This window comes from Heloderma suspectum, chromosome 1, assembly GCF_057233095.1.
Source record: "Heloderma suspectum isolate Gila_16-S chromosome 1, 16-S_ref, whole genome shotgun sequence".
NCBI lineage: Eukaryota > Metazoa > Chordata > Lepidosauria > Squamata > Helodermatidae > Heloderma > Heloderma suspectum.
The window spans coordinates 189,917,446-190,061,624 of NC_139458.1; the positions used below are offsets into that span (position 1 = coordinate 189,917,446).

General features: G+C 42.5%; 1 protein-coding gene across 7 annotated transcripts; it reads right to left on the bottom strand.

The window, feature by feature from the left end:
• Positions 1 to 22,545: 22,545 nt before the first annotated feature.
• Positions 22,546 to 86,360, bottom strand: LNPK (lunapark, ER junction formation factor). Of its 7 annotated transcripts, none has more exons than XM_084813574.1 (13): positions 86,222 to 86,360; positions 77,381 to 77,471; positions 74,005 to 74,046; positions 71,801 to 71,988; positions 63,635 to 63,693; positions 56,059 to 56,099; positions 40,286 to 40,369; positions 40,154 to 40,205; positions 36,802 to 37,026; positions 32,006 to 32,111; positions 30,424 to 30,494; positions 27,055 to 27,225; positions 22,546 to 23,521 (listed from the first exon to the last, which is right to left on the bottom strand). In XM_084813574.1, the coding sequence occupies exons 2-13, from the start codon at positions 77,405 to 77,407 to the stop codon at positions 23,325 to 23,327; spliced, it is 1,263 nt and encodes a 420-aa protein (XP_084669700.1). In that variant the 5' UTR covers positions 77,408 to 77,471; positions 86,222 to 86,360; the 3' UTR covers positions 22,546 to 23,324. The 7 variants fall into 7 exon arrangements, with proteins under 7 accessions (XP_084669700.1, XP_084669675.1, XP_084669693.1 ...); XM_084813549.1 differs by having other exon boundaries at positions 74,005 to 74,049; XM_084813567.1 differs by having other exon boundaries at positions 86,206 to 86,360.
• Positions 86,361 to 144,179: the final 57,819 nt, after the last annotated feature.

Consider the following 144,179-nt stretch of genomic DNA (forward strand, 5'->3'; position numbering starts at 1 on the left):
CGGTGATCTTGGAGCCCAAGAAAGTAAAATCTGTCACTGCTTCCATTTCTTCCCCTTCTATATGCCAGGAAGTGATGGGGCCAGATGCCATGATCTTTGTTTTTTTAATGTTGAGTTTCAAACCAGCTTTTGCACTCTCCTCTTTCACCCTCAACAAGAGGCTCTTGAGATCCTCTTCGCTTTCTGCCATTAGGGTGGTATCGTCTGCATATCGGAGGTTGTTGATAATTCTCCCAGCAAACTTAATTCCGACCTCTGATTCATCCAACCCGGCATTTCTCATGATGTACTCTGCATATAAGTTAAATAAGCAGGGTGACAATATGCAGCCTTGTCATACTCCTTTCCCAATTTTGAACCAATTGGTTGTTCCATGTCCGGTTCTTACTGTTGCTTCTTGACCCTTGTACAGGTTTCTCAGGAGACAGGTAAGGTGGTCTGGTACTCCCATCACTTTAAGAATTTGCCACAGTTTGCTGTGATCCACACAATCAAAGGCTTTAGCGTAGTCAATGAAGCAGAAATAGACGTTTTTCTGGAATTCTCTTGCTTTCTCCATGATGCAGCGAATGTTGGCGATTTGATCTCTAGTTCCTCTGCCTCTTCTAAACCCAGCTTGTACTTCCGGTAGTTCTCGGTTCGCATACTGCTGAAGCCTAGCTTGTAGGATTTTGAGCATCACCTTGCTGGCATGTGAAATGAGTGCAATTGTGCGGTAGCTTGAACACTCTTTGGCGTTGCCCTTCTTTGGAATTGGAATGTAAACTGACCTTTTCCAGTCTTGTGGCCACTCTTGAGTGTTCCAGATTTGTTGGCATATTGAATGCAGCACTTTAACAGCATCATCTTTTAGGATTTTAAATAGCTCGGCTGGAATACTGTCATCTCCGCTAGCTTTGTTGTTACTAATCCTTCCTAAGGCCCACTTGACTTCACTCTCGAGGATGTCCGGCTCAAGTTCAGTGACCGCGCTATCATGGCTATCAGGGACATTCAGATCTTTCCTGTATAGTTCTTCTGTGTATTCTTGCCACCTCTTCTTAATCTCATCTGCTTCTGTTAGGTCCCTGCCTTCTTTGTCCTTTATCATGCCCATCTTTGCACAAAACGTTCCCTTGAGATCTCCAATTTTCTTGAAGAGATCTCTAGTCTTTCCCATTCTGTTGTTTTCCTCGATTTCTTTGCATTGTTCATTTAAGAAGGCCTTCTTGTCTCTCCTTGCTATTCTCTGGAACTCTGCATTCAGTTGGGTATATCTTCCCCTTTCTCCCTTGCTTTTCGCTTCCCTTCTTTCCTCAGCTACTTGTAAAGCCTCATCAGACAGCCACTTGGCTTTCTTGCATTTCCTTTTCTTTGGGATGGATTTCGTTGCTGCCTCCTGAACAATGTTACGGACCTCCGTCCATAGTTCCTCAGGCACTCTGTCTATCAGGTCTAATCCCTGAAATCTATTCCTCACCTCCACTGTATATTCATCAGGGATATGATTTAGGTCATACCTGAACGGTTTAGTGGTTTTCCCGACGTTCTTCAATTTAAGCCGAAATTTTGCAAGAAGCAGCTCATGATCTGAGCCACAGTCAGCTCCAGGTCTTGTTTTTACGGACTGTATAGAGCTTCTCCATCTTTGGCTGCAAAGGACATAATCAGTCTGATTTCGATATTGACCATCTGGTGATGTCCATGTGTAGAGTCGCCTCTTGTGCTGTTGGAAAAGAGTGTTTGCTATGATCAGCATGTTCTCTTGGCAAAACTCTATTAGCTTTTGTCCTGCTTCATTTTGTACACCAAGGCCATGCCTGCCTGTTATCCCGGTGATTTCTTGACTTCCTACTTTAGCATTCCAATCCCCTATGATGAAGAGGACATCTTTTTTTGGTGTTAGTTCTAGAAGGTGTTGTAGGTCTTCATAGAACCCATCAACCTCAGCTTCTTCGGCCTCAGTGGTTGGGGCATAGACTTGAATTACTGTGATGTTGAATGGTTTGCCTTGGATTCGTACTGAGATCATTCTATCATTTTTAAGATTGTACCCCAGTACTGCTTTTCCCACCCTTTTGTTGACTATGAGTGCTACTCCATTTCTTCTAAGGGATTCTTGCCCACAATAGTAGATATGATAGTCACCTGAATTAAATTCGCCCATGCCTGTCCATTTGAGTTCGCTGATTCCCAAGATGTCGATGTTCAATCTTGCCATCTCATGTTTGACCACCTCCAGCTTACCTTGATTCATTGATCTGACATTCCAGGTTCCTAAACAATATTGTTCTTTACAGCATCGGATTTTCTTTTCACCACCAGACACATCCACAGCTGAGTGTCCTTTCGGGTTTGGCCCAGCCACTTCACTCTTTCTGGCGCTACTTGGAAATACCCTCTGCTCTTCCCCAGTAGCATATTGGACACCTTCCGACCTGAGGGGCTCATCTTCCGGCGTCATATCTTTTAGCCTTGTGATACGTTCCATGGGGTTTTCTTGGCAAGAATACTGGAGTGGGTTGCCATTTCCTTCTCCAGTGGACCACATTTTGTCAGAACTCTCTGCCATGACCTGTCCATCTTGGGTGGCCCTGCACAGCATAGCTTATGGCTTCATTGAGTTACGCAAGCCCCTTCGCCACAACAAGGCAGTGATCCATGAAGGGGCTAGCAGCAGTACAGGAGTTTAAAATACAGATTTAAAACAGCAAAGATAAAAATTTAGAAAGCTAAAATGCCTGGGAAAATAAAAAGGTCTTCACCTGGCGCCAAAAGGAGTACAATGTAGGCGCCAGGCGAACCTCACTAGGGAGCTCATTCCAGAGCCGGGGTGCCACAGCAGAAAAAGCCCTCCTCCTAGTAGCCACCCGCCTCACTTCCTTTGGCAGGGGCTCACGGAGAAGGGCTGCTGCTGATGATCTTAAGGTCCGGGCAGGCACATATGGGAGGAGGCGATCCTTCAGGTAACCTGGCCCCAAGCCGTTAAGGGCTTTGAATGTTAACACCAGCACTTTGAATCGGGCCTGGAAATGGACTGGCAGCCAGTGCAGCTGGAAAAGTACTGGCGTAATATAAGCTCGCAGGCCAGTCCCTGTTAACAATCTTGCTGCCCTATTTTGGACCAGCTGAAGTTTCCAGACCGTTTTCAAAGGCAGCCCCACGTATAACGCATTGCAGTAATCCAGACGAGAAGTTATCAGAGCATGGATAACTGTAGCTAGGCTATCTCTGTCCAGATAAGGGTGTAGTTGGTATACCAGACTAAGCTGATAAAAAGTGCTCCGTGCCACTGAGTTCACCTGTGCCTCAAGTGACAGTTCTGGATCCAAGAGCACCCCCAAACTATGAACCTGATCCTTTAGGGGGAGTGCAACCCCCTCCAGAACAGGTTGAATATCACCTAGCCGGGCAGACGAACCACCCACTAACAGTACCTCCGTCTTGTCTGGATTGAGTTTCCGTTTATTAGCCCTCATCCAGTCCATTACCGTGCCCAGGCACTGGTTCAGAACAGCCACTGCCTCACCTGGTTTTGATGAGAAAGAGAGGTAGAGCTGGGTGTCATCCGCATATTGATGGCACCTCAGCCCACACCTCCGGATAACCTCCCCCAGCGGTTTCATGTAGATGTTAAACAGCATGGGGGATAAAATAGAGCCCTGTGGAACCCCATGGCACAATTGCCATGGCACAGAGCAATAATCCCCCAGCACCACCTTCTGGAATCGGCCATCCAAGTAGGAGCGGAACCACTGTAGTGCAGTGCCTCCAACTCCCAACCCAGACAACCTATCCAGAAGGATACCATGGTCGATGGTATCGAAAGCCGCTGAGAGGTCCAGGAGAATCAACAGGGTCGCACTCCCCCTGTCCCTCTCCCGACAGAGGTCATCCCACAGGGCGACCAAGGCAGTTTCCGTTCCAAAACCAGGCCTGAAGCCCGATTGAAATGGATCTAGATAATCCGTTTCATTCAAGAGTGCCTGGAGCTGTCCTACAACCACCCGCTCAAGCACCTTGCCCAGGAAGGGGATGTTGGCCACTGGCCTATAATTGTTAACATCCTCTGGGTCCAGGTTAGGCTTTCTCAGGAGTGGTCTAATTACTGCCTCTTTTAAAGCAGCAGGCACCACTCCCTCTCTCAAGGAGGAATTTACAACCTCCTGGACCCAGCCAGACAACCCCTCCTTGTTTGATTTAATAAGCCATGAAGGGCAAGGGTCAAGCACACAAGTGGTCGATCGGACTTGGCCAAGCACCTTGTCCGCATCCTCAGGACTCAGTAACTGAAACTCATCCAATAAAACTGGACCAGACGGTGCTCTGAACGCCTCTACCAATGGAACTGCATTAATGGTGGTGTCCAATTCATGACGAATCTGAGCGACTTTATCCTCAAAGTGCCGTACAAACTCGTCACAGCGTGCTACCGAGGGTTCCACCATCTCTCTCCCTGGCCCAGAATGTAACAGGCCGCGAACCACTCGGAAAAGCTCCGCCGGACGACACTGAGAAGATGCAATGCTGGTGGAAAAGAACTGCCTCTTTGCCACCCTCACCGCCACAGAGTAGGCTCGATAGTGGGCTCTTACCTGTGTTCGGTCAGACTCAGCACAAGTTTTCCTCCACCTGAGTTCTAGCCGTCTCCCCTTTTGCTTCATTGCCCTGAGCTCAGGTGTATACCAAGGAGCTGGCCGGGCTCTGCTCAGAGGGAGAGGGCGCTTGGGTGCGATCGTGTCAACCGACCGAGTCATCTCTGCATTCCACAGAGCGACCTGGGCTTCGACAGGAGCACCAGCCATACCAGCAGGAAAATCCCCCAGAGCCCTCTGGAATCCATCGGAATCCATTAATCTCCGGGGGCGGACCATTTTAATAGGTCCCCCACCCTTGCAGAGGGGAAAGGCCGCCAGAAGTCTAAACCTCAGCAGGAAGTGATCTGACCATGACAAAGGGACAGATGTTAATTCCTCCACTTTCAGATCCTGTGAATCGCCCTGTGGGATTTACAACAGGAGAGCATGGTGTGCTATGTGTAAGTAATCTTTTTCTTACAGAAACAGTGATAGCTGTTATTACAGATCTATTATTTTCATAATTAGAGCATGTGATCTTTTAAGTATATACTTAGAGCCCATCCCACTATACAAGTGAAGCCTATATGACACCCTCCCTCAAGCTGGTGCCTGCCAGATCTGTTCAACTATTTATTTAGTTATTAATTCATTAAATGAATATACCACCCCATTTGCAGATGCCCTCAGGGTGGTTTATAATCATATGAAACCCAAACAACAATAAAATATCAACCAAACCCCCTAAAAATACAACAATGAAAATATTAACATATTAAAACATTAAAAACATACAAAATATTAAAGAGCCAGCAGTAAAGTTAATCATCAGAGCAACAGATTAAAGATTAAACGGCAATGCTGGGTGGAGATGATGGGAGTTGTAGTCCAGCACATCCAGCAGGCACCAGGTTTGGGGAGGCTGCTCTATCATCAGGGACTACATATGAAGTATGTAACTTCTACTGAGTCAGGCCACCAAGTTGGTCCAGGGACGGACCCAGCTAACTGTTAGGGAAGGGAATATAGCTCAGTGGTAGGGCACATGCTTTGAATGCAGAAGGTCCCTGGATCAATCCCCAGCATCTCCAACCAAAAGAGTGTCAGGTAGGTGATGACGGGAAAGACCCCTGTTGAGCCACTGTCAGCCAAAGCAGGAAATACTAGGCTGGATGGACAAATGGTCTGACTTTGTATAAGGCAGGCTTCCTGTGTTCCATGAAAGAGACCATCCAACTCTGAGTCTTGCAAGACCTGGACCCTGTTCCTCTGCCTGGCTCTCTTCCACCTGGCCTGGGAGGAGGGCGGAGCCCCAACTGACTCCAGTGACAAAGGCTGCTTCCGCTGCTGAAGGTGCATCCGGGAGGGCGTGATTTAGGCTTGGTGGCTGGGGCAACCTGCAGCTCTAGATGAGATACATTATTTTTTATTCCTATTGAAATTGTTTTGCATTTCGCTTTTGTTATTAGTGGATTGTTTAATTCTGGTGTATATTTACTGTGAGATCTTTAGCCTATTTGTATGATTCTTTAAATGTTGCTATGAATTGTAATTATTAGTTATCTGTAAAGGTTGCTGTATTTTATGTATTTTTCTTAATGTTGTTGCTGTAAGCCATTGTGAGCATTTTTATTTTTTTTTGCCATGGAAAAGCAGCAGCAGCAGCAGCAGCAGCAGAAGAAGAACTGAACCGCAATCCAGATCTGGCATGTATATCTGGTGAAGCCTCAGACTAGAAGTGCAGCAGTAAGAGGGTACTGCTCTGTCGACTGACCTCAGGGCTGGCCAATCCAAAGGCTTCTAACTGCTGGCCAATCATGAGGACAGCTCTTAAAACAGGAGTGGGGAATTTTTTGCTGGTCAAAGTCCACATTACCTCAATTAAAACCTCACAGGATCTGCATCCAACACAGAGTAGGGCCAGAGCATGAACTAAGAGGGGTGGGGTTATGTATGTGACTCTTAGCTTTGTTCGGTATACTAGATGGTACGCATACACATATTATACACAGTACAGAGAGACACACACAGTTCTGTTCGCACCTAGCGACAACCTAGAGTATGAGTTGAGTATGGGTGGTTGTTGAATCATGGGTTGTTGTGAAGTTGTGGGTTGTCATTACGCATAAACCCTGCACTATGCTTTAACTATGGGCTGTTAATATGAAAAACTCACGAAGAGAACCCATGGTTTGTTGTTTGGCTGTGAACTCTAGGTTATTTGTGGTTAACACCCCATAGTTAAACTATAATGCAGGGATCGCATGTGATGACAACCCACAATTCTTATCAACCCACGATTCAATGTCAACCCATACTCTGGGTTGTCATTACATGCAAACCAGGCTAAAGACACACACAGACACACCAGTACACAAGTACTAAAAAAAACCCATCAAATTTGGCTTTAGGCTAAAAGTGTCCCCAAAGCAATAAACCAATTTCAGAATATCTCCTTAGCATGCCTGATCTTTGGCTGTTATCAAATGTTTAATGCTGATCAGTATTGCTCTTCAGAAACACTAATACTCCCCGCCCTCACACACACACACACACACACACACACACACTGCCCCACAGGCAGACACACAATGTTCCTTTATTCTGGCACTGTTAATTCCAATGTAAAAGGTTACTATTAGCTATACTATTATTTATATAGCAGTAGAAGTTTAAATTGTACCAAGTCTGTAAACAATTCACCCTCTCACTGTGCTGGAATGTCTGCACAACAGAATTTCATAGGGGAACAATATTGCAATAAATGTCAACGTTGTGTAGGAGAAAAGGACTGTCATCCTTTTACTGAACTGTGTGTGTATGTGTGTGTGGGGGGGGGGATGAAATATGTTTCAGATAAGTGTGTAAATATGAGGATCTGCCAGAAAGAATATTCATTTCTGCATTTTCATTATTTACAAAACCCCAAAGATACATCCTTCTCTCTCTCTCTCTCTCTCTCTCTGTTTCTTTTCTTCCCCCTCTTTTTGGAAATAATTGCTTGCAAGATGAGAGCTAACACACAATCTCAAGTTGTAGTAAAGGTAATTGCGGCACTTACTGCTCCTGTCATCTTGATGTATTACTATGTATCAAAGGTCACCGTTTTGTAGTCATACATTATCAAATTTGAAAGAGCAATATTTGATTCTGATCAGCTTTTAAACTGCCCGCAATGTACCTGAAACAGATAGAGGGCTCTCTAGCTTTAAGCGGTGGGGCGTGGGAGGGGGTTGGGGGAGATAAAGCGATGTTTCGGAAGCTGAGGGGTCAACGAGCCGGCTTGACAGGGTTAGATGTCAGTACTATGAATCTAATACAATGCATTGCAGTGATCACAAGCTGAAGTGGCTATACTAATGAAAATAAAACCACCTGAAAAATGACATGGGGCAGTACCTAGTGGACAATAATGTAGAAATAAGGACATAAATCACCATTTAGAGACAATAAGCCTATAATAGCTCACCTGAAATGTTTACACCTTCTACTGATAAGCTATCCCAGGACAAAAGTCTACGGTCTTCCAATTTTGTACCCTTGTACGAAGATGCAATCCTCAACATAAAAGGAAGTAATCGAAGCAAGATCACACACTCCCCTGACTGGCCACGCACTCTCCCCTGCCTACAAGTTAACAGACTTATTCCATCTTGACCCTGGAGGATAGCGAGTTGCTCATGCCATGATTCAACAGCCTTGCTCTATAGATCAACTGGGCATATCGGGATCTATAGAAGACCAAAGAACTTCGGTTCTCCGTCCTGTGTGCCAAAGCAGAAACAGTGATGATGGCAAAGGCAGGCAATGTTTACTTATAGCATAAAACATGTGTATCTCAGCTTTCAGCCCCACCTGCCTCCCCCCCCAGGTGGCACATCATCGCAAATAAATAAATAAATAAATAAATAACAACAACAACAATGAAGTAGAATTTAAAAAAACAAACCCAGAGCCATTCATACAGAACTCACAGCACCAAGGAAAACAAAAGTTAATCGAGTCCAAAGGCCTGACAAAAAGGAAAAGTCTGATCAGAATGCTGAAAAGTGAACAAAGAGAGGGCTAACCAACCAGGCATCCTGGGCACTGGGGTGAAAAAGGTTCCAGCATGTTGGACCTCTGATGGCAACAGGGATGTGGAGCCAGCCTTGGATGAAGAATTCAGTGGGTGGGCTCATGTGGGAGAAGATGGTCTTTCACATAGGCTCCACACCACTAATGGCTCCTTCTTATGTTAAACTGGCAAGAGGAGCTCCTACAGTGTGGCTCCTTATCACACTACCAGGGCAACATGGGAAGCCCTGTGTCATGTGAGATTAATCCACACTGTGGCTCCTTTCCATTCCAGAAATGACCATTCTTCTGTGGAAAGGAGCCACGGTCTGGATTCCTTCCATGTAGCCTGGGACTTGTCACCCCAGCGGTGTAGGACAAAGCTACAGTACAGTGGCTCCCACACCTCCAGTGCAATGAACCACCTAAAAGCTTTATTATATTAAGCAGTACATAGGTTTTATTATTAAATAGATAAATGTAGGAAGGATTTTTTAGATGCTCTTTGGCTTGACTGAAGGCCATTGGGGGAGAATAGTTACCAGGAAAAGAATTCACATGATGTAACACTTTATGGTCCTTGTAAATGATACCTCCTCTCTCTCTCTCTCTCTCTCTCTCTCTCTCTCTCTTGTCTAGCTATCATCTATCTATCTAATTAGTGGTATTGAGAAATTTGGTCAATTTGGAAAAGAGTTGACACATATACACAAAACCTGTCTTACTGTCTTTCTGCTTTCCCCACCCACGCACATATTCCTTTTCAAGCAGTGGGGTTCAGTAGATAGAGCAGGGGTGGGCAAGCTTTAGGCTTATGCAATCTGCTTTGTTTTTCACTGGAACCCTGAAGTCCACCAGCTAAAGCCACATGCAAAACAGTGGCTCAGGAAAGCAGACATAAAATTGGTTGGCATGGTGCCCATGAGCCCATGCTCAGTCCAGGAATTTGTTTTCAGCACCAGAACTGGAGTTTCATGCACACTTCCGACATGCAAATCTACTCCTGTTTTCCCCCAAGCTTTCTTGATTTCAGCAGCCTAATTTAGGAGGAAAATAATGTGTTGTTGTTGCAATTGTTAACCACTGAGAGTGAGAAATCCATATTGATCTATAGCAAATCACCTGGGAATGTACCAGTAGATCCCAATGTACCGTTTGCACACCCCTGACATAGAGTGCTCAATCATAGATGAAATTGGACAAGGCACTGCCTCGTTTTTTCCATGTGTAAAATGGGAACAGCAAGCAACTTAAGGGGTGTTGCAAGAGTACAATGGAATGAAGCATGCTTTCAGTAGGAAAAGTGCTACTTTTATCCGTATTAACTGAACACATTCATACTGGTCTCTTTACATAAAATGGAATCACCCTGTTCTGGTTGTAACAATATCACAAAACAGAATCGTTCCAAAGCCATGTGCTGCAATGGGTCAGATAGAAAAGAATCCACTTTCATGGTCCCTACTAGTCCCACAGCCTTCCAGGTAGACACGCCTCACCAATAAATGCTAGCAGCTAATCGTGCTAGCAGTTTTCTTCTAGCAGCACAATCCTAGGCGTGCTTACTCAGAAGTAAGTTCCACTGCATTCAGTGGACTTACTCCCAGACCCAGTAAATGTGTATAGGAGGACAGCCTATATCACATAACAAGTGGCTCAAAGGGCCAGTTCACGCATGCAAGTAGATGCAGGATGGATTTTTATGTGAGGAGCCTCAGCCTTCAGACATGCAATTCCTCCCAACACAGTCTGAAGTGGTACAATCCATCATGAGCTGCACCGCATGATTCTCCTGATCATGCAGTGTTGTTCTCATTCTACACTCCTCACATACCACTAACGGCACTGACTGTAACAGCAGACTATTATATGCAATTATAGCGACAACTCAGGCTTAGAGTCTAAGCAGTTGGCCATGGGGCATCACAACACCAACCATTTTAACACCCGGTCCAAAATCTGCACACATCGCACCAGCTAAGTTCTTAATTTGCACAAATGCAGTGATGTCTTTTCTCGCCTACCTCTGATCAACTTTCCCAGCACTGTGGGCTACATCAAGTACAATAATAGTAATGATGACGATGACGATGATGGAATGGAATGGAATGAAATGAAATGAAATGAAAAATAATATAAAACACTAATACTTTATTGCCCTAGTTCCCCTCAGTCCCTTTCTTACATTCATCTGCATTTAAAACTGTTCTTGGTGCCTTAGCCATTCACAAGTCCCAGGTACCAATTGTGCAGTATTTCCCTGGGGCACTGCAGCTTTCCATATCGAACTGCATGGCCCAGTTACAAGCAGCAAAAACAACAGGTACTCTAGCTAGCCCTCTTGTGATCAAGGGAAGAAAAGGGGCATTTCCTTGGTCCTATTCAAGGACTGGGCCCCTCAAAGATATTCCAGGTCACCTTTCCAAATGTTCTGGTTATGTTTCCTTTTCTTTCTTTTTCTTTCTTTCTTTCTTTCTTTCTTTCTTTCTTTCTTGTCAGTCACTCCTCTGCATTCCACCAGTGCGAGACATAAGAAGGAGCCATTAATGGTGTGGGGGCTATGTGAAAGACCATCTTCTCCCACATGAGCCCACCCACTGAATTCTTCATCCAAGGCTGGCTCCACATCCCTGTTGGGAGAGGGCCTTCTCTGCTGTAGCACCCCGGTTGTGGAATGCCCTCCCCTTGGAGTCCCGATTAGTGCAGACATTGGTTTTGTTTCGGTGCCAAGTTAAAACATGGCTTTTCACCAACGCCTCTGAGGGCTAATTGAATTCCCTAAAGTTGCACACTGTTTTAACTGTTTTATTGTTTTAGATTTTCTAATTGGTATTAGCTTGTTTAATGGTTTAATATGCTTTTAGCTGTTTAAATTATTCATTATTTTATACTGTTTAATTTGATTTTATCTGTACACTGCCCTGAGATCTTAATGATCTCAGTGTGCTACCCAGTTCTACCCTTATTCTACCCAGTTGCTCAGTAACATGTCACTAGGTCTTTGCTTTTAGTGCTCTGACCAATGAATGCACAGACTTCACTAGGAAGCCTGATTAGCATTTGGCACTTATACTATTTATTAAAATGTAATTGTATTTAAATTATTTAATAACTCAGGAGTGGTCAGACTTCAGATGTTGGATTTACTTTGGGGGGTTTTTTACTAGACCCCTGAGAGCCACTGACTAGAGACAGATGCAAAAGATGTACATTTAGAATTAAAGAATGGGGTGCCTCTGAGCATATTCTGAGCCTAGGAATTCTGGTACATATTCAGTACCAGAACTGTACTGAGCTCATAGTTTGTTCACAGAAAACTCCACTCCTGTTTACCCCAAGCGTCTTTAATTTCAGCAGCCTAATTGAGGGGATGGGAGTCAGGGGTGGAATCATGTTGTTCTTGCTATTGTTAAACAACTGGGATTTGCTGTTCTGCTCCAAATCACCCAGAGATCTACCAGTAGATCCCGATCTATCTCTGCCCATTTCTATAATAAATGAACCTTAAACATGTCGGACAACTTGTACTTCAAATTTGCTTTATATTTACTTACAATTCCTTTCCCCGATATAACCCCCCCCCCACACACACACACACACACACACAATGTCTAGCTACAGGCCCAGTCAGAGCATGGAGATATACAATGAGTTCAGTGGGGCTAATTCCTAGGTAAGCGGGCATAGGATTGCAGTTTAAATCTTAGATACATTTACAAATTACGTCTTCGGTCTATTATTGACCAAGGAGACAAAAAGGCAAAGCCACAATGCATTGCATCCTAGCAAGAGCAGCTCTGTTTCCTCTCAACCGTCAAATTTACCTGCTCTTTCAGGTTCAGCTTTTCATAAGAAGTAGTTTGTACAGTGAACCGATTGCCTGGATAGGTGAGGATCTGGCAAAATCTCTGTCGCTGGAGTAATTTAAGAGCTGGCTAGATAAGCATTTGGTTGGAGCTGTAGGTGGACTCAGCTCATTGAACAGGAACAATTGACTTGAGGGTCTCCTTGGGTATATTCAAAGATATCTATTAATGACCCTGTTCACATGTCACTGCTATGAATGAGATAGGGCAAGTGAGCATACTGGCTCCCGCTTGCCCTCCCTTTCATGCAGAATTGAACAACCCAAGGATGCTCCGTCCCTGGGTTGTTGTTTGTGACATCTGAACACAGAATTATGGGTTGTTGAGGAGGAACAACCCAGACTTGTAACCCGAGAACAAACCATGGGTTTGGTTTGGCTCTGTGAGTGTGTTTGCTTTAACATAGGGGAACATTTTAAACAGTGATCTGTGATTCTCATCTGCAGCTTGAAGTGGTTATATCCATTCTACCACCCTTTGGCCCATTCTGATGTTACCTTTGCAGCCTGGAAGGCAATACAGCCATGCCTTCCTTTCCACAGTGCTCAGGAAGCATGAAAAGCCTTGGGCCATGGGGCAAATGGGAACTTTCCCAGCACTGTCCCAATTTCTAGGAGGAATGATTCTAGGGCAGGGGGGGAAAGGCCACAGTTTGCACTCCTCCCAAGTGCCTGGGGCTTGACGTTACTTTTGCAGGGCAGAAAGGGAGCCATTCTATAGTAGCCCCATGCTGTGATGGAGCCTTCCCCAGCCTGGTGCCAGCTAGATGTTTTGGACTGCTGGTTTGGGGGGGGGGTGATGGCAACTGTAGTCCAAAACATCTGGAGGGAACCAAATTGAGGAAGGCTGCTGTAAGGTAATTCAAAGAAGGACCCTGCCATTCACTGAACTTTTTCCAGATTGCAAATCCTATTGGCTGGAATTCTACACACACGTATATGGGGATCAATAGGACTTACTTCCACATAGACATGCATAGGGTGGCCCTGATTGAACAAATGGGGCAGAAAAAAACAGGAAAGAAAAGAAGCAGGAGAGGAGGACAACAGTTTATGGGGAGAGAGAGAGAGAGAGAGCGCTAATCCACTGTTTTGGTTTCAACACAGAATTGAGATCTGAGCACTACATAAAAAGTGTTTCCTTTCCTGCTTTTCTGTTATATAACCTCTAGGTGACACTGTGGTATAGTGGAATAGTGCAATTACACAACTGGAAAAAGCATTTTCTTTCACTTTCACAAACAATACCACATTTTCCTTCCCCTAAAAAAAACCTCCCCCAAAGTGTTGTTTAACAACAAAAGCAAAACTGGAGGGTCATGTCATCATCTAAAGAACTCCTAAACAACCTTGAGTAGGAAACGATAAACACACAATAAACGCCTTGGGTAGAAAAGCTCATAGAAATCTCAGGCGATATAGTACAGCCTGTACAGCATAAATATGTTACAGATATCTACATCTCAATTTTGTGTGGTGTGGGAGGGGGAGAGACAGAGAGATGTATTTTTGTCTCAACTCTTCCTCTTCCAAGTCTCCCTCTTTATTCAGAGACATCACCAAAATGTTTGGCCACTGCAAGTCAAACACCTGTTAATTGACCTGTGTGATATGTGTGGACTTCAGCCAGCTGCTGTTAGGCAGATCTCTGTCACCTCATCCATTTGTAGAACAGCTGGCACAGTTCAAATGTGAGAGACCCTAGAAATAGAATGATCAAAAGCTTTCATGGACCAGAATCTACATCATCAGATGCATGAAGTATCATTCTCCATTAGTAGTGTGTGTGTGTGTGTGTGTGTGGGCACATACATGTACACACACACAATTATATATTTAAATAGACATAGGCTAAGAGGAAAAAATGGTAAACAATGAAGTATTGTTTTTATTTGTTGTGAACTGCCTAGCCTAGAACCATTTGCTTGGAGGAAGATATGCAAATATATATTTAAAGAATCCAAACACTGGGTCCACATTCTTTTCTCTATAGCCATGCATGTACACCTAACAACTTAGGATAACACTTCAAACATTTGATGAAGTAGACCTAGGTCCACAAAAGCTTAGGCCAGAATAAATTTGTTAGTCTTTACGATTCCACAAGATTGTTGGCTGTATTTGTTGCAACAGACCAACACAGCTACCCCTCTGGAAGCCCATCACCATTTAGCACTTATTCATATGGGCTGCAATCCTGCATGATTCCACATGCAGCCCCATTTGCTTAATCAGATTTATGCATTAAGTACTGGGTGCCATTTCACACTTTAGTAAACCTATGGAAATAAAGAGATCATCACTCTCACTTGAACACAGGCTGGCCATCTTTTAATATGGCAGAGTATAAACAGCCTGCAACTATTCGTGGGGCAGAATGAGAAGGCAATCTATGGGCTCATTGTGAACCAGGAATAATCAACCAGTTGCATCATTTTAATGATTTTAATTATTAAATTTAATTATTATGAAGTTGAACAACAGGACACCAGATGATGAAATGGCCATTATAACCCCTAATTAACCTACACAGAAATTTCAGGTTTTCAGAGTGTGAATGGTTAACAAAGTGGCATAACTATGGATTATATTTCTAAAAGCTAGTTACCTCTATAACATTGGACCATACTTTTTGTTGCCTCCAAAAGCGCCACCTCTGCAAATGTAAAGTAAACAATCTATTCCCCTTTCTGTATGCCAGCTTTTCCTGGCCTGGTGCCCTCCAGTTGTTTTGGACTGCAATTTCCAGCATTCCTGGCCATTGGGCATTTTGGCTAGGGCTGATGGGAACTGAAGTTCAAACAGGTTGGAAGGCACCAGATTGGGGAAGGCTGCTGTGTGCAGCAATGGAGCCACAGAGCTCTGGACATGTTCTATTATTATTATCATCGTCATCGTCATCATCGTCATTGTCATCATTATTACATTAAGGACGCAATGCTATTCAGATGTGTGGCCGCCTCCAAATTTGGAAGCGTCCACCTATCCAATGCAGGGCAAGAGAAGTACGGAAGGGATAGTTCCCTCCATGCTTCTCCTGCCCTGCATTTTTGGCTAGACAGTTGATTGAGGCTATCTAGCCGCAGGAGGGCTGAGAGGGGGAGGAGGCTGCTGTATGACACATTGCATGTGTTGTACAGGCATTTCCGCCCTCCCCGCCCTGGAACACCCCTTTTCGGCTACTCCACGCTCCTCTTGCAAGTGCGGAGGACAGTGCTATTCCGTGCTGCCTCAGAGGCAGTGTGGAAGGGGGGGGTGTTGGTTCCCCGGGAACCAACCTCAGAGTTTTCTGACCCCTGGTTTTCCTGGAAAACCAGATATCCTATGGCCGTCTAGCCGTTGTCTAGCGGCCATAGGCTTGCTCCCTTATTTATTTATTTAGAGTGCAATCCTACATGTCTAGACAGAGAAAACGCCTACAACTCCCAGCATTCCCCAGCCAGCAAGGACTGCTTGACTATATCTAAGAAGGCATCTTGGAGCGGTTTAAAACATAACTGTTTAAAATACAAAATGTCCCATGCAGGCATAGTTATCTGCCCTATATCTTTTGCAGTGAAGACATGAAAAGAATTAATTCAGCTTCTCTAAAATCTCCTTATCCTCCTTTAGTACTCATTTAACTCCCTTGTCATCCAACAGTCCAACTGTCTCCCTAGCTGGTTTCCTGCTCCTAATGTGTTGAAAGAATTCTCTGTTGTTGGCCTTGATGCTGTTAGCGGCATGCTCCTCAAAATTCTTTTTTACCTCCCTTATTGTCTCCTTGCTTTTCCTTTGTCCAAGTTTGTATTCCTTTTTCCTCTCTTCATTTGGGCAAGATTCAGCGCCACATATAGTCCTTCTGCTCAGATTTGTAGTCATTACAAAGGATCCTGCCATTGGGGAGGGTATTTGGGGAATGGGTGTGGAGGGGTCATTTTTGTTTGCCCTACCCACACAACTCTCTGAAGCCTTGTTCCTGTTACACCCCTTATATCTATGTGCCCTATAGCAGCTCTGCCCCATGTTGCTCTTTTTCTGTATCCCCACACCATATTTATTTTTATTGATATAGGCTACCCTCTAAACAGCATTCTCAGGGCTGCTCACAACAAGAAAGAGACCAACTATGGGGTGCATGGAAATAATAGAAACATGTCTCACTTATAAGGTTCATAATGGACACACTTTCTGAATGGGACCCCAAGGGTACTATTCAGGCTCAGTCATGAAGACTGAGAATTAAACAAACAAAAAATAAATATGATAGAAAAACAAGACAAGAGAAAGAGAAAGAAGAAAAATGAGATTTTGCCTTAGCGAGTTCTAACTTTCCAGAGGAAATAGTGAACTAATGGAGAAAGTTCCCTATGAAGCTGCCACAATGGCAGTCGAAAGAGAACGGAGAGAATAGATGAGAACCCGCTATGGACATATGCACTGGGATGGTGGGGGAGGGTTCCCGCCAAAAATTCCTCCAAGGTTCCTGATCAAGGCTCCATGCACGTGCTGAGCCCATGTGTGATGCACAGAGACCACAAAAAAGAACAATGGGTAGCTAAATTCCCCCAGGAAGCTGCAAATAGATGGAAATAGGGGTGCCATTAGACAATGGCCTATTGCTGTGCAGGCTTTAGACTCACCATATGCTAAACCAGACATAGCAGAGATGCAAACAAACAATAGCCTTAACTCTGTGCTACAACATGAAGTAGTACCCCCAAAAAAGTGGGGGGAAGGCAAGACCTCTACAAAATTGAGGACACAGTCTTAAGAGCTGTGGGAAGCATGGAAATATCAAAATTAATAACAGCAAAAATGAGTGAAATGCTTTTAAGTCCCAGTTCAGAATTAAGGCTACTATATTATGTACTGCTCCATGTTGCGCTTCTTTGCTTTGTGACATTTAAGTTGCCTTAATATTATGCTGCACTTACGTGTGACTTAAAAACAACTCTTGAATAAGCAAAGGTGACAGCCATGATAAAGTATGCTGCAAAGCTGCCATCATAGCATGACACTGTCTAATGAATCCTTCTGAGCAAGAGATTCTACACATGTAAATGAGGTAGTCAAAAGATGGGCAACATCAAGAGATGTTGATCCATAATCAGCATAATGCCAGGAGCCCAAGGTGCAATTCACACATGCAACAAGGGTCGGTCTTAGGGTGGGCTAACCGGGCACTCACCCTGGGTGCCAAGTTGATGGGGACACCAAGCTAAGCTCGGAGGCTCAGTGTTTGTTTAGTGTACTGTCTGCAGTGAGCTGGGGCTTGGGAAGCCGTAAGTGTCCATTTTTCAAAGTTGTACAGCTTGTTTGGTTTAGTTGTACAACTAAATTAACCTCCATCAGTTAGCTTTAAATTATGTTTCTTTTTTCCATTTTCAGTTTGATGCTGTCAGTTCTAGATAAAACAAAGTGGGGCACAGCTTTTCTCTGCAAGGTTTTGCAAGTCTGCACAAACCGTATCACTTGACCACAGTGCAAAATTTACTGAGAAGGAGGCACTGAAGGCCCAGGGTGCTGCTTATCCTAGGGCAGCCCTGCACGCAATGAGCTCAAAACAAACACCTGAAGCTTGCTGCATCTGACAGGCCATTTACATGAAACGGATCCTAGGGAGGGGTGAATCAGTCTATTTCAGGTCTGTGTCATTTTTTAATGTATTCATCTGTAAGTCATTTCTGCCCAATTTCTGCATTAATTTGTGCCGCTTGAAAAAATCCACACACAAAAATGCATTTAAATTTGCATTTCTAATTCCCCCCCCCCCTAAAAACATGCACTTTGAAAAATAGTGTGAGCTGAGAAATACATCAGAAGATTTGGGAAGTGCAAAAGCCAGTGGATAACTAACTTGCAATCCACACATGAGTCCGGGAGATGTGGATCAGGTCAGTTTGTACTGAACATAAGAACAGCCATGTTGGATCAGACTGAGGGTCCAGCTAGTCCAGCATTCTGTTCACACAGTGGCCATTGGAATTCACAAAGATCAAATTCCTTGTGTACCCTGAGCAACTCCTATGCAGTTTCAGCTAATTTCATCAGGTCACTGAAAACCCAGTTTGATCATAGATTTTTGATCTTCTAATGCAGTCTTTGCCAACCTGATGCTCTCCAGATGTTTTGGACTTCAACTCCCATCAGTCCCAGCCCCAGTCAATGGTCAGGCATCCTGGGAATTGTAGTCCAGAACATCTGGAGGGCACCAGGTTGGGGAAGGCTGCTTCTAGCATGAACTGCCAGCGCCACGCAACAAGAAGCTACTCCCACAAACAGCTTGTCATACAGAGAAACCTTCATGAGGTCGCATTGTCAGTTGACTGCCACACCTCTGAAGGCATACAAGAGTCAGGCCTGAATGCAATTAGGTACAAAGGCAGAAGAATTTGGTTTGACTAGTTTGGTGTTTGGAGCCAGCAGGTGAAGGAAGGACGGACATAGGGAGGTGTTTGAGATTCTGCTATTCCATGGTGCCATCAGTGTTTTGCTGGTTACTAGCAGCACTGGAATCATAGCGGCACTTTAAGAGTAAAACTTCCTCTCAATGAGATTATAGTTCTCATGGCGTTCCAGTTCTGTATGAAGTCCCCAGCATGTACAGACCACGCAAGTAATCCCTCCACAGTAGCAGGGTTTATCCTATGCTTCCCCTATGCACATATAGGGGTATAGCTCCCACTCACAATCCACAAGCATTACTATCCTGGAAAGAAGGAAAAATTACAGAAGAGAACGAAAAAATGACAATAAAGGAAAGGAAAATGATAGAGAAAAAGGAAGCAAGAAAGGATAGTGGTGCCTTGGAAAGAATGGGGAAGTAAGGGGAGGCATTTTCTTCTCCCCAGAGTTTTGTTGTTGTTGTTATAATATAAAGACTGAAATGAAACAGTATTCTTTTTCTTTTTTCTCATTTTTAAATAAATTATTTAGCTCTGCATTAAACCTCGGCTGCACATTAGAATAAACTCTGGATAGGAGAAAATATTGGCCAGGATTCCAGGTCTTGTTGCATAAACCTGGCCTTAGTTACTGCTCTGAAAAGCAAGGGCACCCAGTTCCTCTATGAGACAGACATCCAGATGTGATTTATGTATTATTGATGTACTCGCTAGAATGACAGCAACACAGGCTTCTAGGTATCATGTAGCATTAGATCTTTAACACGAAATCTGATCTCAGTGTTCTTCTGCTGCTTAGCCAAAAATAAACCAGCATGGAACAAATACCAACCTTTGCTTGATATAAGGCTTTTACAATGACCCCAGCACTTCAGCTGTATATGCTTCCAGACTAGGAAGACTGTCTTTTCAACATGAAGGTAATTCAACTTAAAGATAAGCCCTTTTAAGTATCACTGTTTTAATGGGAGAATTAAGTGTGTAAGTGGACTCTCCTGTTAAAAATGAAATGGAACTTCTACTTAACTTTGGCTGGCTGGTACCCATCTCCTCTGAAGCAGGGGTGGGAAACTGGTTTCCAGTGCGGGGCTGGATTACCACCCCACTCAGCCCTCCACTGGGCAAATGGCATCAGGGGGCAGGGCTACATCATTTGGTCCTTGGAAGACACATGAAGGGAAGGGACTCCGCTGGCTTTGCTCCTGCTTCTAGTTCCACCCGTGGGGAATGAGAAACCGGACTGAAATGTACTTAGCTGGCCCTTGCAAGAGTTCCTTCAGTCAGAAGGGAGACTGCTGGTGGAATGGATTTCGCCTCCTTGCCGCATTCCCTTCCTCCCCAATCTGTTCCAGAAGGTTGGGGAACCCTCCGGAGCAGATTTGTGGCATATATGAGGCTGTAGGGGCCAGGATAGCAAGGCAAAGTCCGCTCACACATTATTGGATTGAACCCATTATCTTCACACAGTTCAATTTCAATATTAAATTCAAAATAATTTTAGTGTTTGTGTTGTCAAGTTAGAAGGAAGTTACACATATAAAAGGGTTTTGTAGTTTTTCAAAAACAAATTCCTTGCAAAAATGGGCTGTAATTGAAATTGTCCTCACCACATAGCCCAGGGGTGGGCAACATGTCCCCTGCTCCGTGAATTTAGTTATAAAAAATATGGGAGGGGGGGCAGGGGATGGTGTCCATAACAGCTACGGAGTGCCCAAAGGGTCAAATTTAGCTTGTTAGCTAAATTTGACCCTTTGGGCACTCTGTAACCTCTGCAGACGACATTTTAAAATGTTTGCCCGTGTGTGTGCGGTGGGCGGGGGTTATGGCTGCTGGACCTCTCACAGTTGCCCACCACTGACATAGCCAAATCAGACTGGCTATACCAATCATGATGATCGCTAATCCGTAAGTGGGAAGATTCACCCATTAACTAATACAGAAAGGAGAAAGCAGTAGCAGCTGAGGTGTATATGGAAAGGGAAGAAAGGTATCAAAAAGGGACAGAAAGGTGAATATTCCTGTGATCTCGGTTTGAGGAGAAATTTTCATCCTCTTGAAATTGCTAATTTTCACTCAAAAATTGAAACTGGCAAGTATTTGGTAGTGCAGCCCTATGCAGTTGTGCCTTAGTAATGTTAAATAGTGTTGTTAGTGGTATAATGCTTTACTAATTTGGATTTCTGCCACAATTCATTCTGTAGAGATGAAAATCAGAGGCTTGGGTTTCAGATAATTACTTGTGTCTTACAGGGATTCCTCGCTGCTTATACAATTACTACTAGCCCTATTACTGTTTCATATTTAGCTTGAACAGATGTACAGAATATTAAAGTGACATGGTCCCTATTTAGAGACCTTACAATCCAAGACAATCACTTTCCCCTCTATTTTATGGGGATATTTTTTATTATGCTCATCAAGCCAATTATACTGCTATCTTCAACTGTGCCCTACTTTCCCTGGGTTGCACAAACCCGACTGGGTTTTATTTTTGGTAAATACATGAAACTTTTAAAACATCTGTAGTTTCTTTGGGATGATTTATACTGAGCAGAAGCATTATGTAGATTGTTCAAAACTGATGACTTCTAAATGCAGTCTGTAACATGTAATAATATGCAACACGAGCCAGCCTTACCCTTGGCAGCTGAGCAGAGCAGAGCAGAGCTTTGTAAGGAATGCTTTTGTTGATGGTACAGATGGAAGGAATTCTCTCTCTCTCTCTCTCTCTCACTCACACACACACACACACACACACACCCCAGCAGCACTCCTTTGGTGCTCTCAGGATCAGCATAGGAAGAGAAAGTCTGGAAAGCATCATGCTACAAAGAGGGATGAACAACAAATCTTGAACAGAAAGGTACAGTCCTGACTGGAGGCCCTAGACCAAAAGTGAGGGGATGAATTGCTGATAATGTTGAATCCTGTCACTCATATATTGCACATAGCTGGTAAGGCAGGGGTGTTGAACCTCCTTCAGCATAAGGGCCAAATTCGATTTCGAAAAAGCTCTTGGGGGCCACATTCTAGTGGTGGGTGGGGCTGAAGGCAAAAGAGGTGCGGTCAAAAATACCAGGATACTTTAGCTTAACATGCTTAGTGCCAGTAACGAAGCCTTAGGAGAGGCATTTCACCCTTATAGAAGCGGGGGGGGGGGGGGGCTGCACAAAAAGCACCAATGACAGGTGGTAGGGGGAAAGGGGATGGGGTCAGGGTAAGGGGGGGTCCACATAGGGAGCACAAGTGGGTTAGATTTGGCCCCCAGACCCAAGGTTCTGAACTCCTGCCCTAAGAGAATAAGAGATCTATTTCTAGGTAGATGATTTTGTTGATTGTGTTATGCCCCAAGACCATTCTCTGGGCACATGTTTATAATTAAATTTGGTGATGCACTGGGCCAGTACTCAGGCATTATGAATATCTGAGAAAATTATTCCGATATGCAGCTTTAGATCACCAAGCTTGAAAGGTTTGCTGTAGTGCCAAAGTAATAATCCAATAAAACAGATAAATCAAATAGTTATCTGACGACAGCAACATGAGCATGAATGTGGAATGTACTTCTGCTGTTCTACCCAAAGGTAGAACATCCTGGCTTTACCTTCAAGAGTTTTCACACAATAAAAACAGTTTCGCTAAAAAGAAGTCCAAGCTTTCAGGCAATCATGAGAACATGCAAAACGCTTAATGCTACATAGTCTTTATTTTCCTTTAACAAAATACACAAAATTCACTTATATAGTCATTATTGTACAGGTATTCAAGTACAATCAAGTGCAGATATTCCTACGCTTCATGTAAACACAAACTAGTTTTCTAATTCACATGCCTTTAGCCCATCTGCTCTGCATACAGATCCAAAAGAAGATTTCATACTTTGGACTGTCCCCTTTAACTGCATTCCTTCCCAAGGAAAAAAAAGGGATTAGGAGTGACTAAGATTTAGTTCTAATGACACTTTCGTACTGCTTATGGTAAACACCTAAGCACCTTTTCTCCTGTAAACATCTAGATATTTAAAGTTCATTCAATTTATTTCAATAGCTAATTACCAAAAAAAAAACTCTCCTAAAAGTCTGCTAACCCAAGAATTAATTACACATCTTTCGAGTCATTTACAGCATTGTTTGTTCAATGAGCAAATAATACTATATTTTAGATCACTCGTATGGAAAATACTCTGTTATTCATGTTTACATTTTTTTAAGTATGCAAAACAAAAAGTAAGGATACCTGTGCTTAGGTTAAACTTCAGCTAACTTGCATATTCTGAAGTGCTACAGATCACCAAACAAACCCATATACTCTTGCAACACAATACCTCGTAGTACACATAGCTTTAACATACAGTGGAAGTGGCAGTCTGAGCTCATGAGAGTGAAGATGTAATTAGCTTTGGAAAGCAACCCACCTGAAAATGTAACAACTGAAAGAATATAGCTAAAAACAATTAGGCACTTATTTGCCTGCTAGAGGTACTTCTTTTTGGTCAGCAGGAACAACAGACTCGGAGTTTGTCACTGCAGTTTTGGTTTCAGTTGTTGGCGGCTCTCTCTCAATGGTTCCAACTACCTCCTCACTGTGTTCTTCAGCAGTCAAAGCACTGTCTTTTTCTTGGTCTGCCTCAGTAAGTGGGGTAGCTTCTTCTAAAAGTTCTGCAAGACATCCAAAATTTTATTACACTGATCATATGATTAATTCCGGTAGAGTTATCGGGTTCTATCCATTAACAAACTTTGAAATTTGATTTTGTTTTTCCCCCCTCAGTTCCCTGTTTACAGAGGTCTCCTATAACACAATCGCCTTTGAAATCAATACTAAATAACTTCACTGAAGGATAACGTCACTGAATTTTTAACTGAGGTTTAGAAAAGAATCCTCAGTGATAACGTGTTAAGACTGTAGGACAGAAATATAACTGACATTGTGCTTAAGGTAAGGACAATTATAATCCTTAACTGGAGCAGGAGCCAGCTTAGCTGGCGTAAGCTCTTGCTGCAGCTGCCCCCAACTACTGCTTGGCCGCTGTGCTTGTATTCTACCTGTATTCCCCTTCACCTAGTCCAGTTCTAGGGAAATCACCTTTCATCTCAACTCTCCTTTCCCACCTCACAACTTCAAGTATCAGAAGACATTTCTCCTCACTTCAGAACTCTCCAAGTTCACCATCCTTGTCCACAACTTTTTAAACTCACTTTGCTTCCGAGGCACAGTAATTGCATTTAGCTACCTTCAATGCCACTTCCGAGCAATCTACAGCAAGCAGTGTAATAATTCCAAAAATGCATGTTTTTCTACCAGACTACAACCATTTATACATGCAAATTAAACCTTCTTTCAAGTAGACACACCAGTTGAAAGTGAGAGTATATTTAAAGTTTAAAATACACTAACTACACTGTCCCTGTTTCCATTCAAACATTGTGATCATTTTGCTCTAGCCAAAAAAAAAGTTATCAAAGATCTTTACATTTGGTCCTGAGATCCATTATATACCTATGGCATGATGGATTATATTCAATTGGTGTTCCTCTAGTGGCAGAATGGCCTTTGTTCCAACTGATAATTTGTAAGTGGAAGAAGGTGACTTTGATTAATATCCCTCCCAAATCTGCTTCAAAGGTGGGTATGAAGGGTGGGTACAGGGAGCTGCCAGGGAGAAGGGGTGATTGCTGAAAATCACCTCCCTGCTCATTCTGCTGATTGAAGTCTCTGCTGTATCAAAGAACCTTCTGTCAGCAGAGTGACACCCATTAGGCACAACTCTTTGTAATCCTCCTTCTCTAACTCAAGGGGGGAAATCTTCAATGCATCTCTAGTAAACGCACAATTCCACACTTCAAGAATGTGTAAAGCAGTGTCAGAACCGACACTTTGCACAGATGCCTCCTTTCATCTATGAGTATATTTGCCATGCTGCAGGCACATAAAGCTTGGACAGGTAACAGTGGTGTGGAAGCAGCAGTACAAGTTGGAGTTACTAGGAGGGGGAGAAGACTATAGCCTCATCTTCTCACTGCAGCTGACATTGCTGCTTTGGTGCCGCAAATGGTGGTGCTGAAGCAGCACTGCTATTGGAGGTGCGGGGAGGGAGAAGTCTTTAGTTTCCCCCTCCCTCAGCAACCCCGAAGTAGCCTCTCCATCCAGTGATCTCGTGTTTGCGCACATGCATGCATTCAATGACACCAGATGTGACCTTCAGGGCCAAAAGGTTGTGCACCCCTGTTGTATTATGACATACTTTAACCTGCTACAACCAACTGTCCTAGCTTTTTGATATGTGATTACTCTTGAGCTTTCACTGGGTAAGGAGAGGCAGTTACCATTCCTTAACGATACGATCTCATTCCAAATGCTATTAGCCACTGCCATGTCATCACCATTCCATCCCACAGTATGTATATTGGCTGGGGAAATTCCTGCCCATTAGCTGAAGAAACCTCTCAGCAGATTTCAGTGCCAACCCACTTTCCCAAAATAATGCAAAAGAATGGACTTAGAACTGCTCCCAGTGACTTGAATAGTATCAAGTCCTGTACCACTGGAAAGCACCAACACTCACATTAGGTGGGAGACACAAAGCTTTCAAAAAATAGGACCCACAGTAGTGTGCAACAATAATTACAGTTCAGAGAGAGCCTATGGAGTTGGAGCTAAATATTATAAGTGAAAATATTGCATATGTAGCAGCAGCAATAAATCCTGGAATGATGTTCAGTTAGATAGGTAATGTGTGATTATACCACTGTTTTAAGCTACAAAAGATCTAATACACTATCAGTGCTATTAAACTATCCTGGGAAAAATATTAAGGCAACTTTAGGCCTTCCTTTTGTAGGGAAGAATGATAGTTGCAGGTTGCTATGTTTAATTCCCATTAGTACTGCTGATGCTGGTAAAAGTTGTTAATTATTTTTATCTACTTTTTATTGTTCAGTGGTTAGTTTTAGATTTTATTATTTTATTGTTACTGCATCTTATGCTCATTACATTTTATTTTATTGTTGCTAGCTGCCTCGGATGCCTGCTACCACGCAGAATGGTGAGATATAAATAAGAAAAATTAAACTGCTCTTTCACATGCAAAAGGAAAACTGATACCAGTCAAAACTGAGTCAACATGATAAAAAAACATTACAAAGGGGTTTTTTGACCAACAGTATTACTTCCTGTAGCCTGTCACATTTCTTCATCTAAGAGCCCTTAATGATATGATCTTCTCTAAGTAAATTCTAAAGAAACTTCTAAATTTAGATGCTCTACATATAACTTCACTTCGTACCGTTAATTGCTCTTAAAGAAATTTAAGTTGCATTCTATATGATACACTTAGAATGCTGCATTTTCTTGTTAGCTGAACACAAGATACTTACTGTATTTTTAGCCTATAAAACATCTCAAAAGGAAGTTTGTTAAATTAAAGTTGACAATTTGTCTTTGAACTCCCCATTTTTAAACAAGTCAGCTTTACTAGATTTTCCTGCCCTGGGGAAAATAGCAAAACCAACTTAATGAACAAAGGCAGGAACTTCAACCCGACTTCAACCCAATGACCTGCTGAAAACAATGAAATTTCACTAGTCAGGGACCCATATCCCTTAATTATAGTGTAAATTCTAATATTTATATATTTTTAAATCAGTAGAAGAACCAGAGCTTTGTAAAGAAACAAAATTTAAGGAAAAAATAATCTTGCTAGATAGCATGGGAAGAATTCATTTTACAAACAAAAAGTGTTATGAGTTCAGATTCTCCTGTAGTTAAAGCAAATCCTTAACAGCAAGTTTTCAAGAACAAACAAGGCAAAATATATCATAGGTTGACCAAAAGATACTATTTTGAGGAAATTAAGATGAAAAGAGCTTTCCCCCATACTAATGCACTTGCCTTTAGCTATGAACAATAAATGTTGTATCATATATTTTGACATAGATTGGCAAGCTTTAATAATTAGCACTGCAAGGAAATAGCAAGTCCTTCAAATCACTATATTACACTGCCATAATTACATTTTTGGCAAAACACAGAGCAGAGTGTGGGAAAACTGGCTCTCCAGATGTAGCTAGCGTACATCACCCATCATGCCTGACCATTGGCTATCATGGCTGGGGCTGATGAGAGTTAAGAATCCAACAATATCTGAAAGGCCACAGGTTCCTCCTCCCTGATGTAGAGGATTTATACATACCTTCAACCATTTGATTCTCTTGTAATTTCTCCTCCTCTGACTGCAAAAGTTCAGTCATGCTCTGTATCTCTGTAGGCTGCTTCTTTTCAGCACTGAAATCTGGAAGCCGTGGAGCTTGTGGTCTGGTTTTTCTTGCAGGATTCAGGAAAAAGCAGTAGGCACATCTAAATGCTGCAGAAAGGTTTACACAAGTATGTTCAGTAAGCTTTCTGAATATTGAGCCTCAATGTGCAAATACTGCAGTGAATGTAAGACTTGAGTATTAAAAAGATATTTTCCAGTACTTGGAAAGTCAGAATTCCCCATCATGAGCTGTTCACTGTAATTTTCCTGAAGCCCTCAAATGGGAACAACAAAAAGTAGAGCTGCTTTTCTTCAGCAGGAACGTCTCTACTCAGATTTGAAACTGCTGCTACATTATTTTCAAAAGACTTATTTATTTATTCATTCATTCATTCATTCATTCATTCCATTTCTATACCGCCCAATAGCCGAAGCTCTCTGGGCGGTTCACAAAAATTAAATTCTGCTGTTCAAAGCTTTATGCAAATCTTCTTCTCTTTTACGTTAATACATCGTATACGAAAAATTTGGGAAGACAAACATATCTTCAGGTAGCATTTCCCAAACTTTCTGAATTTGGGGCCTTACTGGTGAACTTACTGTGCTATCCACTCCACATTCACTAGCTATCTGTTTAGCTTGTCAGCACAGGTGTATGCATGTAGTCCACTGTTGTAGAGAACCAACTATATATATTGGAGCAAATAATTATTCAAGGTTGTTTTATCAGTAGTCCTCTCCACTTTTCTTCTCTTCCCCCTACCACGAGCTACAGGCAGGCAGAAGTGTATCAACTGCTGTAGCCAAAACTTAACTTGCATTTTGTGGTCTTTAAATCTAGAAGTTGTAAAGAGCTTCCCCTCCCTGCCTTGCATTCAAAAGGAAACACAGAAATAGGAGTGCTAGTGAGGGCAAGGGCTGTTTTGGGGCCTACACACAACACTAAAAGGGTGTTGGTGGACAGGACAGGTGGCTGGGCTGAGGTGAAGAGGACAGGTGGCTGGGCTCAGAGGCCTCACCCTTGGCCATGAATCTTCATGGCTCCTTCTGGCAGCAACAAATATCAGCTGGTCCCTGTAGGTCACCCTTGTTGCATTTCCCTCAGTTACCTCAGTCCCCAAATTTTATGCAGATTGCTCTGCCAAGACTCCAAGTCTAGGGGGAAAAAGAGGTGGCAATTCTACCTGAGCATGCTCTCCAGGGTTTGAAAACCCTGGTCTTAGGGAGTAAAAACTGCTTTGCAGGACAAGGTGGAAAAACTAAGATAGTCACGCTTGTCCATACGGAAAAAAATCCAAAATCCACTGTAGGGTAATCATAGAATAGGAGGGTTGGAAGGGGCTTATAAGACCATTGAGTCCAACCCCGAATAACAACAACAACAACATATACCTTTATTAGGACCAACCAAAGTGCCACAAAAGACTGGAAGCATTCAAGTCCTCCAGAACAGTTCATCAGGCTGGATTGCAAAAACTGGGGTGGGGGTTAGGCCTGCTGTTGTGGCCCTGAGATATGCAGTTTAGAGCCAGTCTCAATATGGAGATCAGAGACTGAATGAATTAGTCACTGATAGGTGCTGCAGCTATCACATTACACTTAGCATGCTGGGACAGAGAAACAATGGCTGAAAACATAAACATGTCTGAAAACATTTCTGAAAGGCTGGCTGTAACTCAGATCTGTCTCTTTTGCAGGACAAATGCATTGATCAATCTTTAAATATTTTTCAACTATTGGTAGGCTATGCAGAAAAGTGAATGATGTGAACCATCCAGAGAGCTTCAGCTAGTGGATGGTACAGAAATTTAGTAAGCAAGCAAGCAAGCAAGCAAATAAATAAATATAAAATAAAATAAACTTGCATCCCATACTTTTATGTAAGCCTACACAAACAGACTGATATTTTGGCGACTTACTCACTGTTTTGCATTGGTCTTATAAAAGCTCATTCGACAACTGATCAGATATTTTTAAAAGCTATGCACACCATTTGAAATATTCATAAAATAAGAAAGTGTTCATAAAAAATTCCTCTCTGCCTGACCAACCTAATGTCAGTGTGTGAAGTCTGCAAGACCCTCACTTGCATAGCAGATAGCATACACACCCAGTCTTACAGGCAATTTAGACCCATGTGTGAGGATGTGAATGTACAGTTGGGGAGGAGGGGGACATTATCTATACATATGGATTTTGGACAGACATATTTAAGGATTATAGCCATTGACATGACTAAATGTTAAAATCTGCATGCAACCAGGGTCCCATATGTAAATGCAAGCTTTAGATATCTGGTAAGAAAAAATGTTTGGAAGCACTACACTATATACTTCCAGAAAAAGCAAAAAAAAACCCAACCCAAACCCAAGTGTCACAACTTAAAGGCAAATGCCTATAAAATTTAGGCTACTATCCAATATAAACATTCTGTTATAGCTATGCATAGTATGACTATCATTGCCTAATGAAACTAGATCAATTTAGCTGAAGGGGAAAAATCTATTCAAGAGGGCTTAAGCCAAACTTTGACCACACATGTGTAGTCCAGGGGTTGCGGGTGTATTTCAGCAAAAGGATTAGTGCCTTGATAATACAACTACACATTCAATGCACTGGTTACTGTGCTGAATATTTTCACAAGGCTAAGAGCAAATGGGAGGACATACCCAAGTGGAACAGAAAAGAGCAAGTGTCTGGGATAATTTATCTCACATTACTTGCAAACTGATTTTTGTTTGCCAAGAGGAGTCAAAGTAAACATCTGTGTTCAATGAAGAGCTGTATCTGTCTTAAGTTATTGTCAGCCATAAAACTAAAGAATAGCCCCCGGAGTTTGTTCCCACTCTATCTCTGATGTCTCCCACAGATTTTCCTGTTAAAGCAAATTTTGTTCAAGTTCTGATAAAGTGAGGACCTAGAAATAAAACCTTTTAGGGTACAATTCATAGCCAAGAGCAGTCTTAAAAGCATACACAGAAAGCAGCTTATTTCTACAGTCTAATTCTGCACACATGTTCACTGACCAGGACATCAAAAAACTTTAGAATACATTCTAAAGATACACAACAAATGAACACCATAAAATATTAAGTTTGCTAAATAAGGCTAGAATCCAACAGATTGCTAAATGCATTCAAGCCTATTTATTTTAACAGGCTTAAGCACTCTTAGGACACAATGCAACCCAGAGCCAAGTTTTTAATCATAATGCAAGAACCAATATTTTACATTATGAAAATGCCAGTGTGCACTTCTGGGAACAAATGACTATTCAAGCAGTAGAATATATATATTTATTCTTACCAATATATTCAAACTCCTCCTTCAAAGCCATTCCATTATGCGAGAAACACTGTTGGCATATAAGTGCATATCTAAAGAAGGAGATCATAGGTAAAAAGATTGGTTTAGCCATATGAGCCTGCCGGGGTTTTAAGATCTACCAGGGAGGCCCTTCTTTCAGTCCCACAAGCATTGGAGGCATGCTTGGTGAGGATGTGGGAGAGGGCATTATTGTTAGCTGCCTTGAGAGCCATTTTTGGTGGAAAGGCAGGACAAAAATGTAATAATAAATTAATACATCTCAGTATTAATAACAAATACATACATTTTGGTATTAATGTAGTCACGCTACTGGATCACTTCAGCAGATTTGCACACCAGTAAGCGGGCATTAAAATTCAGAACAAGAATTATGTGAGCCCTTTACACACATTTAACTCCATGTGTATCTAAATGCACAAGGGTGCGTGTGTGTGAAATCATGTCTTTCATGTTGCACAACCTGCCTCACAGCATGGCTGGCACAACATCCATGGAAGAGGGGGGGGCAGGCTTCACTTCCCCCACCTCCATGTGTTTAATCTGTTTGTGCACGCATCTAACTATAGCCCTACTGTAAAGTGATGTTCATACACATATCACTTTATTGCAAATCTCAAATCATGATCTATTTTTAATGATATGGTGACTCAACCGCTACAGACCTCACATTTTTAGCAATTTGGTGTTTACTCCTCCATTCAAGATACAACTAGATAAAGTTGGTTTAGTATGATTCAAAGAACAATTAATGGATGCTAACAAGGCAGAGCGGTTGAAAAAAGGCTATAAACAACTGTCAAAATACACCAACCATTTATAGATCTGGCTTTAACAACAGACTGAAAGGCACAAAGGATAGCCAACCTATTAACATTTGTGGTAAAGATTCTCAGAACAATGACAGACACAAAACCAGAATATATAGGTTATTTGAAAGATAAGCTAAGGCTACAATTCTATACTCACTTTCCTAAGAATAAGACCCACTGAATTCAGTGAGACTGACTCTTGAGCTGACCTGTATCTGACAGTACTGTAAGGGCCCATTCTCACACTAGGTCTGTTTGCATGTAATTGCAGTGTGTGCCAGGTGCATTCCGTGGCCATTTTGAATATTCAACCCCCTACAATCAGCAATTAGGGTTGAACCTACAATCAGCAATTAGGTTAACTGTGAGTTCTTTATAGGTTAATTATGGGTTAATCATGTCCAGGTTCGGACTTCATATAGCAACCCTCAATCAGCCAGATCTTGGGTTGAATATTTTAAAAGGCTGTGGAACACACCATGGCAAATTGTAGGTTAGTTAATTAAATTAATTAAAATTAATTAAAACCCACGATTTGCCACAGTTACGTATGAACCAGATCAATACCTTCATTACTTGTTGTAGATTCTGGAATGCTACCAAGAGCAAATGTGACAGTGTGGGCTCCTTCAATCTGTTGCTGGGTTTCTGATATTACCCAAGTAGTGTGGGCAAAGATTGCGAAGGTAACTTGAGAAGCAACTCAGTGGTATGACTTTGGAATTCATTTAGTATAAAAAGTGACATTTCACCTGTTCTGTGGACCATCTCCAACTAAATATTCCACAATTCTATCTAATGCTCCCCTCTCTCGAGGAAGAATAGGTCTTGCCAACGGAGGTCCTGGAGGATGAAGACCTGGAAGACAAACATTTCTATCAATTTAATCTACTGACTATATACCTTAACCAGGAATAAAGACATTTACTTCCAGTCAATATGAAGGACACAAAATACAATAAAGTGACCCTAAACGTATTTTAGAGGTAACTTCATATTTCTGTGCACTTCAACCCCACTGTCAGATTTAATCCCATACCTCTGGTTTTTGCTAAAGAAAAATAAGAAAAATAACAGGGAAAGTGTTACCTTTTGTAAAGACCATGGATTGGGGAATCTGTCAAGCTCAATTTCACTCAGGTTCTCATTTTTTCAATACTAAGTTTGTTCCATCCTGATTCTGCATCAGATTGTGAATTCCTCCAAGTTTGCATTAAAATGTGTACACATTTTCATGCACATTTGTAATATCCACATTTTTGTTATGCTTTTAAAAAAATGTATGTTTTGTTCGCAATTCTGCAAATATACGCATTTTCCCCACTGAATTGTGCTTTTCTGTGCATTTTTGCACATATATGCATTTTAGTGCACATTGTAAAAAATATACACATTTTGTATATTTGAGATAGACACCACATTATTGCTGTGCTGTTTTGTGAACTAAATCACAAACTTTGATTTTGGTGGCAAACTGCATTCCTGTTCTTGCTTCAGTTTGGGAGGTGCCAATTTGGTAAGTTTGCACTGAAATGTGTACTGAACAAATGTCTCCCTCATCTCTACTGAAGACTGCATTGGAAGATTCTGCCTCCCTTGACTGCTGCTTTACAGCAACCTTTCATGTATTTTAATGCTGTGACATCCCCCTAAAGCTTCTTTCCTTCAAATTAACTATGTCCTCTCAGCTTTTCCTCATGCATATGCTCTCTGGATGGCCCAAGCTACTGGAATATTAGACACTTAACATATTACAAGATACAACCCAGGATTTGGTGGCTCACCCTACTGAGACAATCAAAAGCTATTGGGTTGGATTCAGAATCTGTCTTCCGCCCAAAGAAGGCTTCTGATCCAGTAAGAATTTCCACTGGCAGAAGAGGGTAGGAGACAATCTGTGCCGATTCCCTCCTCCTTGTGCAGTCCCGTATCCCACCCCCAAAATCTCCTCCTGAGGGTTGGGGGGCCCTCTAGAAAAGCATGGGAGGTGGCACTGGGTGCTACAGGAGTTGTGGAGAATTGGTAAAGACTGCTCCCCCTCACACACTGGCTGGAGCATCTTGACTGAAACTCCACTCAGCAAGTGTTCCTGCTGGTGGGAGGAAATCCTGCTGTTTTAACAGCAAATGAAAAACCGTTTTTAGTAAGTTTCCTCAATACAGTTCTTTCCTTTGATTTAAAAGATGGTGGAAATGTAGATACCATACAATCCCAAATATTCAAGTAAAACAAATTCTGTGATCCAAAACGTTCAAACAGAATTAACTAAATCAGAGCTAAATTGACACATTTAGGCATTCCTCATATGTTACAAGAAGTTACAGTATGAAAGTGCAAGAAAGGATAAAGAGAAAAATCAAGATTACGGATTGGACGGGGAGACATGTCTTCAGCTTTTGTTCACATCCATAAGACAGAAGCTTGCTCTTTTAACATAGCTTCCTTTTTTTAAAAAAGCTACTATATTCTGCTAGAAAACCAAATTTCACAAATAGCATACATATACCAATTTTTAAACTTCCTGCTTAGATCTAAGGAAAGTTGACTTATATATGTACCTCATTTTATTTTTGTACCCTTGATGGCCATGTGAACTGACTGGAGGCAATATGGACATTTTACCTGTGGCATTACATCTGTGATGGCCCAGTTACACATGCAAGTCATCAGTGGATGCTGTAATCATCAAGGGACAAACATGCATATAGAATTACTGTATGTGAATCAGTCCCAAGTTCAGGGAGGGGTTATCATGACAGAGACTGGCTTAGCTCTCAGTAGCTCCCATTGAATTTTGTGGATGAAGTACACAGGTTGCAATCTCACAGAAAACCTGCTTCTCACTCCAGACAATGGGATTCCCTGTGACAAGTTTAGCTGAAATTCTACAATAGCATCCTTAAGTGAATGCCCTTACTTTATCGCAGCCTTCCCCAACCTGGCACCCTCCATATGTGTAGGACTACAACTCCCAGCATACCCCAGCCAGCATGCCTACAACACTGATTTTGATCTGGAACACTGATTTTCCAGCATTCTAGATTGTGTGGAGAGCCTCCACAGAAAGAGGAAATCTTCTTTGCAGAACATCACCCTCTACGTATACAGGAAACAGACGAGTGGGTAGTGCATGCCCCCCTCCTTCCATATCTAGCCTACCCAGTTAAGGAACACCTGGACAGAGCTTCATTAAGCCTTCATTTCTATCAGAATTATTAGACATATTGGATGAGAAGGCACTTTATAAGCATTTTGCACAGATCAATGCAAGACAACAGCAATGACTTTAATACGTCTAGGACTGGAACGTAACTGACCAAAATAGAACAAAAATTACTGTTGGAGATGAATATTTTCAGTATTATTCAACGTGCACATTTTGGATACAATCTCAGTTTGAAGCAGCAAAGGTGAAGTGCTGCCTTATAGAAGCCTGAAACGCGAGATCACGCGCCACAAGAATCTCTCCAGTTTCTTGGCACACTAACCAACTCTCAAACCATGCATCTTATTCCTCATGCTGATACGGACAACAGTAATTAATATGAACATCAAAAGCAATCATTGTGGGCAGACTGGCCATTTCTGCAAAGCCTGGCAAACTCTCAGCTACCTGCTGGTTATTAATTTTTAGACATATGGACACTCTGTGGTAATACATGTTAAATTGATTCTCCTCCACAAAGTATAATGTAATGAAAAAATGAATTATCTTTTCTAGTTTAAAGATAATTAAGTGCACTCATATGCCCTTCGACTGCTGTTTCTCACAAGATAGGAAGAAATCTGCACATGAAGAAACTTGATTTTTATATTGTATCGTGCTATTTATAATGTCTACCATACATAAGTTACACTTGAAATAACACAGTGAGGGTCACTAATTCCTATGCCAACTACAGCCTCCAGTATTGTCATGAAGGACCTTTTTAACAGCATGCTATAGAACTGAGTTAACAGAGAACACGTGCTTTCTAATTAACACTTGATAAGGTTAAAAATGGCCACATTTACCAGTAAGACTTAACATACATAATGAATTGCCATTAATAGATGGATTTTGATTTTTTAAAATTGGAGAATGAAGCATATGTCTATTCCTTGCCTCAAAATGTGGGATATTAATTTTCCTTCCCTAAATGTTAATAGACCTCACCTTTGTCAGAGAGTACTGAACCCAACTGCACCATGTGGTCAGAAGTTCAATATGAAACAGTGGCCATAATCCAGCCCCTACAGTACACTGGCAGCAGGTTATTAAAAGATTCCATATCAGTCATCGCTTCCCCTGAGAATCCTGCTGTGTTGGGCACTCAAGGTAAACTGAGGCCCTCTTACACTTCACTTGCAAGCATCTCATAGCCTGCATTTCCTGAGGCCCTTGGAGTACAAGCTATTTCTAGCAAGGACTCTCAATGAGTATGGTGTACTTGGGAAGAGCAGGCTGCTGAACACTTGCCAAGTGACACACAGGAGGGTCTCTGCTTACCATGCATGACTGAGTATTTCTAGAACAGTAGTATGGGCCCAGCACAGAAACAGAGATATAGTTTGTTCCTATTCAGACCTTCTTCACACCCTGCATATGGTAGAGGGTGACCTTTTATATAAATCTAAATATCATCTAATGTTAGGGCAGCTGACAGATTACTCCCTCTCCTAGCAAACTCAGTGGTGAGTGCTGACAGAAATGGAGCCACTGAGAAACAAGAGGGAGGTATCAGCACTCACTAAAGACTTTTACCCCCACAACTGAAAAATACATCCACAAAACAGGAAATCAATCTGGTAATAAAAGGAGCTTAAAAACCTGGGTGGGGAACCTGTGGTCCTCCGGAAGTAGTTGTACTACAGCTTCCATTATCCCTGACAATTGGCCATGCTGCCTATGACTGATGGGAACTTGAGTCCAACAACATGTTTTAAAAGGTCTCTGAGTTTAGCTAGCAGTTTTTAGCTGATGCAGACGGAGAAGTAAAATTTTTCAGACAAGATGATAATTGATCCTAAACCCCGTTTATTAGAAAACTACTTCAGAAAGTTCTGCTGCCTAATAGGAAAAACCTCTTTGGTTATTGAGTATTTTATGTTTTAATCTTTTCAGCATTAACTTTTTTCTGCTTAGAATAAACATTTAAATAAATGTCACAATGCAAGTTAAAAATATGTCCCAGGCTCTGTAAAAAAACATGACTGTATTCTGAAAGTGTTTTCTTATGTACCTGATTTATATAAGTCTAGAGCTTGCTTAAACCAAGAACATAAAAAGGTATGCTATATTGTTGACTACAGAATACTGCAAAGTTTTATTGCCATTTAAACAAAGAAGCCATAACAGTTAAATGAGCTCAGGCAATAGGTTTCAGTATCATAAGGTGCCAGCTGTAAAGAGTTATGGCTAATTGAATATGGAACTCCTGCTTAATCAGATAACTGCTCTTCTATTTCCAAACAAAATGCCATTTCCATACTGTCTGAAAATGGCCTGTTTTATTGGTAACCAGAGAAAACAATATAAACTGTAAACATTATTAAGTACTCTGTTTACCCATTCCAGGCATTGAAGTAGCACGGGATCCAGGATGTCTTGGCATCATGTTTGGCTGTGAGGCTGATGTAAGAGTTCTCTCCGGAGGTCCACCAGGTGCCGAAATCTCTCTCTGCAAGCCAGGAGATGGTGGCACTGGACTTGACATTTTTGGAGATCCCTGTTTGGGTGTAACTGGGATAGGTGGAGACACGTTCCCTCGCACTGGGGTCCGATGACGAAGTTCTGACAGAACAGTCAAATGCCGAATTTAATGTATAATGCACCAAATGGCTCAAGATCTGGCAATATTTTAAGCTAATCAAGATTAGAAACATCTTTAACAAAGGCTACATGGCAAAAATAGTGGAAGAGTACATTTGAATTCACAAACAGACATGTTTTTGTATTTTAATCTTACCGTCTTGATTTTTAACCTTATTCAGAAAAGGCTCTCATCTGAATAGCATAAATAAAGCAACTTTCTAACAGTCTCTCTGAGCATTCTTTAACTAGCATACAGGTTCAGTTAATCTATATTACAATGTCAACAAATTAACGTATATTAAACATAAATAAAATGACCTTGGAGCCACTAATTATTTTTTCAAGCATTATCGCACAATACTCAAAATGCTATGGAAGACACAGCAATTCTCCTGTGGTTTTCAGGCTACTCAGTGATTTATGCAAGTTCCACATAACGTTAGTTCCTTTATATCACATTACAATTTACTGAAGATTTAATTGCCTTTTACAATAGGAAAAATGAACACTGGGATGGTGTGTGCACCACTTTTACTGGTTTATGACTAGACTTCTGTTGGAAAGAGTTGGAACAGCAGCTCCCAAGTATGTGCAAAAAGAACAGACACCTAGTTAGTAATGAGTTGTGTGCCATAAGAGTGACTCAAGCCCAAAGGGAATTGGAGTCTCATTAAATCCTTCTCACATACATAAAACTGCCTTCAACTCTGTGGGACTTTCCCATAGATAATGAGTACTGAAGTAGGCCTTAAGGTGCCATCAATATGCCGATGGTGCTGCACAGATCTGACCTTGATCCTGTCATTTTTGCTGGTTGTGACTGGGGAACAGATAGGAGTGACCCAATGGAAAGAGAATTAAGACAAGGCCAAGATAATGATTGTTTGGCAGACTCCAGCCTGAAGATTATGTGCAGACTTGTCACTCAGTCATTCAAATTCATAATCTTGGGGGTACAATTACTGTATATAAAAGTTCTCTGCTGGAAAGACTGATCTACTCTCGGATTTGGACCCAGTTTCATCATTCATGGTATTGTAACCTTCAAGGCTTGACTACTGTAACGCAGGTGGGGCCATCTTTGAAGAAAATGTCTCCATTGCAGATTGTAACAGCTACCAATGTCCCAGGGGTTTATCTAGGTTTATATCCTTAGGGCCCAATTCAAACTGCTGGTCTCAGCTAAGCAACTTCATCTCTACACACTTTAGAAGGAGCTCCTTTTCACTGTCCTATTGTGGCCTCTAAGAATATTATCTGAGCAATCAAATGCAAGAGCATGCAGAACACCTCTGCCCAACCTGAAACCCTCCAGATGTTTGGGACCACAACTCCCAGCATTCCTGAACACTGACCATGTGACTGAGGCTGATGGAAGTCCAAAATATCTAGAAGGCACCAGGCTGGGGAAGGCTGACACAGAGTAACAGGGATGATACAGTCCTCTATTCCTGAAGGTCTTCCAGACTCAAAGTACTACACAACAGCTATGGCCCCTTTCTTTTGCCAGAGATGTATAGGAGCCATGCATATTAACATATACACTGTGCTGGAAGTAAATATTAACGATGAGATACCTTCTCTACCCTTGGCCCACGCCCACCCCTAATATCTTCTTTTATAAAAACCTGGTACTTCATTTCAGTTCTACAATTCAGGAACCTTCAGTATACGAATCCTTGCTGATTATGCATACTTTGGGTCTTTTCAATGTGCATCTGCCACTGTATGTATTTTTATTCTTTGTTATTGTTGTTGTTCATAATTTTCCTGATTTGTAATCCCTAGTGTTTCACTTTTTGCTTTCTGATTCCTGTGGGATAAGTTTTTTATGAGGTTCCAAGGTTCCCCACCCACATCTTTGTGTTTCTGGTCCAGTGATGGTGGGTAGAATGAAAACAATTCCTTTTGTGGCAAAATCAGTTTCATTGTCTCCTGGCCAGTCCTCACACGTGGCATAGCTTGAACATAGGCGCAGATCTGACACAGTTGCAAACTATCACATAGTCCATCCCTCAAATAAAATATGCGCGCGCACACCCCTTACATATGTTGACAAAGCCAACAAAATCTTCAGATGTGTTGCAGAAGTGCTGTGTGTCTTTGGAAAAATATTCATTTCATTTCTACATTGCTCTCCAGTCTCTCTCAATCAGCCTCACCCTCACAAAACAAGGAACAAAGTAAAACAGAAAGACTAATCACAGCAGCTGACAAAGAAAAAAGAAAAAATATAAAGGACTTGACAGATCAGGAGAACTACTATTGATAATAATCCACCATTCCAAAGTTTTTATTCAGAGGAAAAAACCCAGATCTTATAGACACACTCATTGTGTTCTGGAACCAAATTTTGACAGCATCATAATCAATATCATGTAGCAAAGCAGTCATGCCCTATTAGCAGTCACCACCACCAATACATGGATGCCTCTGAACTCTGTTTGGAGGCCATGGCTGGTCAGATATATTAGTGCTTACCACCTGCTGCGGGTATCTTAGGGGGGCTAGGTCTCCTGCTCTTTCCACCCCCAGGTAAAACTTGGAGCCCTTGTACCCACCATCTCTCTTTGGAGAGAACAGGCACAGAACACTCTGCCCGGTCAGGGGTGGTGGCAGTGTCTTTCAAAAAAAGGACTGATAGAGAGAGCTTCCACTAGTCCTTTTGCTTGCAGTGTAGTTGCTAGGTGAGTAGAAAGATTTGTTGCTGCTGTGAGGTTGCTTCATTTTGAGATCTGGGGCCAAGCAAGCCAGCAGCCTCTAGATACTTCTGCCCACCATCTCCATTGATCTTCCATGCCTCCTGGGGATTAGGGGAGCAATCATCCACCTTCTTCCACCACACCCCTTTCATTCGCCACAAAGGGAGGCTGATCTCTATGAATTGGCTGAGGGGAAAACATTGTCCTAACCTGCCAAGTAACTGGCCCACTACTTAATATTATACTCTCTCCATCATCTCTCACAAATTAAATTCGTGTTTAGGAACAGAATCCCATTCCTGATGGACCTACATTCTTAAATACTTGAAGCGTCTTGGAACAAAAATTAAATGGTGTAAATACAAATTTCCTCATGAAAAGCAGCAGTTTTACAGAGCTATTACCTTGGCCAGGTCTTGGAACTGCAGATGCTCCAGCAGATGGCGGTTCAACATCCTGTCAATTATAATAATATTACAAAGTGTTTTGCTCTATGGTATGCTTTGTAGTAAATTAGTACAGAGATCAGATCCTACCTTTGCCTTCTTGGCTTCTGGATCAAATCTTTCAAGGATTAGCTTAGCAGCCTTGTAAGTTTCTTTTTCCATTACTTCTTCAAGCTAAAAATAAAAAGGGGTTATTGGTCAAGATAGGCCACTTTCAATTATTAATTTCAATGTTTTTCTTTAATGGCACAAATTAAGATAAAGAAATCTTTGAATAACTGCGCACGCGCGCGCGCACACACACGCACACACACACACACACTACTGTCATTGCATTCAGTGGAAATGAAATCTAGCTTTAAAAAATCGTTTCTAACCTCCAAAGCACTAGTTGTGCTCAACAGCTTTATTGCAAGGAAACACCAAATATTGCTAATTGTTTACATATAATGAGGAGAATAATTACATGCACCAACTTCAATAATAGAATGTGCAAAAATCTATCAGCCATCATTATTGGAAGTTATTAGACATGACAAGCAAATGACAGGCAATTCCTCAGATTTATTTCCTCATAGCACTTAATGCTATTAATTTAAAGAAGGTCGTTAGCCAAGTGCTTTACAGAATAAAGTCTCTGTGCCAATTAACTGCTGTCAGCATTGATTTTAGATTATTTATTAGCAGAAGCAATTAGCTTGCTACAAATGCCATGAAAACTCACTAACTGGGAGAACAGCCATGGAATTTGCTCAAATGACTTTAAAGGCTAAAGCTCTAGGCTTTATGGTTTGATTCAAACTGCCTTTCAGAAAAAAATAGAACATGTTAAGAATTTAAATAAAAAATTTACGGAGTACTATGCATACTTTAGGGATTGTAATTAAAGCACTTCATTATTACAGCATTTTATTTACAATGCACTCAAGTGGCTTTATAGCTAATACATGGGCTTAATTAAAAAAGTAATCACTAGTAAAATATCATTTTAGCAGTTAATAGCCAGCATCAGAAGAAGTTTAACTATGAATATTTGTGTTCTAAAGTTATGACAGATGACTAATATGTACAAGGAATATAAAGTATAGTATACTTTGATGGGCCCCTCTCTTCAGGCTTTTCTCACTGTTAAAAAGTTTTCTTCCCTTTATTAATACAGTAGCTGCACGCTCACAGTTGCTAGTATAAATAGCTGAACTATTAAGGACAAGGAACACATATTTTCATTTTTCTTATTCTTGTACTCATTGCTTCCCAAGAATTACTATATGTGTACACAGATCAGATAATTCCTTTATAGTAACTTGGTTCGCATGATCATTGTCCGCTAACCCATGGGCTGTTGTTGGATTATTTGAGGGTTGTTTCCCCATCAGACAAGCCTTGTCACACAACAAGCTACGGCCAGGCAGGTGATTATGCAAATCGCACGCACCACAGCTTAAACAAGCCACTGGGGCTTTTGGTAATGATTGTGCAAACTGGCCCAGAATGTGGAATGACTGAACCTTTAGTGTCTCACCTACAGATTAAGGAGAATGATATACCATAGGGTATTCTCACCCATAAATATAAACAATATGTATAAATAAAACTCACTTACAAAAGAAATCAAACATCTATTTAAAAAGCAAATGCACAATGCTAAGAGCTGCTTAAACAGAAGGCAGTCAAAAATAATCTACATTATCCATTAAGGATCATCAGATGACAAGGGAAAATTATAGACATCAGAATTCTCTGGTGAGAGTTCTAAGCAAAGCATTGGTTTATTTATTTATTCATTCATTCATTCATTTCATTTCTATGCCGCCCAACAGCCGAAGCTCTCTGGGCAGTTCACAAAAATGAAAACCAAACAGCACACAACAAAACAATTTAAAATATATAGAACATTAAAACCACAATATAACAATACAACCACAATAAAACCTAGCAGCAGTGCAGGAGTTTAAAATACAGATTTAAAACAGCAAAGCTAAAAATTTAGAAAGCTAAAATGCTAAAATGCCTGGGAAAATAAAAAGGTCTTCACCTGGCGCTGAAAGGAATACAATGTAGGTGCCAGGCGAACACTAAGGAGCTCATTCCAGAGCCGGGGTGCCACAGCAGAAAAAACCCTCCTCCTAGTAGCCACCCGCCTCACTTCCTTTGGCAGGGGCTCACGGAGAAGGGCCACTGATGATGATCTTAAGGTCCAGGCAGGCACATATGGGAGGAGGCAATTCTTCAGGTAACCTGGCCCCAAGCCGTTAAGGGCTTTGAATGTTAACACCAGCACTTTGAATCTGGCCTGGAAATGGACTGGCAGCCAGTGCAGCTGGAAAAGTACTGGCGTAATATGAGCTCGCAGGCCAGTCCCTGTTAACAATCTTGCTGCCCTATTTTGGACCAGCTGAAGTTTCCGGACCATTTTCAAAGGCAGCCCCACGTATAACGCATTGCAGTGATCCAGACGAGAAGTTATCAGAGCATGGATAACTGTAGCTAGGCTATCTCTGTCCAGATAAGGGCGTAGTTGGTATACCAGACTAAGCTGATAAAAAGTGCTCCGTGCCACTGAGTTCACCTGTGCTTCAAGTGACAGTTCTGGATCCAAGAGCACCCCCAAACTACGAACCTGATTCTTTAGGGGGAGTGCAACCCCCTCCAGAACAGGTTGAATATCACCTAGCTGGGCAGACGAACCACCCACTAACAGTACCTCCGTCTTGTCTGGATTGAGTTTCAGTTTATTGGCCCTCATTCAGTCCATTACCGTGCCCAGGCACTGATTCAGAACAGCCACTGCCTCACCTGGTTTTGATAAGAAAGAGAGGTAGAGCTGGGTGTCATCCGCATATTGATGGCACCTCAGCCCACACCTCCGGATAACCTCCCCCAGCGGTTTCATGTAGATGTTAAACAGCACGGGGGATAAAATAGAGCCCTGTGGCACCCCATGGCACAATTGCCATAGCACAGAGCAATAATCCCCCAGCACCACCTTCTGGAATCGGCCATCCAAGTAGGAGCGGAACCACTGTAGTGCAGTGCCTCCAACTCCCAACCCAGACAATCTATCCAGAAGGATACCATGGTCGATGGTATCGAAAGCCGCTGAGAGGTCCAGGAGAATCAACAGGGTCGCACTCCCCCTGTCCCTCTCCCGGCAGAGGTCATCCCACAGGGCGACCAAGGCAGTTTCCGTTCCAAAACCAGGCCTGAAGCCCGATTGAAATGGATCTAGATAATCCGTTTCATTCAACAGTGCCTGGAGCTGTCCTACAACCACCCGCTCAAGCACCTTGCCCAGGAAGGGGATGTTGGCCACTGGTCTATAATTGTTAACATCCTCTGGGTCCAGGTTAGGCTTTTTCAGGAGTGGTCTAATTACCGCCTCTTTTAAAGCAGCAGGCACCACTCCCTCTCTCAAGGAGGAATTTACAACCTCCTGGACCCAGCCAGACATCCCCTCCTTGTTTGATTTAATAAGCCATGAATGGCAAGGGTCAATCATCACACAAGTGGTCGATCGGACTTGGCCAAGCACCTTGTCCGCATCCTCAGGACTCAGTAACTGAAACTCATCCAATAAAACTGGGCTAGACAGTTCTCTGAACACCTCTACCAATGGAACGGCATTAATGGTGGTGTCCAATTCATGACGAATCTGAGCGACTTTATCTTCAAAGTGCCGTGCAAACTCGTCACAGCGTGCTACCGAGGGTTCCACCGTCTCTCTCCCTGGCCCAGAATGTAACAGGCCGCGAACCACTCGGAAAATCTCCGCTGGACAACACTGAGAAGATGCAATGCTGGTGGAAAAGAACTGTCTCTTTGCCACCCTCACCACCACAGAGTAGGCTCGATAATGGGCTCTTACCTGTGTTCGGTCAGACTCAGCACGAGTTTTCCTCCACCTGCGTTCTAGCCGTCTCCCCTCTTGCTTCATTGCCCTCAGCTCAGGTGTATACCAAGAAGCTGGCTGGGCTCTGCTCAGAGGGAGAGGGCACTTGGGTGAGATCGTGTCAACCGACCGAGTCATCTCTGCATTCCACAGAGCGACCTGGGCTTCGACAGGAGCACCAGCCATACCAGCAGGAAAATCCCCCAGAGCCCTCTGGAATCCATCGGAATCCATTAATCTCCGGGGCCGGACCATTTTAATAGGTCCCCCACCCTTGCAGAGGGGAAAGGCTGCCAGGAGTCTAAACCTCAGCAGGAAGTGATCTGTCCATGACAAAGGGACAGATGTTAATTCCTCCACTTTCAGATCACCATCCTCCAGCCCAGTCGAGAAAACCAGATCAAGCGTGTGTCCTTTTATATGCGTTGGGCCGATGACATGTTGGGACAGCCCCCATGGTTGTCATGGTGGCCATGAAGTCCTGAGCCACCCCGGATACAGCGGCCTCGGCATGGAAGTTGAGATCTCCCAGGAATCATGAAGGGGTTCATGGCTGAACCCCTTCCAGTCCTTGAAGTCTCCATATCAAGGGTGACTATGTAGATAACTTGCACACAACTATGTTTTTCAATTGTTGCAAACATTATATTCAACAAATGATGGCCAAGTAATTCTGACCAAATCAGAAATTAAAACAAAAAACACATAATGAAAAATAATGCTTCATCTGCTTGCTAGGGCCACAAATATTTCACTACAGCAGTCTTCCCCAACCTGGTGCCCTCCAGATGTTTTGGACCACAACTCCAGGATTTCTGACCATTTGCTATGCTGGCTGTGGCTACTGGGAGTTGAAGACCAAAACAGCTGGAGGGCACCAGATTAGGGAAGGCTGTGCTACAGAATAAATAGAAGCAAAAAGCATACTTTGGAATAGATAATCCACATTCTATAAAGATCTGTTCTCTCAAAGCTTTGTAGAAGTTTCAAATACCTTCAGCAACAACTTTAAGCTATCCAGGAAACTAAATGCTGAGGATTTTTCTAGTAATGCTCTAGAATTACATTATTCTGAACTAACTCACAACTTGTCGATTTAATGGATATGGATGAGCTTTTATCAAAGTTAGGAGGAAGGCTTCTACCTCTTTTCCATGCTTTGGCATCCTTTTACCAATCCAGTTCCTTCAGCGCTCCCTCCATTTCTCCCTCCTCTGGGGTCATGTCCCCTTACCCTCAAGTCAGCTTTTTCTTCTCTCCCCTCATTCTCCCTTTTTATACCTTAGAGCAGGGGTGGGGAACCTGTGGTCTTCAAGATGCTATTGGACTCAAACTCCCATCAGCCCTAGCCAACATGGCCAATGGTCAGGGGTGATGGGAACTGTAGTCCAACACCTTGCAGGCATGCTGGCCTAAAGTCTAAATGAAATCCATTTTGCACTGCTCAAGAACATGAGAGGCATAGCCCAGAGCATCCTTTTCACCAGCACTTCAGGAAATGCATCTCACATTGCACTACATGGAAAGCAGCACCACTGCCAAATAAGGCAGGCAGGGAAAGGCTCTTTCCCTCTCCTCACAACTGTGTTGGTAGCAAAAGCAGCTACAACAGTAGTGTTGGCTTTAGGGGCTCACTGGGCACATTCACATTGACTAGCACATTCCTCTCAGTAGCTAAAGCGCCTTGCCAAGTAGGGTCATGAGAAAGGCATAAGGATCTTCTCCTCTGTCTCTTCCCCAACACCCAATGCTTATCTGAAGTTGCAGCATCAACACTGTGGCTTGCAGTACTGTCCTAGGCTACATGCCTATGCAGAAATGCATTACCTACATGGGCTTCTATTTCTTGGTCATGCTACAGTGCAACAGAGAATGAAGTCAGTAGCCAGTGTCAAGATAATAGATAGAGCCACATACATCCAGAGAACCATAAGATCAACATGAGGTCATGTGCTTATTAGTGTGCCTACAGAGGCAGAATGTCCTGTTTGTTTTAAGGAGATTTTCCAAAGAACTTCAAAGCCTGATTTCAAACTCAAAGCTAATTGTGGTTAACATGAACAAGGGTGAGAGGCAGTAGAGATGTAATGCCACACACCATGGTCAATACTGACCATGTATTGGGGGTGGATGGGGGTGGGGGGGAGAGAGAGAGCTCACACAGGACAAAGAATGCATGCCCATGCTCAATTATGTAACTAAGTCTCTCCAAGATTTTTATTGTGTTTTAGAATGGCATCAGAACAAAACTATTGATATTTTCAATTAACAATTTAGTTTACAATGGGCTCTACCTGTCTCATGCCAATCTGCAAGGTTCCCCAATCCTCTGGAGCATATGTTTAGACAGTTGGAGGGGGAAGGGGAAATTGGTGAAAATCACCTCCCTCCCTTACATTGGCCATACACTGCCGAAGGGATGGCTGGCAGTATGAGCTTTCACAGCACCAAACCGGGAGGGGGGGAGGGGGCAGCAGAGAACAATTCGGTATACACCCAAGATGAGTAGTGGAGATCATGGCATACAACTTGTTGCTGCATTCCACAATCTCTGGGCCAAAGCCATGGTGTAATATTTACTTACAGAGGAGAATATCCTGCACAAGTAACTAGCATGCAAGCATCTCTTGGAAGTTAAACGTACATAAGAAAGGTCATAGAACATTCATTGGCTCACAAACTGTATTTTCCTTGACCTTTTAGCATAGGTTTTTATTCTTATAAGGTGCTGAGAACATTTCCACAAAACATTTTTGCCCTTTCAAAACCCCTTATCAAAGACTAAACTAACTGTTTTCTCTAATCTCTTTAAAAGGCCATACAATCAGGAGTCACAACTATAAGGAAAGCCTATATTTGCCTACCCACCACATTCCTTTAAGGTTTCTCAGTCAATTTGACATATATAATGAAAACAGCTCACCTAAAGTTTACTCACCTACTTTTTACACAAGTATTTGCAAGTTCTCACAAACTGTACTTCCTTGGGCAATGCCTCAGAGGCCTGTTAAAGCATATAGGAGCTAGTGGCAGTCTATTACCCTGTCCCAGTTAGGAGCTGCATTTGAAGGGCTATGCATATCCTCAGACAAGGTTTTGGACCTCGCACCTCTCTGGGTGAGGGGTGTTCCTGACCTTCCCTATACAACTTCTCTCAGATCAGTAATATTACCAAAACAGTTAGGCATATGGCAAGACAATACTACACTAGTCCAAAGCACTTGAATACAGGAAGGTATGTGTATTTATTTATTTATGGGGGGGGGTACTTCAAAATGAACATTTCAGTCGGGCTTCAGGCCTGGGCATGGAACAGAAACGGCCTTGGTCGCCTTGGTGGATGATATGAGGAGGGCTCTGGATAGGGGTGAATGCTCCTTCCTTGTTCTCCTCGACTTCTCAGCGGCTTTTGATACCGTTGACCACGGTATCCTCCTGGACCGCCTGGAGGGGTTGGGCATTGGAGACACTGTATTGCGGTGGTTCCGGTCCTTCCTCTCCGGCAGGTACCAGAGGGCAGCACTGGGAGAGGAGGTTTCGGACCTGTGGCCACTTACTTGTGGGGTGCCACAGGGTTCCATCCTCTCCCCGATGCTATTTAACATCTATGTGAAGCCACTGGGGGCTATCATCAGGAGGTTTGGGGTGCAGTGTCATCAATATGCGGATGACATGCAGCTCTACCTCTCATTCAAATCTTCACCAAGGTTGGCCGTAGAATCCCTGTCCAAATGTCTGGAGACGGTGAGTGGCTGGATGGGGAGGAATAAGCTGAAGCTCAACCCTGACAAGACCGAGGTACTTTTGGTGGGAGACAAGAGGAGGCTGGGGGATGTTGACCTGGTATTGAATGGGGTACGGCTACCCTTGAAAGACCAGGTCCACAGCCTGGGGGTCATTTTGGACTCCCAGCTGTCCATGGAGGCTCAGGTGTCAGCTGTGAGCCGGACAGCGCTGTATCAACTCCATCTGATACAGCAGCTGCGCCCCTTCCTTCCCGACCATCTGCTCCCATCGGTAGTACATGCCCTGGTCTCCTCTCGTTTAGACTACTGTAATGCGCTCTACGTGGGGTTACCCTTGAAGACGGTTCGGAAGCTGCAGCTGGTACAGAACGCGGCGGCTCGCCTGATTAAAGGCAGCCGCCGGCGAGATCACATCACTCCAGTGCTGAAGGAGTTGCACTGGTTACCAGTTGTTTTCCAGGCCAAATTCAAGGTGTTGGTTTTGACCTTTAAAACCCTATATGGTTCCGGCCCAGCCTATCTTAAGGAGCGCCTCCAGAAACACCAGAGAGGCCACTTAACAAGATCAGCCTCAGATGGCCTTCTCTCTGTCCCATCAGCCAGGACAGCTAGACTGGTGGGGACGAGGGAGAGGGCCTTCTCTGTGGTGGCCCCCACTCTGTGGAACTCCCTCCCTAGGGAACTCCGTCATGCCCCCTCTTTAATGAGCTTCCGTTGTGCATTAAAAACGTGGTTGTTCAGGCAGGTATTTGGGGTGGGTTAGGGTATTTAAAAAAAAAAATTATGGTAAAATTTTATTGTTTTAAATTGTTTTATGGTGGGTTGTACATCGCCCAGAGTGGCTGGGTGACCAGTGAGATGGGCGATTAATAAATTTAATAAATATAAATAAACAAGCAACTCAAAGTAAAATATTTCTAACTTCTCTTCTAGACCTGCATTAGCGGTACTACACTGAGAAAGTTGGTAGGATACGATACCAATACTTGTATTTTGATACTAGAGCAATGCCCAAGACCAGGAAGAATTTGACATTTTTCATAGATGGAAGCTTATGAGACAGGTTCTAGAAACTAAACCAATTTAAGGTGCAATCCTATCCAGATGCCCAACAGCCTCCAAACTCAGAGGCCGATTGGCGTCCTATGCAGAGCGGGAAGAGCATGGAGGCGATCTTCACCTCCATGCTACTCCTGCTCTGCATTTTTGCCCGTCTAGTTAGGCCTCTGCAGAGGCGGAAGGAAGGAGGCTGGGGATAGCTCGTATCCCTGCTTCCCCAGTCCCCTGCACTCCCACAGAACCACTCCCTTTCCCTCCTCTCTGAGGTCGCCTTCGCAACCTCAGAGAAGCAGGTAGCACAGTTCTTTCCATGCTGGCTGCAAGGGGAAGGGGATGGGAAGCTCGGACTCCTGGGTCCGAGGTTGGAGTGCTGTCTCTGACCTCAAATCCAGGAATCCGAACTATCTTATGGCCCCCCGATGCTGCCTAGGGGCCACAGGATTGCTCTCTTAATATGCTAAAGATTGTATGGTTAGGTGCATTCATAATAATTCCTTTGAAGCTAGATTTCTTATGGTAAAGAGATTCCTCAACTGCAATTTCTTATAAGATTATATAGTCCAGACCTGCAGAATTTATTATTTATAAAGCATCTAAAAATGATAAAACAATTGCTGCCCCCATGCTTACAATCTAATAGACACAATACAAAATGAAAAGGTGCTGAGGAAGAGACCTTTGTCACCTCAAGTGTAGGGATAGGTCATTAAGGGTGCAATCCTATACATGTTTAGAACAGAAACAAAAACTGGCTGGGGCATGCTGGGAGTTGTAGGACTTATTTCTGTCTAAACAAGCACAAGATTGCACCCTAAGACAATGGATAAATGTGTTTCCTGTCATTTCCAGCCAGACAGCCACACTGCACAGTTCACCTGTCTGAAATTCCCTCAGTGAATTGCTGGGAGAGTGAAAGCCTTGTGTGCTGTAGCTGCCAAACTCAGCAAAGAGTAGAGATAAAAAGGGAGACCCCCCAAAAAGAAAGACACTAAAGTAAAAGGGGGAGAATTGAGAACTGGGGGCACAACGACACCTATGAAGTGGAAAAGTGAGGGGAAGAAAGGAATAACAAAAGGGCCAATTGTAACCAAAATGCTTTTCTGCAATTAAATGTAAAGTGGTCCTCTAAGTGATTTGAGTTGCATGCCCCTAACTAAGATGTATATATTTGGCTATAACAGCCTTCCCCAACCTGGTGCCCTCCAGATGTTTTAGACTACAGCTCCCAGAATTCTTGGCCATTCACTGATGGGAATTGAAGTCCAAAACGTCTGGAGGAGACCAAGTTGAGGAATGCTGGGCAAGTGAACAGATATGTAAGAATGTGTTATCTGGGTATTCCTTCCTCAAGCTGACAGCGATACTTTACATTTACTAATATATATTCAGACATTTACCCTGATCCACTTAGGCACACTACATGCACAGAAGCAGGGTTCCACATGTACATCCTTGGCAAGATAGGGAACAGCGCAGTGCTATGGCTTGCCTCTCAATCGCAGTCATTAGTTGGTTCAGGACAGGAAGAAGGAACTGATTTCAGCCTCCTTCCCCACCCAACCTGCTCCACATATGCTCCATTGGATGGGACCATATTATCTTGAACCATCCTCAGATTTGTAGGAAGGAAGGAAGGTTCTATCTGTGTGTTTGGGGGGGGGGCACGTACATACACACACCTATCATGATTTTAAAGACGCCAATTAAAAGTTAATTCTGGTATCCAATACCCCATATGAATTCCATCTACTAATAAGATTTTAGAACTCTGTGATTCTAACAACAAATCATATATAGCCTAGAGTGTCTTCAAAATATAACTTCCAGCATGTCCACAGCACCCGGAACCAGAAACTGGGGGAATAAGCATTAAAATGGCAAATGCAGATCTAAGTGATGCACAATGAGGCAAAAAATCCTAACACTACATATACGATGATGAGATCTGAGCTGGTGGTGACTGACCAAGAAAGCTATCTTGGGGTTGTGGGGGATAGCTCAAAGAAAAAGTTGACCCAGTGTGCAGCTGCTGTGAAAATGGCAAATTCCATGTTGGGCATAATTAGAAAAGGAATCAGGAAAAAAACAAAACACCTGCCAGTGTCATAGTGCCTTTATATAAATCTATGGTGCAACCACACTTGGAATACTGTTAAATGGTCACTGCACCTAAAAAGGGATATTGTAGAGCTGGAATAGATGCAGAAAAGGGCAACCAAAATGATCAAGGGGCTGGAGCATCTCCCCAATGAGAAAAGGTTACAACATTTGGGGCTCTTTAGCTTAGAAAAAGGGTAAGGGGGACATGACAGAGGTGTATAAAATGATGCTTGCTGTGGAAGAAATGGATAGGGAGACATTTTTCTCCCTCTCTGATAATACTGGAACCCAGACTCATCCAGTGAAGCTGAATGGTGGGAGATTCAGAACAGATAAAAGGAAGTACTTCTTCACACATCACAGAATTTGCTACCACAAGATGTAGTGATGGCCACCAACTTGCACAGCTTTAAAAGGGGACTGGACAAATTTAAGGAGGACAGGAAGGCCTGGCGTGCTATGGTCCATGGGGTCACGAAGAGTCGGACACGACTTAACTACTGAACAACAACAACAGTGGCTAACAATAACTATTAGTCATGCTGGCTATATATTGCCTCCAGTAACAGAGGCAATGTGCTCCTGTATACCAGTTGCTCTGGAACACAAACGGGAGGGTACTCTTGCACTCATGTCTTTCTTGGGGTCTTCCAATAGGCATGTGGTCAGCCAATGTGTGAACAGAACACTGGACTAGATAAGCCTTTGGCCTGATCCAGCATGGTTGTTTTTATGTTCTTAAGCAATTACAGAAACAATCCTGTGCATGTTTAGATAGAAAAGGTCCTACGGCTCTCAGCATGGAGTTATAGGACTTTTCTCTGTCTAAACATGCATACAGTTGCACCCTAAATCAATTAACTGTCATCTCGCAAACCCCTTCCCCTTCCAATTTTGATCACCTATAGCCTCTGCTATGGGAAAAAGATATTAATGATACAGCTTAGTGGATTTGCCAGCACACCACTTGCAGGGAGAGGGAAAAAGAATGCTTGGCTGTCCACGCATACCCCAAACCCAAGAAAGCAGTCTATTAGTAGAACTAGTTACAAACTAAGGCTGTAATTCCCTTCTCATGTAGTTCACAGAAAAAAGGCAATCTTTAAACAAAATTAACACGTAGAACTGCTAGAAATGGTTTAGGGATATGCTTGGATAGCAGAAAGGTTCACAAGGTTTGGCTAACATTTCTAGGTTCTCTGCTGCCTGAAATTCAGGATGGATGTCAAAACTTGAAATATGTTCTCATTTGGAGCACGGTAGTTAAATTCCACATATTCATCAGACAGCCCTAAGGAAGAGGTAAGCTACTCATTACCTTGCACTTTTTGTAGCTTCTCTCTGCAAAGCCTGCTAGCAACAGACAGAGAAAGCAAGGGGCCCTAACCCATTGTCATTGGAATGGATATTCTTCTCTCCCCAAACTGAGACAAGACAGACACATGGGAACCAGATGGGCAGTTATCTTGAAGACATTTTACCCTGAGTTGAAAAAGCTAAACACAACTGTACTCTGTCTTTATGGTCTTATCCCTTACATGTCAACAAGGCAAACCTCTTCCTTAGTGGGTATGGGGGATTTTTTCTCCCAGCACTGCTACTACAAATGGGATTTTCTCTCCAGCACTGCCACTATCTCAGGGGAACCCACTCTTTCACTGGAAAATCCCACTTACTGGGTTTCTTATTTTTAGCAAATACTTATATTTCTAAGGAACTCTCTGCCACTATAACTCAGAGTTCCACAGGCTGACCCTTTTCCACTGCCACTAATTCTTAGAATACTTTAAAACCTCCTAGTAACTTTGTATAAAAAGCTTAGGCGTGAGATGGGCACCAACACTAGAGACAAGATGAACTATGAACCAAATTAATTTATTAAAGGGATGTTTTGTACATAAGGGAATACTTTGGGGTTTTTAAAAGGCTGCTTGGTGACACTTCTTAAGGACTCAAGAGACCCTGTTGCTAATACAAGCCTCTTAGGGAGCAACACTATGGCCGCTAGGCAGCGGCTAGACAACCATAGTATATCTGGTTTTCCAGGAAGCAACCTCAGAGCCCGCTCTCCGAGATCAGTTCCCGGAGAACCAAGCTCCCCCCACTTCCGTGCTGCCTCAGAGGCAGCCTGAGACAGCCCCATGCTCACAGGAAGAGTGCGGAGTGGCCAAAAAGGTGCATTCCAGGGCAGGGAGGGTGGAAGTGCCTGTACGACACATCCAATGTGTCATACAGCAGCCTCCTCCCCTGCTCAGCCCTCCCCTGCTCCTCCTCTGCTCAGCACAACTCCCTCCGTGCTTCTCCTGCCCTGCATTGGATAGGCAGTCGCCTCAGAGTTCGGAGGCGGCTGCCTATCTGAATAGGATTGCACCCTTAATGACTTCTCTTACCTCAGGCCAAATTCCCTAAACCTCCACCCCAGCCAAATACACTCACAACCAGGTCCAGCTCTTGGGTACAATCTTCCTCCAACACCAAAGCTCTCCCTCTTGTATTTCTGGCAGCTCGGACAGTTTACCTGGGTTTTCACTTGTGTAACCTTCTTCTAGCAAGGACTTAGGGCAGCCTCCTGGCATAACGCAGCCAACTGCACCCTATTCCTGATTTTCACCAGCCACATATGGTTACCCCACAGGGATAGCGTAATATTCCCACCTCAACTATTTCTGCTAAGCTTTCTCCTAGTCCTTCTATAACACCACCCACCAACCAGTAGTCCTTCTCCCTCCTGGAGTACCCACACACTTGCTAAATCCTCAACTGTCAACTCCATAACTGTCATTTCCCAACTGCTCTTTTCCACCTAGCTAGAATCTGCAGCCAATCAGAATTGAATTAACCTGATCCAGGCCCCATACAACAACATTCAAAGTGATTGTCTCTCTCTCCTGCTTCAGAACTTCCCCAAAGCAACTACCACACAGACCTTTGATAGTAACAAAGCAAGGCCTCAGGATGACTCAGATACATTATTGCCTCTCACAGTCCACACAAAGTAAACATTACAAAACAACAACTTATATACATGGCATTTCTTCACAGTGGCTCATATATATGGAGAGAGAGAGAGAGAGAGACAGAAAGACAGACAGACAGACACTGTGCATGCACACATTTCAATTACAGTTCCACAACATTTTATATTCATTTATTTAAGGAATTTCTATATTGCCCTTCAACATCAGTTTTTAGGGTGTTTTACAAATAAAATGATAACTCATATCAATAGAAAAATACACATCAAAACAGTTAAAAGCAGCATTTAAAATCCCAGATCTAAAAGTCCCTTTAAAAGCTTTTTAAAGCCTAGAAGAATAAAAAGGTCTTTGCCTGGCACTTTGCCTGTCATTTAATATTATAGGAACCAAACAATGCTCTCTGGACAAAGAGTTCCACAGACGGGATGCCACAAGCAAAACTGCCCCTTCCCCAGTAGCCCCTGCCTCACTTGAGGTGGTAGAGGCATTCAATGGAGGACATCAGCAGGTGACCACAGAGTACAAGAATGTTGAAGCAGGAGCAGGATTTCCTTTCTACTTTATATTTATGCATGCATACCTATATTCCTTTAATCAAGGATTGGTGAGAACTGTACAGGACCACCATGAAAAAAAAGACCCTGCAAACCCATAGACTGCAGCATGACAGGCCAGGAGCTTAGCTATAAAGGCACACAATCCAAATTGTTTAATTAACAGTTACACTAACAGAACAGAAACTTAGCCATAGTTCAAATGGCTAAGGCTCAGCAGTTCTGTTAAGCTCTATTGACAGGCTAGTTTTATAGGCAGGTATACCAGAAAAGACACAAATAAGGGTACTTATTGTTCAAACTAGGGATGGTACATCAGATTCGGCAAATGCCTGAGCCAAAATGGGCCCCTTTGGGTTTTCTTCCAAGTGACCAGAACCAAAGCTGGACCCTCCACAAGGCTTCATTTGGAACTTGGCTTTGGAAAGACAGACACTGTTTCTCCAAAAATAGCATCTTTTGCTTTCATTTCTCTAAATGCTGATAGGTTGGGGAAGGAGGGAGTGGGGTTGAGTGAGTGATCACCATCTAATCATAGGGCACATTTCACCATGGGCTCTCCAGTCACTATGCTTTGGGGGAGAGTAAGGATGGGACCATGAGATGGCCACCAGGCTTCACTATGAAAAAAAGCCTTAAACTGGTTTTCAGTCAGCATAACTACCTAGCCCTGCACCTATTCTTCTAAAATTTTGCATGTTTCTTGCTTGGAGAAACCTGTGTGATGTGTGCTGTTTTCATACAAATTGCCAAAAAACCATGAGGGAAGAAAAAGGGAAGCGAATCACTCACGCACACACCCTAAATTTGAGGACTCCCCTTCCACATAAACTACTGCACCTATGCTTCTTAAACTTTGCCATTTTCTTGCCTAGATACACCTCTATGCTGTCTGTCATTTCCAGAAGAATAGTCCACAAAGACCATGGGGGGATAAGCACATCCTTTTTTGATACCCTCAATATGTAAAGGCTGCTCTTGCACAAAACTCCCTGCAGCTATTCATCTGAAACTTGGTAGACTACATCTCTCAGCGGGGGCAACAGTCCCTGCAAATTTACTCCAATTCTCCCAAGAAATAAAAATTTTGTCAGCACTTCTCTCTTAAAAAAAATAAAATCAAAATATGAAGGTGTGTAGCACACAAACTAATGTGCCTATTTTCCTGAAATTTGGCAGGCGTAATCCCCTCCTAAAGGGCTACTATGCCTTCAAATTCCATCCCTGCTGACAAACAAAAAATGTTATTGCCTTTTTTGGATTTCCCATAATAGTCAGTGGGAGGCACAAAGCCACAGATTTGTCAAAGTGGACGGACTCCGAATCAGGCTGGGCAGAATCAGGCCATTTTCTGAAGTGCTGAATCAGGGTCTGAATTGAATTTTGTGATCTGTGCACACCTCTAGTTCAAACAATATAATCTTCTAAAAAATGAAGTCCCACCGTACCCAAGTGAACACTATAATTAAGTTGGTGAGATTCATAGGTACAATTTTCACAACGACATGTCTATTTGTATACACATACACACACTTACTATTTTTTTCTTCTGGGATTTTAGGTCTTCTAATGCTTCATCTAGAAAAGAAGATTAAAATTAATATTTTAGTACTAATGTGACAAATCAAGTATATCCACAAATGCAGTAGATACAACATTCACACACAGACACTTAAATCCAATGTTGCACTAGCAGACTTCTGCCACACCACAGGCCTTCCCCTTCCTCTCCTCCCCTCTGCAGCCCCCCCCCCCGGCACCCCCCATCTGCTTCAGAGGATCCACAGCAGATTTGGGGGGCAAAAGGAGCTGCAGAGGGGGAGAAAAAATCCTTTCTGCCAGCAGTTTCCATTCTGCTAGAAGAAAAACACCGCTGGGTTCATGCCCTTATTTGGAAACAAGATATTTTCCCCACATAGTGGTCAAAGTTCTAATAGAACATTAGCAAATCCTCTACCTTTTGGTTAATTAATGGGACAGTTTTGTAAGACACATCATTCAGGATCAGCTTCCATTTTACTGCAACCGAGTGTGGTGAATTATGAAGCCTTTTAATTTTTTATGCAACACTATCCATCAAGCTGCTATTAGAACTAAAATTATTTTGACCCATCATAAGAGCTTCAGTGAACAAGGCCAAAAAAAAGAAAAAGACGTGAAGCTGTTGATACAGACATGACACTTAATAAAAAGCATATTAGGCCCAAGTTTAAGTAAGACTCTAGCTTTAAAGTGTTAAAAATCAATCCCAAAATTAACATGTGTTATCACTCAACCTTGCAATGTTTCCAAGTTAATAAATCCTGTTTTGTTCAAGCTACTGCTTGTCAGAAAGGCATTCCACTCTGATAAACAAGAAGGGGCACTATTACAGACTGTATAAAAATGCCACAACACCTTTGCTCAACCTCTTGGAAAAAGAAAGAAAAATCAAACTTTAAATGCATGTGGGAATTTTCATGAAGTCAATGCAACTCAAGTTTTGAACTAAAAACACTAAATGCTGTAAGCCACTACCGATGTAGTAATAAGTTGTTCTGTTGCAAGCCCTCTGGACAGAGCTTGTATTAATTATTTAAAGAGCCTAGAACTCAAATGGTGCTACATAAATGCTAAATTGTTTAAGAGTAAGAGTGTTTGTGGTTTTGGGAAGAAGGGCCTGTGTCAAGGCATGTTACTGAACCAAGAGCTTTCTTGCATATGCCAAGGTCATCACATTATTCAAACTGTGGAATGAACAGGTTTGTTGTAAAACTATTTAAAGGTGCTAGACTGGTTGGAAACAGAATGAGCTAATGTAATGTAGTGATTAGATGTTGGATGAAACTGGAAAAATAAGTTTCAATTTCCATTTAGCCATGAAGCTCACTAGACGGGACTTGGTAAATCATTATCTCACAGGGTTGTTGTAAGGATAAAAAGGGATGCCAATGTGCTGTTTTGAGCATTTTGGAAGAAAGGTATGATATAAGCCAGGGACTGAGAATGACTGGCCCTTGAGCTGTTGTTGGACACAACTCACATCATCCCTCACCATTGGCTATGCTAGCTAGAGTTTGATGAGAATTGCAATCCAACAACATCTGGAGGGCCACACATTCCCCCACTCCCAATAGAAGACAACCAATTGTTTATACATATACATAACTCTGTGTGTTTCAAAACCACAACAGATTTCAACCATAAACCACTAGCATGAGGGATGTTCCCTAAGAAATGACACTCAAATCATGGGTTCAAGTGAACCCATCCTCCAGCTGAAATGCCTTGTCATAGATTTGCCTCCAGAAAAGACAGCCAGAGATTATGCCATCTGCCCTCTTTAAATAAGCAAGGAAGAAGGTTAGCCAGTGCCTCAGTCTCATCTCTCCAAGCAGAAGCCATTTAGAAATATGCTTAATGGTGCCATGGTTAACACTCAGTTTCGGAAAACTTTTGTTATATAACTTGCTTCTTTAAGTTCTGCTAAAAAGAGGTAGCTGTAAGTAATTGTTTAACCTGCACATCTGTTGCAACATCAGTAGAAACCCTTTAAGTGTCATTCTTACTATATCAACTCCCCAACATTTAATCTGTCACAGACCACTAAAAACTCAAAGAACGCTCTCTTGCCAGGTCCTTGGGGAAGTGAATCATGTTTAACACTAGCACATATAATTCTAAAGCAAAAAAAATATCTTCAGCAGGTCAACCTAGTGCAATCCTGCTAATAGATCTAACTTAAAATAGTACATGATGTAATTTTAAAGTATTTTATGTTTAGGTCATGGGCTCACGGCATATCTCAGGAATGTAAATAGACACTCACCTACTTACCTATTGCAAATTAAGAACTTCAGGTGAACAGGTACAGAAGCTTCTGTAAACCATATGATAATGGAGTCTTCCCCTAACCCCATCCCCAGACTGTTAATATGCCATAAGTGTATATATGCAAGGCAGGTAAACATTTTTGTGAGCTAATAACACTTGTGGGCTTATTTGCAAGGCTGTCATAAGGAAGATATTAGACTAAGCTCACTTATACAAGACAGTGTCTTTGCCTTTTATCCACTGGAGTTTAACATGGTTTAAGACTTCCTTGCAAAATGCCAATGGTGAGCACTGATGGAATAGCAGTCCAACATCTGGAGGGCCAGAAGTTGCCCACCCCTGCCCTCTTGTAACTAAGCCTAAATATGTGTAACTGGAATAAATGCTTCCTGTTTACCGCTTTCTCCATTTCCCTCACTTTCCTTTGTTGCTATGCCTGTAATGAATAATAGATTGCAAGCCTCTTGGGGACGGGGACCTGTCTTCTTGTACTTTGTAAGGTGCCATGCAGTTACAGTGCAATAATAATACTGAATAGTTGTCATAGGTTTCCATCTGGCAGTGAGGCATTATGTCTACTTAGCTGTCTATCAATTCCTAGAAGGAACCATCCTAGCTAAGGCAAGCACAAACTGAAATGGTTGGAACTAGGCAAAGTAGCTATGGCACACCTAGCATTTTCTGAAGTATTTTCCACCCCTCCTTTCAATCTGGACCCCCAAAGAGTTGGCAGTACAAAGCAGTAGTACAGTAAAAGCAATAGTAAAATAAAGGTTATTTTATTATTTTAAAGTGGAGCTGGGGGAGTTTTTTGTGAATAAGGTGGCAATGATATACGCCACCTTTCCACCCGGCGATTCTCCTCCTTCTCTCCTTCCTGTCTCTTACTCTCCACATGGCTTTGAGTTAACTGAGGTTACTGAGGATCAAGTTTCTCCTCCCCATTTACTACCTGTTATTCTGACCCTTTTCCTTCATCTCTCCATACTATTCCTTGTCCTCTTCTTCTGATTTCTTTGACTCATCTAGTGAATTTCTCTCTTTCCACTGGCAGCTTCCCTGGTTCTCTTAAGCATGCTCTGCTTCGTCCCTTGTTGAAGAAACCTTCTTTGGATCCTTCTGTTTGTGCACGATATTGTCCTGTTTCACTTCTATCTTTGCTATCTAAAATCCTAGAAAGAGTGGTCCTTTCTCAGTTGGCACCTTATCTAGTTCTTCATGATTTTATTGCCCCCTTTCAGTCAGGGTTTCGGGTTGGTCACTCATCAGAGACAGCATTATCTCATGTCTTGAATGATATTCTTGTGCCCAAGGCCCAGCACTGTACATCTATGCTGGTGCTGCTGGATCTTTCAGCAGCATTTGATACTTTGGACCATGGAATACTTTTGGCCCGATTGGCATCTCTGGGCATTATGGGCATCGCTCTTTCCTGGTTTACTTCTTTTCTGTTAAATCATTCTTTCTCAGTTTCTTTTTCTGGTATTGTTTCAGACCCCTTTTTGTTCACAGTAGGGGTGCCTCAAGGGTCCATTCTTGGACCTCTCCTTTTCTCTCTTTAAGTCCTTCCCTTGGGTTCCCTTATTTCTGATTGTGGTTTTCAGCATCATATGTATGCCGACGATACCCAGGTTTATCAGTCTTTTGACCAGCTTGGGGAAAGAGAGTGGGCATCGGTGGGAGATTATTTACTAGGGATTTCTTCGTGGATGTCTGCCCACCGCCTCAAGTTGAACATGGACAAAACTGAAATTCTGATCTTCCACCCTGATAGCCCTTCCCCTTTTCCTTCCTTATCCTCCCTTTGCCTTCAAGGTACTCAGCTTGTCCCAGTCCCCATTGCCAGGGACCTGGGGGTCCTGGTGGATGATCGTCTCTCACTGTGCTCCTTTATTGAGAGCACAGAGAGGACTTGTAATTTCTACTTACTGACTACCCGCCAGATCCACAGGTTCCTGTCTCAGGTGACTGCGGACATTTTGGTATGGGCCTTAGTTGTTTCACATCTGGACTATTATAATAGTCTTTTAGCAAGCCTCCCTATTTCCTCTTTCCGTCCTTCAATTTTGGTTCAGAACAATGCTGTCAGGATTGTTCTGGACCTTCCCCATTTTGTTCATATTACCTGTTATTGAAGGGCCTTACACTGACTTCCACTGAAGGCCAGGGCCCTTTACAAGAATTTGGTCCTGGCCTTTAAGGCCCTAAGGTTGCATTACCCAGCCTATTTATCCTCTCTTTTGTCCTGGTATGTCCTAGGTCGGGGCACTATATCCATGGGCCAGGCTCTTCTGATCCACTCTACTTCATGGATTGCAGTATCCCGTTATTGTGCATTCCAGGATCTTGTTCCACAGCTGTGGAACTCCCTTCCCCTACCATTATGGTTAACTGAGAGTTTGGAGGTGTTTAAGAAGGCTTGAAAACTTATCTTTTTTAGTAGGAGGGGGGTTGGTTGGTTGTTTTGGGGTAAAGGATGCTGACTTTATGTTTATCTGTGTGATTAAAACTGTTGTTATAATATTGTAATTTTGAGTTAAGTTTTATTAGAATTATTGTAATTATGTATTTTAAACTGTCAAGTTATTTCTTTTATGTACAGCACTTTGTGACAAAGTGCTATATAAATTATTATTACTATTTTTATTATTATATTTTTTAAAAGGTTAACACAGAAAATGCAAAACCATAGCACCAAACATCAGGGAAGAGCTCATAAGAATCAATTCTCGTGGTCCAAAGGCATGCTAAAGGAGCCAGGTCTTTGTTGCTCCTTTAAAGCCAGTCAGTGTCAAGCAGGCCTCCCTCGGCAAGGTGTACCACAACTTAGGTGCCAAAGGAAGAAGGCGCTGTCTCGTGTATTCCCCTGCCATACTTCACACAGGTACACACAGAGCAGGGCCTTTGTTGGTGATCAAAGTGCACAGTTAGGTTCCTATGGAAGGAGGCTCCTTTTTAAGAATCCTCACCTTTGACCATTTAGATCTTGAGAAATGTCAAACACATAACTTTTGCATTAGATCAAGAATAGGCAGTACATGCAGAGAAAGCAATAGCAGAGTTATTATTCCTTGTGACGCACAACATTTAAAGTTCTGCCTGCTGCATGTTGAAGCAACTGTCGTTTCCAAAAACTTTTGAAAAGGCAGCTCCATGAGGAACATTACACCCTAATCTTAGATGTTAACTAAATCATGAATTACCAAGGCCTGAACTACCTTCTCCAGGAAAGGGCATAGCTAGCACTCTAGCCTAAGCTGATGAAAGGCAATCCAGGATAACACTGCCACCTGCCCACCCAGGAACAGAGCCAGATCTGGGAGCATCCCCAGCGACAACCCTAATTCATAAAGATTGCAGCCCCATCCCAAGCAGATTGCATAAATGTAATAGCACCCTCCTGTTCATCTTCCCTACCAATTGGTAGTGAGAGGGATAATGCCTCTAATACTGGAAGTAATATATAGTGTCCAGTATACTCATGACTAGTAGCCATTGATAGTGTTATCTTTCATTAATCTTTTTAATCCCCTTTTAAAGCTATCCAGTGTAGTGTAGTGGTGAGAGTGACGGACTGGGAGCTGGGAGATCCGGGTTCTAGTCCCCACTTGGCCATGGAAGCTCACTGGGTGACTTTGGGCCAGTCACAGACTCTCAGCCCACCCTACCTCACAGGGTTGTTGTTGTGAGGATACAACAGAGAGGGGGAGGATAATGTAAGCCGCCTTGGGTTCCTTGCAAGAGGTAAAAAGGCGGGATATAAATGCAATAATAAATAAATAATAATAAATAAATATCCTAATTGGCAGCTATCACTACAACTTGCGGTAGCAAATTCCATAATTAAACTGTGCTGTGCGAAGTAGTACTTCCTTTTAGCTGTCTTGAACTTATCATCATTCAGCTTCAAGGGATGACCCTAGGTTCTACTATTATGAGAGAGGGAGAATACTTTCTCCCTGTACATTTTCTCCACGTATAGTCCATTATTAACTTCAGACATGTGTTCAGGACTTCTGCTGTCTTCTTGGGAACAAAGGAGAGAGAAACAAGAATCATTTGTGATGGCACATCAGCCAAAATCTCTGGATGGCCTCACCCAACAGCTTCATGTAAAATGGTAAATAGTGTGGGACACAAGATAGATCCCTGAAGCAGCCTACACACCAATGGCCATAAGATAAAGTAGCAGTCTCTGACCATCATCATCTTGGCTCTGCTCTCCAGGATCAACCAGAGCATTGAAGTACAATGGCCCCAGTCTCAGGTGACCTAGAAAGATACCATGGTCAATGGTATCATACACCACTGAATGACTCTGGAGAATCAGCAGTTTTATCTGTTTCCCAGAACAGGTTGTCTACCAGAGCAATTAAGGCTGCCTAGGTCCCTAAAACAAGTCACAAGTTAGACTGAAATGGATCTAGATAGTAAGAGTCTTCTATAACATGCTTAAGTACCTTGCCTGGAAATGGAGTATTTGAGACCACTCCATTATTGGAGTGGTGTCCAATAATGGTTTCTTAAAAAGGGGTCTTGCAATGGCATCTTCTTAGGCTATTAGAACCACCACACCTTCTCTTAGAGAAGAATTTACTATTTCTCCACCTGACAGCTCAGATGGGCATGTCTCAAGCATGCAGGTTGCTAGCCTTACTTCTCAAAGAATAATCGTTCTTGTCCTCAAGCCACACAAATTGAGACTGCCAGATACTGCTGACATATACTGTGTATCTCTAACAGAGGAGGGAGAGTTCAGGGCAGCAACTGAGGAGACTGAATCTACCCCCTGCCCCGCCCTCTGGCCAAGGTATGGCTACTAGCTTGCGGCTGTCAATTGACAAACCCTACTTCATAACTTAGAATACATACACACTTCTTTAAATGCAGCCATATTTTGAACCACATTCGGTATAATACACATGAATCTAAAATACTGTGCATTTATCAAAATATAAAGGAGTTATAATTAGACTTAACTTGCTATATAATAGAAAGTAATTCAAATATTCTTTATCCTGCAGTCACTTCAGTGTTCCGCTTTCAGACACATTTAAGTACCTAACAATTAATCCATTCATCTTCAAAACATTTTATATTCATTTTCCATTTTATAGCCAAGTATAAGGCTGAGTAGGTTTCCTGAAGTCTTAAAGAAAGACAACCATAAATTCTATTAAAGACCATCCACACGGTGTTCAACACAAGACAACTGTAGGCAATGTAACTGTATCTGTACAGTCTCATGCTTAGGCTTACACTAGAGGAGAAAAAACATGTATGGGAAAAATTACACTTACTGTTTCTTTCTGTTCTTTTAGAAAACACAAAGATGAGGAGTGTTCTTATAGACCAAACTCTGCAGGGAGTATGGTGGGGGAGAGGAGAGAAAGAATGTCCAAAATTAAAATCTAGATCAGAGGAAACTGGATGTTAATGTCATTCTTCACTATGCATGGAACTATCATCACACTTAAACATAACCTATTAACTTCACAATTAATGCCAGTCACAAAAAGCAACTAGACAAACAAGCCTTGTTTCACAGACACTTCCTTTAACGTCAGTAGAGTGAATTCATTACTTGGATTATCATACTCTTCTTTCAAGAACATTAAGGCTGCAGAATACAACACTTTGAGAGCAAAATATGCAGGCTGTGATTTGATAGCTAAGATCCAATCATCTAGTTCACCCACCTACCCGAATATTTATATTGTATTCAATTAAGCTAATATGTGCAAGCAAAGGATCCTTGTATTGGGGAATAGGACTGCTGCATGCGCACTTTCCTTTCCTTCCCCACATGTAGTAGCATGACCCCACCACCTACCTTGGACCTGAGGGCTCCCAGGGAAGCAGTGGTGGTGTTTTGTGAACATCTCTCTGCAGAGAGGTGCAAGCATAAAGAACAATTCCCTGTTAGCCCCACTGCCTGCCTCAGGCTTGGTGGAGTCCCGAGTCCCAGCAGGAGGCAACAGGGATCACTCCCAGTGTGCAGAAGAGAGCAGAGAGAGTAATACCTGGGAAATATCCCCTCTTGTACTGCACATGCGGGTCCCCTGGGTGAGTGGTAAGGAAAGGAACCTACAGAGGATTATAGCTATCAAGTGCGCCCATGCCACCATTGCACTCCATTCTTTGGATACTCTATGTCTCCTATTGGCATAGCTGACAGACAGCCACCCAGTTTTGTCTTGAAAATCTCCAAAGAAAAAAATTCTGCAGCTTCCATAGGCAGCTTGTCATGCTACTGAGCAGCGCTTAGAGCTAGAAAGTGCTTTACAAGGTCCTCTGAAAAGAAGGACACCACCGCCATCTTAACCCTTAACTTCTTTTCTTGCAGAGTAAATATAATTAGCTCCTTGTGTCTTTCCTCTTTCTTACATTTTGGCTTCGACTCTTTACTGTATTCATCATTTTCCTTTTCCAGCTGTCAAGCCCCCTCCTGAACCGTGACACCCAGAATGGAGCTCGAAAGGAGGCCCTATCAGTGCTGAACAGAGCGGCAATATACCTTTCTAAGTCTTGAAAATAATGGTTCTGTTCACACAGCACCCAGGTTGTATGCAACAACAGGAGAGCACAACAGTTCAGGTGGAGGTTTGTGCAACGATCTGAAAATAGTTGTAATCTGAAAACGGGGGGCAGGTCCAAGTAAACCCACTGTCATGATCAGATCATTTCCTGGTGAGATTTGAACTCATGGTGTTACTTCCCTCCTGAAGGGGTGGGGGACCCATTTGGATGGTCTGCTCCAGGAGACTGATGGAAGCTGATGGATTTCTTAATGCTCTTGAGGATTTCCCAGTGGAGAAAGCTGGTGATCCAGCAGAGGCCCTAGCCTCACTGTGGAACAGTGAGATGCAGAGGGCCATCAACTCGATTGCACCTGAGTGCCCTCTCCGGTGCTATGGAACACGTTCTGCTCCCTGGTATACTGGGGAGCTACAGGCAATGAAACAGGCTGGATGTCGGCTGGAGTGTAAAACGTGCAAGTCTCAAAGCGAAGATGACCAAGCACGCTCTAGAGCACATAATCACACCTACTGTGTGGTGGTGCGGGCAGCAAGGAAGGTTTACTTTGCTGCCTCCATTGCATCCTTAAGTAGCCATCCAGTGGAGTTCTTTTGGGTGGTCCAGGGCCTGTTAACACCCTCCTCAGTGAACGGGGCCCTGGTCCCCTCAGGGGCCCGCTGTGAACTTTTTGCATCACACTTTGAGGACAAAATCACTTATCTCCACAGCGAATGTGATGCTGTTGTTAGTGCAGTTCCAGTCGAAGTGTCTGACACCACCATCTGCCCAATTTTGTGGGATCAGTTTTAGTTGTTGCGGCCCAATGACATAGACAAGGTGCTTGCAGCAATGCGACCGACCACATGCCCTCTCGATCCTTGCCCTTCCTAGCTAATAAAAGCCCACTCTGGACTCAATGGTATTGGACAACTACCGCCAAGTTGCAAATACCCCTTTCTTCAGGAAGGTTCTGGAGAGGGTAGTGGCAGAACAACTGCAGGCACTCTTGCAGGATACTGATTATCTAGACCCATTTCAATCTGGGTTTCGTCCTGGTCACGGGACTGAATCAGCCCTGGTCACCCTAACGGATGACCTTTATTGAGAGAGGGACAGAGGGAGTGTAACCCTGTTAATTCTCCTAGATCTCTCATCTAGTGGCTTTTGATACCACTGACTATGGTATCCTCCTGGGTATCAGATACCCATCTGATCTCACTCCGTGAAATGGGTATCGGAGGCACTGTGGTACAGTGGTTCTGGTCCTACCTGCTGGGCCGATTTCAGAAAGTAACATTGATTGACCATTCTTCAGCCCCTTGGCAATTGAGCTATGGGGTTCCACAGGGTACCATCTTGTCCCCAATGTTATTTAACATCTATATGAAGCTGCTGGGAGCGATCATTAGGGGATCTGGAGCCAAGTACCATCAGTATGCTGATGACACACAGCTCTACCTCCCTGTGACATCTGAATCAGGAGAGGCTGTGCAAGTACTGGACCTGTGCCTGAACTCAGTAATGGGCTGGATGGGAGCCAATAAACTGAAACTGAATCCTGGCAAGACAGAAGCCCTGTGGGTGAGTGATTCCTGAGTCTGGGAGATAGGCTCATTGCCTGTTCTGGATGGGGTTGCACTCCCTCTCAAAGATCAGGTCTGTAGTTTGGGGATACTCCTAGATCCATCATTGTCACTGAAAGCCCAAGCGGCAATGGCAGCTTGGAGTGCCTTTTACCAGCTCTGGCTGGTTCACCAACTACAGCCTCTCCTGGACACAGATAGCTTGGTCACAGTGGTACAAGCACTAGTAACCTCAAGACTGGATTACTGTAATATGCTCTATGTGGGGCTGCCCTTAAGGCTGCTCAGGAAGCTGGAGCCAGTGCAGAATGGGAGCTGCCCCTTTGCAGCATGTAACTCTTTTGCTGAGGGAACTGCAGCATGTAACTCTTTTGCTGAGGAAACTGCACTGGCTGTCTATTCGCTACTGGGCCAGGTTTAAGGTATTAGTAGTACTATACAAAGCCCTAAACAACTTGGGACCAGGATATCTGAGAGAATGCCTTCTTCCTTACCAACCTGCCCTGTCACTGAGGTCACTGGAGGGCTTGCTCCTGGTGGTTCCACATGGACCTATGGCCCGACTGGAGTCCACCAGAAAAGTCTTCAGCATGGTAGCCCCCTTTCTTTGGAATTCCCTGCCCAGGAGGTCAGGCAGGCAGTAACACTGTGTTGTTTCTGGCGCCTCCAGAAAACAGCACTGTTCCAGGAGGCATTCCTTAACTGACCAGTTACAGTTTTTATTTGCATTGTGTTTTTAAACAAGTATAATTTTAATGTGGTGTTTTAATCTTTTTATTCTTTTACTGCTTTATTTTTTGTGTTCACACTCTGAAATCTGTTCTAGATATAGAGCTGTATATAAATATTGTATATAATTATTGTAAATAAAATAAATAAATAAACAAACTATCCAAACACTTCAGCCTCTGGCTTTTAGCCCCTATCTTATTAACACATCACACAACTATCTTGTGAAACACAAGCAACATTTCAGCAGACTTGCCACATTAGAATAAATTTGTTTCAAGTTACAAGTTTTGTTCATGGTGAAGCAAATGACAGACCACTAGTAGTACTCAGCCCACTTCCAGACTACGTCATTTTGATCACATGGAAACTACAAGCAAAATGGCAACATAAATTGCTTCACTATTATTTCCATCATCCCATGATTTCGCCATGACACAATTCAAACTGACCAACATAAGACAGAAAGACCATGGTAAGTCACACTAGATCCACACACTTTGAAGCAATTTTATCCTATGGATTGCAAAATGTCTTTTGCACAATATGCATGATGCATATCACGAAAGAAAATTTTATCTTAGTGACCTACTGCATGTTTAGAAGCATAAATATTTTTGGTGCTTATGTATTTTACAGACTTTTCCAAAGTGACCAGCACATTGGACAAATATTGAAGTTTCAACAATAGATTACACTTTTAGCATTTAGACTCAGAAAAATATTTGACAATTCTGTAGAGTTGTTGGGTTTCAAAGAAGTCACTGAATAACTAACGTGCAGAATGTTTTAGATTTTAAGAAGTGAAATCATCTACATCTTATTACATATTTATTTCAAATATTTATATACCACCTTTCATTATCAAATCACAGGGCAGTGTACAAAATTAATTAAAACAATTAAAATAAAATACAAAGATAAAAACGAGCAAACAAAACAAATCTATTAAGCTAAGCATTAAAAATGAGCAAATGCTTGAATAAACAGATGCATTTCAGTAGGCCTCTATTTTCTCATGGCTTCAAACAGCAAGGTAAATGCACACATCCAGTTAAACAACTTACATATTCCTGGAAGACAGCCCCCTTTGCCATCATCAGTATCACTATCAAACCCTTCAGGAGTTACCCAAAGCAGCAATACCCTAGTGAACTGGGAAAGCAGACTGGGAAAGGAAGACATTATTTACTTTGCTTAAGGCTGAAAAATCTCTAGATTTCTAGATTCTAGGTCACACAATATGTTTAGTGTCAATTCACCTCTTGACCAAAAGCAAACACAGGCTGGCAACTGCTTGCTGTTCATTCCTGTAATGGAAAAAGCTAAAAGAACTAAAGTCTTAGGGGGGAGGGTGCATTTTTTGCAAGTTGTAAAAATCTATATTTAATGTGAAATACTAAGTCAGAGATCTACACATGTATCTGAACCCTAAAGTATTGTGCATGGAATTAAGAAGAACAAAAGATCCAATGCAAGACTGAGTAGACAAATGGCAGAATCCAGTAGCTTCAACATGCCAACGCTCATTTTACCTTAACTTATCCATATGGAAGTGTTCAGAGCAAAACCTGTAATATCCTTTTCCCCATATGCTCTCATGAAGAATAGGATCTGAAAGCTCTCCCAGAGTTAACTTTAACAATGCTATATAGCTGGGGCAGACAACATCAAAAGGTCCAGGGGCCCATTTCCAACCCACAGAACCCACCGGGGGCCACATAACCTGCCGAAATGGTTGTTGAAATTCTGTGGTAGCAAAAAAAAAGTCACATTTTCAATTTAAAACAAGATGCAATGGAAGCATGCACCTTGTTCTAATGTAAATGTGTGCTCCCAATGGGTTTTTTGCCTCTGCCGTCTCCACACCGCCAAAATTTGGCAGTGACTTGAGATGTGGCAGGGGCTGTAAAAAAGGCTGCAGGGCCACATTTAACTCGCCTGTTGTTGACTCCTGCTGTATGTGATTAAATCCACGCATCCTATATGGTCAAAGCCAACTTTAAGTTAAAATATGAACACACACTCACAAATGTAACTGTAATTTCTCATTAAGTATTTCCACTAGCAACAGCACATTCAGAAAGCAACCGATTATGTTACATAAGCATGAGTTTTCTAGGTATCAAAAAACAAAAAGTATTGTTCTTGTGACCAGATTATCCAACTACCTAAATCTGAGTATTTTTTTCTGACTAATCACTACTTAAGAGTCTTGCTGACTTTTCAAACTGCTATATAGATTTGCGTTTGTCCCATCCTAAACCCAATGACCTTGAGTTGACACATAAGCAAGAAAACCTGAGCTCAAATAAAATAACATTTTCAGCCCAACACATCAGCCATGGAACAGTTTACAAATCAGGATGACATAAGATTTCGCAAAGAGGCTGCATTGATAAAGCAAGCAGTAGTGGCCATCTGTCCAATTCCTAGAAGTGGCCAGCCCTTTCCCCCCATTCTCTCTACTGCCCTCCATCTTCTCTTTCCCCTCCTTGCTCTTTTAGTTAAGTGGAAAGGAGAACACAGAACTAGCAACATGTGAGGCCATTGCTATCAACAGCCAGGAACATCTTCCCTACTGCTTCTGGATAGCCTACAAGCAGTAAGACAAAAAACGTACAGTCTCCTACTCCACTTACCAGAAACAGGCATTTCAGGTAGGAAGTAGGAAGAGTGGAGGGGGCGGGGATTGGAACTGCAAGCAAGGCTGGGGAGAGACGAATACAGAGGCAGCAAGATGAACAACCCATTTCCACATCTCATCTCTCACCTTCAGCAAGATTCTTTCTGCCTGCCTTCCCACATTCCCAAAATGTTAAACAAAGTAGGGGAACTTTGGGGTGGGGAGGAGTAAAGATTTGGTACAGGTTTCTCAGCTAATAACCCCTGGCTTATGTTCTAAAAGTCAGTCTACTGATTTCTACTCTGTAAAGCATGGGTGAGGAATCTGTGACTCTCTAGATGTTGCTGGACTATAACTCCCATCAGCCCTAGCCAACATAACCAATGGTGAGGGATGATGGAGTTTCAGTCCAACATCTGGAGGGCCACACATTCCCCATCCTTGCTGTAAAGGATTGTATTGGTGCCTATATTTATCTGTCCACACAGTTGTAATTTCGTGCAGTCTACCACCCCTTATAAATTTTAGGCCAAAATGCCACTGGACACTTTTCAATGACATTCCAAATGTCTCTGTTACAGACATCAATTATAACACTACTATAAAGGGCTGTGATGTTATGACTCAAAAAGTGTTCCAGCCAACTTTTATATTTCATAATGATGCCTTCAGGTTACAACCCAAAATAATTGGCCTTCATTTTAGAAGTATGCTCTTATGATACAACCTCTAGTTAATAGTTTGGATTTCATGGCTGAAGTGGTTTTGATAATCCAAAACCACCTCAACATCAAAAATATTAAAAGGGTTGTACCATCTTTTTCAATTCAGAGGCCACATTCCCTTGGGGGAAGTGGCTGGGGGTTGCATACCATCAATGAACAGAGCCAAAGGTGGGTGGGGGTACCCCCTTTCTCCCTTCTTTCCCTCCTTTTCTCCCACTCTGACAACTTTGCACTGACAACTTTCTTCCATTCATATTCTCTATATCATCCCCCAGCATAAGACAACTCTTACTGTTGGCACTCAGTTCTGCTTCAAAGCCAGTATTTCTCACTAAGTTTCTCTCTCATCCATCTCTACCCACAACCATCCATGCTCTCGTTGCTCAGTGCTCCACCCTCTCTGCTGTTCCACCAGCAAAAGATTTCACTTTTCTTTTTCAAATCCAAGAAGAATGGTTACTTCTTTGCCTGAGTTTTACAAATCTATTGTGCAGCCACACTTGGAATACTGTATACAGTATTGGTTACCGCACCTAAGAAAGGATATTGCAGGCCTGGGGCAAAAATAGGCAACCAAAATTATCAAGGGGCTGGTGCAACTCCCCTACAGTAAAAGATTTGGGACTATTTAGTTTAGAAAAAAGGCAAGTAAGGGGGCAGGGGACAGGACAGAGTTGTATACAAGAAAGTTGTATAAAAGGTATGGAGCAAGTGGATGGAGAACAGTTTTTTCTCCACTTCTCATAATACTCATAATAGTTCTCATGATACTAGAATCCAGGATTACTCAATGATTCAGGACAGACAAAAGGGAGTACTTCTTCACATAGTGCATAGTTCAACTATGGAATCTGCAACCACAAGATGTGGCTTTAAAAGGCGATTACACAAATTCATAGAGGATAAAGCTATCCATGGCTTTTGGTAATGACAACAATATATGACCTCCAGGATCAGAGGCAGCATGCCTCTGAATACCAGTTGCTTGGAAACTATAGCAGGAGAGGACTATTGCTCTCATGTATTGCGTGAGGGCTTTCCACAGGGATCTGGTTGGCCACTGTGAGAAACAGAATGCTGAACAGGACATGCCTTTGGTCTGATCCAGCAAGGCTCTTCTGATGTTAGAGAGATTTTGCTACATAAAGCTTTTAATAAAAGCCTTCAAATTATGGCAACTCCAAAGCTGTCAAATACACACCCACGCAACCTACTACATATATATATGTTTTACATAGCCTCTACAAAAACAGGTTATAAAAGAAAAAGGTATGCTTTACTTACATCAGCGGAAATGCAAAAAGTGGAAGTGTCATGATGAATCTTGCTGTCCACTCATCAGGAAGATACCACAAATAAATAATTAGACAGGAAAGGAGATAGAGAACTGATGAATAAAGGAGGAACCTTCCAACCCAAAGCTTCTGCTGCCTCTGATTTTTCTCTCTAAACTCCTCTAGTGCCTGGATATCCTGCAAATTTAAAACATACATACATACATATATATATTTATATATTGAGTTGTTAAAGCTGAAGCATGTTAGAAACATTTAACCTTGTGAGCCTTTCCTCTGAAGTTGTAAGAACTAAGCCAGGTACTGAATATACTTAACACCCTTGATATATTTAACCTAAGGCACTATCCGGTCCATGCCTTGCATGCAGCAACACATGTGTGCAGCCCTTGCACAAGTGCAGCTCTTTGCACACAGGGGGCGGAGGGGAGGAGGGAAGGGGGGCACCAGTAGGGAATCCTGTTCATGAGAGAACAGGAGGGAAGTGATGAGAGATTGATCACCCCACACGTTTTAATTGTATTTTTTCCTATTTTAAAAAAACGAATGATCTTACATGGAATAATGACCTCCTACTCAAGGATAACACAATATGCCTAGGGCTATCATAGAAACCAGGAAAGCAAAGCTAAGAATGTGTGCAGTTTTATCTTTCAGGTACAGTTTATTATCTGGAATCACAGTGGATTCAGTCCATCTAACCAAACAAATCTGTGTAGGCACTAATATTTGTTGTTTCCTAATCTAAGATCCTGATCCTTACCATATTTATTCGGAAGCCATTTCCATTGATTTTAATGGAACTTCATTCCTAGTCAGTCTATTTTGGCTGTGCTATCAGGCTTGTAAACAGCTAGTCACCCGTGGGTCAGGCTTCAACAAATCAACTCATCAACAGGCCAGGGGCAAGAAATTCTGTGATTTCAGGGAGCAAGAATGCTCAGGGAGGAAGACTGCATGACAGCAGATAAATTAGGATGCCAAAAAAACCCACATTAGAGTGCCAGTTTTTAGCAGAGAGTTTGTCCTCTAGTTCTGAATGGCACTGGCAAGGGTTTCCTCCCTTTCTCCTACCTTCCCTTTCTGGGAATACTGAAGAGCTGATTGGTAGGCTGGGGGAAAGCAGGCTGCACCATTTTCATTATCTCTGTGTTGCTCAATATTGCAATTTAACTTCTCTACTTCTCTGTGTACAGAACTGCTTCCCCACCTAGTCTCTTATGCTTCTCACCCCCAGCAATAAATTCCTCCTGGAACTCAGTAGCTGCTACTAAAGAACCTTTGCAGCCCCAGCCTTCACCTCTCACCCTATGAATATAGTTCTTTGTAGGTAGATCATTTTTAAGAACAGGCAAGTTTGTTTTGTACACTTGATTGTCCTCTCCCAGCCAGCCAATTTCACATCTCCCTTTTACTACCATCACCATCTCTACCTCTGCACCCTTTCTCCAACTCTATTTGCATCTGGCTTCTCTCTCACTCTCCTTTTCCACACCAGATGGAAGAAACAAACAAAAGAAATGTCATCTGTACAATCGGCCCTTCTCCTTGATTCTGTGGGAGGGGCAGACTGCTACTTGACACTTTGCATGTGTTCAGAGGCACTTTTACTATATCTCTGCTGGCAAGTAGAAATAACTTTTGGCAACTCAACTCGAACATTATTTGTGGACCCCTACCAGTGGTGACCAATAAATCATGAAAACATTGGTAAATTAGGAAATAACATTTTTCCTTTTCTTTTAGGCATTTGATGTATCACAAATAACTAACCTTAAGCATGGGTGGACAGGAATGTTCTTGCTCAACTGTAACAAGCAGCATGCCCTTTCAGTATTAGAAAGGACTGCAGCAAGAACAGCACCCTAAGCTCCTGATTGCAGGAGAGACCTGTATGCTTTCTCATTTCACTTCTTTGCATCACAACTACTATCTATGGGTACCTAAACCTATCTAACTTACACTTCAGGCTTCCTAATCATATCTTTGAATTCCCACATCTATGTATGTGGGAACGCACTGCTGCTATCAAGAATGCCCAAGTCCTTACCATTTTCTAATACCACCAGCCTTACATTTATTGATACAGTGTCCAATTCCAACTATATCTTTTGACACTTGAAAATAATGTTAGGTCCTTATATTTAGCTCTTAAAACAAGTAATATGAGATTAAATAAGAGATGAGACATACCTTATCCATTTTTTCTAACACCTCTACTGTGGAAGGCTTTGTCTGCTATCAAGGGAAAGGAAAAAGTGAAAATTTGCCCTCCAGAACTACATTATAAACATGTTGCCAACAACTAAATGTTAGAGCTGGGGGGGGGGGGGGGGAATGCAATGATTTTCACTACGTAACATATACCCTTCTTTTCAAACTTCATTTCTGATTATGTTACCAACCCTACCTCCTTGGTCACATGATGTTAATATGATACACCCCAAATGATAGAAACCACACCCCTTTAGAAGCATTTAGAACATAAGCACCATAGTTTTCCCCATAACCACAACTGCCTCCACAGATCATATGAGAGAAGAAATACAACATGATGGGGAACACTGCAATTTGCAGAGGAAAGGAGCAATTTGAAGAGTAGCATGTTATATACAAGACTGAAGGTAGTTTCAGGCATTACAATTTTAGAACACTACATATGTTATGGATCAATATTGTGATGTGTGAAAGCATTTGATGTTTGATCATTTGAATCAGGACAAATTGCAGCTGACTCCTTGTCAATAGCCTTCCCAAAATCATACAGTTTCCCCATATTTATAGAGGAGAAACTTTGGTCATTGGGCTGCCCAAAAATATTTTAAAAATTATAATTGGTCAAGGATATTTTAGGGTATGTGGAGGTTCGCCAGGAAATTTAAAAAATAAAGACAACTGATTTACAGAAAGATGAATGAAAGTGGGAGAATAAATAAGCAGAGGATCATTTTTAATTGATAAAGTCTTAAATTTTAGTAGTTATCCATTTAAACACAAAGTATTATCTCTTTATACTTTCTGTAAACAGTTATACTGGTTTAAATCCAATTCGCACTATCCAACGCAGCACTACTGCTAATGTAAATTATGTTGCGCTACCGTAAACGAGCTCTAGCGCAATGCCAATAGCACTTGCTGGCATGACAGTTCGCCAGGGAAACCAGCCACATTGATGTTGTACTAGTGCAACATAATTTATGTTAGCAGTGGTGGTGCACTGGATACTGCCCAATGTTAGTCCTACTTAGAATAGACCCATAGATATGGATGGGACTTAAGTTAGTCATTCATTTCAATGGGTCTACTCTATGTAGGTATAAGATTCGATTTAACCTTATGAATATAAGTTTCTACTTTTGCAATAAGACTTATGACCATAGGAAGATCCCAGAGCTCATATCTGAAAGTAGTTGTAACACACTGAAACCAAGAGCTACTATAATTTTGTTTTCAGTGTGTTGTCGTCTTATCCCAATCTATTGAAACCTGCCGCCATGTTACTTGTAAACAGTTGAAAGGAGGAGACTGGTGAACTTTTCTTGTAAATAAATTAATTGTGTTCTCTTTTTAAAGTTTTGAGGCTTAAAAAAATTGGATAGCTTTTGGTTTAATGCTTCAACACAACAAACTTGAGAAGAACACAATGTCTGGGTTCACACTACATAGCAACCCACACTCAAGGCTGAATATGGATTGAGCGAGGGTTGTCGTTGAATTGTGGATTGTTGTTGAACCATGTTGTATTGTGTGTACCCAGTCTCAGTTACAAACCATGGTTTGTTAACCACAAACAACCCACAAAGATAATACATAATTTGTTATTGGGTTGTGAACTGTGGGTTCTTCATGGATAGCAAACCAGTTTTTTAATGCAGCTGGATTCACACAACACAACTCAAGGTCCAACGACAATCCAAACTCAACCTTGAGTGTGGGTTGTCATGTTATGTGAACTCAGTCCCTGGGAAGGCATGCCAGAAGCCACAGAATTTCACAGACCTCCCTCTCCATGCACAGAGAGAGAGACTTCTGGCAGTGACCCTTCATGTTGGGGCAGCAGAAACCTCCACCACCATTGACCCACTGCTATCACAACAAATGTATTTTGCTGTAACTGCTGTAATTAAACCATGACACCAGTTTTCTACATAACTAGTAAGGCTGCTGCAGTATAAAAGTGAACTCCCAGATGATGTTTATGTTTTTCAACACTCAGACAGCATTCATTAGAAACAGCAACTATGCACATATAGCTTTCACTTAAATTACATTTTCAATCTCAGTAACAAAGAAAATTGAAACAGGCTACCTTTCAAATAAAACTTATTGCATTACCTGTGTTGCTTCAATGCTAGCTTATTCATAAGTGAACACATAGGGCAGTCTTCCCCAACACTGTGTCCTCCAGCTGTCTTGACTACAATTCCCATCAGCCCCAGCTGATGGTCAATGGTAGTGGGAACTGCAGTCCAAACATCTGGAAGACAGCCAGTTGGGGAGGGTTGATACAAGGGATCCGGCTAAAATTAGTCCTGACTAAGTCCCATTCATCCAAACGGAATAACTGGTTAGCCGCAATTAACTTACATCAACTGCCTTCAGTAGGACTTTGTCCTGACTGACTTAGCTGGATTAGGACCACAGAGATCAACAACTAACTTTGCTCCCTCAGCCTATTCTCCACTGTTCTCTTAGCCTCAACTCTCACTCTGTAAACATGAAGATAATAATACTGATCTACCTTATGGTACTCATTTAAAACTAGTAATTACTATGTGAACCCTATTCTTGTTAATTCAAAAATAGTAAAAATGATCCCCCCAAAAGCGGCTTCATTAAGAGAAAGGTAATGCTGCTCCAGAGGCTATTTTTCTGTTGTCACAAAATGGGCTTACGAACAATCAGCAAGATTTCACATCAGCAAATATGTCTTTCTAGACAGCTACTTGATTTGTGCTTGGCTGTTGACAACATGCTTTTCTAGACCATTTGCTCTGGGTACTTCCTCCCAGTACAGCTAGACACAATCCAACACAGCATAAAACATACTCAGGCCCATTGATTTCAACTGACTAAGCACACATAACTCTGCGTCGCATGTGATCATTGTTTAGGGCAGGGGTGGGCAACTTGTATCCCTCCAGATGTTTTAGCCTACAACTCCCATCAGACCTAGCCTGCACGGCCAATGGTGAGGGATGATGAAAATTGTAGGCCAAAACATCTGGAGGGCCACAAGTTGCCCAGTCCTGGTTTGGGGAGAGATGATTAATTTGGGCCCACTGTGTGACCTCTGAAAATATGTCCCGTAATTTCAAAAATCCAGTCTCTCATTTTGTTTGAACGCGTCACCATCCAAATAGATATAAGAGCACCTTAAGGCTTAGCTAGTTCACTGATCTATAGACAAAAGTTATATTTTTCCCAATGAGTCTAAGATTAATTTTTGACCTATGTATACTGAACAATTTTAGTGCCTTGTTCTGTATCACAGGAAGTTTCTTAGAAAGAGACACTGTTCTTCTTGCAATACAAAAATGTGAACCTCTAATCGATAAGATTTACTTACCCGCCATTTGGAAATGATTCCACCCATTTCTCTATTTGCGGAGATGGGTCGTTCTGGTAACTTATAACCAGTCTTGTAATGGAATTCACAGCTAGAAGTAAAGCATTTGTGTTTTTAATTAAAAATATACCCACAGTGTAATCCAAGTAGTATAAAGATATTTCAAACTGCATGATTACACACCACTGCACACACAACCTAGTTTCCAAATTCTGTGTCACACTGTAACTTCACATACACGTGTTTTATGTTATGCTTCAGATTACGTATCTTGTTTTGCAAATTTGAAGTTGTGATAAAAAACTTTCCAAAGAAAACTGATAGCATAAAATACCAAGTATCCATGGAAGCAAAATGACATTCCAGTCCCTGTTTAATTATCATTAGGTGAGTTTTTAAAAACAAATTAGAAGTGTATTTCTACTTTTGGTGACTATCATTAGTAGCTGCAGTTTTAGAATGGGGTATTTGAGAACTGATTAATGTTTTTCAAGAATTTCAACATGAATTGTATTATGAACTTCGTGCAAGGCCCAGAAAAGCATTATTGAAATTCAAGACCTTCATTAATGCATATATGACATAAGACACAACTGCAATTGAAATTAATTCACTTGCTTCAAAATATCTTTACTGGTACTCCAGTTTCTTGGCATAGTTGTCAAGAATAGATGGAGTCCATCTACTTTAGCTCTGCCAATGGAAGGCTTTTGTCAGCAGAACAGGGAGGGGAACGACTTTCTGCAATTCACCCTCCTCCACCTCAACCAAAATCTGCTCCAGAGAGTTGGGGGACCATCCGGACCATATTTTGGGGTGCAAGGAGGGGGCTGCTGAACCTCTGAAAATCTCACTTCTCCCTGTTCCAGCAATGGAAACCTTCTGTTGGTAGAGGGAAACTAGCTGGATTTTGCCCTAAAAAACTTGTCAACACAAGTTGTGGAGTAGATCTTCTGAAAAGGAATTATCCAAAAACTGGACAGAAAGCACCATGTTGTATCATAATCACCTATACGTGCAAGTCTGCAATACCCTATAGCAGAAGTCAAGAAGCTCAGGTCCGGGAGCCAAATCCAATCATCCTGGGGTCCCAATCTAGCCCTCCAGAGTTCCCGAGAAGACCACTCCCCTTTTCCCCAAATACCAAACAGTTGCTGGCTTCCTGGCCTTTGTGCAGTCCCCCCCCCCATTCTAACCTCACCTAAGGCTTAGTTACTGGTAGTAAGAGCTTTAAGCTAACATTTGCTGGTATTTGTTGTGTTTTGGCCCTGCCCCTTTGTCATTAGCCCCACCTACCAGTGGAATTCACGCCCCCCCCCCCGAGAGCTTCCCCAAAATTAAAGTTGGCCATTAGGTTGAAAGAGGTTCCTCATCTACTCTACACACTTCCCAAGGAGTTAAGTCCCATTGAACTCAAGTCTGACTGACTTCTGAGTAGACATGCCAGTCCTTCAGTCACTAATTAACAGGATCAGAGTGAATACAGGTTTATCGTAAATAATTATTTATAATAACCGCAATTTCATTTTTCATGAAATTGAGCCACAACACACTATATTTGACAGGCTCAAAATGGAAATGAATGGTCTTATTAATTCTGTGAACACTGGAAACTGGGAGAATTAAAATGAAAGAAAATGGTTCAGCTACACTGGGAAGGTTAATATTATTAACTGTTGTCAGCTGATTATATATTTTATTTTATAAGGGGAGGGCAATCCATATAAAATTTAAATCACACCGTGTTTTAATTTTTCCCCTCAAATATTTCAGGTCAGATATTTGTGGTGCCTGGGGGCAAAAATGAACATGGGAGAGTTTTTTGTCTTTTTTTAAATATATTTTTATTTATTTTATATGGATAAAATAAACAGTACCAAAATTACCAACAACCTCATCAATGCTTCAATTTCCCAGCAATACAACATTCTGATGAGGACACCACAAAAACAAAATGAGAAGAAAAAAGAAAGAGAAAAAGATAAAGGGAAAAGGGAGGAAGAAAGGAAGCGAAAAAAGAAGAAAATTCCTTCCCCCTCGCTCCCGCACTCCCTCTCCCTCCCCCGCAACAAATTTAATTTAAGCTCTAACACCCCCCGGTCTCCAGTGTCATTCTATTTTAAAGACTATATCTATAACCTTAACAATCTTACAATGTAATAAACAACCTTACATTTCTATATCATATCATCAATCTTATATCAAAAAAAGAAGTCTAGAATTAATTCTCAAAAGCCTATTATTAGTAATTATATATATATATATATATATATATATATAAAATGTAATAATAAAACTTAATATAAACCTTCACCATTTAGTAATATATTTTATACTAGATATATTATCTATTTTAAGATAAAAGCAAGAAAAAACAAGAAATGAGAATAAGCAAATCTCTCTCTCTCTCTCTCTATATATATATATATATATAAAATCATTTATCTCCTGAGTTAGCCTGGATCATATAGGCTAAATAGAAACAATTAACAAAGCTTGTATAAAGATTCCAGTTCATGGGGTTGTAACAAAATTCTCACGCTTTTTTACGTTCAGCCAAGCCTCCATCATTTCATGATTCTGAAACTTCTTCATCTGACCTTCAGACACAATACAAAGAGTAGCAGGATATTTTAAGTAGTACTGTAAATTCATTTGTTTTGCCAAGTTCTTTGCTTTGATAAATTGCTTTCTTTTATTCACCACCTCTTTGATGTAGTCTGGAAATAACATAACTTTATCTTGTTTCCAGGAAAGGCTTTGAGCCTCCCTAGCCAGACGCAGGATAAAATTCTTTGTGGAGACTTTTGAAAATTGAGCTAGGATGGTGTAATCAGTCCCTTTAGCATTTGGCACATAAAATGCATGCTCAATATCAAGTAAATAATCAGATGAGATAGGGAGTATTTCATGCAAAAGTTTATCCACAAAAACAAGCAATTATACATCATTAGACAAATTTTTAATCCCAAAAATACGTACATTGGATCTCTTCGTGAAGGCCTCCAGTTGAGAAATTCTATCAGAGGTGTTTTTAAAATAAATTTGTGTCATGGTTTCGTTTCCAGGCACACGGCCTTCAAGCTCATTAATTTTCGACTCCATTTTTTGCCGTGACGCATTAATAAAATCTACAGCTCCTTGCAGGGCAGTGATGGAATTTTGGATGAAATCCAACCTCTTGACTTGCTCCGTAAATTGCGAAGATAAGGTCTTTATCAGCATAAATAATTCACCTATATTTTCTCTTCTTGACACTTTTGACACAGAGGATTCGGGGTGAGTAGATGCGAGCTCCTTTCTTCTCTAAGGCGCAGACATGTTTCTTTCAAGCAGATCTTACAGGTCCTCAGATGTTCTCAAATATTGTTAAAATCATCCCTCAAAGGTTGTTGATATTTCTTAAAGCATATATTATATGGAACACGTCAGCCCTGTTTTCTCCTATAAAATAGGAGTCTCAGTACAGCTTTTTGCATTGCTAAAGCTCTGGGGAAATAATCCTGGAATCCAGCCCCCCACACACACTATCGTGTGGGAGTCACCTTTCTCCAAAATGTTGTCCAGAACTGTTGCCTTGCCCTTTCCATTCCAGGGGGGAGATGAAAAGGTTTTTCAACCTTTTAAAAAGCTGTTTGAGAAAGCTCCCACGGAGCCCCGTGGGAAGCTACCAGAGCGACATCGGTCCCAACTGGAAGTCTGAGATAGTTTTTTATCAATGATCCTGTATAACCCTAGGCCCATCCACAAAAACAATATGATCTTGTATGTCCAGGTCTCTAGCGTGGTGCCCATGGGTGCCAACATGCCCCAATGTGCCCTGATGTCCATCATGTTCCCTGCCCCTCCTGATTTTTATTTCATTTCTTAAGTTGTTTAATTATTTTTTTCTAACTGGGAGACTGGCCTACTGCAAAGCAAAATGCTGTCCTCCAGTGCCATCTTTATTTATGTTCAAAAGAGTGGTTTTGTGTTTTGAAGCTCAACTCCCACTTCTGCCTTGTATCTAGGTTGTTGGGCAAGTTACTTTTCTTTTACCAGTTTGGCTTCTGGAAAACGAGTGTTCTGTGACTGGCCATATCCACCATGGTAGCCATTTTATGAACTGACAAGGCGACAAATGGTAGCCATTTTGAGAGTGGTAGCCATAGACACTCTCAATTCCAAATGTGCCCACCAACCCAAAAAGGCTGAAGACCCCTGTTGTACGCCTCTTTTATGCACTCCAGTTACTTGAGCTCTGCAATGTATTCAGCTCTCAAATTATTAATATTTGTGACTATTAAACAAACACCACAGACATTTATTTTCTATCTCATGGAAAAACTATTTCCCTGGTAAGCTACCAGCACTCACTTATGGAACATTCCAGATGCTTACTTCTGAATAAACATGGACAGGGTCAAGCTGAAAGTCCCACTTTCTTCAATGACAGACTTCCAAATAAAACAGCCTCAACTTGCACATTAAGTGATATCCTTTCATATTTTTGCATGTATACCAAGAGCACCAAAAACACAATGTCTCTGCAGCGGGTACAGACTGCATGGCCAAGTGTATTGGATTATTCTCCTGGGTTGTATAAATGCTCTATTTACTCAGACTCTCACAATACTTCTGTTGCTTGTATTCTGTGGAAGGAGATGGCAAAATCGATAGGATGGCCAATTTCAAGGAAAAAATAGAGTAAACAGTAGGACTGCCTTAAGAGAGTATGTTCTCTACAGTACAGTGTACATGTGGTGGTGCAAGTCTGGATTGCAACTGCTGACCCTACCCTCTCTGTGCATGACAGCCACATGTTCCAAGGTCCCGTCTGCGGGGGCCTATGCACCTCAACACATGTAGATCCAACTGTAAAATCTGAAGGTATACATCAGAGATGGGTAACTTCCAGGGATCAGGGGGCCACATTTCTCCCCAGAAACAATCCCCCCCCCCTTCTATCACCACTGAAACTGCTGTGATGGCAGCGCACGTACACACACATACGCGTGATCTTGGAAGAAAACAGACTTCCAGGAGCACGATTCTCAGTGATGTGTAGTGGTAAATTTTCCAAACCAAAATTTTTCCAGTGCTTCATTTTTCCACAAAAAAAATTCCGTTTCATAACTTCATTAATAAAAATGAATGTTTGCCATTTACAAATACAATATTAGGCCAGCTTGGCAGTTTCAGAGTTGCAATTATTTTTTCAGAGGATTAATCTTAGCAAGTATGTGAAAGAATACAGATATGTCATTGAAATACATATATGTCTCAGAGTGAATTGAAACTAATAGTCACTGAAAACTGAAGGTGCCCCCTTAGTGGAAGAGAGTTGAACTCTGTTGAAATAGATGAGTTGTCGCCTATCATGCACTTTTCTTTGGTTTGTTAAAATTAATTAGTGTGTCAACAATTTTCAGCACCTTTGATTCCCCACCCCCATCACTTAAATCTACACAATGTAAGGGAAGTGCATGCTATTGTTTTTCAATTATTACAAATATTCCAATAAAAAATTCTACATAGCATAAAAACACAAATATGGAGTAGGTTTTTAGCTTTGTTGTTTATTTTATTTCTATTTAACAAACATAAAAAATTAAGTAACTTTCTAGTGATTTTCCGATGCAAACTGAAAATTTTCAAAAAAACCCACATCACCGATCCTGTATAACCCTAGGACCAACTACAAAACCAATTACTTTGTATGCCTGGGTCTCTAACGTGGTGCCCATGGGTACCAATGTGCCCACAGACACATCTCCTGGCCCACATCATGCTGATCTTTATTTTAAGTTTTAAAAAATAATAATAATAACTGGGAGGCTGGCTTCCTGCAAAGCAAAGGGCTGCTCTCCAGTGCCATCTTTATTTGGTTTCAAAATAGTAGTTCTGTGTTTTGAAGCTCAGCTCTCACCTCTGCCTTGTATCTAGGTTGTTCGGCAAATTACTCTTCTTTTACCAATTTGGCTTCTGGGATCTTTTTTTTTAGCTTTGTTTACTATATACAGCTAAAATAAACATGCTAAATTAGATCCCTCTAGGGCAGGAGTGGGCAAGTTATGGCCCTCCCAATGTTTTGATGTACGACTTCCATCACCTCTAGCCAGCACAGCCAATGGTGAAGGGATGATGGGGGTTGTAGGCAAAAATATCTGGAGGGCCACAAATTCTTTACCCCTGCTATAGGACATCAGAACATTTTCTGATGGAAATGGCCCTAAGCAAATTAACCTAATTTGCACTGGAAAATTTTCCAGTACAAACAGAAATTTTTCATGTGCAAATGAACCAAATTTGCATTGGATTTTTTCCAGAAAACTGGCATCACTGGCAATTCTGCTTCCAAACACACACCTTGCTTTCTTGCAAAATTGCCATTGTTTTTGCCACCACTGCAGGAAATTTGGCACCGGCAGGGGCAGAAAAAATGCCCCATATATTGCCCACCCCGGTATAGATCATATGTACATAACCTAGACACACTTAGGACTAGCTGACCATGATTTTCACTCATATGTAGTTTGTCTCCAACAGGGTTTGGGGGGAAATTTACAAAACATAGCCATGGAGGCTGCAAACAAAAGGAGAAGACACTCTGAGCTGTTTTTCCACTAAAAGCCACTCTCCACCCCATGGTGTTTTTTGCCTTGCAAAGGAAAAAAGATATAACTATCTGTATCTTTTCCCTTGAGGAATAAAGCACAGCATTGTGGAGGAAGAGTGGAGGTGATTTTTCATGTAACTGACAGCCTGTATTTTTGTCCTCAAATTGTAACACTGTCAGTGTTCTCTTAGTCATCAAGGAACATTCCTTGTGAGGTCAGGAATAGTTTGGGACGCTAAAGATAACATTATTCCAGTATTTAAATCACTGCCAAACCACAATAGCTGCACATATTGAGTTGGATAATTAATTATGGAGGTGAAAATTACTAAACCAAAGAAACTAAGACTATGGTAGCAGTAAGTATGCCTTTAGGGTGCAATCCTATGCATGTTTAGACAGACAAAAGTCCTACAACTCCCAGCATTTCCCATCCAGCCATGTGAGCTGGGGCACGGTGGGAGTTGTAGGACTTTTTTCTGTCTAAACATGCATAAGACTGAACCCTTCACCAAGCAGTCCAACGGGAAAAGAGACAGAGACTCCATGAAGGCCAAACCACCACTTCCTATACCCTGCTATGCTCGCACTGTCAGGGAAGAAGGTGAGGGGATGTCTTCTTCTCCTTTGAGGGATGTTTTTCAGCTTTTACCCATTTTGAACTTCTCCCTCCCATTGCTCCACATGGTTTAGTTCACTACCCACCCACATTCCAGGGGTATGTTAGGAACAGGAGGGCGCTTCCCACCACTGCACAGAATAGGCTTCCAAGGCTGACCTGTTTCTCTGCCCAGGGACTTCCCACTTCATGGGCAGAAAGGGAGTTCGGCTATATCCTATAATCCCAGGACACCTGGCCAGGGACCACAGGATTGTAGCCTAGGCTAATCTGAAATGTCAAACTTCAGAGCAGATACACAATGTCTGTACATGTTTTTAAAGACAAGCAGACACTATGGCCACAGACTGAAAACTAGTAAACTGCTATTAAAGCCATTCTCTGAAACAGAATCTCAATCACACAGAGCATTACTAAAAAAAGAAAAAAGAAAGGGAACTGTTTGAAGACTGGGCAGTGGGAGGGAAGAATAGGGCAATGCTTTCCTTATACTCTCCACTGCCCTGGGCAGAAAGTCCAAATGAGGTTTCCATCACAGTGTGTACCTGGTTCCCCCACTAACACCTCAGAAGAAAAAGACCTAATAATTCATGTGCGGCAGTGACAATGTCATGGTCATTTATTGGTGTTTCTTACTTGACAGTACTACTTATCCTACTGAAATACATACCCTAAAACACAGTATTTCTTTTGAAGAGGCAAATCAAATCCCATGCTTAGTCTTCAAAACTATAAACTACAGCACATGAATTTTTTTAAAAAAAGATGAGGGTGCCTCTGACCATGTACAACACACTTTTCCACAACCAGAATCCTTTCCTTTACATCTTTCCTCCTCTTTCTCCATCAACTTCGCACAACATATATAAGTTGTATAACTCCAAATTACTTAAAAGTTTAACAGAGGAATGTAAGGGCACATAAACACATACACAACACCACACTGATCCTGGATTAGGATCACTTTTAATCGGGGGGAGGGGGGGCAAAGACAACCAGGTAGCTGTACTGGTCTATCAGGGGGAAAAAATAGAAAAGTACCAGTAGCGGCTACTTTTGAGCTTAAATGTGATGAACAAGGATGGCCCGCCCAGGCCACAAGGTCTATTTTCAAGAACAGGACTAGAATATACGAAACAATAAAAATCAAGCCTCTAAGCATGGACAGAGTGTTCAGGTGCCCTCCCCGAAAAAAATCTAAATTACTAAACCACCGCAGGGAAATACCGCGTCCACAAAACAGGATTAAAAAACAAGGCATCCAAGGTGTATATACAGGTTCCCACCAGGGCAACGAGCTTCAGTATTTCTCTTTTTACAAATTACGCGGGGGGGGGGGGGCTGCCTAATTTAAATGGGTCACAAAGGACGAACTCAAGCAAGCTAGCCTCACCAGCTCGACAGGGCGGCCTCCCTTGTTTTTCTGACATCCCCGTTCTTTGCTTCTGCCCCCTCCCTTGCCATTAAACTTAAAAGGCCACCGTCAGTTATTCGTTTGGACATTTCTACTCGACCTCCCTTCCCCCGTCTCTCTCTCTCACACACACACACACTCGCAGACACAGGCACACGTTCTCCAAGTTTTTCGGTAAGACCCCTTCAACCTACCTATATACACACACACCTCTGGCTGTCCCTCCGCTTGAACGCGCACCTTCCCCGCCCCCCCGGGGGCTCTTTTCCGTCCTGCCTCGGCTGCGTTGCTCACTGAGGGGGGGTAGGAGAACAGGGGCTACTTCCCTCCCTCCCCGCCTCCTCCGTCCAACTTCCTCCGGGTCTCTCAAGCCCAGGAAGAACGTGCAAATACTGGCAACACATGCAGAGCGGCCATCTTGGAAAAGGGCAACTAAGCAGCCAACTTGGTGGGTGGACGAAAATTTGGGGGGGGACTGGCGTCGAGTGCAGCGCGGCCATCTTGAAAGAGGTAGGCCGTTATAAAGTAGGCCGTTATATTCACTCGCCGCCCCGCCCCCATCGCGGGTGGCTTCTAACATCTTTCGCTGGAAGCGGTGGCTTCATGGTCGGGCTTAGGACGCCCCCTTGGGAATCCAGTTCCTAACCGGGGGCGGTAGTGTTTAAAATACACATTCCACTTTCTCTGAAAGCTAGACTGAATCTGCGTTCCGGAAAGAGCGGTTGAAGTAGTTCTGTTTTCGAACGCCAAAGGCAGGCGCTTGATTCTGAGCGGGCGGGCGGAGGAACCTACCTAACAACCGAATTTTTTAGGCGCCCAGATGGGAAGGAAAGCAAAGCTTGCCCATGTTAGAGGGGAAACGGAGGGGGAGAGCGAGGAGCGATAGAAGACTATCAGTCCTCCCACTCTCCCTCTCTCCCACTATTGTCAGTCATACAGCAGGCTCCGCCCCTTTCTGGCTGTTAACTTGAAGAGGAGGTCAGTTGGGCGGGAAAAGGAGAACGGGGGCGGGTGCTGTTTCTTGTGCGGGACGTTTGAGGGCTCTTAGCTCAAATACGCGGGCGGGAGGAATACATAATTTTCTCTGTATTATCAATATAGCATTCTCAATGAACATGCTGCTTTGCAAAGAACAGGTATGACAGGCTCCTAACCAAAAAGGGTTAGACACAGGAAAGGGGTGGGGTGGGTAAATGCATGGGATGGGTAAGGACAGGGGGAAAGAGTATGAGACTTTAAATTTGGCATAGTTACAATAAGATATGGGGGCTAGAGGGATAATCCATTCTAGGAGGTATTTCCAGGCATCCAGGGCAGCAAGGGAAAATGGGTGGAGTTGTTTCAGGGGACAGGGGACGTTTGGAAAGCTGAAGATGGTAAAGCTGCGTGAGCGAAGGTCAAATGGAACAGTGTGTCCAGATATAAGGGCAGGGAGATAGTGGGGTTTCAGGATGCAGACAAGCAGTTTCTGCAGGTTCCTGGAGCAGACAGGAAGTCAGTGAAGGGGGAGATTATATGGTCATAATGATAAGAAATGCAAATAATTTTGACAGTACAATGCTGGGTGGATGTAAATGGACAAAAGTGTGTCAGCAGGAGATCAAAGAGAAGATTGCAATAGGCAAGGTGTGATGACCAGGGTATGGTCAAGAGTTTTTGCTAAAGGGAAAAAGGCCATTTTTTTTTTTTTGTAATTTGGTGGGCGAAGGTAAAGGATTTGTTCCTGATCAATGAGTGGATGGCAGTGTTGTCAATAGATAAGGAGAGTGAACAAGGAGGTGGGAGCTCAGAGAGAAAGATGAGAAGTTTAGTCTTGGACATTTTGAGCTTTAGGTGGTATTGAAACATTCAAGCAGAAATATCAGAGAGATTGTTGGAAATGTGGGATTAAATGGATGGCAAAAGTTAGAGAAGAACTTAGGGTTATCAGCATATAGGTAGTATTGAAAGGCTTTGCATGTGATGGGGCTACCCAGGGTCAAAGTTGGCCTGTTCACACATCACAAATCACCATGGGTTAATTAACTCTTGGGGCGACATGTGCCCACTGCCATTTTGAATATGCAAGCCCCAGTCAGTAGGTGCCATGGCTTCTCATGTCATGCGAACCCAGGCAGCAGGGGTTGTTTGATAACTTTCAAATAACCCATGGCTTGTTTTAGGGTTATTTGAGCATTGTCTAACCCTCAACCCTGCTTCCTGGGTTCACATGACATGGTAAGCCAGGTGCCATGCAAAAATGACATCTGCATGCCCCCAGCAAGACGCAACAGCCCCCACGGGTAAATTAAGCCACAATGGGCTATCATACCATGCGAACAAGGTCAGTATATAGAAAAAATAGTAGAGAGTCTAGCCCTGAGAAAACCCCAGCAGAAAGATAAAGTAGAGGGAGAGTGTCTTCCTCACCGCCCCCACCCCATGGAGACCCTTGAAAGAGCAATTAGAAAGGTAAGAGGAGAAGTTGCTGAGAACAGAATCACAGAGACCTAGGACAAGAAATGAATCAAGTAGGGAAGAGTGATCAACTGTATCTAAGTGTCAGAGAGGTTGGGGGTGATGAGAACTGAGTACAGACCCATGGATCTGATTCTTTTGAGGCCAGTTTCAGTGGAGTGCAGGGGGTAAAAGAATGAAAGGGGTCAAAGGCAGAGTTGGAGGAAAAAAAGTAGAGACAGTGGTCATATAAGCAGCATGCTACAGGAGTTTCATGATAAAAGGGTAGAAGGGAAATGAGGTGATACTTGGAGAGGGAGGATGGGTCAAAGAATGGCTTTTTGAGAATCCTGAAAACACTGGAATGTTTTCTGAAGGGAAGGAGGCAGAGGGGAGAGATGGTTGAATGCTTAAAGACACTTTTATTGCTGGGTAGCTAGCAGAAGGTGGGGAGGCTGCATTCTTTCCAAATAAAATACTTCTTTGTAATGGATGGGCAGGAGAAAGTGAAGCCTCATTACTGGGACTGGTCATCAGGCAATGACTTCAAAAGCATTATAGTTTCTGAATAAGGTCATTATTTCCACCCCAAAGCAGAGTATATATTGATATAAACTATGAAAAATATACTCCCTAGGATTCAATACTGAAATACGTTTATATATTTTGATCTCAATCAGTGGGCCATTCATTTTTAGGATTTGGTGCCATAGGATCTGGTAATGTCCAGTCTATAGTGTAATTGGGCCATTCCTTTAGGGTCACATCTAAAAGGTGCCCACAAAAAATGATGATTCTCACAACTGCAGAGTAGCTAAGTGCAGAGTAAAGATTCAGTTTACACAATTCAGCTATTGGTTAGCTGAATAAAAAGATTAGATGTGTGTGGAAAGGAAAACAAATGAAAAGAATGCCTGTTAAAAACCATTTCTATCCCTGTGATAGAAATTCCATTTCCTCTGAGGGTCCACTCCTTGTTTTATATGTAGCGTGGATTGATTTCAGTGGAGCCCAGTCATGTCAACTAGCATCCACAGTTCCCGTTGTTACCAGTGGACCTTCAGATAGTTCCCATTGACTGGGTTCGCATGACATGACAACCCATTGTGGGTGACAAGCCACTGGGTTGTCATGTTGTGCGAACCCAGACTGATTCTCTCAGGGTAGCTTGTGCATGGGTAACAAGCCACCCTAGCAATCTATAGCTTGATTTAGTTGTACAAATTGGTCTACAGTGTAGCTAATATGGAATATATAAACTAGTATATCCCCACATCAACCTTCAGAGTACTCTTGGTCAGGGCTCCAGCGAGTCTGAAACTGGAGTTACATAGTGCTGTTCAGGCTTCTCTGGAAGGGCAGAGGCTGAGGAGCAGTGAAGGGAAAAAGGACTCCCTTTTTTATTACATTCCAGGCCTTCCTGAAGCCTTGCCCTGCAATGCTATAGAGCACTAGACAGTTGAGGTTTGGGACAAGCTGCCCGTCCTGAGCCTCAGCATTGTATTGCTGTAAAGTGGGGGGGGGGGGTCCACAAAGTGGGGATGGGAAAAAGTGGCCTTTTTCCTTTCCTTCCTCCTGAAATGTCCCATATAGTATAGGAAGGGGAGGGTGGTTTTCAACTCCGAGTATGATCCCACTAGCCCTAATTGCTCACTCTAGAATACTCACTATAAGATAGCAGCTTGAGCAGGTTATTTTACTGCCCCACCCACCCTACCTTCCATTTTCTTTCTTTTTCTTCCTCAGCCAGCACCTGAACATTCTATTTCTACTGTTGTTAGCCATAGGCTAAATTTATAGGGACACACATACACTCTGCCCGATTTCTGGTTCCCTTAGACCAGGGGTGGGTATCTTGTAGCCCTCCAGATGTTCTGGCCTACAACTCCCATCAGCCCTAATCAGCATGGCCAATGGTGAGGGATGATGGGAGGTGCCAGTCAAAACATCTGGAGAACCACAAGTTGCCCACCCTATCTTAGATTCTTTTTTTTCATCCCCAGGCCAGAAATCAAAACTGCTCATAGTTTTGGCAAAATCCAGGGTTTCAGTGTGGCTCTGACTACACAGTGATGGTCCCATCCCCCCGCCCCACACACACACACACACACACACACACACACACTAATAAACTCCTGGAGCTAGCTGAAAAGTCACGAGTTCCTGTTTTTGGCAATCAGTGTGAAATCTGAAGGTTCCTCTCCAGACAATGAGGGTATCTCTACGCTCTCAACATTCCATAAGTCATTGAGCTCGCAGGCCCTTGCTGGGTCATTTTCAGGGGTTTTAAACATTTCTTGTTACAAATTTCTATATGTCTGGATAGCAAAAGAGTCTCCAAGTATGTAGAAGCACTCCTTTATTTGGGGGTGGCCCTGTCTGTTGCTTCCAACTGACTGGCACTCAACCATCCAAGTTCACTATTTGAGGAAATAATTTTCAAAAACTTTTTAAAAATTAGTGGTCCAAGTGAAATAAGTTGGAGAAAATAAGTTGCTAACAGGGATAAATGTGAACCATAACTCAGCTTTCAAACCTGAACTTTGAATGTGAGGGCTCTGCCTCAACATGTGAAATTGAAAGAAACTAGAGTGCCTTTCATTATGTTCAGACTGTATTTCTCTCACCATTGAGTATCAATTCACACCAAGCCTGTGTACAGCTGAGATTAGTAGCAGAGTTTCCAGGTGGGATGCTGCCAGCCAGGCTGAAGTGCTGGCAGATGCAATTTTTGTTTTGCAAATGACCTCCTTGAAGATATTGCATTATGCAACTGTTCAAGCAGGGTGTGTGGAGAATATATATGTGACATGACTTCTTTAAAAAAATTATCTTTTTGTTTGTTTGTTTGCCAGTCAAATAGATTAGGGGCTACTTCTGTTTTGTTGTTCTTCATTTTACTAATCTTGATAAGAAATCCATGTTTAAAGCTGGTACTTAAATTGAATTTAAGCCTTAACTATCCATGTATTCTAATAACAGCCAGAGAAGTTTTGGACTTTTTATGTTGCTAAGAAACACACATAAAATGTACATATCATAATATTTATTCTCCACCAGAATCTTAGAACTGACCCCAGTTCTCAGCCTACTTCATCTATGTTATTACACACAGAAGTCAGTATGCTTGGGGGAATGCTGTTGCCAGTACTGGTCTGTGGCAGAACTGTCAGAAACAATCAGCTACTACAGAAAGTTCAAGACAATATTGCATCAGAATTCTGATTATTTGGTTTATGCATTTTTACTTTTTGCCTTATTGTGGCATCAATTGTACAGTAGCTGTTCTTACTGAAACTCTGTCTAGTATTGCCTTCCCCAACCTCTAGCCCCCATCATCCCCAGTCAGCATAGCCAATGGCTGATCTAGAAAAATAAACATTTATATGCAGTAAGTGATAATCGTAATATCTGTTGGCCTGCTGTGGTTCCGCTTTTCATACTAACTAGTCTTTAAAATGCACAAATAGCTAATTATTTTAAACTGTTCATCCTCTAGTTGATAGAAATGGTATTGCTTCCTTGACTTGAGTTTATTGTATAGTCAGTCTTTGTATGACTTGCTGTGAGAGAACAATCTACTACAGATTTCCGTTTGGCAGAGAAGGTTATACATGAGAATAAATCAGAATTGGGCAAAATACTAAGTGTGAGCTGCCCCTTGCAGAAAACAAAAACATTCTTTTCCAACAGCACAAGAGGCAACTCTACACATGGACATCACCAGATGGTCAATATCGAAATCAGATTGATTATGTCCTTTGCAGCCAAAGATAGAGAAGCTCTATACAGTCAGTAAAAACAAGACCTGGAGCTGACTGTGGCTCAGATCATGAGCTTCTTGTTGCAAAATTTTGGCTTAAATTGAAGAACATAGGGAAAACCACTAAACCATTCAGGTATGACCTAAATCATATCCCTTATGAATATACAGTGGAGGTGAGGAATAGATTTCAGGGATTAGACCTGATAGAATGCCTGAGGAACTATGGACGGAGGTCCGTAACATTGTTCAGGAGGCAGCAACTCAATCCATCCCAAAGAAAAAGAAATGCAAGAAAGCAAAGTGGCTGTCTGATGAGGCTTTACAAGTAGCTGAGGAAAGAAGGGAAGCAAAAAGCAAAGGAGAAAGGGGAAGATATACCCAACTGAATGCAGATTTCCAGAGAATAGCAAGGAGAGACAAGAAGGCCTTCTTAAATGAACAATGCAAAGAAATCGAAGAAAACAATAGAATGGGAAAGACTAGAGATCTCTTCAAGAAAATTGGAGATCTCAAGGGAACGTTTTGTGCAAAGACGGGCATGATAAAGGACAAAGAAGGCAGGGACCTAACAGAAGCAGATGAGATTAAGAAGAGGTGGAAAGAATACACCGAAGAACTATACAGGAAAGATCTTAATGCCCCTGATAGCCATGATAGTGCGGTCACTGAACTTGAGCCAGACATCCTCGAGAGTGAAGTCAAGTGGGCCTTAGGAAGCATTACTAACAACAAAGCTAGCGGAGATGACAGCATTCCAGCGGAGATGACAGCATTCCAGCTGAGCTATTTAAAATCCTAAAAGATGATGCTGTTAAAGTGCTGCACTCAATATGCCAACAAATTTGGAACACTCAACAGTGGCCACAAGACTGGAAAAGGTCAGTTTACATTCCAATTCCAAAGAAGGGCAACGCCAAAGAGTGTTCAAACTACCGCACAATTGTGCTCATTTCACATGCCAGCAAGGTGATGCTCAAAATCCTACAAGCTAGGCTTCAGCAGTATGTGAACCGAGAACTACCGGAAGTACAAGCTGGGTTTCGAAGAGGCAGAGGAACTAGAGATCAAATCGCCAACATTCGCTGGATCATGGAGAAAGCAAGAGAATTCCAGAAAAACATCTATTTCTGCTTTATTGACTATGCTAAAGCCTTTGATTGTGTGGATCACAACAAACTGTGGCAAATTCTGAAAGAGATGGGAGTACCAGACCACCTTACCTGTCTCCCGAGAAACCTGTATGAGGGTCAAGAAGCAACAGTAAGAACCGGACATGGAACAACCAATTGGTTCAAAATTGGGAAAGGAGTACGACAAGGCTGCATATTGTCACCCTGCTTATTTAACTTATATGCAGAGTACATCATGAGAAACGCCGGGTTGGATGAATCGCAGGTCAGAATTAAGATTGCCGGGAGAATTATCAACAACCTCAGATACGCAGACGATACCACCCTAATGGCAGAAAGTGAAGAGGATCTAAAGAGCCTCTTGTTGAGGGTGAAACAGGAGAGTGCAAAAGCTGGTTTGAAACTCAACATTAAAAAAAACTCAGATCATGGCATCTGGCCCCATCACTTCCTGGCATATAGAAAGGGAAGAAATGGAAGCAGTGACAGATTTTACTTTCTTGGGCTCCAAGATCACCGCAGACGGTGACTGTAGCCATGAAATTAAAAGACGCTTGCTCCTTGGGAGGAAAGCTATGGCAAACCTAGACAGCATAGTAAGAAGCAGAGACATCACCTTGCCGACAAAGGTTCATATAATCAAAGCTATGGTTTTCCCAGTAGCAATGTATGGCTGTGAGAGGTGGACTATAAGGAAGGCTGAGCGCCAAAGAATCCATGCTTTCGAACTGTGGTGCTGGAGAAGACTCTTACAAGTCCCCTGGACTGCAAGGAGGTCAAATCAGTCCATCCTAAAGGAAATCAACCCTGACTGCTCATTGGAAGGACAGATACTGAAGCTGAAGCTCAAATATTTTGGCCACCTAATGTGAAGAGAAAACGCCCTGGAAAAGACGCTGATGCTGGGAAAGATTGAAGGCAAAAGGAGAAGGGGACGGCAGAGGATGAGATGGCCAGATAGCATCACCGATGCAATGAATATAGACTTGAGCACACTCTGGGAGAGAGCGCAGGACAAGAAGGCCTGGCGTGCTATGGTCCATGGGGTCATGAAGAGCCGGACATGACTGAACGACTGAACAACAACAAGAATCCTGACCAAGATATTTGGTAATCTGTGGATAGTTACTTGCAAAACTATGTCCCTGTTCTTGGTTCTTATCTAGCGAAAGTTAAGTATTTTTAATATAGTCCTATGCATGTTTACTCAGAAGGAAGACACACTGTGTAATGGAGCTTACACTCTAGTATGTTTAGGATTGCACCCTTAATCCCATTGTTATCAGTTATTGAACAATTATCTATATACTTTGGGATAACTTTCTAGGATATTTTCCCAACAAATTAAATGAAAAAGGATATTATCTCTCATTTTTTGTTAATAAGGGCACAATGCAGCCGAAGTTAAACACTTTTAAGTCCCTTTTATTTCCACAGAAGAGAGGCACATGCTTTAATGTTTTCCATTAAAATCAGTAGAACTTAAAAGTACTTTGGCTAGACCATGCTCTATATGCATCCCATGTCTACTTGCATTAAGAGTATATAAGTTAGCTGTGGCTATATTTTTCAAACATTCCAGTGTCTTCTAAATTAGAATGAACTTTTTCTGTGGCCACTTCCAAACAAGCTATTTCCTCTGGAATTGACATCATTCTTCAGTCATGGAAAGTCCAAATTATGTCATTGCGAAGTCACTGCATTCCATTGTTTTTCTGTGTTGTCCTATTGTTTTTAGATCTGGTTTGTGGCCATTTTTCTAACTAAGGACACAATCTTATGCATGCTGGCTGGGGAATGCTAGGAGTTGTATGACTTTTTTTCTGTCTAAATATGCATCAGATTGCACCCTGAATGGAACTGCAGCACCATCCTATCGAGTGGGGATTGACAAAGCCCTGTTGGTATATCTGGTTGGAAGAGTGGCCTATGTGAAGCAGTTGGTAATGCCCCACCTTGCTGCATTGCTAACATGCATATTTAAGGGTTTAAAATGCAATGATTCTATACGTCTTGTAAAAATTGTTTGTTTATACAGCATGGACATTTCAGCACAAGCTCCATCCTTTTTGAAGAAACATTTGTTCCAATTTAGGTAGCAGGTTTTGAAAAATGTAACATGTCCAAAGTGCACACAGCTTATGGGCAACCAAAGAAATAACTTAAGCAAGCTCTTCTAGAAATCAGAACAATTACTTTTATTATTCGGGACCGTATGATATTTCTATTTACTCAAACATAATTTAAATTTAATAAGACTTATATTTTATAACTTATTTACATTTAATATAGTTTACATATTTATACAGATGTGTGCTTACACAGATTGCCATATATATTATTTTTTGCTTGATTTGCTTGCTTAGGTTCCCAACAATATAAACAGTCTGTGGAGTAATTTCCATTAAGTGTAGTAGGATGTCCTCTCAAGTAATGTGTTTAGGCTTGAAGTCATAATATTCTCATCATATTCATACTTTGCTCATGTCTGTGACATTAGAAACAGTAGCTAATTAGGCATGGTTAATACTCAATGCATTTCATACACTTTCGTTTATTATAACTATCTGTTTAATTAAAGTTTGGTTGTGGCATTACTAACAGGATTAAACTATGAATATAGTATTAATGATATATCACTATTAATTGTGTGTGAGTGTGTGTGTTGAGATGTAACTCAAGCATGCCGGTTTCCAGTTCTATTATTTGATCCAGGATAAGTATTGGTCCATTTAAATCAATTGGAGCTTTGTCATGGACTTTCATGTTATCAGGACTGTAACCCAAGTATTAAAAGTAAGTGTCTATGTGTGTTGTAAGTTCCATTCATAATATATTCATCCGCCAGAATGTGACACTAGCAACTGAAGTATCTGGCTATGACCAAGTTAGTTAGGACTATAAGGGGTGCATCATGGTGGACTTAGCTGCCCTCCTGTTCCCTCCCAAACAGCTGCTCAGAGTAATTACTGTTCACACACAGTTGGATTAAGGCTGTTATATTAAGGACTGGTCCTGCCTTCAAGTCCTGATGATATGTGCTGCAGCAACAGCACACAGTATGGTGTACAACAGTATTAACCAAAGCCTTACAATATCAATAATTTAATTTGTATCCATGTACATGAGTCCATAATGGCCCAGGATGCCTTTATGTCACACCCATTCCATACCATGACTTTACATTTAATAACAATACAAAGAGGCATTGCTTGGGCATAGTGGCTACTGCAACCCATTGTAAAGGCTGGTTTGCTGGCACAGAAGGTTTTTAGGTTGGATTTTAAGTTGTAAGTTGAGAAAGGACAGAAAGCACGATCCGTGGACTAAAGACATCTACATAGGAACTTCCCTGTCTCCCAGATCTGTAGTTAAGTACTAGCCTGAACATATGGGAAAAGTAAAAAGTATGGTATGGTAGCAAGGAAGGACTTCATGCTAACAGTGCACATGAAGAAAGCTGATTTTATCACCTGCATTTTCCATGCAAATGGTAAGGAGACTGCTGCAGGCTCAGATCAGGGGTTAGATACTCTAAAGTGGATTTATCGAGGCAGTTGTTTAAAATGTGCCCCAACTAAAATGTAGGCATTTCAGGATAGCCCCGCAAGTTCAAAGGCACAAGCAGGATATTCAACCCAAACACAGTGAAGGGGGCAAGGGGGAGAATGCCTCACAGGGGCAGTGGGGCGGGGGGGATAGCTTTGCTGAAGGAGATGTTCCCCCCATCTTTGACAATGGGAGAACACTCAGCTCTAAGAAAGTAAAAAGTAATTAACATTTAAAATGTGCACAGACTGGTGCAGGCACACTGATACTGTCATTCATCCCAAGTGAAATCAGGCAGTGCTCATGGGCTTTTCTACACAAGGCATTTCTCATGCGCTCATCATTCCCTATTCACAGCTGTTTACAGGTTCTTTAGATGACGTTGTGATGCTCCCGTTTCACTTCTGTATCTAAGAACTTCTCTATATGAGACTGTTAATCTGCTGTATCTACTTTCAGTTTCGTCACAGAATTGAGATCCACGAGAGGAATTTCCTTTCCTCCTTCCCCACTACATAACCCCTAGGTACACTAGTGACAAAAGTGGTTTCTTTCGCTTTCACAACTAAATGCTGCATTTTCCCTGCTTTAAAAAAATTATCTGAAAGTGCTCATTAGACACAGAAGCAAAACTGGAGGGTCACAATGTTGTCTAAAGAACTTGTAAACAACCATGACTAGGGAAAGATGAGCACATGATAAATGCCTCATACAGAAAAGCCCTCACAAGCACTTTCAGCAAGTTTTTTAGAGCAGGGAAAATGCAGCATTTACTTGTGGAAAGCAAAAGAAGGCATGATTTCCTCTTGCGTACTGGTGTTATTCTGCTGTACCACAGTGCCAACTAGAGGTTATGTAGCAGAAAAGCAGGAAAGGAAATGCTCCTCTTGTAGTGCCCAGATCTCAATTCTGTGATGAAACCGAAAGTAGATATATCTGATTAACAGCCTCATGTAGAAAAGCACATAATGATTGCACAATCTCCATCAACACAATATAATCACAACTGATATGCCCGCTGGTATAGTGGTGGAAATCAAATTTCCCTAGCAGCAAAAAGAAAAAGCCCATTTTGAGTGAAGGCAACAAGAAATATGTTTGTATGTATGTCTCCAGATAACAAGATAGTAACAACCGAGCATTTGTGCTGTAAATTGTTTGCGTGGCAAGGCTAGGGCATATCTACACTGCAAAGAAAGCTTTTGGTTACCAGGTTAACTGTTGTGGCTTCCCCAAAATAATTCTAGGAGTTGTAATTTCTTAGCAGTGATGAGATTTCTCTATTAGAGAGCCCTTCCCCCATCCCCAATAGAACTATAGCTCCCAGGGGAGGGAGAATGACTATTTAAAGGAGCGATCCTATCTAGATAGGTGGCTGCCTCTGAACTCGGACGGGACCACCTATCCAAAGCAGGGCAGGAGAAGCACGGAGGGGATCATTCCCTCCACTCTTCTCCTGCCCTGCTTTTTCAGCTAGACAGCCGATTGTGACTGTCTAGCCGTGGGAGGACAGAGCGGGAAAGGAGGCTGCTGTACGACACATAGGATGCGTCGTACAGGCAGTTACGATCATCCTGCCCCAGAATGCCCCCAGCCACGCCTCTTTTCAGCCACTCCGCACTCCTCTTGCAAGCGTGGAGGACAGGGCTGTTCCACGCTGCCACCAAGGCAGCGCAGAAGTGGGGGGAGGTCAGTTTCCAGAAAACAGCATATCCTATGGCCATCTAGCTGCTGTCTAGCGGCCATAGGATTGCTCCCTCCATCTCTCATGTAGCCTTTAGTATGATCAAACTGAAAAAGTCCTGTGTTGACATCACTAAAACTTTATAGTTAATTCACTGTAATAACTAGCAGATGCTTGTTCAGTGAATAAACACAGAAGTTGCCCGAAATTAATTAAAATCTGACGAGTACATTAGAACAATTAATATGTAGATACTAGATAGAGAATAAAGTATGTGAAAATTAAATACCACATGTGCAGTCTCATCCTATGCATATTTACTTGGACTGAGTTCATTGGGAGTTACTCCTAAGTAAATATTCATAATATTGCAATCTTAAATTGTTATGCTTCTAATTATATACTTTAATTTTTAAAACTTTTAGGAACGGGGAGGTCTGGAGCCTTATGTGTCTTTTACACAGTTTCATATAGAACTGCATCTTAGTTTGCAAAGTGGTACTAAACTTACATGTAATTGTTTTCAGTAAAATAATGTGAACTAGTTCTGCTAATAAGATTGTGGCTTCCAACCAAGACAACGAACCATGTTAGCACCAGAAGGCAGAAATAAGACAATAAATATTTTTGGCACCGTTTCAAAGCTCCTCAAGGCCAGACATAGACATGTAAAAGTAATAGCAAGAACTACAAAGATTATAAATGATATAAAATAACAGTTCGTAATTCATACAATCATGTTAAATAGGAGACTTATAAAGTGATTTCTGTAACAAGATCCATATGTAAAATATTGCCATGTTTCAGTTAAAAATAAAAATTAGAATGCCACTTAAATGCACATTTTTATCTTGCTAGTCATTGCTTTATATTTAGATTTAGAAATAAAACTTCTTCAAACTACACACACACAAAATCAGTTTTAAGGGCTAAAATGTTAAATTCAAGAGTTCTGCACCACAGTTGTTCCTGTTAGTGTTTAAAATAACTTATGATAAATCTTGCATGATTTTAGAATGCGTTGTTTCTGCTACAAGGCATTTTACCAGGCTGTACTCATATCATGTGAGCAGCTTCTGTGTGCCCAAGGCTGATTCCAAACTTTGGTATTGGAAGCGGCGCTAGGCCCCTTGTAAAAAATAAAACATTTTTATTAAACTCAAGTAAAGAAGTAGGCAGGGTGTGGCATTCCTTTTGTAAACGTGTTATAATTTGCATCCGGATCTGATGACTATATGTAGTTTTTGAATTCTAGGCCTGAAGGGCAAAGTTCAGGGAGAGAACATAAAAGTGGAAGGCATCTTGAGAGAAAACAATCAGGTGGTAGATTTTGAGATCCTTCTCAACACTAAGGGCACAATCCTATGCATGTTTAGACAAAGAAAAGGCCTACAACTCCCAGCATTTCCCAGCTAGCATGACTGGCTGGGGAATGCTGGGAGTTGTAGGCCTTTTCTCTGTCTAAACATGCATAGGATTGCACCCTAAAACACCCACTCAGCAAATCAGGCCACTTTATGTACATGGAGTTGCATGTCCATAGCAGGACATAGGAACTGTGTATAGACCATAGGAAATGGTCTGCAATTCTGTGGAATGCATGCGACTCGGAAAAAGCCGGTCTGCTACAGAATCTGCAGGTCAGATTCATAGAAATCCAAACTCCTTTCAATCTGTTATAGATTTCTCCAACTTCCCTAGCAGGCAATGCACCTCTGAATACCTTCCTTGATGTCTGCCAAGGCACCCTATCCCTGGATATATATATTCTTAAAAATCTTACCAGCAGCAGGGAACACTTCAAAATGAAGTGAGACCTCCAGCCACTGCCCTCTTCATTTCCCATGAATGCCTCTGGGCTGCATGTGGGGCTGAAAGACAATCTTAGGAAATGAAGAGGGCAGTGGCTGGCTCAGTAACCAAGAAAAAGGGATCACTGTTGCTGCTGTCTGGTGAACCGAGGGGGGGGGGGCTAAAGACAGCAGTGAGGGGCTAAGAGAGATTTGAGGGGGCTATGAAGGGCAGCGGTTAGTCTGCAGGGGGGTCAGGAAAGCCTGAAGGAAACCAGCGGAGAAGGGGGTAGGGATGCAACCTAGGCTGTGGAGGGTTGTGTGTGTCTAAATGGATGGGGGCTGCTTGTGTGTGAGAAAGAGAAAGGGTTCAAGGATGATCCAGAGAGGGGGGGAAGTTTGGAGGAAACCTGAAAGAGTGTGTGTGTTTGTTTACATGTATGTATGTATTCATGATGGTTATATGCTTCTGTGTGTGAGTGAAATAGAGAGGATGGATGGGAAGTGTAGGGGGTGTGGGTGGGTGTGTGACAGAGAGAGAGAGAATGAGAATGAATAGTAATCCAGGGGGTGAGAGAAAGAGAGAGAGAGCATGCATGTGTGTATGGGTGGCGATCCAGCAGGGGAGAGAGAGAGATGGGGGAATGAATTGGCTGGCAGAGGGCGGGGGGGGGGGGAGAGTGAGAAAAAACATTGCCTTCTGTGAAGTAGGTTTCTGTTGACACAGAAAACTGGGTTCAAAGGAGTTGTTTTGTGTGTTGGGACTTTGACTTAGTCTTTCAGGGAGGTTATTTGTCCTTTGTAACTAGCCACGCCTCCCATAGCAGCCATTTTGTGGCTGTGCCCAAGATAGTTTTTCAAGTTACTAAATGTGCCCAAAAAGGTTGGAGACACCTGCAGTAGTAGGGTGCGTTTGGGTTGGTGGATCACAGTTTGTGTCATGCCTGTAGTAAGTAATCACATTTTCATTTTGACAGCCCTCTTGAATGGGTCTCCTTCCAGATAGTCACCCTATGCACCTTCAGTAAGCACCTGAAGTCTGTATTCAGAATATTTTAGAGAAATTGACTGTTTTCACACCTTCAGATTTGGAGCATATTTTCATATGTATATCAGATACAAGAACATGTGAAAGTGACCAAGAACAGGAAGTTGGAAGATATTCAGTTCCAGAAAAAATATTGTACATTTCAGGCATATGTTTTCATCCCCATTCATCACTGAACTTAAACTTTTGGCAATTGTGTCATCCACATTTATCACTTGGTACAAAAGAAAAACAATAATAGTAATCATCACATCACTTTTACAACTTATTCTGAATGCATTTCCTTAGATGCCAAATTCCACCTGGTTTCTGAATAATTAGCAAACTAGCAAGGTTCTACTGTCATGATTTGTAAGTACTACTTTTTTGTTAATTATAAATGTCTTACATTATACAGCTGGGGATAGCCTTTTAAACAAAATCGCATCCTATGTAATCATTGGAGGGAAATACAGGCACTGTATGCCACAGACCCATTACAAACTATAAATGCATTCTTCCTGACTTGTTTATTTCACTGGACTGGTAATAAATTGGCCCCAAACACAAAACTTCATATGAAAACAACAGAACATACCAAAAACATAAAAATACAACTGTATACATTACATTTAGAGTAACCCCAAACTACTAAGCAGTATTCTTCCATAAAACATCTTTATAATGTAAGGGGAAATAATGCATCATATAACTGACACGGCAGGCAGATTGGCATTTAACTTGGCTCATCTTTCAGTTAAACAAAATTCAAATGTCCCTGGGGAAGACAATGCTAATACCAAACATAACTGTATACGCTTTGCATATGAAATTCAATTTTAGCTTTAGCGGGGCCCATAAAATTGAAAACTGTACTATAAGGCCAATAACCTTTAATCAAATTATATTGCACAGGGAGAGCTGGGCATTTTGGTTCTGTGCATTTTGCCCAAGTGCTTCATAGTAGGTCTCAAGTCCTAAAACATACATTTTCTGTTGGTGTTTTTTATGCAGTTTTACAGAATGCTTGGTAGATACCATCACTTTTCTTTTATTACAAAAGGGGCTGTACTAAGTGGGAAAGCGCCTCATTTGCAGCTGACATAAAGCATTTAGGAAAAGAAGAGATTGCCTCTCCTCACAGAGAAGCAAAACTTACTTTGTATGGATCAGATTCTTCTAACGTGTACCAGTGGGTGATTAACCCTTGCTTTCTATTAGAAGTAAGCATGCTATTTTATTTATCTCCTCACCCCATGATTGACTCCTAAATGCATTGGCCCTAATCTGAAAAAAAACCTTGCACAGATGTTTCGCAATCCTAAAAGGATTTTGGACTTGTTTGAGTCGGACACGACTGAACAACAACAACAATAAAAGGCCACACTTCCCCAAGCAATGAGAAATTAGAGGGGCAGGGTGACCTGGATTTGGTTTCCTTTGGAAGAGACAGCATAGGATCTTCTTGGTGTTTTTGAAAAATTGCTTTATTTACAAATATTCAAATATTTTGTTTGTTATAGAGCATAAGCAGCAGGTAGTCCAACAAGGCTGGCCCTGTATCCTAAAATTCTCCAAGTCTTCAGTTAACACTTTTCTTCCCTTTCTCTCAAATACCGATGGTTAACACTACAAGAGAGATCTTTAGCTCTCTCCTATCAAGCTCCACTGAAGAATCGTGAACCCACCATCCCGGGCTATTAACAAGCAATCTCTCTAACAAAGGAATTATCACTCAGCAGCCAGCAACAATCTCTTTGATTAGTCTGAAGTCTTAATATCACATTCTTCTAACAACAACATTAAAGGAATTATTTCATGCCTGTTGGTTGTTAAATTTACCAATAAATGAAATTCTGTGCACAGATAAGATTACTATTTATAATTTAATACTAATAATATGTATATGGGGTGGGGGTGGTTCCTAAATGCTCAAAGCAGTTTACAGTTACAAAAGTACAAAATATCTTGAGGGAGCCTAATGGGGTGGGGGGCACAACAGGCAGCCCAATGAGGACTAAGCATGCTGACTTGTGGATAGGAAAGAAAAAACTAGGGACAGATGGAATGGAGTATCCTAGAAAAGGGCTTGACCAGGTGGCTGGAACCCTGAAGACGAGCACTCCACATCACAACACTTTTTTAAAGATTCTACTTGCTACTACAAATAGTAAGTATAGTATGTGTTTTCTAAGTTTTTAAAGAAGTTCACATACAGTGCCTCATGTCATGCTGAGTTTTCATTTTACCTTTGCAGCATAATTGCTGCTGAGATGCCAGATTGCTTGAGATCCAAGCTGCATGTGGGCTGACATTACCTTAAACATATCAGTGCAACCACCCTGAAGCAAGTGGTTCTGTTGGGACAGCTAACACTGATCTGCACCGTGTGGAATGTGCTGCTTTTACATAGCTCTCAACACTGTAATAGCAATATGGGATTTGTATCCTTACAACAAATATCCTTGTAAAATAAAACAGGTGTCAGAATAGCTGTAGTCACAGAGGGCAGAGTTCTTTTTACTTGCATCCAAATGCCTTATATGAGTAGATCAATTCCCCATTGTTTAATTGAAAGATGCCAAGGCACAAGTCCACTGAGGAACTTCATTCCTGGCTCAGAATGCCCTGTTCCATCATCTCAAGAAATAAAGTCAGTATGTGTAGAGATCATGGCCGCCTCTGTTGTGGCACTGCAGTTATTGAACTCCCTTTTTTGGAGCCCAATTCTTTATTTGTTTAGAAGGCAGGTTACAACTTTTCCATACAAGCAGGCATTCGATTTGACTTGATGTGACCTGAGTTAATTTAAATATCATTTGTTCTGATGATGATGTTATTTTGTCAGTTTTACTATATTTTTATTGTCATTTGATGCTCTTAGCTGCCTTGAGTTTCCTTTAAGAATGAAAGTTAGGGTGTACATTGAAATAAATGAATACATATCTGCCCGAACATGCCGATGAAAATGCAGGTTGACCTAGGCAGCTCGTTAAGAAGGAGTTAAAAAACACATTAAAAAAAAGTTCTTTCAAAGATTCAGGTAGATTCTCCAGCCAGCCTGTAAGTATGTGCACGCGCGTACTCAGCCTGTGTAAAAGTGTGATATAGGACAATCTGTTTCCAGGACTGATACCAGATTATGAAATAGCAGCCGTGGCTCAACATGGTTGAGCCTGTTGTCATCTTAAGCATGGCCACCCTGAACCCCCAGTTCTTTCCCCCTCCGCAAGTTCTACATGAAATTGTGCCACCCAAGAGATCCGCTCAGCAGTATGCAGATTCTAGAACTAGCTGGACTACTTTGACTGCATCCACGGCCCTTCTGAACCACAGAGTACTGGGGCTTGGTTTTCCCATTTGTGAATATAGATTACAGGACAGGAACTCTTTCTCTCTTCACAGACATAATCACATGTTTTTTTATTGAAGATAATGTCCATTAAGGGGAGTTGGTAATAAGCTGGCTTACATGTTGAAGAGTTTTGCCTTTGAAATGAAGATAAAATGATCCACCCAGCTGCAGACCGTTAAGACCCTGAGCCCTAGTATGAAAGGGTGGGGAACATTTAATGGGTGTTTATGGCTTGGGAGAATCAGTTCCTCCTTTAAATGAAAGAAGTAGCAGAAGGGAAAAGTCCATGATAAAAGACAGCACTGGACTCGGAGAAAGGCCTCACACGCAGAATATCTGTTATCAGGATAACACAGGATACTGCACTGTCTGAACTCTTCGAGACAAGAGAAGGGAAATTGCTTTTATTAAAAACTTATTTTAAAGAATTCTATATTATATTTGTACATGCTAGCAAAGGGTCAACAGAGAAGCATAGGAGTCAACACCAAATATTTCTCCATACGAATGGCTGTATTAATATAAAATTAAATGTTTAGGAGGCTTAAGGTGAGAATTCAGGGAATAGTATTTTTGCCTTAAAACAAACAAACAGGAAATGCTCTTTAGGCCTTTTATATAGGAGGTTCTGCATTTGTGAGGGATAATTTACTCTAAAATATGTGGGCAACAAGCCTACGTTCTCTAATTGAGTAGTTTGCTCGTAACCCCAGGCCATTAGGTGAATGTAAACTGTTACAAGCTTAGCAAGAAAATAGTCCCATTAGGATTTTGTATTTGTATGTGGGTTTGGGGTTCATGTAACTGTTTCCAAATTCAAGTATTAATGAAAAGGCCTTTTTTTCTCATTATCTGCAATACCTCCTTTGAAATACCTACACTCAAATTAGGTCGAAGGATTTGTGTTCCTTCTCAAGATTGGGGGGGGGGGGCTAGTAAGTGGAATAATGTATTTCCTGTGTTAGCCATCTAGGAAAAATAAGGATCATGTCGGCAAAATTTGATAAATACTATGGGAAAATATCGCGAATGGGTTAAGAAAAGTATAGTCCTACCAGAAATAAAAATATACTCCTTGCATGCATTATGGGTAGTTTTTATTAGCTAATTATTAGATAGATGTAAGTAACATGGTTTGCTCGCATTCTCATATTCCTGAAAGGACAGATATAACTACGTATGTGTGTTTAATCCTGCAATCATTATATTTTATGTTTGTTTCCATATAATATGGCTCTATTATTAAGCAGTTTATTCTCTGTCTTATTTTCAAGTTTATTTCAGCCAACCTTTTTTGTTGTTTTTGTTCTCACTATTTTTTTTTAAATACTTGTAATGTTTGATAACTGTAATCCTAAACACATAAGCCTCAGTCCAGTCTACCATGGGCATAGCATCCATTTTCAGAGGGATCCCATAGGGCATAAGAGAACACTATTTCCTCTTGCCTCCCTGCCACCCCCCCCCAGCCCCTGCCGGTGATGTGTGGGTATGGGCATACATTATAAGTAACCTGCAAAGCTTTGCAGGGAATAGGAAGCCAGTACACGCTACTGATATCTCCCTTGAGCCCTCCCCATTCTGTTTAGCCAAGGACAGAGATATGAGAGATGCAGGACCCCCAGCCCCATTTCCCTATCATGGTTTGAGGCACTGAGTCCTCACACACATTGCAAGGGGAAGAAGGCGAAAATAGCATTCTGTTATATCCTATGGCAGCCTTTCCCAACCTGGTGACATCCAGATGTTCTGGACTACAATTTCCATCATCCCTGACCATTGAGCATGATGGGAGTTAGAGCTCAAAATATGGACTGCACCAGGTTGGGGAAGGCTGCCCTATGGGAATCGTTCTGTACAGTGGATTGGATCAACCCCATTAAATGTAATGGAACTTACTTCCAAATAAGTTTACATAGAGGTAATTCAAGCATCCCAGGCATTCACATGGTACAGTCCTCTCATGCAGCCATGCTGTTTCAAAATAAATATAATACACTTATTTGAAGGATGTGGAAAATTTAGATTGTCAGGGAGAAGGCTATAATAGCAGTCTTCCCTCTGATGTGTAAGCTTGCCACTCACAGAAAATTTTTGCTGAGGGATGTTGGCAGATAATTATTGAATTGTTCTTCACAGCGTGTAGAATCAGGTGCTACATTGAAGTTATACATTCTCGGACTTTACCACTTCAGATTACACATGGGAGATAAGACTTGTAAATTCCCCCACCATAAACAGCTTTCTTCACATGGTAAACTAGTTCCTAATGTGCTAGGTTTCTATATGCAGGGAGGGATTGGTTGGTTTGCTTGCTTGCTTGCTTGCTTGTCTGTCTACATGGGGGAGCATTCAAAGATATGACCCCCACCTGCATTCCAGAATTCTATGACCTCATTCTGAATACTGTATAGAGAGGGTGACTGATCCGCAGTCCAAAATGATACAGTAGCTTGAAAGAGCAGGATCACATGAAGAGGGCCTGCATGTTTGAACTGGATTGTAACCTTAGGGCACTTGAGCTTAGGTTTCATTGCAATCTAAGTAGTTTACCCCAAACTGTTGTTGTTGGATTAGGATGTTAGGATCACAACCAACTAAGCCCACTTTCTTGGAAGCCAATTTCATTTGGGGTCATAAGACTTGCTTTCAAGTCAATAGGCTTGGCATTTACAGTAGTCGAGAGGAAGAGGAAGAAACAAGAAGGAGCTAAATAACTGGAATTACAAGTGCAACAACTTGCTGAGTGAGCTTTTTACAGTTATGGCACATTCCTTCCAGAAAGGATGAAAGGAGCTGCATCTACAGACGGCAGATGGTTCCGAAAATGAACTTGCACGTTTGAAAATTAATCGTGTTGAGGATACAAAAAGAGTGAATGGATTGTCAACTGCATCTGCTTGAGAGTCGCCTTGAATCTGCAGTCCTTCCACTTTTCTCATTTGAAGTCGTGCAGCGTCCCAACTCCACCTCTTCGTTTTACCTTTCCACGACAAGTCTTGAAGGAGTCCCTATAGAGATTTAAGACTGGGGAGAAAAGTCTTTGTTAGACAGTAACATTCTTAGGCAAAATACTGACCAGAAGAAGAAGAGGTGAAAAGTAACAGACATTTTGTACGTTGTTTCTTACATGGCTTGATACCTTCCAATGCTTGGCCTAAACTCCCCCCTCCTCTTCTGTCTAGCCTTTGAAAACAGTAGTGCACATATCAATACAATGATCAGAGGCTCATTTACAAGCTGCCTCGTTTTCTACAATAGCCTCTAAATAAGAGATTCTTCCTGGAGCTGCAGTGATTGAATTTTCAATCATTCATTAATCACTTTCAATGTTATCAGCTTAACTGGTGTCAGGGCTTCAGCAAGATCAGCACCTCCTGCCATTACTGGCTCCGCCAGTACTGCAAAGTCTTTCTATATTCTCAGGAGGATGGTGTTCAGGCATTATAATCTTAAGGGCTCCATGTTCTGGAGGGTTTTTTTTTTAATTGCTGTGAAATAAATTAAAAGCACCAGTGTGCTTTGAAATTATACATTAGGTTTCCAATTATTTATTAATTGAAACAGTTTTACCCTGCCTTCCTATCACAGATTTTTAAAAAAATGCAGCAACAAAGAATGATAGGGTTGGAACCCAAATTTTTCTCTTGTGAACAGGAGGAGCTTCCATTCACAGAAGGAGAATTCTGTTCCAGAAGGGGTCTTTCCATGGGTGGGTGAGACTCTCCTTCTGTGAACAAAGTGAGAACTTTGGATCTAACCCAATCAAAACAATTACACAGCTAGAAAGAGTTGCATTTTTTCAACAGCAGAACAACTTATGAGAAGCTGAGCCACTAAAAGGCCATTTAAAAGCCATTTAAACCCTTTGGAAGTCTAGATAAAGAAGATTGTTTTTACCCAGCACCTAAATTATATCAAATTGGTCATCTGGTACACCAATAAGGGGAGAGCATTCCATAAGGTGCTATCACTATGAAAGCCCTCTGAAGGTGAGGGCATCTTCTCTGTGTATAATGGAGCCTTGCTTGTGTGACATACACACATTGTCCTGCATGAGCAAGTTTCCCTGGCTGATTCAGCAGAGGGGTAGCTGTATCTGTTCCTTTGTGCAGATGATGAACACAATAATCACTGGACTCTCCATAAAATATCTATGCTGCTTGTAAACACTAGGTCGTTTTCAAGATTTTACTTTGAACCAGAATTATGCTTTTTAAAATTAAAGCTAGAATTCTCAAGATTAAAACTATGAGACCAGATTCTTTTCTTGATGAGTCAAATTCTATTCATCATGGCACATCAGTGATCATATCAATTTTTTACATCTACAAACTATGAGATCTGTATCAAGCATTAAGCTGTCAAGTGATTTAAAAAATGTAGTTGGTTTATCATCTGCCTTTTAAATTATTGTTTAATTGATTAAAAAAAACATAAACAAGCTTAATTCTATCCCCAAATAATCTTTGGGTGGTTCTTGAATAAGCCATGTTCCCCCTTCCTGAAATTGCATGCTGGAAAGTTGTGTTTGTTTTTAATTAATAAATGCTAAATTTACACACCTACATACTAAGAATTTATTCAGCACACTGGGGATGGAAAGTGACCTTGAGAATAAACAGGTTTTCAGGATTGTAAACTGATTGTAACCTGATAGGCAGGGTTTGGGGATCTAGGTTTTTAACTTTAATTAGGAGGTAAAGATACCAATATCTGCACAAATGCAATCCCATCAATTTACCAGAATTTCTAGTTTTAAGGAATTTCCAGCACTAAGGGAAGAGAAGCAGAACAATGGCCAGGAAAAGAGCCAGTATTTACCAATCACATTACATCTAGAACATCCTTAATTAGATGCATGATTATGGAGGAGGAAACCAGTTGGATTATGGATGAGGAAACCAGGAAATTGACATTCCACGGGACACAATGTGATTGCACCCACCACCTTATTTGAATACTAGTAGCAGACTCCATGAAAAATGGCTGACACGGATCCAACTGCTGAATTACACGCTCAGGGGGAAATAGGACTTAAATAATCACAAAACATGTCCACTAAATACCCGTGTACCTAGCATACAGGTACAGGATTTCTGGCTCTAGGCCAGAGAATAGAACAACAGGATCAAAGCCAGGTTTTATAGACATATTTAATTATGTATTTCTGGCAAAGCAATAAAAACTATAATGCCTACCCTGCTCACAAAAAGGACATTGTTTTGTCATGGTCTTTCTTGTAAATTCTTTGTGCATGACTCACAGTGTCACTTTACTTGCAATTCTTAGGCAAATGTCAGCCCTGCACTGGCTGCATGAAAGTGTTATAGAGGTTAATCAAAAGCAAATGTGCATTAAAATAATATGTATCATTAAAAGCCATTTTCTCCATGAGGTGGAAGTTGAATGATGCTAAGTTTTGAGATTTGTGGATAAAATTACTCTCTAGGCCTTCTCCTGAATTGGTGGCACAGAATGTAGTAATTCCAGAAGGCAATTAATTACCCTTTTGTTTTAAGCAGATCCAGTATACTTGTGTCAGAAAACAGAAGGTAACTATCAAAATATTCTCTTTTCAGTGGCAGAAAACAGTCTTTTTTCCCTGAAAATTGAAAGTAGTGTGATATTATTGTCCATGATATACCCACAGTTTAAAACTGTAAAAGTTCTGAATGGAGACATTAGTGAGATAAGTGTGCACTCCCTGGCAGGGCCAGCCCTACCATTAAGTAGAGTGAGGCACTTTCCTCAGGTGGCGGATGCTAGAAAGCAGCAGCGTGATGCAGCCTTCCCGGCCCCCCTAACCTAGCCTGTTGCCTTCACTTGCAATGGAGGGTGCTGTCCCATCAGCAATTTTCAAGGAAGATTCAGCTGTCAGTCTAGTACATAGAATATGAGGAGGCATCATCTTGTCCTTCACCTCAGGCAGCAAAATCTTGGGCCAACCCTGTATCCTGGGCAATAATGGCTCTATCACACCGCCTTCAACTCAGCTCATGCCCCTTCCCTCCAGCATCATCTTCTATTTTCCTTCATTACTTTGCCATAGGAAATGCTTTTAGCAGGAAAAAGTGTTGGGGAAGTAGGACAGAGGCCTGATCCTACAAGGCCCAAACCTACAAAACCCTATATCAGCAGAGACTCGGTTAGGTTGGGGTGTAATTGACGCTGTGCAAGTGGAGTGACACAAGCTTTGGCAGTGGCATTAGTGTGCACTCCTGGCTGGGCCCACCCTACCATTAGGCAGAGTGAGGCAGTTGCCTCAGGCAGCAGATGCTAGGGGGCATTAGTGTAATGAAAGCTTTTATGCTGCAGAGAAATTAGGAATGGTGGGAGTGGGACCACTCCCTATCCAAAAGAAAAAAAAATCAGCCAGCACTGAGCCAGCTACTTTTACAGTGCAAAATTTATGCAAACCTACATACCAGAGCTGTAGCTGCAGTGTGGCCTCTGGTAGCTTGTCTGCGCCCCCTACCACCACTGAATCTTCAGCTTTAATTTAAAATGGTAAGTCTTGAGACCTTTTAAAATGGTACATCTCGAGACCTTACCAGCCCATCCCAAAAGTGTGCTGGTATTAAGTAGGTCAGTAAGAAGTTAATTTGCTCCCACCTCCCGTTTTCTAGCCAAGGAGTGCAAAGGCACAGAGAGAAATGCCAAGTACTAGGTCCTTATATTTAAACACACCGGGCTATGTGTATTTGGGTTCTGGCTGCTCTGCTTCGATTCTGTGCCATCTTTGGCCCATTTATCACTACATTTCTGGCTACAAACCTACCGCATTTTAGTTGTTACTTGCTTCCTCCAAGGAGCTCAGAAAATGTTGGCCTCACAAACATCCTGTGAGGTAGGTTACGCCAAGAGATCATTGCTCTGGCCCAAACCACCCAGCAAGCTTCGTAACTGAACGGAAATTTGAACCTTGGGTTTCCGCAACTGTAGCCACTGAACTATACAGGCTCCCTGAAATACTTGACTGATGTATCTATTGTGAAGGGGGATGTGGTGACTGATGCACAGAATGGCAGGAATGACTAACAGCACGTAGTGTAGCCATGTGCTCTACTTTACAGATGACAAACCTCTGTTTGAAGGGCTGTGTCACTAGAGATAACAATGGGGATTCCTCTCCCCACCTCCTCTCCAGGCCTCAGTAGGCTCCGGGGGTGAGAGCTTGGAGAAGGGTTGGGACTTTAAGAGCAGGAGGGGTCCCATAGAGGAAGCCCACAGGCCAGATGGGGAGCCTCTTCCAGATTAGGCTCACAGACCAGAAGTTCCCTATCCCTGATTTAGAGCAAATATTAATAATTATTTTCTAGTTCTCAAAATCGCATACCTCCGCCCACAATTTTTATTTTCAATGCATTCAAAATCTAGCAATATGTTTTTAATCTGTTGGGTATATATATGGATTAAAATTTGATTTAGGCTGTTTGTCATCTGAGCTCACTAGTTCAGAAGAATAAACCAACGGGACCTGTTTCCATGTAAATGTTTTTAGGATCAAGTTCCCAGTCCTATTGAAATTAATGGAACTAATTTGGCTTACATTCAAAGACTTTGATTTAGACAGTGCCTTTTTACACATACTATTCATGTTTTCATGCATACTACTCATGTTTTGTCATTACTTGATTTTTTTTTTCAGACTGCAGATAAATGAAACTGTGGATTGCCTAAATTAAAAAAGTGAGTGACTTGGATCTACCTGATGATGTAACATTCATGAATTCTTCTCAGTGATACACAGATGGGACCTCATCATAGCCAAACAAAACCCAAAACACACAGCCTACACCCTTCATGTTAAATTGGGGGGGGGGGTGCGGAATCTAATAGGAATAGGCAAAGAGAATGGGGAGTGTTTTAAAAAGTCATCTTGGAAGAGGGACAGACAGCTGAGAAAAGAAAATAGGCTTTTAATTGTCCTTTGCCTATTCATGTGCCAGTTGTACTTTAAAAGCAGTTTGTGAAACTCCATCCACTTCTAATCACACTTCTAGTGTTAAAATTGGGATAGATGATTGATAGATAGATAGATAGATAGATAGATAGATATTGATATATCCAAATCAAAACATAAATGGATGAACCACTTACAGATCTTGGCTTGAATGGACCGCTTCAGTTGGGCATGGCCCTAATTGTTTGTTAGATGGGAAAGTAAGAGTTATTTTACTTTGAAAGGCAAAACATCTGCTTGCTGGCAGAACTACACCATTGGAGCCAAGCCAAAGGGGTGCCATATACAAAGGTGGAGAGGTGTCCTACTTAAAATAGGACAGTCCTCTATTTGAAGAACTGCCCAGTCCAAGTCTGGTTTAAAGGCAGAGAACCATAAGAGAGAAGGGAGAGTCTGGAAGGGTCCTTGAAGTTGTCCATCAACAGCAACTGAGCAGGCACACAAGTCATCTGGTCACAGCCTTTCCCACTATGAGATGTACTTCTATTTAAATTGTAGTAATGATTTCTAAATGTGCATCTATACGTATAAATTAGCATGTGCAGATTTGATGCAAATCTATCCCTCTTTTTTGGTAATGCTTTTCCTCTCTTTTGACAATATGTAAGTGGCCAGCCTAATAATACACAATATATTAGGACCAGGTCACAAGGTTTCTTTGCTCTTTAATTTAGTTTCGTTTAGTTCATTACTTTTTTGTCCTAGTTTTCTATATGTTATATTCAAAGCAGCATACAATATTAAGTCATCTTCCTGACCGTTAGAGCAATACGACAGTGGAACCAATGACCTAGGGAGGTGGTGGGCTCTCCCACACTGGAGGCATTCAAGACGAGGCTGGACAGCCACCTGTCAGGGATGCTCTGACTTGGATTTCAGCACTGAGCAGGGGGTTGGACTCGATGGCCTTGTAGGCCCTTTCCAACCCTACTATTCTATGATTCATCCATTTAAACCAAGCTGCAATTCGCAACCCAATCCTATCCATGTTTGCATATAAGCCAGCATAATAGATTTACTTTTAAGTAAGCTGGCATAATAGCGCAACCTTTGTGAGAAGTATAAAGGTAAAATGAAAATGGTGTGAGATTTTTACAAATAAATTAAGGAAAACAAAGAAAATAGGAATCCAAGAGACACAGTTGGGAAGTGTTGTAGCCAAGGGGCAATGTATTTTAAAGCAAGATGAACCTAACATTTTTTATTTGGTCACTCTATTGCAAGAATTTAATTTTAAATTAAAACAAGGCTTTTAATTAATTTGATGAATAACACACTTTGTGTTGGATCCCCTGTGGTATGTGTTTTTATATGTAATTCAATTTATTTTGAGCTGTTCCCACATCTCAGGTTATCACTAAGTCCCAGACTCTGAGCTGAGAGCTGCAATTAAAGAGATTGTCTGGAGGCGAAGCTGGAAGTTTGGATGCTGGGTAAGAGAAGAGAGAGGCCTTTGCTGCTGCTTTGGGAGGCACCACCATCATTTTGTCTTAAATCCATTTTCAAGATGATAACTTTAAAATAGTAATCAGGGAAATAATTCAAAATATTGATTGCTTCGTATGAGGTTAACAAGTTAAACCACATTACAATAAATGGAGATTATTTGATGTTTGCTAGCTATCATTTCCTCCAGTTTATTAATTTACATTTGATTGTTATCTTTCCACGTGAGAGCCAGAAGTTAGCAGCTTGATCCACACACTAACCATTTAGGGAAGGTGGGGTTCTTTGCCAGGATCCCATGGGTACTACTCTTGCCATTGTTAGTGGCCCAAGTTGGAGGATAACATTTACTTGTGTGAGTGTCCATGTGTCCCGCTGTCCCTTCCATAGAATTCTGTCAGCGGACATGGTCATCTAGCCAATGAAGCAGCAGCAACCAAAGCATTCTAATGATGTAGGAACTGGATATATACACTTAGGATAGAATAACTTCCACTGATTTCAGCAAGACTAATAGTGCACTTGCATCCAAGTTTAAAAAGGTAAAGGTGTCCCCAACCAGTCGTGTCCGACTCTAGGGTGTGGTGCTCATCTCCATTTCTAAGCCGAAGAGCCAGCGCTGTCCGAAGACGCTTCCGTGGTCATGTGGCCGGCATGACAGAACACCTGAACACCGAGGTGCACGGAACGCTGTTACCTTTCACGCTGTTACCTTTCACGCAGCACTCGGGTCTCGAACTGCTGACCTGCCGACCTTCCAGTCTGCAGTTCAGCGTCTTAACCACTAAGCCACTGCGGCCCCTCCATACTAAGAATGCAGCCCAGAGAAAGTTGAACATGAATAACACTGCAGTCCTATGTATATTTACCTGGGAAGAAGTCCCATTTTGCAGAGAGGGATTTAGTTCTAAGCATACAAGTTTAGTTAGAACTAAATCCCTCTCTGCAAAATGGGACTTCTTCCCAGGTAAATATATATAGGACTGCAGCATTATTCATGTTCAACTTTCTCTGGGCTGCATTCTTAGTGCATCTGGATGGTCTTCCTTTTTTCCCATCCCACATGTGCTTAAGCTCTTTAAAATGCTTCTGCTTTGTAATGCTGAATCAAGGTAAGTACCAAGTGGTTTCATCTGTATTTAGGACATGTTTGCATTCAGATCATCCTTGGGTTTTTTGAACCTCAGTTGAAGTTAATTTGAGGCAAATATAGACTATCCCACAGGAAACTAAAATATAGAAATGAGTCAGAGATTAAATGAGATTATATGCTGGTTTTTTAAGTTGCAATTAAACAGTCTACAACTTCACTTGTAAATATCAGACTTTAAAGGATAAAAAGTCAGTGCAGTGCCTGCTTCCTTCTGTAAAAATGTATTGCAGCAACACAAGTTTTTGCCAATTGTAGTGGGGGGGGGGGAATAAATCACTAATTGGATGCTTTCCAACTATAGACCGTGTTCTTGCCACTATATATCATATGTTTCTGAGTAAATGTAGAATTTGATTCCAACATTAGTAGAAACCAGGTGTTGTGTAGAAGAGAGCATATTTTCCCTCAGAAGGTAAAAACCCTTTGCAAGGTGTTGTCCTGTATCAGGTGACAATCCTGTACATATCTGTTTAAAAGTAAATGAGGCTTACTTCTGAACAAACATACTTCTAATCTGGCTGATGGTTCTAATGAAGCTAATTGGACTAATGCCCCAATCCTAAACCAATTTAGTTGGAAGGAAGGGAGACCAGAATCAGTTATTTAGAAATGGATTGTCAACCCGGACATTTCAGCTTGACATGTGCTGTGAATTTGACTACTAGACTGTGATTGTAAACATCTGAGCTGAAAAAAACAAACTCAGTCTGGCTCAGTTTCCCAATTCCATTTCAACTTTTTAAATTTTGACCTTTAAAACAATGAAATTCAGCTTTTAGGGATTTTTTTTTAAAAAAAACTGCACAATGCACCCAAAGATAAATATTTAATTTCAACAGGTGAGATATGCAACCTGATCCTGCCTATGTTTACTTAAAAATAAGACCCATTAAAGGTGTGGCTTCTCAAGTTTATACCAGGGCTGGCCAATGCAGAGGCTTTGTACTGCCTGCCAATTGCAGGGCTGATGTTAAATCCCAAGATTTCCTTCTGTGCTGGAATAAGGCTCTGAGACCTGAGCATGTGTGATCCATAGATGGCCCTAACATTGGGCAGAGTGAGGCAAACACCTTAAACAGTGGAGAGCAGGTGTGAAGTTTTGGATGGCAGAGTTGTGTGTACCACATGGCCTGTCCTGCACCCCCTGAGCTAAACTACTGCCCTCAGGTATGGTGGAGGATGTTGTCCTCAGAAGTCCAGCAAGGTAATTTTAGGCCCTAGACTAAACGATCTTATGAGGTGTGGGGGGCTTTAGATGGCTATGTGTATTACTTCAGTTGTGAACCACACAACTAGTATTTCTCTCCCCACTCCAACTGCCATTCCATGCTTCACAACTGATTCTATGTTCCTGACATGTTGGGGCAGAAAACAACACCCCAAAACCAAAACCAATAAAACCTATTTGTGAAACCTGATCAAAGAGAAATAACTCTGGGTATGTGCAGTTTCACATTTTAAACTCACTTAAATCATAGCAACATCATGACTACATATGAATAAAGTAGAGTTTGCTTCTACTGCCTTGATGCTAAACACGTTTACTTGGGAATAAGTGCCAGTGTGTGTAGAAAAGTCGAATATATTTTAAAAGTAAAAATAATACAATGAGCATCTGTAACTGTGTACATGTCCAATCAGCTGTCCCCAGACTATGGCCCTGTTCAGGCATAACACTAAGCCATGGTGGTTAGCAGTTTTGAGCTAACCATGTTGGCTTAGCATGATGTCTGAACAGGCATCTGTCCCAACCATGGTGGTTTATTAACCACGGACAAACCGCATTCACTAACCACTTGCTGCAAGTTGGTTAGTGGGCTATACCATGGCTTAGTGTGATGTCTGAACAGCCTCAGTGGTTAATTGTCAGCTGTCATAAAGCTCCGCAGCAAGAGCAGTCAAAGATAGAGTAGCCGCCAAGCACCAAAATGGCCAGCAGCACCAGGGACCAAAATGGCTGACAATGCAAAGGCCGCTGGGCTGCATAACTATCTATCTGGAGGACATGTAGTGAATTCATGTATCTGATAAAGGGGAAACAAGGACATTAATACACCCCTGAGATTAAACTTTAGCTCAGTTTCCTACCTACGTACCCCATCTCCTTTTTTAATGGTGGGGTTTCATGCTGCATAGCCATCTGCAGTGGATCCTAAATGAAAAGTGATGAGCCCCAGAGAGAAATGACTCAACCCTCAACTATATAATCCTGGTCCCTATTTCTCCCTCCTCTGCAGATATCTTACAGATTTCTTTTTTCTCAAATATATCAAGCAAGCGTCTTTAAACAGAATTAACAAATTGCAGTGGCATGGTGGTCCATTTGGAAGTGCAGGTCATCGTGACAGTCCCCATTGCCCTGCCCCCAAGGAGAGGCCGAAAAAGCAGGCCGCTGTGCTGAGCCATATCAACAGATCCATTCTAGCAGTTTTCATCTCTACTAAGAGGAGGTCATTTGTAAAGCTAACAGGTCTTAACTGCCCATTCAAGACCAAACCAACCCAAATTACTGTACATTTCTTCAATATAATAAAAGAAAGAAAAGAACGAAAGAAACAATATATTATTGCTGGGAAAATTCATCTCTTCCCAGCTACTGTGAGGATTGCAGCTAAGCTCAAGAGGGAACAGGGAACTCTGAGAGGGGTGGCCGATGGCATAGCGTCCCTGCTAATCAAAAAATGCCAGTGCTCTGTCCCTGCGAGCCCTGGCTCCAGTACACCATTGACAATTTGGCTAAAGGAGTGTCATGCATACACATGCACATACACAGGGGAAAGAGGTGCCCTCACCAAAGGCCAGGTGGCCCCAAGAGAGCAAGCCTTCTCAGCTGTGGGGCCTCTTTTGTGGACTGCTCTCCCCAGGGAGGCTTGCCTAGCATCTACACTGTTGTCTTTTTGGTGCCAGGCAAATACCTTTCTTTTCACCTGGACATTTTAGATTTTCTGGCTGGTTTTAGAGAATTTGTATTATTTCCTATGCTGTTGGTCATCTTTTGTATTGTATTTTATTCTTTTAGCTTTTTATAATCCACCCAGAATACTTTTGTTATGGGCTGGATTACAAATATAACAAATAAATCAATGTCCAGAACTGACACAGGCAAAAATGCAGGAAACTGGTTGCAGGGCTCCTCTAGCTACAGAATCCTCTGATCTCCGCTTGGAGGTTTTGGGAAGCATTGCAAGGCCCTGGGACAGAGGCCCTAAATCAGGGTAAGACACCACTCTTTCTGTTGTTCTGTTTAGGCTCCAGATGTCCTGTGACACTACACACCAGCCTCCCCAAATCTCGTGTCCTTCAGATGTTTTAGACTCCAACTCCCATCAGCAGTAGCCAGCATGCCCAATGGCTAGGGATGATGAGTTGTAGTTTAAAATATATTGGAGGGGGGAATCAGGCTGGGGAAGGTTGCCACATACTTTCCAAAGGAGTTTATTTTTTACATAGAAAATTTCACAGATGGAAAAGGTGTCTTGGCATTTTAGCATCCAAACTCAAGGGGATGGAGGGGCGGCAGATCCAAAATCCATTATTAGATGATATTTTTATTAGGGCCAACGAAAATGCCACAAAAATTATGCAAGCTTTCAAGTTCTCCAGAACTCTTTATCAGGCTAAGTGCTACAATGGGCAGGGGATGGGAGAAGAAAGAGAAAAGTTCAGAATTAGGCCAGGTCTTGTGGCCATGAGATCCGCATTATAGGCTCAGTTCCCAAATGGTGATAACATGGTGACTACAGACTGAAAGAGTTACTGGTAGGTGTTGCAGATATCAGATAACACCTAGCATTCTGGGACAGCCTGTTTTGGACTACAACTCCCAGCATCCCTAATCACTGATTATGATGGCTGAGGCTGCTGGGGGTCAAAGTCCCAAACATCTAGAGGGTACCCGGTTGCTGAAGGCTGCAGTAAATAAAAGAACCTTGTCTTCTCTCAGACATTCAGAAATGAGTCTAAAACACCCAGTCCCCTTTGGCCCCATTTAGAGATGGCTGCACACAGGGTGCAGGGGGTGGGTCTCAGTTAAATGGGAGTTCTGTATTGGTTATGTTAGGGGCAGTGATCAGAGCCACCGCAGCTGTTCAGATCTTTATAGGGACTGAGCAGTGCCACGTCAATCATCTCCCTTCCTTCAGCAGCTGGAGCAGCTGAACTCTTCCTAAGAAATCATATAGCCATCAAGGCTGGCTGATGATATATGGCTGATAGTCAAATTCTGGGATAGGAGGTATGGCCGCCAGACAGGGACTGTATATAATTGACAGTTGTTGCAGCTGGAGAAAGGATGCCAAGGGAAGACATTTCACTGTAATCTCGGATTTCATTTTTGGCCAATGAAAGGCCAGCCGTACCTTGAAGTGGGGCGGGCGGGAGCAGGTGCTGTATGGCATGTATGCAGTGCTAGTCTGGTGTTTCCATACAGCAACAGAGAGTTTAGAGACAAAAGCTTTGCTATATCTCCAGTTTCAAATATACTGTTGTCTGACAAATCAAGATGCTGAAATGACATGAAGCTACTTATATTGCCTGTCCAAAAAAACAAATTAATATCTCGCCATTCCTATTGCCCCTTGGCACCATGTGATCTTTGAAGAAGAACAATGAAGAATAAACTAGCCTCCTGATAAAATGGATCACTTCCCATGATGCATTCCTATGATCTAGTCTGCCTCAATAATGAAGATGGGAGGAGTCTTCTGGGATGGAGGAAGTTTGTTCAATGTCCTTTCCTGAGCTGTCTGAGCTTGATTGCCACCTAAGACAATCTCAGCATTATTCTTGGTCCAGCATTTAAAAGAACACTGAGCTTCTGTAGGCTTTAAAGGGGTTCCTTTCTGCTGGCCTTTCCTTACCAATGCCTGTAACATAGGGCTTTTCTACATGAAGCTTTTAACCTGCCACTTTACTGAGACCTCTGCTTCTGGATTCTCGTGGGATAAAGATTCAATCCTCTACACATGTTTTTCCCTGGGGTTTTTCCTTCTCTGCCTTTCTATATGTTCTATTATATAACCTCTAGGTGGCAATGTAGTACAGTGGAATTGTGCAACTACACTACAGTTTCCTTCCACCATTCTCAGATATACCAAACTTACCTCCATTAAAAAAAAAAGGCTATATTGGTTGCAAAGCACAGGAGAGGCCCTGGAGGAGGATGACATCATGTAAAGCTCCCACAAACTACTATGAGTGAAGAATCACAAGCACACAATAAATGTCTCGTGAAGAAAGGCTTGTACATAGCCATGTTCCAGTCCAGATAGAGGCCTGCCAGCTGCCTGGGACAATCAGAAGACCATTTCAGGTTGGGGGGGGACCAATGGCCTTCCAGATGTTGCTGGACTACAACACCCATCACCACTTGACCATGCTAGCTGGGGCAGATGGGAGTTGGAGTCCAACAACTTCTGGAGGGCGCCAGGTTGGGGGAGGCTGGTGTGTAGTGTCATAGGACATCTGGAACTTAAATTGAACAACATATACAATCCTGTATCTTATACAAGTCCTGTGCCTACTGAAGACCATCTATTTAGCAAATAAATATGATCCTATTTAAAGGAAATTTAATAGACAAAGTATTAAGATCACTAAAAGGTAAAGTTATATGTTTCCTACCAAGTAAAAAAGCCAGAGTGAAATGGCTAAGTACGCTCAGAGTAGTAAACATCTTTAAAACAACTTAAGTAAAAAAAACCCCTACAATAAACTAACTACCCACCTCTTACAAGCTGCAAAACCTGGCCTTCTCTGTAAGCAAATCATTACCAAGCTTGATGGTCTGAACTGAAAAAAAGAAACTGATGGCTTCCTGGCAAGCCTTTTAAGAGTGTAAATCAACCTGGAGAGTTGCTGATGCAGTTTTCAGCACTTTTAAAAGTGGGCAGGGAAGAGAGAAGATTTAATGACTTCGCTTGAAGTCTTCATTGTCAGTTCAATCATATTTTGAAAAATCCAGAACAGAAGAGACCTTCACTAAATGCCTTAACTTGGTACCTTCTTATAAGATTAAAATTAGCTGATGTGATCACACCAGGTGGCTAAAATTATTATTTAGTGTTAGTTCTCTCTCTCTCTCTCTCTCACTCTCATACACACACATACACATATGCATTTGAGGCAATGTGTACCATTTACCTGTATGCAAGCAAATTTGGGGGGTTTCACCCTATGTCTTTAGGATCTGGATGCAAGGGTGCATTCCCACAGTCCTGTGTCATGATATTCAGGTCCTTTTTCCGGATTAGGTTTTTCCCCTTTGATCCACTCTACAGCTTTGCTTTAGGCTTAACTAACCAGAAATATTGGGCTCTGTGGTTTGTTCTCTTCTGTAGAAGGAAAACCAAATAATGGTCAAAGTCATCTTTTTACCTCCACCCACTTCAAAAGTAACACGTGCACACAGCCCTACAGAATTATGATCAAGAATATGAGAGAGAGAGAGAGCACTGGCTCAGAAGACTTCCATGTGGTTCCCAGTGGTCGTATCCAATGTTAATCCTATTTAGAGTAGAGCCATTGAAATGAATGGGACAAATTAGACTAACATTGGATGCAGTTCCAAGTGGCCTCACATTCTGGTAGTTTAGAATATTGAGACCTGCTTAGCTTCAATAGCAGACTTGAGTCATCATGCGCCTTCAGACCATTCTCTGAAGTGGTTTAAACAAAATATTTGGATCAATCAGTGGGATGAAAATGGGATCCAGTCCAAATTAGGAATACATATGGGACAACACCCCCCCAAAAAAAAAATCTGGGTGCATTATGGATGCTCAGGACTCCAAACACACTGGAAAGTGTCTAGTCTATCAGGTAAGGATGCAATCTTATGCATATTTAGACAGAAAAAAGTCCTACAACTCCCAGCATGCCCCAGCCAGCTTGGTTGGGGAATGCTGGCTGGCTGGGGAATGCTGAGAGTTGTAGGAATTTTTCTGTCTAAACATGGATAGGTTTCTGTCCTAAGTAACTTTCTTTCTAGAAAACTTCTGGGATTCTTTGAAAGACCAGCTCATTGTCAAGACGGAGCAGTTTTTCTGTTCTCTCTCCCCGCACGCGCGCGCGCGCGCACACACACACACACACACACACCTTTTCTCTACTGTGTTGTCTTTATGCTCAGCAAAAGGGAGAGAGGAGATGTTAATAAATCTACCCCTGGAAATGGATGTGCATGTCTCCTGCCTCTTAAATTTCTCATTCTCTTGCCTTGCGTTTCCTTTGAGGCTGCAGTTTTGCCGTCTTCCCCCTGATTTGCCACCTTCTCTTGTTCTGAATTGAATTGATGCCTCCAAATGAGCTGGGAAACCACAATTTGGAGTCTGAATTAACAGAGAGAGAGAGAGAGAGAGGACAGGAGGAGGAAGGCAACTTGGGTTGGGGGAACGCGCGCCTGCATTTGTCTTGGGTGCCCATTAGCCTTCCAGAGCGGTGCGCCGCCATTGACGTCTCCCTGATTTGTGGTGACAATTCGCAATGCGGAAAGTGTCTTTTAACCGGTTTATTTCAGCCCGATGCCAACGTTCGCACACGACAGCACCAAGTGGCAGAAATCGGGTTCCCAGCCCCAGTTCCCTGAGAGATAAGTGGACACCCCAATTCTAAATCCTTGGACCCCCATTGAAATCAACTGAGCGTTTCAGTAATGTATTATTCAGCTAGGATGGAGGGGCAGTTGGAGGAAATCCCTCTCCAAAAAGGGTTATCATTGAAAATAAGGAGACTTTCTAAAAACCATGCTTCCTGCCGATAGCAATTGATTAGGCTGGGTGAAGTTAGGGTTAGACGCTGGCTGAATTTGGGAGCGGTGGCATATTCATTAGCTCGTCAAACCTTTAGCCCGGGCTTGTTCGGCAAGCTTACAAGACTTCTTTTCCTTTCTTTTTAATCACTGCTTTTTGTCGCCAGGATTAAAGCTTTCAGCTTGCGATGGGATTTAAGCGTTCTTTTTATCTACTATGGTGGAAGACAGACTCCAGTTTCCTCGGCGGAAAGCACAACTCAGGTCAGAGACGCGCGCGGACCGGTTGAAACGCATGTTTGGGGACTTACTTCCGAATAAATATACACAGGACTGGGCCCTTCAGCGAAGTCTGCAGACTTTTACATCCCTATCTTATAAGTTCCATTCATTTCGCCAGGAAAGAGCGTTCAGGATCGCAGCTTAGTTGTTGGCCTGGTCACATTCATACATGTTGACTTGCTAGTTAGATCTCCTTGAGCTCAAGGAGGCTTGCTCCTAAATAGGGCTTACCTCCGAGGTTACAAGTATAAGATTACTCTATTAGTGTGGCTAGTATCCCCTCCTTAACAGTGCTGGTCAAACGAAGTTGCGCTTGCTGGCTGCTTAGGATCGCGCTGCGAATCTCCTCCATCCCACGGAATTCTGCTGAACTGGGGCTGCGTACTCTCTGTTGTATTCAACGTTAGCCTAACGTGGGCGCCATTTATTTCAGTGGTCCTACTCTAAGTAGGACTAACATTGGATACAACCCAATGAGTGCAACTTCCATATCAGCCAACGGCTGCTGGATTTAGGCCCGTGCGCTGCTAAACCAGCGGGTAGAATTCCTGATCGCTGTTGGCAGAAGCACGCGGAATGAAAGACTGATTCCGACTCCGCCTTGTGTGGGATCGGGTTTTTCATAAAAAAAAATATATTGCCAGGATATTTTTCCCCCTCCTAAGAAGTATGTCTGGAATGGCTTATTTCCCCCGAAGTCAAAGCGCCTATTAAAGAGACCGGTGCCAGCCTGGCTCTAGCGCAAAGTTCGCCTTGCCAAAAGTCTGTGCAGCCTCCTCCGTCACCAAGCAGAGCGCTCCATTAAGAGACTTTGGGGCATCTCCAAAGGAAAGGGGCCTTTATGACTTCAAGTTCAAACACAGCCATGCAGAGCTCGGGTTCTCGATTAGTTTGTGGATTTTTAAAGCTTCTGCGATGCCCTTCTACTGACTAAGGGCATTCAAGGCGACTTGAAAAAAAACAAGGAAGTGAGACTAGCAATGAAATCCTACGCCCATTTCCTCCAAAGTAAGTCCCATTGTGTTCAATGGGGTTTAACTCCTTAGGAAGGCTGTTTAGTCTCCAGGCTGCAATCTTATGCCACGTTTACTTGAGAATAATTTCCATTGAATTCACTGGGACTTACTTCCTAGGAAACAACTAAATGGTTAGCCAAGGGATAGGGCTGTCATCCCCAAAACCACTGAACACATGATAACCACAAGAGTCTCTGAACATGTACAAAGTGTTTTCCCTTCACCACCAGGGAAGCTATATTAGATTATATCAAATAAATGTTACACAGGCAAGGCTCAGGGCAAGATTCTGGAGGAGTTTCAACATTAAATTGCAAAAAACTTGTATTTCAAGAGTGTTTTATTATTTTTTTTGTATGCTTCATAACAACTGTAGCAATGTTATCAGCACAGTCCAATCAGACACAGACAGGCCTCTGTTTTTTCTTTGTGCCTTTGGCATGCATTACCAAATTACCAAAGATGTTTTAGCAGCGGATTTCCTGCAGCAGGTGGGGGTTGGACTAGATTACCTTTTGGAGTACCTCCTAGCTCTACAATTCTATAAACTGTTTAACGGACCACTGAGTGATCTGAAACACAAGGGAGAGATCTGGCACTGCATCTCGCCCCAACGTCCTTCCTCTTCCAAACCGATCCATGATTCAGTGCTGCTTCCCTACTGGCTTAAACAGGACCCGCTGGGCCAGCCTCCCCCAGCGCCCACCCTCCTCAGTATAATGTCCCGCACATGGTTTGGACTACAATTGCCCTCATCCCTGATGATTGCTTATGAGGGCTGGGGCTGATGGTAGTTGTAGTCTAGTAGTGGGCTCTCCCACACTAGAGGCATTCAAGATGAAGCTGAACAGCTACTTATCAGGGATGGTTTGACTTGGATCCCTGCATTGAGCAGGGGGTTGGACTCGATGGTCTTACAGGCCCCTTCCAACCCTACTATTCTATGGTTCTATGATTCTAGTCCAAACCCATTGCAAAGCTACCACCGGTTTCCACAGAAAAGGGAATGCCTTAGGTATTTGTGGCCTTGGAAATACACTCAGCTAATCCTCTGCTCCGAGCATCACTGGAGAAACAGAGGAACCGTCCCCACCCAGCCCATGTTCTCTGGAGTGCTTGAACATGGAGTGCCATGTTCCCTTGAGTGCTTGGAGGACGGCAGCCACCTGGGCCCTCCATCTGAGGCCTTCAGAAGAGGCTGGCGACCCTCCGCTTAATAACCGCGAGGGCGGATCCCAGTCTAGAGATTAAAGCGTCCAGAGGAGGACCTCCTTCCCTTGGCCTTGGCCTTGGCCTTGGCCGGGTTCCCTTGTAGCACGTTGCCTTTCTGTCTTGCTCTTCTCTGCGGCAGGGAAAACCAGGATGGCCCCGCGGTGCCTTGTATCGGTTCCTGCCCCTCTTTGGACAGGCAAAGTTTAAGCTCGGCTGGAAACCGGAGCCAACGGGACTGAAACGTCTGCATATAAACTGCAGGGGACCAGCTGCAGGCGCTGACGGAGCCTCTCCTGCCTGCTATTGCTCCGTGTCTGTGTCTAGGGGGGAGAAAACAAGCCAGAAAGGCCCGCTGTTGGCCTCAAACAACAGAGGCTCCTTTAAAGGGGCAGAGAAAATGTGGGTAGGCTACAAGCAGCAACGGCGACAATGTGCTCCTCCCATTTTGATCATTTCAATGAACAGCGCAAGGCCCGGCCTACATTGCCTGGGTGGAAATCCACCCTGTTATGCTCAAGGGCACTGCCCTCCAAGGAACGTTTTTAGGCTCCTGTGTGTTCGCGGGTGAAGACGGATGGCGGTGACTGAGTTGCTGATGTTTTCCATTGTGACAGAAGAGTTAATGCAGGGGGACACATGTGGCCTCCCAGTCTTTGTTGGAATGCAGCTTCTCTCAGACCTAGCCCGAATAGCCAGTGGTGAGGGATGATGGGATTTGCAGTCCAGCAACAGCTGGACAGCTACTTGTTCCCCATCCCTGCTTTAGGGCGCAATCCTATGCATGTTTAGACAGGGAACAAAAATGTCCCATAACTTCCAGCATGCCCCAGCCATGCTGGCTGGGGCTTGCAAGACTTTTTTTCTTTTTAAACATGCATAGGATTCCGCCCTTGATGGATTAGAGCCCATTTCATTAGTAGTGCAGTCTTATACATGTCTATGAAGTAAGCCCCACATTCAGTGGGTCTTACTCCCAGGTGAATGTGTATAGGATTGGCCCCGAAATGTATGAAGTGTTGTCCTCAGTTGCCATGCCTATAAATGAAGGACAGGGGAATAAACAGTGGAACCAAATGGCTATTTTGTGATGATTCAATGCAAAACTTAAATATATACAAGATAATCACAGGTAAAGATATATATTTTGCCCGGATTCCAATTAGGTTGTTTGTTTTTACACTCAAAAATGCACAACATCAAAATGCGTACGGAAGGCAGTCTAGCCAGGGAAACTCTGGCACAAAACGCATGTAAACATGAACAGCCATTCGCTACTGATCGCAAACCCACATAGAACCTGATCCTGCGCATCATTCCTGCAGAACGAGACCTAGGGTGCTTCCAAAAAAACTCCGCCTTCCAATTGCTAGCGCTTGGAGCCCTCCGTCTGGAAGCACCCTGACCCCTACATTATACAGTATACATAGGATTGCAGGTATCTTTGGAAACCAGTTCCATTGAAGTCAGTAAGGTTGACTTCCCAGTAAAGAATCGGGATACCTCGTCAGTGGTGCAGCTAAGTAATTTTAGCCTGTCGTACTGTGGCCCCCTTAGACAGCCATGTGTATTACTTCCGTTGTGAAACACACACCTTACATCCCCCGAACTTGCCATTCCATGCCTTACAATCGCTTCTACATTACCTGTGTTAAAACAATAAAACTATTGGCCTAATTTTAAAAAACCTCTGAGCATGTGCAGTTTTGCATTTTAAATCAGAGCACCCTCATGGCTACAGGGATAAAATGGAAGTTTGCTTCTGCTGCCCGGATGCCCCCATCACCTTCCGGTTTCTGGGTGGTCATCCCGCCCCCCTGCACCTCCTGGCCGCAGGGCCACTTTGGCCATAAAGACCAGTCCTTGCTGCACCACTGTGCCTGGTTTTTTTTAAAGGATCTTGTTGATTGGTGGGGGTGGGGAGAGAGCACCCAAACAAAACCCTAAACTTCAAGGCTTCAGGAAAGAGCAATCATTATAGCCCACTAAGTGGTATAGTCCTCCAGTGCTAATAAGCGTTGGACGCTTCTCCCTTTCGTCACACAGTAATGACGTTGATCTGCGGGTCTTCCTCCCACTCGCTTCATCATTTCAGCTCTGTCACTGTGCGGTCTCTCCGCAGTCTTGGCGGCCAAGTGGAGAGAGAATCATTTTCGCCATCAAAGAGCTGTCAGCCATCTCGTGTATGAATGGCTGCGCCCGGCCTCCTCTTTAAAGCATTACCCTTGACATCCACGCATTTGGAGGGTTGTAAAGATATATCGTTGTAATCAAAGCTCTTATAATTGAGTTCTGCGGTTGGGAAGGTTAGAAAGCGACGAGGAGGAGGAGGAGGAGACGAAGAAGACAAACTTAACTTTCCTAAGAAGAAACGGCGGCGGCAGGACCACTGTCTATATACTTGCCGGGAAAATACGCCTCTGAATCAGAACCTGGGAGGAAATATTTGCCCTCCTTAATACTGCCCTGATCGTTAAAACTGTGCCCGAACCAATCAAACAATCAAATCAATCATTAGAAAGATGGAATCAGATAATTAAATGGAAAACACGCTTAGCAGTCGAATTCACAACCTGGTTAAATCCAAGTGTTTTAATTCAATCCACTTTATTTCCATTTATTTTTAACTAAAAAAAAATAGAAGGGGTAACTCGATCCTAACCACATTTATTTGGCGCTGGAAGGAAAAGTCCCATTCATTCCGGTGCAATTTAGTTTTCAACCGAATCCTAGGCATGTTCAGTCGGAATGAATTCCCACTTAATTCGATGGGGTTTTATTCTCAGTGAAGGGTGCGTGTAGGGCTGCAAGCCTTGCGATCGAAATGCGTTTACGGTTGCAAGCAGAAGTCATTTGCGAACTCCATTCACTGCGTTTAAGCAGGACAACGGCCCATTCATATGGAAATAAAGCGAGCACTCATTTCAATACAAGCGCTGTCTCAAGGATGCTTCATGAGAACCGCGACGCCCCTGGACACAGGCGGCAACCCACATCCCTGCTACTCCGGGGGATCCTTCCGAATCAATGGCAGCCTTCCCGAGGAAGGGCTGTTATGGACTGCAGCCACAGATCAAGCCGGTCTTGGGGAAGTAATCACGGGCGGCCTGCGTCGAGAAGGCGGATGTGCACCCAGCGCTCATCGCGATGCCGAGAAGACGGAAACCCTCTCGCGCGGGACGGCTTCGACGACCAAGCAGAAGTGGAAACCTGCGCTTCATGAATCCGCGAGCGAATGCCACTGCAGGCTAGAGATGGTTCTCCAGTTTAATGAGTAACCATGATATCATTTCGTATTTATATAATGCATTTCAAATGCCCAAAGCACTTCATATACTTTGTCGCTTTCATCTTCACAACAGTCTGATAAGGTTGGACAGCATACTGCAGATTAGGGGAAGAGAGAAGAGTAGCTTCCTTAAAGCTAACTAGTGAGTTTGTGGCTAAGGTGAGACTTGATAGTTCGCTCAGACTTTTTACAGTGCAACCCTGAACCCACATTCCTGGAAGGTAGCCCTACTGAATTCAAAGGGGCCTATGTCTGAGCAGACATCTATAGGATTGTGCTGTAAAGCTGCAACCCTATACACATTTGCTTTAACTCAGTGGAGCTTACTTCTGAGTAGATGTGCTAAGTAGATTGCGCTGTTAGCCACTAGGCTACACCAGTTCTAATATATATTGCAGCCTTCCCCAACCTGGTGCCCTTCAGATGTTTGGAACTTCAATTCCCATCAGCCCCAATCAGTATGGCCAATGGTGAGGAATGCTGGGAGGTGAAGTCCAAAACATCTGGAGAGCACCAGGTTGAGGAAGGCTGATCAATCCAGCACTCCTCACCCCACTACCCTTTTAACTCCTCACTTGATTTCAGTGCGGCACTTCCCATTTTTGCAAGGCAAACTGGGTCACACTTGTTTGAAATTGTGGTTAATTTAGTCAAGCTTCTTATAATAAACCTGCTTTGAAAGAATGGGCAGTGCTTGGGAAGGAGCGAGGGAGGAGCCCAAAGAAAGCATTAGCAAAAGGCTACATTAAGTATCAAGACAACAAGATCAACAATGCTAAATTCTGGTTTATCTGACCAACCAGTGCAGACTGTGGAGAGACCTATGCAGAAGCCTTCAACTTGGGCAGTCAAGAGGGACTCCATCCCAGCACCAAATATGTGTTGTCACGAATAGCATGACTTTTGCACCCCTGGATGGCTTGCCATCCATTTCTTTTCTATATTGCCCATGTGTTTTCTCCAGCATCTGATATAGTCAGGGATTGGCTGCTAATGGGAGATATTGTTTGACATTACATTCTATGGAGTATGATATGATTCCATTTGTCAAGGTTAGATTTTGAAAGACTCATCGCCCTATGATTTTTACAGTTGCCCTGAACGGAGTGAACCAACGTGGGTAAGAAGGATTGCACAACTGTGCCCATGTTCCAGTTCTTAACCTTTTTTTCCCTTTCCCTTTTTCAGTAGAGGAAACACACTCAATTGCACAGAACAGCTGCTGTCAATTTAAAAGGGCAGGACCCAAATTTTGGAAGGTGTTGAACATTTCCAAGAAATCCATTGATGTAACCAACAGCAGAGCGCACTTGGCACTGGACGTTTCATACAGGCACTCTGGACCATGGATGGGGATGAACAAGAAGTTAATTTGTGGTCCCGTGATGTTGTTGGCAAAATCTCCCTCGAGTCCAGTGGGGTTCTGAGAAATCTGCTTTTAGATATAGTCATTGATCAGTCTTCTTCCCAGATGTTTGGTCACCTGAGGATTGAGGAAGGCTCCTCACTTGAAGGAGATTCACTGGCTCTGTCGCTTTGGTCTTGTTTTTGAGAACAGTTATTTCCTCTGCAGCCTTTCCTCCCGTTTAATATGCTCCCCTTCCCTTAAAAAGAGTGATGAGGAAGGCCCAAACTGCTAACTATAATAATAATAATTTTATATTCCACTTTTTTCCACTTGCAAGGACCCAAGGTGACTTAACATGGAGAGAAGGCGGCCCATGTATCCTCACAACAACCCTGTGAGGTAGGTTAAGCTGAGAATCAGTGACTGACCCAATGTTACCCAGTGAACTTCATGGCCTAGTGAGGACTAGAACCTGGATCTCCTGAATCCCAGTCCAGCACTCTAACCACTATACCACATTATACCACATTGGATGATGATGATTGAAACATCCTGTCCATCAACTGTTCAGGGCCCACATAAAACAAAGTTCAGTAATGAATTTAGCAAATCAGTTTAAAATCTATTAAAAGAATTGAGGGGAAAACCCTAGTATATGCCATATACACATTTCAATAGTATTGCACAGAAAATGAGAGAGAGAGAGAGAGAGAGAGAGACTGGCACATATATGTATCTGCATGTATACTTCACAGTACATATATACATGTATTCACAAAGGAAGTTTCAGTGCAACTCATTGTATTTGCCTGAGACGCAAGGATTTATATCACACTCCTTAATGTATGTCTGATGCACTAACAACAACAACAACAACAATCATATGTTTTGGAAAGGGAAAGATACACATGTATATTGTGATATACAAAACTGCCTCTCATCCACCTCCATGGCCCAGTCATTTATTAAAAGAACCTCTGGGGATTTAATGAGGGCAGATCTGGATTATTCCCCCACCCCCACCCCCACCCCAAGTCTTTACATCCAGATGACAAACAAAGAAGCTCCTCAAAGCAAACCATGATGTAACCAGTTGCTGAGCTCTTTGAAACTAGCCAGCAGATCCTCGGTAGCCATCTGCTCTTTTCCAGAGAATTCCCTCCTCCCTCAGCCTTGAAAAAAACTAAAAACTTCCAGGGCCTTCTCTTAAGCGTTTCTGCCCTGCTTCACTTTTCCTTTACTTGCCTAAATATTTCTTTTAGCAGAGGGATACTCTGTTGCCAACAGCTGCAGAATGGCTGCTATATTTGCCTTGTGACTCTTCCTGTAGAGTAAAAGAACCTTATCTTGGGATGGGACCACACGTAATGGTGTAGCTCTGCCTTGTACAATGTTAGGAGGGCTGGATACAAATCCCGTTGATTTCCACTAGATTTGCTGGCCAGGTTAAAAGGATCGAGCGGGGGGGGGGGGGGGGGGGCTGGTGGCTCCGATTTTGGTGAGGCTGTGAATCCATTCTGGGTTTCAGTCAGAACCAACCAGAACTCTAAAGGAGATATCCAAGGCGTTGCACCTATTTTGTGGATAGGCTTAAGCACCTTGGGTAGCTCCTTTAGAATTCTGGCTGGTACTGACTGAAACCCAGATTGGATTCACAGCCCCACCAAAATCGGAACCACCAGCCTGCACTGGGATCTAGCTGGAAAGTGTGCTAAGGGCTCCAGCCTTGGAATGATCTCTTCAAGAGAATTCATGGTTTATATTGTTTTATTTAGTTTCTCCAGAGCCAGTAGAAAGCTTTGTGCACACTACATTTTTGGGCCTCGTTGTTACCATTTATGGTTATAGGCCCTATAGCCATAAATGGTAACAACGAGGCCCAAAAATATATTATAGGTGGTCAAATGTATAGGAGCATTCTGTAAGGTGCTGATCATGCTGATTATGATGATAACGGTAATAATAATCAAAAATATTTCCATTTATTTATTTATTTATTTATTTATTTCTATACTGTCCAATAGCCAAAGCTCTCTGGAATATGGGAATAATATTCCCATTATTCCACCCAAATCCCATCTGTGGTCATAATATAAAGACTGCCCCATCCATGACAATGCTTTCATTGGTTTTAACATTCAGAAGTTGTAGTGATATGTGAACATAAATCTGTCCCAGAATCAGCACTAAAATGGGGGCAGTTCTCCACTACTTCGAATTCGTCAGAATGTTTTAAATCAGATTTGCATCTCAGCCCCAAATGTATGTACTTGGAAGCAATGCCCTATTTATTTCGCGGGAACATCCTTCCAAGTAAACATTCGTGCTATGCAGTTCTAACTGTGGTTTACTCAGAAGTGTGCCACTGAATTCAGTAGGATGGACAGCACCCACAGATTGCTGCCTTAGGGAAACAGCAGCATTTACTTCCAACAATTGAGCACAATCCAGCAGCAAAGCTCGTCACACCGACGCCCCTCTGAGATTCATTAGACTTAAATAACCCCCGGTAGGCATGTCATCACATTGCTCTCAGGGAGGTTTCCTGACTAATTTTTATTATTTATTAACATTTATTTATTACATTTATATCCCACCTTTTCCCCAGGGAGCTCAAGGCCGTGAATAAGGTTCTTTCCCATAAGAAAAAAATTTCCCCAAATCCATAGTAGGGCAGTAGGTTTCTTAGGCCAGTCAAATGTCACAAAATAATGACCAAGCCTTCGAAAGCTCCAGAACTCTTCATCAGGCTAGATGTGGGTGGGGGTGGGTGGGATCTGGCTGACGTTGAAGCCAAAGACTGCATTTAGTCACAGACCTAAAATGAAATCCGGGAGGAGGTAGTAGACCATTAGATGAGGCTCAGCTAGATGCTGTGCAGGTTTCAGGTTCCACCCATCTGGTGGGTTATAAGCACCGAGATAGCAACTGCTCCAAGAGCACCCAGCGAGTTTCGTGGCTGAGGGGGGATTTGAACCGGTCTCTCTGGTCACACACCTAACCACCACACCACGCTGGATTGTGCCCGCTACCTTCAGGATCATGGGATTAGGCAGCTACCATCAAGGGAACATTTGATCTGGAGCAATCCCACCGAGAGCCGGAAGTCGGCTCTTGGGCGTCGCAGGACCGCTAGAGATTTGGCTCTTACACAGTTTGAACGCGCCGTGTAAGCGCAGTCCTATGTGAGTTGACTCGGAAGTAAGTCCCAATGAGTTCGGCAGCACTTACCGCCAAGAAAGTGGATCGCAGGCTTAGGAAGTCCCCTGTGCCACTGACGAAGCCTCTGCGGAACGGAGTGGGAAATCCTGTCTAAAAATCAGTGGGACAATATATGCTTCAGCGTGGTGAGAAAGGGCGCGCTGCTCTGAGTGGATTGGCCAACGGTTTGAGCTTCATCTTGAAAGGGTCTCTGAATGGGCTCCTCTTTGAACCAGCCTTCCTCCAAACTGGTGTCCTCCGTTGATGTAGGACTGTAAGTCCCATCCTTCCCCAGCCAGCATGGCCACTGGTGATGCTGGCTGTGAATGATGGGACTAGCAGTCCAACACATTTGGAGGACACCAGTTTGGGGAAGGCTGCTTAGAACCAACTCGAAATGCTACCTCCTTCTAGATGGTTTGTCCATATCAGTTATCGCTAAGTCACTCAGATGTTATGGAGGAGATGGCTACGAATGGCTACTTGTCTTCATGGCTATGTGCTACCTCCTGTATCAGAGGCAGTATGCCAATGTACCCCCGTTGCTGGGGAACATGGGTGGGAGGGTGCCGTTGCACTCATGTCCTGCTTGTGGGTTTTCTGTGGGCAGCTGCTTGGCCACTGTGGGAACAGAATGCTGGACTAGATGGGCCCCTGGTCCGATCCTGCAGGGCTCTTCTTATAGTTTTATGAAAACTGCCACCTCTGACACCTTAAAATGGGACTTCATACGTTTTAAATATCGGGGGACAGAGAAAGACCATTCCAGGTAGTTAGGTAGGTTTGTGTATATACATATACCCGTGTGTGTATACACACAGGTACGTGTGTATGTATGCGTGTGTATACACACACCCTACCAACCTACACTACACCTGAAGATCGTGTGTGTGCGCGCGCGCGGACGATCTTCAGATGTACCATCAACTAAGGAGCGGCAGCCGTTTCACAGTCGAACCCGAGTGGGTATGCCGTCGATGTCATTCAATTTGGAGCACTTCCACTCCTTAGAAACGGTTCTACTCCGAGTAAAAAATGATGTGACATTAACTGCTGTGATTTCAGCCCCCCTTTGACAACCAGATTCTAGACACTGCTTGGAAGTAAATTTCATCGAAATGAAAGACACAGCTTACTTCGAAGTGATGTGTGTTAGTATTGGGGCGAGGGGGGAGGGAGGCTGTTTTGTGTGCGAGCGCCCGTGTGCTTAGAGAGCAATCCAAGAAAAACCGCAATTTGTTCTGTTGGAGTTTCAGCCTGCAGTCCTATACTCACTTACCTGGGAATAAGTCCCATTGAATGCAATGGGGCTTACTTCTGAGTAGACCTGTATAGGACTGCTCTGCAAGAGATCGATCCAGATAATTTAAAAAGAAAAGAAATCCTACGTGCTTGTAAGGCCGCTTTTATTTTTATTATTATTTAAATATATAAACGAATGACGTGGGGGGGCGGGGGGGAGATTTGGGCAAATGAAAAATTAAAACCAAGTGGATGGATTCGCCGAGTGGGGAAAATGCAAAGGCTATCCTCTCTTCGCCCCTTATGATCATAGGAAGAGCCGCAAACACAGAGCTCGGCCGTAGAGACTGCTGTACAAGTCAGCCCTGATGGCCCTGTTTTAAAGCGTGCGTCCTGTAGGGGCAAATGTCACCACACCGAGCCTTGCCCACAAGGACACAGACTAGCGAGCGTCTCTCTTTATTTCCTTGCAGCCTTTGCTGGCCTGGCTTCGGACGACCGGGCCACTCTCGTTTTCTAGGGATCTGAGAGTCGAGGACAATTCGAAGTGTTGGTGAGCCCCCACCTGTTTATCACACCGATCCCAGGCATTTGTACTGGGGATGAAATCCAGGAAAGGGGCTACGTTGCTGCAGCAAAAGAGCCCAAGAGCCCCTTCCGCACCATAAATATGGAAGATACAATCCGGGCCTTGTCCTTTCATCGGGCTCTGTCCGCCTAACTATCCTGGATCCAAACGGAGTTGGAGCAAGTCCACTGAAAAGTCCGCTTGGCTTTTAAACATAGATGTTTAGGATGGGGGGGGGACATCGTGAATGAAATCCCAAGCCCCACCCTCTGATTCCCCCCTTCCCATTTAACCAAATCATCCCCCCCCCCCTGCTCACCCCCATGATTCAAACACCAACTACCCGGCTGTAATCCTAAACCGGAAACTCAGTGGGACTTACATTTGGGTAAACCTGCGTAGGATACTGCTAACTATTCCTGTGGCATGCACTTTCCAAGCAGATGCCCAAAGAAAGAACAGTAAGGAGGACGACTACTCGATACACTCTGTGCGTGTGAGTGAGAGACAGAGATGGGGGGGGGCTCAAAGGAAGGGGGGGTTATTAAGGGGGGGAATCTACCCAATTATTCGTTCGCTTTTTACTTGGATACTCAGTCCCATGCATCCCAATGAGTGTGCTGAGGATCGCAGCAGCGATGGAAGAACGACTTCAGGAGATTCGGATGTGCCTGCAGATCTCTTTGCGGATGGTCATTCCGGGCTAAATAGAGACGACCGGTAGTTCGAGCTCATTGTTACATCTCCCACCCCCGTTTCCAGCACTGTTAAGCTTTTCCGCACCTGCCCCGGGTCGACCGTATGCACGTTGGCTGGGAAACCAAGTGACCCCTGAGTTCAGTGGGTCATACTTCCAAGTAAGCGTGCTCGTGGAGGTGCTCGCTTCGAGCTCTCTTTCGGATTGGAAAGGTCTCTTCTTAAGGGTGGTCAGTGGCCACCCGGAAAACCGGGCCCGGGCCCGGGCCCGGGCCCGGGAGCCAGTCTGGCCAAAGGGCTCCCGCGTCTCCGCGCCTTCCTCTTGCTTTGGGTAAACATCTCTGTTCTTCACCCAGCCCCCTCCCCCTCCGCCAGAACGGCTCTTTAATAAAAGGCGTGGGGAGGGAAGACCAGAACCCGCGTCCAAACCTGCTGCTTAATCCAATGAAGGCAATTTCCGAGCGTAATTGCGAACATGTTTTAATGCATATGCATGAAAAAGGGTGTGTGTGTTTTTTTTTCCGAGAGAGCGACTTTACATGCTTATGTAATTGATTGAGGCGCTGACCCGCTATTCAAAATGTTATTTGAGAACCATCAGAATGCGTAAACTTGCAAATTGCCCAGCTTGTATCTGAATTAATACCTCATTCATCATCATTATGGGTTGATAAGTTAATTTAACCATTTCATTCTGCCTTAATGAGCTATAGTTAAATTAATGCCACATAATATATGAAAGTAACATTTAAATAGAAGCACTGGGCTGAGACAAACAGAGGCTGCCGCTATTTGGGCTTGAAATAACGTGACATAAATCTTTTCTTCATTACAGGAGCCAGTCTGTTCTACCAGCAGTTATGAAGTATTTATTCATTCGCTGGCTTTTCTACACTCCCCCCCCCGCCCCCCAAACAGCCTCCCCCCAAACAGCCTCCCCCGAAGCTGCTTTGCCAAATAGCATAGGTAAATTATAGGCGCTTGTAAATAATGCTTGGGGATGACTTTATTAAAATGAAACGGGGGAAGGAGAGCGGAGAGGACAGAGTCCAGGAGTGGGAAGGGATCGCTTCCTCCATACTGACAAAGCCCGCAGAGAGAGGCGTCCGTCCTTGTCTCCCTCAAATGCGGCAAACTCTACCCCCTTGTGTGGAGCCCATCACCCAGGCATCTTTGGCCCAGGGAGGTGCAGGACAGAGGCGTATTGGAACCAGGGCCTCTCACCACGGTTGATCCCTGGCCATTTTTTTTTTTTCCAAAGGGAGAGCCAGGGTGGTGCAGTGGTTAGAGGGTTGGGCTGGGACTCAGGAGATCAGGGCTCTCACCCCCACTTAGCTGACTGGGTGACTTTGGGCCAGTGGCGGACTATCAGCCTAACCTACCTCACAGGGTGGTTGTGAGGATAAAATGGAGAAGAGGAGAACCATGTGAGCCACCTGGGGTTCCTTGCAGGAAGAAAAAAGACAGGATATAAATTTAATAATAAATAAAAGGGACGGCTGCTCTATGGAACATGGGGAAGAATTCGTGCAGGAAGGAGTGCCTCTGAGCATGTGCTCTTCACCAAGCATCCCTCGACCCTCAGGGTTTAGGCTCAGGGGGCTTCCAGAGCAAAGGGCATGCTCGAGCCTCGGGAAAGAACTTCTGATCTGGACACCCCGATGTAGAAGAATCGCCAGGTGCACTGAGAGCTGCACTTTGCCCCCTGGAAACTCTGGGCTAGTTGAGTATGGCAGTCTCCAAGCATTTCCCTCCAGACGTTCTGGCTCTCAGCTCCCATCATCCCTCACCATTGTTTATGCTGGCTAGGGCTGATGGGAGTTGTAGGCCAAAACTTCCGGAGGGGCACAAGTTGTCCTACATTGCAAGCCTATGCAAGTCTTCTCAGAACTAAGTCCAGGCCCAATTTAAGGTGCTGGTATTGAAGTTTAGGCTGCAATCCTATATCCCAGGAGCAAGGAACCGGTGGCCCTCCAGATGTTGTTTGGCTTCAACTCCCATCAGCCCCAGCCAACATGGCCAAGGGTCATGGATGATGGGAGGTGTAGTCCAACAACATCCAGAGGACCACATGTTACCCACCCCTGCCATACCCCTTACCTGGCGTAAGCCCCACTGAACTCAATGGGATTTACTTCTGAGTAGACATGTATAGTATTGTGCTGTTACAGCCATGAACAGTTTGGGACCAGGCTGTCTGAAGGACCCTCTGTACTCAGATGAACCTTCCCAAGCCTTAAGCTCAGCATCAGAGGCCCTGCTCCCTGCTTCACTGGTGAGAGCTGGGTTGGTGGTGAGTACCAGGGAGTCAGGGACAGGGCCTTTTTTGTGGTGGCCTGCACCTCTGGAATACTCTCCAGAGGGAAATAAGTATGACCCTCCTTGTTGGTTTTTAGGAGATCCTTAAAGACTTTCCTACTTTAGTCTCCATATGGATGCTTTGATGGAGCTGCAGTTTTGCAAATATTTATTGTCACTTTTAATGTTGATCTTTTGTGTTATGTTATTGTTCTTTTAATAACTTGGAATTTGTTGTATTGTCTCTGTTATTGCATATTGGATTGCATATGTAAGCCACCTTGTGAGGGTAGATATCCTGAAAGACAGAACAGAAATCTACAAAGTAATAACAGTCTAGTGGGAATTACTCCCAGGTAAAAGTATATATAGGATGCAATGTTATACATCAGGGTTTGGGGGACCTGTGATCCTCTAGGTGTTGACATCTTGTGAGGGTAGACTCTAGCAAGCAAAGGTTTCCCACCCCTACTATACTTACCTACCTGCGAGTAAATTCCATTGATAACAATGAGACTTACTTCAGGAAAGGATCGCTCTGTTAATGACTTCCACGGGGCTATTTTTGAACGAAAGATTAAAGGATCGCAGCCTCCACTGATCATTTGCCCGCCCCCCTTGTCTTTCTGAAAGTTACCTCAGGTTGTCCGTTTCACTTATAATATGGGTCGTTCTGTTGTGGACACAGAGGCTAAATGGAAGCCTTCTTACAGGGATCGATGGGGAAGCCTTCTTAAAGGGCCTCCGCATGTCCAGAAATCAGCATCCAGTGGAGCCCCTAAGCGGGTTCCTGATTAGGACAGGAACGACGGTGGGATTTTGGAGGGATCTGAAACTTGACTTAAACCACTGCTTAAATCTTGGGGGCGAGGCTGCCTTTCCTTAATGCGGACAAGTTGTCCCTGAAAGATACTCAGGATGCCACCGGATGCCAGAAGGTGGACTTGCTGTGACGGGCAACAGGGGGAAGGGGAGGGGGGGAGTGATCACAAATGAAAGTTTAAGTCAGAGAGGGGAGATTCCCCCCGCCCCTTCCCTTTGCTGTTGGTCCGTTTCAGCTGCGTTGCTAGGCGTTTTTCATTTTAGGGCAGCCATCCTATTCGGAAATAAACCGCATTGAAAGTGGGATTTCCCAATGACCAGGAACAGTCTTCGAGCCTCTTCTGCGCTAGAAAACAACTATTATTTGGGGGCGGGTCTGTAGGATATGGTCTCTTTTTAGAGGTGCTGGTGTTAATAAATGCGCGAGACGGGGCAGGGAGAAGAAAGATAATTCATAATTCCCTAATTCAAACCTTGGATGCTAGAAATATTTGATAAATGTTCTGATACTCTGTTAAGCCTTCCCCAATCTGTGTTATCCTAATCCAAAGGCGGTGGTTTATTTGACTGCTGAGGTTCTGGGACAACCTAATTAGATCCAGTCAGAAGGCCTCTCCTATGGCCCAGCTCGGACTGCAATAAATAAATAAATAATAAAAGCCCAACCTGTCAACCTATAAAGTCATTGAGTGGAAAGATACCGTGGCAGGGAAATTTCCATTACCCAGCCCAGTATATTGCATCTCCCTTTCCACTCTTCATCAATGGAGGCTTTTAAATACTGTAATATGGGGGGGATAAAGAGGGCAATTAAAAGGTGATAGGTTAAAAAACAACAACAGACCAAGCGAAGAGAACACATTGCAGCGAGTTGTAGAAGTAGGTGAAGAAATCACTGTCGTGGCAAACGGTTTCCCTGGGCGAGATCTAGGCGAGAAATGGCATTGTCCTGATAAATAATACCTCGTAATTGCAGAGTGTCGTCTTTTAAGGTCCCATACAAAAAAAAAAAAAAAATACAAAACACCTCCAAAGTTCTGTTTACATTATTTGGGATTCCAGGATGTGGGAAAGAGCCTCCCCGCAGCATTTTGGAAATAAGACCACACACCAAGGGGGGGGGGAACCACCCCTCTTTAAAATAAATTTCTCTCTTCCCCCCCCCCCCCAGATAACCCGCAAGACTTTGGCTATTGTTTCCTAAACAGCGTTGATATATTTATTTAGAGGAGACGGCCATGTCGAGGAAGCCACTGTCAAGCGCTTCAGTCGTTCCAGAGGTTCCCCTCCGGATGATTGGTTCCACCTTAAATAACTTGGGCTTTTTGGTCGCAAACGCGCCCTGTAGTTCGGGTTTTTGTCCTCCCTGCAGCAGCTGTCACCCTGCATTATTCGCAGTCAGCTAAATGAAACATTATTCTAAACATATGCATCGTAATCAGTTCGGTCACACTTACAAGAACACGCGTTAATAAGGCAATCAATCACCCTGGAACAAGCAAGTTCTTCTGTAACAGCTCATAAACAGTGTGTAATGAAGAATTGGAGGTTAGCATGACATGCGTTGATCAGATAATCAATGTCAAAGATGCGATGAATGTCAGTAAATGTAGTTTTCATGTCGTTTCTATAAAATCTTCAATTTACAACAAGCAGTTCAATTACCCAGAAAATACAGTCAATTAAATAGGGGTGATTGGACAGTAGGGGGTGGATCATCGATCTTTGCATTTCTATCTCGCCGGTGGACATTTAATTTGGTTTTTCTATTAGTGCCGAAATAAAGAAAATATAAAATATATTAAACAACCTACAGATTTATTTTCTTGTCAAAAACAATTCAAGGGTGATGACAGACAGTCTTCTTGCATTTTATGATGAATTATTTTTTCATTCTTTGCACACTCGAGACAACAACAATCAGGAAAAAAATAAGCTGTTATTTTGGACAGGGTGTTGGGGCCACTGTCTTTTCCTGTTTGCTTTCCCATCTATCTCAATGCTTTTGTTTTTAAGGGTTAGAACCCCCGCGTTAGCAAAGAGCACAGAAAAGCAGGGCGATACATCACCAGTCCAAATGTGCTGCTATAATCGTATTTCTTTAATGGGGGTGTTCAGGGAGTAAAAGAGAGAGGGGGGAGGGAGGGGGGAGAGAGAGAGAGAAGGGGGGCGTGTGTGGCTTATCTAACAAAGAACCCCAGGGAACACTCCAGTATATATTTAACCAAACTGCAATTAAAGACAGTATCAGCTTGTATCATTTAGAGCTAATGCAATAATAATGGTAAATTACAGGGCCAAAATGGCTTGTGATAGCAGCCTTCGTATTCCCAATAGTTTCCACGTCGTTGTAATTAATGCCAGGGCGAGCAGTTGGTAAAGGCGAATTTTGTATAAGGGACATCTTGGCTTCTTTTTAAAAATCGAATAGAAATAGACTGTTTGGTACACCTCATTGACTCTTACATGTTCCCATCAAAATATCGATCTTGTGGCGAAGGAAGGAAGGAGAGAGAGAGAGAGAACTTGTATTGGAATAGTTTTGGAGAAATCTCTTCAGGATCATTCTGTATGAATGACAGAAAAAGAATTGTTTCTATTTTTTCTTAAACTTTACCTGGGCCACCTTTTTGATACTAGATAAAATGCAGTCCTTTTTGCCATAATTAAATACGATCCACATTTCCTTCTAAAACGGTCAGATTCATTAAAAATAGGGCAAATTAATGTCTGTTGACTCTTTCTCTTATGGAATATGCATGTAGTATTTGTAAACACTCATCTGTTGGGCCAGCCAATTAAACTTAAACCAATGTTTGGACTTATTACACGTCTGCTATAAACATGAGTAATGCACTGCATTCACAGTTTTAAAAAAACAAAAAACACCCCGATTAGTATGAATTAATCCTTCTGGTAGATGTATGAAAAATCAACCGAAAGAGGTTATTTGAAGTTCTCATAAACCTGAATTACATTTTTAAAATATATTTACATTTTTAAAATTATTATTATTTTAAAACCCAGAGAAAGTAACCAAATATCAGCAAGCAACTATTTGCAGGATCTTAAACAAATCAGGTTGCTTTAAATAACATTTATTTTACATGACCAAACACAATAAATAACATAATATACAAAGCTTTGTCATTATTGCACATTTGTAAAATATTTTACAGTGAGTTCTTATAGCCAGCAATATCTGAAGCACAAGGACTTTATTTACAGTTTTCGCATAATCAGATCCAACAGACCTAACATAAAACGATTTTATGTTCATTTTATTTATTTTTACCAACCAGCAACCTTATTGATCACTTCTAAGATATATCTATATATATATTTATATTTGGGGGGGAAATGTAAACATTATTGCCAAAATTGTTTCCTCTCCATCCAATAAGGGCAATTGTACCAAGTGATTTAGAGAATCAAAAAAGGTAAAAGGTGGTAAAAGAGTGCCACATTTTGGTCTATTTAGTTAGCGTTAAATTATATATTAATTAAACAATTAAATATAAAGTCAGTGGACAACAGCTGGTATACTTTTCTTTCTTTTTATACATAAGTAGTCTTGCCAGTTACTTTTAAAATCTCTTTTTTGCAGATTAGGTGAATAGTTTAAAGTTCTCTAAATTTCCTATGAACAATTATTTTCAATGTAATCCACCCTCCTCTCCAGACCCCCCAGTGTTGGGTTTGTCCTCACTCCTGTCCTACTTCCATTCCCCATCCTTTGAATAAAAAGCATTTTTAAAAAATCAACAATGTATGTTCACTGAACAAAACAGTACAGACTTCAAAATAATTTCCTGAATGTCCATTATCAGCTTATGTGGGGCAGGGTGGGGTGGGGTGGGGTGGGGTGGGGTGGGAAGAAAACACACAGCAACAACTCCAGTGTCTTAAAAACAGAAGAATTTCAGGACACATTTGAAATATATATAAATTAGAGAGAATGGATGAGCTGTGTGTCTGTGTTCACACCATATACCCAGGGTCTAAATAAGCAATAGCTAGTTATTTGAGGGCTTCAACTCTTCAGAAAAATCTCATTATGTGAAGAGTGAAGTGGCTCTGCAGGGAGCATTATGGAAATATCCGAGTTTGATTTAATGAGGCTCTTCACATTGGTGGAATATCAGCGGAACAGAGAAAAATCTACCCGGGGTGTCCAAGTTACCAAAATGAAAATTGGCAATTGAGATAAGAACCGTGGCTTTCTTACGCAAAAAAAGAAAAAAGAGAAATCGCTTCCAAGGTAACAGATATAACATTAAATAACACGCATTCTTTGCACCAAGAACAAATGTTTTATGTACCAAGTCTCTTATCTGTCTCTTCTAATGACTTCCCTTAGCGGGTTGTTAGTACTTGACAGCAGGTCTCCGTGCGGGGAACTTTTTTTTCCCCCATTCCACATTCAAAGGAGGTCCATCAGAGAACATGATTGGCAATTTTCGTCATAATCTGCACATTATTAGCATCAAAATTGACACGGCAGTAACACCGGTGGTTTTTGATGTGCCTTTCTCCAAGTTCACGGAAGTCCCTCCAGTAACCGGGGGGGGGGGGGGACTGGTCTCTCTGTTATTCGGTGGCGGCTTGTCAGAGCCAAAAGCCGTGTGAGGAAATAACGCCGAGAGCCAGTGTCCCCCCCCCACACACACACACACACATCTTTTGGGGGGAAATAATAATACAAAATTAAAGAAAAGAGTATCCGGAAGGTCAGTCATTCAGAACAATGCGTCACATGCCAAGAAAGTTTCAAGTATTTTCCAGATAATGTGGACGAGGGTACTCAGAAAACATGAGGCTTTTTTCTTTCTTTTAAAAATCCCTCCCCCTATTTTCTAGACTAGCGCGCTGTCAGTCGCACACTTCCCTTCCTTTTACCGGCCTAACTACAGCAGCCTTATTAGCTTTCCACTCTTTTGGAGGGGCCTTCCCGTCTAAAAATACGCCAGCCGTTTCCAGTTCAATAGGGCAAGAGTAGAACGAAATAAGAATCGCATTTCCCCTCCCTCCAAAACAGCCACTTTCTGCGCCCATTAACCACAGGCATCTCTGTGGCTAATTGCTTCAGGGTTTGTTTGTCTGCTTCCTCCTCAGCCAAATTCCCACTAACTTCAGGGGTTCGGTTTT

Bases quoted from the DNA above. Each gene is read 5' to 3' on its own strand.
- LNPK (XM_084813549.1), bottom strand. From the start codon at position 77,407: ATGGGTGGAATCATTTCCAAATGGCGG. The intron at 56,100-63,634 runs GTAAGTGTAATT...CTTCTTTTCTAG, and splicing joins TAAAAGAACAGAAAGAAACA to ATGAAGCATTAGAAGACCTA. The intron at 27,226-30,423 runs GTAAGAATAAAT...ACCTTTCTGCAG, and splicing joins GGAGGAGTTTGAATATATTG to CATTTAGATGTGCCTACTGC.